Source organism: Meles meles, chromosome 1 (assembly GCF_922984935.1).
Source record: "Meles meles chromosome 1, mMelMel3.1 paternal haplotype, whole genome shotgun sequence".
NCBI classification, from domain to species: domain Eukaryota; kingdom Metazoa; phylum Chordata; class Mammalia; order Carnivora; family Mustelidae; genus Meles; species Meles meles.
This window is the reverse complement of record NC_060066.1, coordinates 129964825-130088328: the sequence shown is the minus strand read 5'-3', so window position 1 is coordinate 130088328 and position 123504 is coordinate 129964825. Positions and strand designations below refer to the sequence as shown.

Sequence of the window (123504 nt, the reverse complement as noted above, 5' to 3'; positions counted from 1 at the left end):
GAGGTTAAATTACACACAGAACAGTGTCACAAGAATTAGAAAATAAAGGAGGCCCATTAAATTTCAATTCAAATAAATAACCATTTTAGCATAAATGTGTCCCAAATATGGAATGGGATATATATATTCATAATGAATTCATTATTTACCTGTAATTCAATTTAACTGGGTACCCTATTTTATTTAGCAATCCTTATACAGAAAAATACACAGATCCTAAATCTATATATTTGAATGAATTTTGGTAAATGTATATATCCATACAATCAACACCCAATCAAGATACAGAACATTTCCATTATTTTCAGATTCCCTTTTATCCCTTGCCAATCTTCATTCTCTCCACAGGCAAACCCTGTTTCGATTATTTCTGCCTATTGCTAAGCTTCACATAAATGGAATTATAAGTCTCTTTTGTGTCTGGCTTCTTTCACTTGTATTTAAATTCATGTAGAAGGGACGCCTGAATGGCTCAGTGGGTTAAAGCCTCTGCCTTTAGCTCAGGTCATGATCCCAGGGTCCTGGGATTGAGCCCCACATTGGGCTCTCTGCTTAGCAGGGAGCCTGCCTCTCTGCCTGCTTGTGACCTCTGTCTGTCAAATAAATGTAAATAAATAAATAGATAAATAAATAAATAAATAAATTCATGCAGGAGTCTATGGTTCATTCTGTTTTATTGCTAAGTAATATTCCATTGTAAAACACAGCAAAATTTTAAAATTCATTCTCCTATCGATGGACACATTGCTTGGTTCTAGTTTGGGGCGATGAATAAATAAATATAAGCAGTTATAAACATTCTTGTATAATTTTTGTCAGTGTTTTCATTTCTTTTGAGTAAATACCTAGAACTGATCTTGCCAGTTCACACAATTTAATTTGTAAGAAACTAAAACTACCTTCCAAAGTAGTTGTGTCAATTTATATTCCTACCAACAGCAGGCAAATTTCATTACTTCATATCCTTGCAACGTTTACTGTTGTTAGCCTTTAAAATTTTTGACATTCCATTGGCTTTGTTAATTTTATTGTTCATTTTCTATTTCACTGATTTCTGCTGTGGTATTCAGTATTTCCTTCTTTCTACTTACAGTTTTCTGATGCTTTTTCTAGCTAAAATGGAAACAGATCATTGATTTTAAAACATCCTTTGTTTCTAATATAGACTTTCTTTTTTTTAAATATTTTTGTTTATTTGACAGAAAGAGATCACAAGTAGGCAGCGGGTGGGGGGGAAGCAGGCTCCCCGCTGAGCAGAGCCCGATGCAGGCTCGATCCCAGGACCCCGGGATCATGACCCAAGCTGAAGGCAGAGGCTTTAACCCACTGAACCAAACAGGCGCCCCTCTAATATAGGCTTCTAAAGCTATAAATTTCTAAGCACTGCTTCATCTGCCTCCCACAAATTTTCACATTTTATGATTTTGTTTTTATTCAGTTAAAATAAATGTATTGTTTTATTTCCAAATATTTGAGACTTTTCTAGACCCCTTTTTGTTAGTGATTTTTAACTTAACTCCATTGTAGTTAATAGCCAAGCATATAGTCTACTTTGATGAATGTTTCATACATACTTGAAAAATAATGTCTATTCTACCACAATTGCATGTGGTGATCTAGCAATATCAATTTTGTCCAAGTAATTTTTGTTCAAATCATCAATATTTTTGTCTATCAGTTGCTAAGAGGTTCATTAAAATCCTCAACTGATGGTAGATTGGTCTGTACCTCCTCTGTTAGTTTTTGTCTTGTGTATATTGAAGCTGGTATTTGATGAAGACACGTTTAGGATTGTATCTTCTTGAAGAACTATACCTCTTCAATGAAAAGTCTATCTCCAGTGTACTCCCTCTTTTAAAGTCTATTTTGTCTTATATTAATGCAGCCACTTGCTTTCTTATGCTTACAGTTTGTATGTTCTATTTTCCCCCCATTCTTTTCCTTTCATCTTATGTCTTTAAAGTTTAACTCTTGTAGACAACATATAGTTGGACCTTTAAAAAAATTTCTTTTAATTGGAGTGTTTGATTTACATAATTACATTTACATAATTACTAGTTTGGTTGAATTTAGGTCTACCATTTTGCTATTTGTCTTGTATATTTTTTACCTATATTTCCTCCTTTCCTGTCTTTTTTTTTTTTGACAAATCGAATCTCTTTCAGTATTCAATTTTAATTCCTTTTTTTTTTTTTTTTACTTCTGCCTTATTTTTTTTTATAGCAGTTACTTAGGGGTTTCAAAACATACATAACTTTATCAGTCTACAGTTAGTATTCCACCACTTTTTTTAAAAAAAATGATTTTATTTATTTGACAGAGAGAGAGAAAGAGCACAAGCAGAGGGAACAGCAGGCAGAGGGAGAGGGAGAAGCAGACTCCCCGCTGGCCAGGAGCCTGATGTGGGACTCAATCCCAGGACCCGGGTTCATGACCTGAGCCGAGGCAGCCACATAATGACTGAGCCACCCAGGTGTCTGGGTATTCTACCACTTTAAGTAAAATATAAGAACTGCCATGGTATAATATACTTTAAACTCTGTAACTTATATTACTGTTTAAATCCAACTATACGCCAGCATACCATGCTAAAATTATCAGTTATCTTTTAAAAACATTAAGAAAAAAATTGAGCCTTTTATTACTCACATACTTAACTATTTCCTTCCATCTAACATCATTTACCCTCAGCCTAAAAATCCTCCCTCAGCTTTCCTTATAAGTCTGCTAGGGACAAATTCTATTTTTATGAGAATTGCTTTATTTTGCTTTCATTTTTGGAGGACATTTTTACTGGATATAGAACTCTGGATTGATAGTGTTTGGTTGGTTTTGCTTTTTAATTTCAGTAGAGATCTCTTTCTGTTGTCTTATGACCTTCACTGTTTCTGAAGTGAAGCAGCCAACATTTATTGCTCCCCGGTAGGTAGTGGGTTCCCTACTACCACTCACAGTGGCTTTTAAGATTTTCTCTTATCTTTGGTTCTCATCAGTTTAAACTGTGATGTTATTAGGTATTTTCTCTATATTTATTCTGCTTAGAGTTCACTGAGCTTACTGGATCTATGTACTGATAGTTTCACCAAACTTGGGAAAAATTTTGACCTTTACTTACTCATCTTTTTTCTGCCCTATTTTCTCTCCTTCTGGAAATCCAATTACACATCCATTGAATTGCTGAATATTGCCCAACATGGCTTTGATGCTCTGTGCTTTATTTCTTCCCTTTTTTTACTCTTTATTCCTTAGACAGGATAATCTCTATCCATCTGCCATCTGCACTCTGCTGTTAAATCCAACCATTTGGGTTTTTGTTTCATTTCTCTGACAGCACCCATCTATACATTCATTACAACCATTTTTCCTTTTCATCTTTGAACATAGTTCTACAAACTGCTTTAAAATCCCCATCTGCTAATTCCAAGATCTGGATTATGTTAGGATCTCTTTCTACTGTTTATTTTTTTCCCCTTTTTCCCCCCTTTTGACCAAAAATCCCATCTTCCTGTTTTTTTGTTTTAAATGTGGTATGATACTATATTCTAGTCATTATTGATATGCTAAAGAGATTCATTTTGTTATCATGCCCTGGAAGTGTTTTGTTCCAGCAGGCAGTTAAATCATTGACTACTCACCTTGATTTTATGGAGGGTTGGTTTCACATTATGTTAAAGGTTTTGTCTTTAGTTTCAGTGAAAATCCTTAGTCCTGGGCATAGTCTTTTCTAGTACACAACCATTTTAGGGATTTGACAGAAACCCTAAGATGCTTACCAACCCTTCTAACTTGTCAGGATTCAAACTCGAAATTCTGTTTTCTCTTGCAATATAGAGCAACAAGATCTGCTCTGATTTTTCAGCCTTCTAGCTCTGGCTTTCCAACAGGTTCATGGAGATTTCCCTGTACAAGCACAATTCAGGAGTTGGCCAGAGTTAAGAGATTTACATGCAGATTGGAAGGCTGGCTCCTCCTTCAGTGCCACCTTCATTTCTAGAATTCCCTCCTCAATATATAGGTCCTCTAGCAGCACCCAATTTCTTTGACCCCTCTAGCCACTAAGACTGCAACCTTCTCTTGACTACTAGTCATCCTTTACCAGACAATCTGGGGAATGTTCTGAGGGAAAAACCTATATACAAGCATAATTCTCAGCCTGCTTTTGATCATTCCCCAGTGTATTTAAACAGTTATATTTATATTTTGTCCAGCATTTATTAATTCGGAGTCCTTGTACATTACAAGCTATTCCACCAGGACCAAAGGCAGAAGTCTTTCCTTTTATAATTATTGAATGCTTGCTTTAATGCTTCAGAAGAAAACAGAGAATTAGCACTTAAATGTCCTTGGCTCTCACCTCTTTTGTGTAACAGACTAAATATGGAATATTTCATATATATAAAATATCTTTTATCTCAAATGAAATAAGTCGGGGTGTCTGGCTGAGTGTCTGACTCTTAATTTCAACTCAGTTCTTGACCTCAGGGTCATTAGTTCAAGCCCTGTGCTGGGCTTCATGCTGGGCATGGAGAATACTTTAAAAAAAAAAAGAAAGAAAGAAAGAAAAGAAAAAAGCCAAAATAACGTCTTGTTAATCAATGCTCCCAGGAAGTAGGAAAAGTGTATATTCAACTTCCAATGAATTTAATGAAATTTAAGCTATGGTTGATTAAGCCATATTTAAGAAATATTTAAAGTTAGACCAACTAAACTAGCATATAGCAAAGCTATTTCTGTTATGAACTAACAAAGAGTGTAAGACTCTACAGTCACAAAATATGATAAATGGAGTGCTACTTCCAACTGGGAGAAAGAATATGACTACCCGCATACATACAGTGGCATATCAACCGAGTTAAGTGATATGACAAATCTTAACTAATCCACTGCTTCCAAATTTAAATTTTTTAAAACTGTATTTTATAGTCAGTAAGTTTTCCATTTGTCAACTTGGATGTGAAAGATGCTATTTAAAACCAAACAGCAACTGTACATGGCTGGCTGAACATTTATAATTCAGCAATTACATAACCTCCCCAATACAGCAGAATATGAACCACATAATTAGGATGTCAGCTAAACAAGACAAGGCAATTCAGAAGGATATCATTTTGTAGCATGTGCTCAGCTGAGCTTTAAGTAAGTAGGACAGTTGGGTGGGACTTATTCTTCCCACCTCTGCTTATATGCACTTCCACCACCTGTTATCAGGACAACTCATCTTATGGTCTTAACAGCTGACTTTTTAAGAAACAAGAAAGCTCCATGTTGTATAAACTCATTTCATAAGTAAAAACTGCTTTTAAACAACTCTGTTTATGAATGTCTCTGCAAGTTTTCAGGCTTGGTCTGCTCCAGGTGTGTACATACTGAAAAATTACCAAAATAGCAACAACTGATGATGTCATAGGGAAAAAAAACTCATTGCCATAGGAAACCAAGTATTGTTGAATCAGTATCTTTTTTTCTTGGTCATTTGCTTTACAATTATTAGGTAATCCAAAAGAACTGTTCATTATACAAATATGTGTATATGTGCATATGAATGAAATTAGTATCTAACAACAGAAAATGTTCATGAAGTTCATCAACAGGATTCTGAGCTATTTTCTGGTATGGAAAACAGACTTAGCATCTCCATCTCCAGTGGATGCATGTTGTCTCCTGTGATAATTAAGGAGTGTAATGGTCCTCCCAAGTCCACAGTACACATCTGCTGCAAAGTGCCTGCTGCAACTTTCTGGTCTTCAGCTCCAACCCTGGCTAAGCCAACACAGAGTGTCTTCTCGGTTACTGCTATTAAGAGAAGAAAAAAATATTGCCATTCAATTCAGTAAATGCATTATCCTGTCCAACACTTAAGATAACATTAGTACCAAAAGTACATTTCTTAAAGAAGCCCTAAATATCTTAAATCTCCTCAGTCACTCATTACAGATCAATTATCTATTGATTTATCTAATGCTTTTCCAAATTATATGAACTGACATATAAAGTGATAATTCCTAACTCTATTTCTTCAGAATTCCAAAGGTTTGCCCTAGTTTAAGTTTTCAGGACTCGATAAACAATTATGTATATCCATATTTTTAAAAATTGCATGGCATTTGTCTTTCAATAGCTTCTGAGTGAACAATGTTTACTACCTGCCTATATTTTTAATAAGTTGCTTGAGATATGTTTAAACTGACCAAGATATACAAGGGGATTACAAGAAAAACAAGGGGATTATGAGATAAATCCACAGATTTGGTTTTTTACTTGGCCACCTAATCAGGAATGTCAAACTTCATTTTTTCATTTTTAAAAAGCAGAATACTACTTTTCTTAAATAGTGGTTGTAAGGGATAAGATAACAGACATTGAGTATTTAGTAAACTACGGAGCCCTGAACAAATAACAAGCATTATGACATTATTTATGCTTTTAAGTGCTGACCTTCACTTTTTTTTTTTTTTAAGACTTTATTTCTTTATTTGACACAGGGAGAGAGAGATCACAAGTAGGCAGAGAGGCAGGGAGAGAGAGAGAGAGGGGGAAGCAGGCTCCCTGCTGAGAAAAGAGCCCAATGTGGAGCTCGATCCCAGGACCCTGAAATCATAACCTAAGCCAAAGGCAGAGGCTTAACCTACTGAGCCCCCCAGGCCACCCTGACCTTCACTTTTAAGTGCTGACCTTTTCCCGGGGCGCCTGGGTGGCTCAGTGGGTTAAGCCTCTGCCTTCAGCTCGGGTCATGATCTCAGGGTCCTGGGATCGAGCCCCGTATCGGGCTCTCTGCTTGGCAGAGAGCCTGCTTCCTCCCCTCTCTGGCTGCTGCTCTGCCTACTTGTAATCTCTCTCTCTCTCTCTCTCTCTGTAAAAAAGAAAAAAAAAAAAATTTTAAGTGCTGACCTTTTCTTTACTTGGGAAAGCTGTCCCAAATGAATATGATCAAAGTGGGAGAAATGATATCTACAAGGACAAGCAGGCATGCAAATTTAGGCTTAAGTGTACAAAATTATGGATATGGAAAACCCTTGCAAATTATTTGTTTCATGACTTTAACAAGGCCTATTAATGAGAAAAAAGTAAGCAACAGTCATTCAAGAATCTCTTCACATATCTTATGCCATCAAGAGACAGGTACTCGGGGGGAGGAGTCAAGATGACAGAGAAGTAGCAGGCTGAGACTACATCAGGTAGCAGGAGATCAGCTCGATAGCTTATCTAAACATTGCAAACACCTACAAATCCAAAGGGAGATCGAAGAGAAGAAGAACAGCAATTCTAGAAACAGAAAATCAACCACTTTCTGAAAGGTAGGACTGGCGGAGAAGTGAATCCAAAACGACGGGAAGATAGACCGCGGTGGGAGGGACCGGCTCCTGGCAAGCGGCGGAGGAACGGAGCACAAAATCAGGACTTTTAAAAGTCTGTTCCACTGAGGGACATTGCTCCAGGGGCTAAACCAGAGCGAAGCCCACGCAGGGTCAGCGTGGCTCCAGGTCACGCAGGGTCACAGAAAGATCGGGGGTGTCGGAGTGTCGCAGAGCTCGCAGGTGTTAGAACAGAGAAGCCGGCTACAGAGACAGAGCCGAGGACTGAACTCTCAGCTCGGGTTACCTTGAACTGGTCCCGGGCTAGGTGAGCTCAGAGCGCGGCTGGAGGCTGGGGATATGGGAGTGATTGGGTGTTTTTCTCTAGGGGCGCACTGAGGAGTGGGGCCCCGGAACCTTGGCTCCTCCGGGCTGGAGACTGGGAGGCCGCCATTTTCATTCCCGTCCTCCAGAACTCTACGGAAAGCGTTCAGGGAACAGAAGCTCCCAAGAGCGAACCTGAGCGGATTACTTAGTCCGGCCCCCGGTAAGGGTGGTGCAATTCTGCCTTGGGCAAAGACACTTGAGAGTCACTACAACAGGCCCCTCCCCCAGAAGATCAACAAAATATCCAGCCAGGACGAAGTTCATCTATCAAGGAAAGCAGGTTCAATACCTAGGAAAGCAACGGAATTCCAGAGGAGGAGAAAGCAAAGCACGGAACTCATGGCTTTCTCCCCATGATTCTTTATGGTTGCAGTAAATTCAATTTTTTCTTCAATTTTTTTTTTCTTCTTCTGCTAAATTTTTAAAAAACTTTTACCCTTTTCTTTTTTAACTATTTTTGACTAGTTTATCTAAAACATATATTTTTTCTTTATTTGTTTTATTTTTTAAATTTTTTTTTTCCTGAACTTTTTTTTTTTTTAAAGATTTATTTATTTGAACAGATAGAGATTACAAGTAGGCAGAGAGAGAGAGAGGAGGAAGCAGGCTCCCAGCCAAGCAGAGAGCCCGATGCAGGGCTCGATCCCAGGACCCTGGGATCATGACCTGAGCTGAAGGCAGAGGCTTTAACCCGCTGAGCCACCCAGGCACCCCTCCTGAACCTCTCTTTATCCCCTTTCTCCCCACCACAATTTGGGGTCTCTTCTGATTTGGTTACAGCGCATTTTTCTGGGGTCTTTGCCACCCTTTTAGTATTTTATGTGATCCTTCATATCCTCTTATCTGGACAAAATCACAAGGTGGAAAAAATCACCACAAACAAAAGAACAAGAGGCAGTACTGAAGGCTAGGGACCTAATCAACACAGACATTGGTAATATGTCAGATCTAGAGTTCAGAATGATGATTCTAAAGGTTCTAGCCGGGCTCGAAAAAGGCACGGAAGATATTAGAGAAAACCTCTCTGGAGATATAAAAGCCCTTCCTGGAGAAATAAAAGAACTAAAATCTAACCAAGTTGAAATCAAAAAGCTATTAATGAGGTGCAGTCAAAAATGGAGGCTCTCACTGCTAGGATAAATGAGGCAGAAGAAAGAATTAGTGATATAAAAGACCAAATGACAGAGAATAAAGAAGCTGAGCAAAAGAGGGACAAACAGCTACTGGACCATGAGGGGAGAATTTGAGAGATAAGTGACACCATAAGACGAAACAACATTAGAATAATTGGGATTCCAGAAGAAGAAGAAGAAAGAGAGAGGGGAGCAGAAGGTATATTGGAGAGAATTATTGGAGAGAATTTCTCTAATATGGCAAAGGGAACAAGCATCAAAATCCAGGAGGTACAGAGAACCCCCCTCAAAGTCAACAAGAATAGGCCCACACCCCATCACCTAATAGTAAAATGTACAAGTCTTAGTGACAAAGAGAAAATCCTGAGAGCAGCCCGGGAAAAGAAGTCTGTAACATGCAATGGTAAAAATATTAGATTGACAGCAGACCTATCCACAGAGACCTGGCAGGCCAGAAAGAACTGGCATGATATATTCAGAGCACTAAACGAGAAAAACATGCAGCCAAGAATACTCTATCCAGCTAGGCTATCATTGAAAATAGAAGGAGAGAGAAAAAGCTTCCAGGACAAACAAAAACTGAAAGAATTTGCAAACACCAAACCAGCTCTACAGGAAATACTGAAAGGGGTCCTCTAAGCAAAGAGAGAGCCTAAAAGTAGTAGATCTGAAAGGAACAGAGACAATATACAGTAACAGTCACCTTACAGGCAATATAATGGCACTGAATTCATATCTCTCAATAGTTACCCTGAATGTTAATGGGCTAAATGCCCAATCAAAAGACACAGGGTATCAGAATGGATAAAAAAACAAAACCCATCTATATGTTGCCTACAAGAAACTCAATTTAGACGTGAAGACACCTCCAGATTTAAAGTGAGGGGGTGGAAAACAATTTACCATGCTAATAGGCATCAGAAGAAAGCAGGGGTGGCAATCCTTATATCAGATCAATTCGATTTTAAGCCAAAGACTATAATAAGAGATAAGGAAGGACACTATATCCTACTCAAAGGGTCTGTCCAACAAGAAGATCTAACAATTTTAAATATCTATGCCCCTAACGTGGGAGCAGCCAACTATATAAACCAATTAATAACAAAATCAAAGAAACACATCAATAACAATACAATAATAGTAGGGGACTTTAACACTCCCCTCACTGAAATGGACAGATCATCCAAGCAAAAGATCAACAGGGAAATAAAGGCCTTAAATGACACACTGGACCTGATGGACATCACAGATATATTGAGAACATTTCATCCCAAAGCAACAGAATACACATTCTTCTCTAGTGCACATGGAACCTTCTCCAGAATAGATCACATCCTGGGTCACAAATCAGGTCTCAACCGGTATCAAAAGATTAGGATCATCCCCTGCATATTTTCAGACCACAATGCTCTGAAGCTAGAACTCATTCACAAGAGGAAAGCTGGAAAGAACCCAAACACATGGACACTAAACAGCAACCTTCTAAAGAATGAATGCGTTAACCAGGAAATTAAAGAAGAATTGAAAAAATTCATGGAAACAAATGATAATGAAAACACAACGGTTCAAAATCTGTGGGACACAGCAAAGGCAGTCCTGAGAGGAAAATATATAGTGGTACAAGCCTTTCTCAAGAAACAAGAAAGGTCTCAAGTACACAGCCTAACCCTACACCTAAAGGAGCTGGAGAAAGAACAAGAAAGAAACCCTAAACCCAGCAGGAGAAGAGAAATCATAAAAATCAGAGCAGAAATCAATGAAACAGAAACCAAAAAAACAATAGAAAAAAATCAATGAAACTAGGAGCTGGTTCTTTGAAAGAATCAATAAGATTGATAAAACCCTGGCCAGACTTATCAAAAAGAAAAGAGAAAGGACCCAAATAAATAAAATCATGAATGAAAGAGGAGAGATCACAACTAACACCAAAGAAATACAGACAATTATAAGAACACACTATGAGCAACTCTATGCCAACAAATTTGACAATCTGGAAGAAATGGATGCATTCCTAGAGACATATAAACTACCACAACTGAAGCAGGAAGAAACAGAAAACCTGAACAGGCCCATACCAGTAAGGAGATTGAAACAGTCATCAAAAATCTCCAAACAAACAAAAGCCCAGGGCCAGACGGCTTCCCACGGGAATTCTACCAAACATTTAAAGAAGAACTCATTCCTATTCTCCTGAAACTGTTCCAAAAAAATAGAAATGGAAGGTAAACTTTCAAACTCATTTTATGAGGCCAGCATCACCTTGATCCCAAAACCAGACAAGGATCCCACCAAAAAAGAGAACTACAGACTAATATCCTTGATAAACACAGATGCAAAAATTCTAACCAAAATACTAGCCAATAGGATTCAATAGTACATTAAAAGAATTATTCACCACGATCAAGTGGGATTTACTCAAGGGCTGCAAGGTTGGTTCAACATCCACAAATCAATCAATGTGATAGAACACATTAATAAAAGAAAGAACAAGAACCATATGATACTCTCAATAGATGCTGAAAAAGCATTTGATAAAGTACAGCAACCCTTCCTGATCAAAACTCTTCAAAGTGTAGGGATAGAGGGCACATACCTCAATATTATCAAAGCCCATCTATGAAAAACCCATCGCAAATGTCATTCTTAATGGAGAAAAACTGAAAGCTTTTCCGTTAAGGTCAGGAACACGGTAGGGATGTCCATTATCACCACTGCTATTCAACATAGTACTAGAAGTCCTAGCCTCAGCAATTAGACAACAAAAGGAAATTAAAGGCATCCAAATCGGCAAAGAAGAAGTCAAACTATCACTCTTCGCAGATGATATGATTCTGTATGTGGAAAACCCAAAAGACTCCACTCCAAAACTGCTAGAACTTGTACAGGAATTCAGTAAAGTGTCAGGATATAAAATCAATGCACAGAAATCAGTTGCATTTCTGTACACCAACAAGACAGAAGAAAGAGAAATTAAGGAGTCAATCCCATTTACAATTGCACCCAAAACTATAAGATAAACCTAGGAATAAACCTAACCAAAGAGGTTAAGAATCTATATGCAGAAAACTATAAAGTACTCATGAAAGAAATTGAGGAAGACACAAAGAAATGGAAAAATATTCCATGCTCCTGGATTGGAAGAATAAATATTGTGAAAATGTCTATGCTACCTAAAGCAGTCTACACATTTAATGCAATCCCTATCAAAATACCATCCATTTTTTTCAAAGAAATGGAACAAATATTCCTCAAATTTATATGGAACCAGAAAAGACCTCAAATAGCCAAAGGAATATTGAAAAAGAAAGCCAAAGTTGGTGGCATCACAATTCCGGACTTCAAGCTCTATTACAAAGCTGTCATCATCAAGACAACATGGTACTGGCACAAAAACAGACACATAGATCAATGGAACAGAATAGAGAGCCCAGAAATAGACCCTCAACTCTATGGTCAGCTAATCTTCGACAAAGCAGGAAAGAATGTCCAATGGAATAAAGACAGCCTCTTCAATAAATGGTGCTGGGAAAACTGGACAGCCACATGCAGAAAAATGAAATTGGACCACTTCCTTACACCACACACGAAAATAGACTCAAAATGGATGAAGGACCTCAATGTGAGAAAGGAATCCATCAAAATCCTTGAGGAGAACACAGGCAGCAACCTCTTCGACCTCAGCCGCAGCAACATCTTCTTAGGAACATCGCCAAAGGCAAGGGAAGCAAGGGCAAAAATGAACTATTGGGATTTCATAAAGATCAAAAGCTTTTGCACAGCAAAGGAAACAGTTAACAAAACCAAAGACAACTGACAGAATGGGAGAAGATATTTGCAAATGACATATCAGATAAAGGGCTAGTGTCCAAAATCTATAAGGAACTTAGCAAACTCAACACCCAAAGAACAAACAATCCAATCAAGAAATGGGCAGAGGACATAAACAGACATTTCTGCAAAGAAGACATCCAGATGGCCAACAGACACATGAAAAAGTGCTCCACGTTACTCGGCATCAGGGAAATACAAATCAAAACCACAATGAGAATTCACCTCACACCAGTCAGAATGGCTAAAATTAACAAGTCAGGAAATGACAGATGCTGGCGAGCATGTGGAGAAAGGGGAACCCTCCTACACTGTTGGTGGGAATGCAGGCTGGTGCAACCACTCTGGAAAACAGCATGGAGGTTCCTCAAAATGTTGAAAGTAGAACTACCCTATGACCCAGCAATTGCACTACTGGGTATTTACCCTAAAGATACAAACGTAGTGATCCGAAGGGTCACGTGCACCCGAATGTTTATAGCAGCAATGTGTACAATAGCCAAACTATGGAAAGAACCTAGATGTCCATCAACAGATGAATGGATAAAGAAGAGGTGGTATATATACACAATGGAATACTATGCAGCCATCAAAAGAAATGAAATCCTGCCATTTGCGACAACGTGGATGGAACTAGAGGGTATCATGCTTACTGAAATAAGTCAATCGGAGAAAGGCAACTATCATATGATCTCCCTGATATGAGGATGTGGAGATGCAACATGGGGGGTTAGGGGGATAGGAGAAGAATAAATGAAACAAGATGGGATTGGGAGGGAGACAAACCATAAGTGACTCTTAATCTCACAAAACAAATTGGGGGTTGCTGGGGGGAGGTGTGCTATGGTGAGTGCTATGAAGTGTGTAAACCTGGTGATTCACAGACCTGTCCCTGTGGGGATAAAAATATACTATATGTTTATAAAAAAATAAGAAATAAATTTAAAAAAAAAAAAGAGAGAGACAGGTACTCAAAAGCAGTCAGCACCTTAAAACAGCATGTAATGACGGTCTCATTAAAGAGCCTCTCAGTGAAGATGTACTGATGACCACCACTTCATTATACACCACATGCAGTCCGGTATGGGAAAGAGACGTAGCATCTCCATCTTCCGTGCATGCATGCAGTCTCCTGTGATAATTAAGGAGTGTAATGGTCCTCCCAAGTCCACAGTACACATGTGCGACAAAGTGTTAAGAATGTAAGGATAAATTCTCTTCTTTTTATCCTGAAGAAAACTATCCCTGGGCTCAGTGTTTTTAAAGAGAAAAAGCAGAATAAGTATATTTTTTTGCAGGAAAGATCTCACCATACATAGATGTAAGCTAAAAAGGGAGTTCTGCATTTTACCTAAATATTTGTATATTGACGTATTTACATAAAATCTGATTTAGAATTAATTTGTGAAAAATCCTCACTTTCTGGAATGGTAGTAATTTCCTAGGATGAATTCCATTATTTTTCCTTCAGTACACCTTTCAGCCTGTGAAATACAAGTCAGAATTGATTTTAAAAATGACAAGAAAGGCGCACCTGGGTCCTGGGTGGCTCAGTAGGTTAAGCCTCTGCCTTCGGCTCAGGTCATGATCTCAGGGTCCTGGGATCAAGTCCCGCATCAGGCTCTCTGCTTGGCAGCGAGCCTACTTCCCCCCCTCCTCCCCGCCTCTCTGCCTACCTGTGATCTCTCTCTCTCTCAAATAAATAGATAAATATTTAAAAAAAAAAAAAAGACAAAAAAAGTACAGTGCAAACACACTGACCCTTGCTTCAGTGATGGTAGCAGAGGGGTAGCGGTGAGTGTGTATGTGAAGTTATATCATGTACATATCTCAGTGCAGCAGTAGAGGAATAAAAGAACCCTTTTAGGGTCTTGAGTACCTGGTTCTTCTCCTCGTATTCGCTGATTCTGAACAATCTCCAAGAGTTGCTGGGCTGCTTGGTTTACGCTCATATACCGAGGAGGTTCATAGATCTTCCTTCCTCTGTAAGTATAAAACTAGATGCCACTGTTCTTATCCATGAAATCACATAATGCAATTATCCCCCAGGTAGAGTCAAGTACCACAGTCCATATTCTGTTTAAAGCATTCACACATTACTCACTTTAAGCATACTAAAGCATGAATACTGTAATTTTTTAAGTTTAAGCTTTTTTATTGTTCTACTTCTACTGTCCTCTGATCTCACTGAAATGTTGGCAGAAATAAAAGTCCAACAACTTAATGACAAATGTTCAAATCAAAGTTACTTTTATTTAAAGTGATACCCTAGGCAAAGATAGTTTAAGTGGCATTTTGTTCTAGATCCTTGCTTAATCAGGTTCTATGGTGTTCACTTTTATTAACATGTTTAAACCACATATTCCTCTTTTCACTTCTTCCTCTAAGAAAAGTTAACTAAAGTGATAAATATCTGAAAATCTTGGGGGGTTGGATGTGTTTATTTCTGATGGCTTGAAGCCTACCACATTTGTCCAATAAGCGTAATAAAAATACTGCTTTTGTAAGCTTACAAACAGTTCATATACTTTACTGACTCTTAAAACAATTCTCTAAGTCAGCATTGTTGAAGAGAAATATAATGCAAACCACAAACATAATTTTAAATTTTCTAGTAGTCATATTTAAAAAAGTGAAAAAAGGCAAAATTAACTTTAATATTATTTTACCCAATATATCCAAAATATTATTTATTTCAACATTTACTCCTATAAAAATAATTTTTTTCCTATAAGAATTATTAAAGAGTTTGTTTCTGTACTAAGTTTTTGAAATTTGCTATTTCATACTGATAGCACATAATTCAAGTATTAAATTTTTTTTCATTAGAAATACCTAATCTGGGCACCTGGGTGGCTCAGTGGGTTAAGCCTCTGCCTTCGGCTCAGGTCATGATCTCAGGGTCCTGGGATCAAGCCCCGCATCTCCCTGCCTGCTTCCTCCTCTCTCTCTCTGCCTACTTGTAATTCCGCTCTGTCAAATAAATAAAATCTTAAAAAAAAAAAACAAAACCTAATCTGCATACAAATTTCATAAAATTCATGGTTATAAAAGTAGATTTACATATTGAAGTTATTCTAAATATACTTTTCCAGTAACTACGTTGAATATTATTTTTATTAATTAAAATTAAATTACAGGGACACCTGAGTGACCTAGTCAGTTAAAACAACTGCCTTCAGCTCAGGTCATGATCCCAGGGTCCTGGAATTGAGTTCTGCATCGGGCTCCCTGCTCAGTGGGGAGCTTGCTTCTCCCTCTGCCTGCTACTCCCCCTGCTCGTGCTCTCTCCTTCTGACAAATAAATAAATAAAATCTTTAAAAAAAAAAGTAAGTTAAATTATAAATTCAGTTCCTCAGTTACATTAGCCATATTTCAAGTGCTCATCAGTCAATGTGGGTAGTAGCTACTGTATTATTGCACATTGCCCCTAAAGTCAAAAAAAGGATTATAATTCTCATTATATACATATAAGAAAAATATGCTTGGAAACCAAAGTAACTTGCCTAAGGGCACATAACCAGAGAGACTCAGAACTCAAATCTATGTCTCTGACTTCCCATTCATTAATTCATTCCATAAATATGAGTGCCTATTAGGTGCCAACCACCATTCTCAGTACTGAATCTGTGAGGTCTACTGCTGTTTCTACCCTATCACACTGCTTTCTCATTTCATAAGATTAAGTATTTAATTTTTAACTGTTAATGAAAGTTAACAGTTTTTTTTTTTAAGATTTTATTTATTTATTTGTCAGAGAGAGAGAGAGAGTGTACAATCAGAGGGAGCGGCAGGCAGAGGGGGAAGCACGCTCTCCACTCAGGCAAGCAGCCCAATGTGGACTCAATCCCAGGACTCTGGGATGCTGACCTCAGCTGAAGGCAGATGCTTTAACTGACTGAGCCAAAGGCAAACACTTAACCAACTAAGCCATCCAGGTATTCTGAAAGCTGATTTTCAACAATCTTTAGAACTCCTGTTGTTGAAGTAAAATTTATTGTCCAAGGAATTAAATACAGATGTAAATATTCTCAGAATAAGAACTTACTTGATTAGATTTTCCAAAGATTGCTCCTTTACTTTGATATCTGTAGGAAGTGAAAAACAGTTCTCTTTTAATTAACTATCCAAAACCCTCTGTGTAAACTTCAGTTAAGTCACCCAAATTTTTGGGAAACATTCTTCTCAAGTCTCCCAAATGCTCATTTGAGAGCTTATAACAATCTTCCCTCCCACTGGTATCTAGCCACTTTTTTATGGAAAAAGTGAAGAGAAGAATGGAAGCTTGTGGTGTGTAAAGATCATTAGTTAGAAAACAAACATGAGGTTGGCCCTCAGACCATCCTGAAAGGACCCAATTTCCTGCTGGAAAGGAGACACAGGAAAGAGTTAGATAAATATTGGCATATGCACTACCTAACAGCTAATCAAAATCACTGTGTTCATTTCTACTAGCTGGTAACCACAGAGATTCAACTAAGAAGTCTTGTTATGTTCCTATTCTTTACCTGTTTTTCAGGCATAGGATGTAAGCTTTAATATATGTAACATAATAGAAGAAAATTCTCACCACATTTTGAAAAGAAACCGTTGCTTTCCTGTGAACAGGTAAGACAGGACTAATAACTTATAAATAAACACTTTAATATCATTCATACCTTTCAGCAGGGCTTTCCTAAACACTGACTGTCAGGGACAGGGCCACAACAGGGGCCAGAACACACATTATCTCTGCTCCCCTAAAGCTTGAAATGCAAGTATCACAAATATTTGATTCTTTACACTTATTAATCATTGATGCTCAGCTGAACAATCTGGTAGAAGGTAAAGAAGCACAAGCACTCTACATCCTCACAGGAACTCAGTATACAACAGCAAGAGCAACAGCTGCTTCCTGTTCTACATGCTAAAAACAAATGGTTCAGCCAAAGTTTGCTTTTGCAAAAATAAATACGGTGCAACTGAAGGGTCTCTTTGATAGACTTCTATAGCTTTCCTAAGTGACTATCAAAATTGTTCTTATAAAGGAGACTAAAAGAGATTCCTAGGAAAATATAGCAGAGGTTAATCCCTTATAAGTATCTGTAAATGTTCTTGGAACCAGCAGTCAATGTACTTTTTCAGGTTCAAAATGTCATTAATTATTTAATACTTCCACTTGTCTAGCACATAGAAGAAAAAAATGCATACTGGTTACTGAAAATGGCCTACAGTACAATTAACAGCGTATGTCAACCTTAGACTTCCTTTACATGGTATCTGTTTTGATTTTTTAAAATTTAACACATTTATTAGTTTATTCATCTTGAGGTTCTGAAATGTTGTGATAGTAAAGTTTTTAGTTTAATATTTTAACTTTTTAAGTAACATGTTCTATGGAACCTGGTTTTAAAAATGGAGCGTGTTGGGGAGAATTTTTATAGGCAAATGCTTTTTGATCGAACACCATTTAAAGACTGCATTATTGAATATTTAATCTTAAGCCAGACTAGTCTTAATATTTTTCCCTTGTCTTCACACAGGCTACAATTATTCCTTTCTACTTCTATGTGCTGGAAGGTAAGCATCTCCTATTCCTCTTAGAAGCACCCAGAATAATGCAAAATACCCAGCAGATACTCTATAAAGGTCCTCAATAAATTTATTCATGTGGCTCTACTACCACCCACCCACAAGCCCATCTTAAGCTACCCCTTAAGTAGCATACATCTTAACTCCTTCATAAAACCTATGTTAACCTCCCCTCAAAAGCTCTTTGTTCTCTGAAATACCTATATAGTTATTACTATATTTTGTTAATATCTAACTATATCATATATATCTTGTCTTTCCAAGTACATTTAAATTCTCTGTAGTTTCCTAACATGGTATATTCTCACTAAACTCTACAGGGTCTGGACCATAATAGGCATCCAATAATATATACTAATTTAAATGATGAGAATTCCAGATGATTAAATGATGAGATCTATGGTTTGAGGATCTGGAATCATGGTATCTTATACTTCACACCTTGTTCCTGCTTTTGTTCATGGAGCAAGGAAGATATATTGTTTAACCTTGTTTGCCTTTTCCCAGGAAAGCCGAGAAAAGGGGCAGCTCTTAGAGAATTCAAGAGCCAAAGTTCTGGTTTGTTCTTCCTGCCTGTCCATATAACAGAACTTAATTGTTCTTTAAACTTTCATGGACTTAGCAACAAGATTTCACAACCCTGAGGGCAGGACCCATGTCTACTACTTCCTTAGTATTCCAAAAAAAAACCTAACTCTCCAAAGGACATAAAGTACAGCAAGATACAGTAAACAACTATGAATGACAGGCTACCTCAATTCTACCAATTCTGCCACCAAAAAAACGGGGTAACACAGTGGGAAAACAATTTAATATCTCTGGGCCTCAATTTCATCTATAAAATGAGCTTCAGTAAGATCATCTCCAGAGTCTCTTTTACATCTGTAATTCTGATAGCATCAATACTACAGTATTCAAAGAACATCTCTAGGAAGATACAGGATGGCACTTGGTAAGAATAAATGTTTACTATAGGTCTGTTGAACTGCAGTAAACTGACAACAGGGTCCTGATGGATAAATGGGTAAGATATACAATGCTAGAGAGGGTCCATTAGGACATTAGAGGAGAAGAGCATGAACTATGGTACACATGCATGCAGGAATAGCCATGCGGTGTCTGGAGCAGAAAATGGATTATCTCCCAGAGAGTATGGGAAAGTGTGTAGTGTGCACAGTGGCTAGGCTGGGTCCTTTCTTAGCTCTAGCTAGTCAACGGCAGAACAAAATGAGAATATGACAACTCCATATTGTGACTTTAAGGGAACTCCCAAACCCTTACCTAGTAAGCATAATGTGTGCATGCCATTTTGTCTGTTCCTCTTTACTTTGTCAAAGAAGCTTTCTGGTCTCCAAGTATCTGTCCAAAAAACAATAGAAACCGTCTCTCCAAACTTATACAACTAGAAAAGATAAAAACATGAATTAATGATGGAACAATTCACTACTATTTCAAAGATAACCACCAAAACAAAAAGTGAGAACCAGACTTGAGATGGGCTGGGGATCAAATCTGTCACAAAAGTAATAAAATGTTCTCTTCTGTCTCTGGCAGGTGGTGTCTGTCTCTCTGGTGCCATTCCAGTAGTGCTTCCAGTGTTTTTCCATTCAGTATAGCAATTTTGTAACCAGTTTATGATTCAGCTATGTAGCTGCTAAAAATATTGACACAGAGGAACACAGAAGGAAACAAACAAACAAACAAAGACTTCTGAGCAGCCAGAGCTGGGTTCACTTCTGAGGTGATTATTACTATTGATTATTATGCTCACTTTACAGATGAGATCACCAAGGCTCAGAAAGATCCAGCTGATTTGTCTAGGGTCACACAGCTAGGGAATAATGAAAAAGACTCAAACCCAGGACTAAGAAGTTCTCCTTTCCACCTTGCCAGCTCAGTAAAATTCACACATTGGATACTCACTGCAGCTAGTTCTCAAAATCTACCCCCTTACTTTACCCACTATTTGTTTCCTCCATAGAAAGTGCAATGAAAAGGGCCTTTGCCCAAACCTCCTCCTTTCCCAAGTGGCCCACCCACCCCACTTAATCATCCCACGACCAACAGGCTTGTTGGTTCCAGCTGGCTTCCAGTCTAGCTGCACAATTCACTTAAGTGAGTACAACTCCAAATCTTATGCTAAGAAAATTCAGTCTTGCATCCTGGTTCTACAACTTGTTAGCTGTGTGACATGGCTCTAAGTCTTGATCTACAAAACAGGAATAGTAAAAACACACTGTCTTTCCTACGCCTGAGGTTGTGAACACGTAAAAAGTTATTCAGAAGTAATATGCCACTGAAGCTGTTACATAAAGGTTTAATTATCCAATTTAAACAGTGAGTGAAAGAATTTATAACTGAGCTGGAAAGCACTAGACATGGGAAATCAAATCTAGTCCTCTGCCACAAACTGTGATTGGAATAGCTGTGTGACTGCAGGACATCACTGAACTTTTCTAAGTCTGAGGAAGGGATTATTATCCTAAGGCTTCTCAAATCATTTTAAGAAGCTGTTGTAAGAGGTAAGGGGAAGGCAGAAAGAAAGGAAACAGAAAAGTTGGGGCATTCAGGGATCTCCATTTTCCATCCCTAGAAAAGCTCAACTTTTTTCATTTTTTGTACACTGAGGTCCTATAAACTATAACCAATACTCTTAATGGTGACTTTGAGTTCCCAAGAGAAAGCTCATCATGTCCCTTACATAGCCACAACTTCCAACTAACCTACCAATGAGCTTTATTCCAAAGTCCACTTGAAAACTGTCTAAAAAGTCTATGGAATCCATGCCATCCAGTGGCAGTCGAATTCTCAGACCAATGTGGAAAGACCCATGTAACTGCAAGAATGCCAAGTCTTGAATCTTCTTGCCACATATAATGTTTCTCTGTGAAAAATGCATCCAACTGATGAGTCCACCCAAGCTACAAGGACTAGACCTAGTCTTACTGGAGGGTTCTGCTATTATTACTGTTCTACAAGAGGCAAATTTATCTAAAAATATTTATTATAGATCATCCACTATGTGCCAGGCATTATGCTATGCATAGGTATAAAAGTGAGAAGCAAATCAAAGCTCTGGCCTTCGTGGAGAATGTAGTCTTGCTTATTCCTCACAGAGCAGGCAAAAGCCTGGAGTCATGGCTCTGGTTCTTACCAGCCAGGTGATCATTGACAAGGAACCTGAATGACTTCCAAGAGACACTCCCCTGTGAAATGTGTGTAACTATAAACCTATTAATGTGCTTTTTAAAAAAGGATTAAATGACAAGAAGTGTGTAGAGTACCTAATACATTGCACACAGTAAAAACAATAAATGTTAGGGATTTGATGATATAATAACCATGATGTTCATAATGATGATATGAAAATTTTCTAAAATGTTGTGTCTTGCCATAATACAACTGCTTTCCTTACTGGAGTGAGCTCAAAAATATTACCAAATATTTGAAATAACATAGTTGTTGTTGATGTTTATTGTTGTTGTATGATTTGATTCTGACAAGTTCAACTGTTTACATTCTAAAAAGGATTTTTGGCATCTCTGATTAGATTTTGAAATATTATTATTACTCTGGAAGAAAGAAAACTACTGAGGTTAAAGAAAATATTATATGCAACCATACATAAACCTTTTAAATAGATCTCTAATATTTTAAATGCCATAGAAATATACTCATAAAGGCAAATTCTTCATTCAGAGAGAAAGGGATAGATGATTTAAGAGAGATTGGGATGCTAGTCACATATAAACACTAGCTGCAGCATGCAGTGGAAAAGCTGCTTGGAATTGTCTAATTTGGGGATTAAAGAAAGCCTCACATAAGCACTGCATTCTAGGACCCTGATTTATAGACTGTAACCATTCTCATAGCTGTGCTGCAAACTTCTTCAATGAATTCTGAAACATTATGCAAACGGTTTCACCATTTACGATGTCAGTCCCTCAAAGAACAGAAAGATCAGTCCTTTGCGTTTCACAATCCAAGGACTTACCAGTAAACCATAAAAGAAACTGAAGTAAAATCATACAGTGACGAGAATGAGGCTGCAGAAGTCTTGGCACTGTCTCATAAATATCAGCCTTTGTGCTATGATCATTTTCCCCCAAACCATTACTGATGCAGATCTAAATTTAGAGACCACAAAAAGAGCCGTTTCTTAAGAACGGTAGATAAACACGGGGTCTTTTTTGGTTTTAATCTGAAGTTATAAAGAAAGCAGTTTATCTAACTTGATATTGGATTATGTTTTCATCTATTGAAGATAAAAACTCAAAATGACCTATTTAATTACAGATAAGGCAATCGCTAAAGTGAGAAGATGCACAAGACAAATACTAGGTAGTAAATAATAATTATAAAAAATGAGATATAGACTGTATTAAAAGAGTTGAGCATTACTCCCACTTGGAAAGCACCTGAAGATGACTTCTAAAGACTGGATATAAGCTCGAACTTAAGGGTGAATAAGATGGGGGAAGTTAATCACGGGGAAAGAGCAAGATGGTATGGACAACCTACCAGAGGTGGGAACCCTTAGGCAATATTTAGCATGGCATTGAGCAATTATCTAGAAATACCCATTGCCTGACTTGCTTTTAGCAAGTATCTAATTCCTGACAGCTTACCATGTGACAATTCCTGTCAATTCCAGCTTTATAACTTACTAGAACTGACTTCATTTCTTTTACCACTACTTTATAGCTTGAGTCCTCATTGCCACTTGTCTGAACCTTAATAATCTTCTAATTTATCTCACTGCCACCAATACTTCCTTTCAAAAGCATAGAAGTTTTATAAAATTCATTTTATAATTAGGTGTTAATGCTTTTGTCATTTATATTCAAATAAAAAATAATTTACAATTTTTAAGTTAAAAAACATCTTGAGGCACCTGGGTGGCTCAGTTGGTTAAGCATCCAACTCATGGTTTTGGCTCAGGTCATGATCTCAGGGTCCTGGGATTAAGCCTTGCTTCAGACTCTGTGCTCAGTGGGAAGTCTGCTTGAGGATTCTCTCCCTGTTCCTCTGCTCCTCCCCACCACTTGTGCATTCTCTAATATAAAATAAATCTTAAAAAAAAAAAAATCTTCTGGGGCACCTGGGTGGCTCAGTGGGTTAAGCCTCTACCTTTAGCTCAGGTCATGATCCCAGGGTCCTGGGATCGAGCCCTGCATCGGGCTCTCTGCTCAGCAGGGAGCCTGCTTCCCCCCCACCTCTCTGCCTGCCTCTCTGCCAACTTGTGATCTCTGTCAAATAAATAAATAAAATCTTTAAAAAAAAATCTTTTTTGTACAGGAAAGTTAGAAAATTTAGCTTGCTAATAAGAACTCTGTGAAGCCTTACATGTTACCTTTTACATATAAACATAAATCCTAAATCAGATCAGTTAAATCTGTGAAGTAAAGGAAAGCTGACCCAGCAGAGTTGTCAAAAAACGTACCACAAAACCACATGTTCAAGAGTTACTGGTTTCCTATACAAAATATTGGTCTTGGAGTTGGTTTTTTTTTTTTTTTTTTTTTAATTTACACATGCATTTTTTTTTTTAACGATTTTATTTATTCAGTTGACAGACAGAGATCACAAGTAGGCAGAGAGGCAGGCAGAGGAGAGGAAGGGAAGCAGGATCCCTGCCAAGCAGAGAGCCCGACACAGGGCCCGATCCCAGGACGCCAGGATCATGACCTGAGCCAAAGGCAGAGGCTTTTAACCCACTGAGCCACCCAGGTGCCCCTGCACATGCATTTTTCTTTTCTTTTCTTTTTTTTTAAAGGTTTTATTTATTTATTTGACAGACAGAGATCACAAGTAGGCAGAGAGGCAGGCAGAGAGAGAGGAGGAAGCAGGCTCCCCACTGAGCAGAGAGCTTGATGCGGGGCTCGATCCCAGGACCCTGGGATCATGACCTGAGCTGAAAGCAGAGGCTTAACCCACTGAGCCACCCAGGCGCCCCCACATGCATTTTTCTTAACACTGATGTAACAATGATTTTACTGACACTAAGAAAGATTATGCACATGTCCACATACTATGCACATAGATAAAGCTGAAGATAAAAGAGCCACAAAATTTATATTATCACATATGAGAGAATTCACACATGAATTAAATGAAAGAATTTTCATTTAAAGCACGTAATTCTAAAGATGAATCAACTTGGGGTGGGGTGGGTGCAATGGAAGATATGAAGACGAGTAAACCAAGAAGTGTATAGTATGCCCGGCACATTAACACAGAAAGTAACTGAATACTGTGCACAGGAGAAGAATTGCGGGAGTACAAGAATGGTACAATCACACCTGCGATTTAAAAAGAAAACTATTGGGGCACCTGAGTGGCTCAGCGGGTTAAAGCCTCTGCCTTCGGCTCAGGTCATGATCCCGGGGTCCTGGGATGGAGTCCCACGTCAGGCTCTCTGCTCAGTGGGGAGCCCACTTCCTCCTCTCTCCCTACTTGTGATCTATGTCAAATAAATAAATAAGATCTTTAAAAAAAAAATAAATAAAAAGAAAACTATTAAGTAGAAGAGAATGAGGGTAATGATAGTTGAGGGGCTTCTAGTGGCTCCGTTGGTTAAGCGTCTGACCTCAGCTCGGGTCATGATCTCAGGATCCTGGGATCGGGCCCTGCTCAGCAGCCAGCCAGCTTCTCCCTCTCCCTACGTCCCTCCCCCACACACACACTCTCTCAAATGAATAAAATTTAAAAAACAAAAAACAAAACAAAATGGAAATGGAAAGAAAAAATAGTTTTAATATGCTCATGATTCAGCAGGTGGTCAAAATATTTCCGAGATGACTAAAAGAACAGGGAGCTTACTTAGATGAGTTCTTCTAAGGTTATTTACCAATGTAGAGCGTATATCTCCTCATTACCTAGTTTAATGTTCTCTGGACTAGGTTAGGCTTTATCATTTCTACATCAGTTCCTGGACAATGAAATCAAGTCAATGCTTTTGAAAACTACCAGCAAGAACTACTACAAGGCCAAAACAATGCTGTTTATTACAGTGAGTGTTGTATTATGAAAAAAAGGAAGGAAATGAGTTGTTACTTTTTAAAAGTAATATACATTTTTTCCAAAGTAGAAATGTATTATATAAACAGAGGAACATATGGCAATAATTAAGGTCACTCACGCAACAGAGAAAGTGGAAGCATTTCATAAGGAGAAAATTATACAACCTTTCCCTGAAGTCAGCTGCAACTGATAATGCAGTTTTTATGCAGAAATCATTGCTACCTGGTTTCACTGAACTGTATCATTTATTTATTCTTTAAAACGTCTCAAACACAATTTTAGTGACCACATTTTAGTCTCCACATTTTTAGTCACATTTTATAAAAAGAATCTGTTTATCACACAAATGATAACAAGAAATGATAAATACTATACAATGAAAATATGCTAGAATTTGTCATTTCTGCTTTATTCGGCTTGTCACCTTTAGGCCAATGTATACCGCTAAGAGTTGAAGACTAAAAAAATAACACACCAAACTAAGAACTAACTTGGTTACTTCCAGGTAGTAGGATTATAGATGCTTGCATGTTCGTCTTTATACTTACTACATTTTCCCAATTTTCTATGAGTATATATGACACTTACTATCAAGGAAAACAGAGTTACTTTTTATTTTTTATTTTTTTTTAAGATTTTATTTATTTATTTGACAGAGAGAGAGATCACAAGTAGGCAGAGAGGCAGGCAGAGAGAGAGGAGGAAGCAGGCTCCTTGCGGAGCAGAGAGCCGAATGCGGGGCTCGATCCCAGGACCCTGAGATCATGACCTGAGCCGAAGGCAGCGGCTTAATCCACTGAGCCACCCAGGCGCCCCCAGAGTTACTTTTTAAAACAATTCTTCTAAAGAAGAAATAATGATAAATGAAAGCAATTCTGATTCTGCATGATTAGGGTGCTAAATGCTTAACATGAAGAATCTGAGAAAAGAACTTTGTTCTTGCCTTTTGTATACTGACAAAAAACCCCAATTTTTCATTATTGGGAATGCCTAAATACAACCAACTTGCCTGGCTCTTCACAAATAGATGGATTTTTTTTTGACTAGAGAAATCCTCAAAATACAAACTACACAAGGGTTAGAAATATCTGTTATTTAGGAATTTCAAAGAACATGATTTTAAATTACATATGTTTAAAACTAATATTTAAATTGTAAAAAATCCAAAGATATACTTAATGAAAATTTGAGTATCTAATGTATCTTGGTTAAGGTAACTTTTGCTTCAAGTTAGAAAACAGGCCAGCTTTTGGTTTCTAAATCTAGAGGACATTAAAGTTTATGCAGTTTAGTATTCTTCATACTTTTTAGTGCCAAATCTTTTTTCCAAATAATTTTTTTTTTTTTAAGATTTTATTTATTTGACAGAGAGAAACAGCAAGAGAGGGAACACAAGCAGGAGGAGTTGGAGAGGGAGAAGCAGGCTTCCTGCCAAGCTGGAAGACAGATGTGGGGCTTGATCCCAGCACCCTGGGATCATGACCCGAGCCAAAGGCACCGCTTAAGGACTGAGCCACCCAGGTGCCCCTCCAAATAAATTCTTAAACATCAACAGGGGTAAAGATAAAGATTGGGCTCCTGGGGATTTATTTTTTGCTATTTGGTCACAAGTACTTCATTTTCTGCAGAACTGCTGAAGCATCTTCATAGATAGTGGTACACTATGAAAACCACTGATCTTGTCTGGCATTCCTCCCCAGCCCCATCTCACTATCTTACAATTAGGAAACCTGACTATCCAGATGCAGAAAAGTTAGAAGACTCCTTAGTTACTGCTTGAGCAAAAGCAAGACCCTATTTTTCTTTTTTTTTGGCCTGAGCAAAACCAAGACCTTTTAATTTGCAGTTAAACTCTAAGCCTTTCCCGTTATTACTTTTCCTTTGCCATTTCTATCCAACATAGTCAGTTTTTATCCAACATATATATTTGCAATCTTGCGTTAACTAATCTCTAGGGAGCCAAGGGTCTGTGGTACATACGTATGTATTCCCTAGGGGTGTGTGTGTGTGTGTGTGTGTGTGTGTGTGTGTGTGTTTGTGTGTGTGTTTCTGTAATACTTTGAAGATTCCCCAAAGTGCCTCCATGACTCTCTTCTTTTTTTTTTTTAAGATTTTATTTATTTATTTGACAGAGAGAGATCACAAGCAGACAGAGAGGCAGGCAGAGAGAGAGATAGGGAAGCAGGCTCGCTGCCGAGCAGAGAGCCCAATGCGGGACTCGATCCCAGGACCCCGAGATCATGACCTGAGCCGAAGGCAGCGGCTTAACCCACTGAGCCACCCAGGCGCCCCCATGACTCTCTTCTTTAACTGAACATTTCTCTCTATTGGGAATGTATTTTCCTTATTGTTCATCTAGCAAATCTCTTGTAATTCATTTTTTAAACCACTTTATTGATGTAATTTACATACCTCAACATTCACCCATTTTAAGTGCACATCCAATGATTTTTAGTACATTTACCAAATGGTACAACCACTACCACACGTAGTTTTAGAAAATTTTTATCACTCCAATCATAACCCTTATGTCCAATTAATAAGTAATATCTGTTCTCACCTCCAGCCCCAGCCAACGACTAATTACTGTCTTCATAAATTGCCTTTCTCTGGACATTTCATATAAACAAAGTCCTACAACATATGGTCTCCTGTGTCATGCTTCTTTCACTTAACATACATGTACTTAATATCTGTGATAGGACTACTAATTCTTCATAAGACAAAAGGAGAGACTTCAGTGTCTGGAAGTAAATTAAACCTAATCATACCTTTCTACACGATCAATTCAGTGAGAATAAAGTTCAAATGCTTGACATTGGATTAGAGAGCCTATCTACCTATCCATCTGACCTCAGATTGCTTTTTTCCTGCCTATTAGCCTCTAACAAGCCTTTCTTTGGTTCCTTGGAGGAGCCAAGGTCATTTCCATCTTTAGAGTCTTTGCATAAACCACTCCCTGTGACTAGAATATGCTAGTTTTTTCTTGATTCTTATCTAATCTCATATAACACCACCTTAGTGAGACCTCCCTTGACCACCCAACTACAACAGTAAAGCCAACTCTCTAATATCTGTCAGTGTATGTGAATTTCTTACACTTCCCACTACCTGACATTTATCTGTTGCTGCTGTTACTGCCTTTCCTTCCTACTAGAATATAAGCTCTTTGAGAGCAGGGACCTTCTTGGACAGGTTTATCAGTTTATCCAAAGGCACTCAATAGGAAAACAATAAGTAGGCAAACAATATTGTTGAATACATGGATCACTATTCCTCTTAATGATGTCTAACTTGGCAGTCACTAATATACATTCCATTTAACAAGGAAAATTTTCACAGGAATATGGGGTTTGCAATAAAAAATTCTATTTTACGGCATGCCTATAACAATGCGTATCAATTGGTTCTGTGTGTTTAGAAGTGTTAGTCTATGCAACTACTTACCTTCATTAATACTGATTATAAGGAGTCTTTTGCTAGTTTAATAAACTATAAAATGAATGAAAAATACTCAACGGTAAATTCTGAGCTCTCTATCTGCTTTAGAAAACAACAATAAGATAATTCAGAAGGGCTAACAAATTGATAAATTTAATTCAGAAAGGCTAACAAATTGGTAAGTTTAAAAAAAAAGCCGTGCCAATTTCCAGGTTAGGAATTTCAAACTACTACTCTTTAACCTAATATAAAAATATTACAAGGTGCCTGGATGCCTCAGTCGGTGAATCGTCTGCCTTCAGTTGAAGTCACGATCTCAGAGTTCTGGAATTGAGCCTCCCCTGCTCAGTGGGGAGTCTGCTTCTCCTCTCTGCACGCCCTCACCCCTGCTCATGCTCACTCTCTCTCCGTCTCAAATAAATAAATAAAATCTTTAAAAAAATGTTGCAAAAGCATGTACTGTTTAGGTCTGTCACAGCACCCAAAATAGCACTTCTGTTCAATAACTTGATGGCTGTTTTCCCAGTAACTCATGGGAAAGTGTTCACAGAGATGACAGAATGTCTTTCGAAATGAGAAAGAGAACACGGCAAGGTAATATATTCTACATTTAGCAAGTGTATTTCTGGGAACTACAGTCTACTTTTTCCAGTTCTGCCATGCTAAAAAAAAGTACAGTTATTTAACTTTCTAAGAAATTTTTTTATCTGTCTAGGTTGGTGGTTCTCAAAGTGGGTACCTATACTAGCAGCTTCAGCATCACCCGAGAATTTGCTAGCAATGCAAATTCTCAAGCTACCACCCTAGATCTACTATATCTGAAATATGAGGGGAAGGCCAGTCATCTCTTTTATAAACTCTCTAAGCAATTCTGATGAATACTAAAATCTGAGAACCACTGATATAGGTTATTGTTTTTCCCATGAATGCTGATCCAAACACTGAAGAGAAAAAGAGCAGCCGTTATAAGGAAGGGGACTTTGCCAAAGTTTATGTATTATGCCGGGTATCCATACATTTGTTTTAAAAATTTAAAAGTGCCATGAATATGACGACTGTATTTTTAATGCCTTTTATCTTAGAAGACTGTATAAATGGTATCAATAATCACCTCTTTCTCCTGGAATATAAATAACTTGGGTGGTACAAAAAATATACTTTCATAGCGATTTCATCAAATACATAAGACAGAACCTAAAAAGGTACTTCCTGTTTTTCACATAAGTAGTAAGTCATTTTCATACCCAGATTAGAGAACAGAACCCAGAGAAACAATGCTTTGTGGCTGCCTAGAAAAATCCTATATGAGACTAACAGAAAGCTAATTTTTTTGAAGGTTTTATTTATTAATTTGACAGAGAGAGAGAATCACAAATAGGCAGAGCAGCAGGCAGGGGTGGGGTGGGGAGGAGGAGCAGGCTCCCTGCTGAGCAGAGAGCCTGATGCGGGGCTCGATCCCAGGACCCTGAGATCATGATCTGAGCCTAAGGCAGAGGCTTAACCCACGGAGCCACCCAGACGCCCAGAAAGCTAAATTTAAAAAAAAAAAAAACAAAAAAAAAAACTATGTTCCATGTGGATAGGATCTTAAGGGCTTATATGGAGACTGCCAATTCTCACAGTATACTTCCTCTAAATACCTTCATCTATTTTAAACATGAAAACAATAATAATGCACCCCTCTACCAGTCTAGAGAATCAGGACAGGTTCACCCTAGTTTAGTTCTTGTCAGTCTGAATGATAGATATACACATGATGAAGACAAGGATCTTTTAAAAAATGTTATGCTTAAAAAGAAGCAAATGCCTCTAAATTATAAGTTATGATAATTTAGACCAAAATATGATGGAAACTGGCTAGGTTAACTTTCTCTACCAGAAATAAAAATAAAACCAATATGAAAAAATATATATACCCCATTAGCTTAGGGATTATTATATACCTTTGTCTATCACAAGATTAATTCATTCCTTTTTTTCCTTTTTCATAGCAACCATCAGTTCTTTAAAAGTACACTGTCTACAAAAAAGAATACTAAACTGAGAATCAAGAAACTCCATTTACTTACTCTAATACAGAAATGTCCAGAAGGGCTTTAAAGTGTAAAGGAGACCTGAATTGGCAAGGTTTTTTAAAGTACGCATTTTATCAGAAGACAAAAAAGAGATAGCAAAATTTTTTGCCAATTTCAATGTAATAACTAAGAGCAAGTGATGAATACTAAAAGGTGAACCATTTATACCTTTTCTCTGATTCTTCAGAACCAAAGGCAGTATTTCTGAGATGACTGGCCAGGATGTCAATTAAATTGAGATACTCTTCCTAGGTAACGCAGAAAATACAGAAACCTCTAAAGCTGTAGAGACAGCACTGGTGTCCGATGCTAATGTAATTCTTGCTATAAATATCTATTTTAAATTATGCATTCCAGGAAGACATATTGGGGAATACCTCATTTCATAGGTTCCAGGATGCACATTTTTTTTCTATTATGATATATCTGAAATAGGAAGGTGTCTAACAAGCAATTAAAACCAGTGTTGGCCATGAGCAGTCAGAGTTGTCATAGATAATATATAGACCAACATCAGAACACAAATATCAAACTTGGAAAATGAGTATCAGCAGCTTGGAAGAAAACCCTGGAAATTCTTTCAGGCCCCTGAAATTGAGACTGTTAGATTAAAATTAACCAACTTGGGGCGCCTGGGTGGCTCAGTGGGTTAAGCCGCTGCCTTCGGCTCAGGTCATGATCTCAGGGTCCTGGGATCGAGCCCCACATCCGGCTCTCTGCTCGGCAGGGAACCTGCTTCCCTCTCTCTCTCTCTCTGCCTGCGTCTCTGCCTACTTGTGATCTCTCTCTCTCGCTGTCAAATAAATAAATAAAATCTTTAAAATTAACCAACTTCACATAGCAATAATTACAAAGGTGGTTTAAAAGCCCAATAAGACTGGCTTTTCATTCTCCTACAGATTCTTTTAAGAAATGCTGTGTCACACTGCTGTTGCTGGCACAGAAAATAACAACTGTGTTATAATTCATGCTTCAGAAATGCAGAATAAGTTATTTGAAAGAATGTGAAAAGGTTTTAGGAAAACTTAGCCAATTTAATTAGATTAAATTTCCCCGTTTTGTATGCAGAGTTGGATATAAGATTAAAAATTTTTCTGCAGGGGCGCCTGGGTGGCTCAGTGGTTTAAGCCGCTGCCTTCGGCTCAGGTCATGATCTCAGGGTCCTGGGATCGAGTCCCACATCGGGCTCTCTGCTCGGCAGGGAGCCTGCTTCCCTCTCACTCTCTCTGCCTGCCTCTCGGCCTACTTATGATCTCTCTCTGTCAAATAAATAAATAAAATCTTTAAAAAAAAATAAAAAAAATAAAAAATAAATTTTCTGCAGCTAAATTTCAGTCCATTCCAATCAGGAGAAAAAAGATCTAAGTTATAGGAAAATAGTATAAAAAATTCAGTATTAAAAAATTTTGTACACACTAATGTATTATATAAAATAATAACATCTTAAAATTCATGATATGTAAAATCTATCTGCAGTTTATAGTTTTCCAAAACATTTTTGCTAACTACCATTAAAAAAACACCTTCTTTGTAGTATTACCTGTAAACCACAGCAGCCTACAGCATTCAGTATGGAAGCATTGTGAATAACTCGGTAGGAGATTCCCAGTTTTGTTGCTCTCAGAATAAGATCGCTGTGTGTGGTAGCCCTGTAGTGACAAAAGATCAAGTTGGATGAAAGTAACCAACACTGAATTTTTAAGATGGTAAAAGTGTAGTATTTCACGAGTTCTAGTTGATCAAAGGGTTATGGGGGCTGCTTTTCCTCAATTTTGGGGCTTTCTGACAAGAAAAATGTTAAGTCTCCACATGCCCATCGTAAAGCTGAACTGCACTTGTTACACTCTTAAAGCAGCCTTGGCAGCTATAGAGAAAGGGAAGTTTCACTTGCTCTTTTTGTCCCATTAATACCTGCAAAGACATCTGTGGAATGTAAGCTCAGCAACTGAACTGCGCAGCAATTCTCAAACTTCTTAGCTTTAGGTCCCCTTTAAACGCTTAAAATGACTGCTCTGAGTTCTAAATTATGGCACAATTAGACTACACTTTGATTTCCACTCTATTTTGAAGTTTTCTCTTTTGTGTTTTGAAATACAACAAGGCAGATGGTACAGAACATTTCTGTAGCCTGTCATTCTTGCCTTTATATTAGGGTTCCATCTGATATAATCATAGTTGGACTTTACATCTGTCTAGCAGTGATTTTATTTATAACTGTTTTCAGTCTGATTACTGTATATATAATTAGTGCGTGTGCATGTGTACATGTGTGCGTATCCTGCCTGTTGCCTTTCTTTTTTTGAGATAAATCTAATGGTTATAATTAGATAGACTGTGAGGAGAATATACATTAATATAAATATGGATACTGTGAAACGTAACCCCACATCAATTTAGAACTGCATTATTAAAGGCTTTTCCCCTTGATGAAAACTTCAGGCCCTGCTGGGGAAAACAACATTAGCATGTTTGAGAACTACATACAAACCACCAGAACCTGTCAACTGGTCAATGCATACCAAGTAGGAAGATCAAGGGCTCTCACCCCATGAGGCAGTCAGGAACAGATTAGCAAACACCCACCAGGGAAGTCTGTTTTTAATCACACATAAAATAAAAACTAGTGTGAAAAACAATCATTAATTTGATTTAGAGTAAGCTTTTAAAAAACAATATAAATGCCAGTTATAAAGAATGTTTTTAATATCATCTTCAGACTTTTACTACTTAACATTAAGATTAAGGAAAACTGAATTAGTTACTTGCTGAGTTATCTGAATAGATGAGCAGAAAGAAAACCTGGTTTAAAATTGTATCTCTCTTTATCACAACTTCATTTAAAATGACCAGATGTGGTTGGTGTACTATGGAGATTTAATGACCTGGTGAAGTGATTTGATTTTGTGAAGCTGCCATAAATGTGCTTAAGTAAGCCCCTCAGATTTCGGCTATGAAAAACTGGTATTTTATCACCATGATTACCCAAATTATATTGCTTCATGAAAAGAAAAAATTGGTTTGAAACACAGGCTTACACCATTATACTGGGCATTCCTTCTAGTCCAGCTTCATGAAAACGCTTCAGTTATGGTAACTGAAAAAGTACACGTGTGTAAAGACAGACTTATTACTATTTCTGGGCACATGGCTCCAGTCAAAATCGTGTGGGTTTGTGTATATATACAGGCCCAGAGTGGAGCCCACTTAAAAATAAACTTTTTCTATAATAACATTAGTTTGTAGATAAAGTATTGCCTTATTTGACAACGCTACAGCTTATGATCTGAAAATTCACTAGTATTTGCAATAATATGGTGAAAGTGATGTTCTCACAAACCACCAAAAACACTAAAACTGGTACAGTCCTTTTTTTTTTTTTTTTGAAAAAAAATTCTCATTCATTTGAGAGACAGAGAGGGGTGGGGCGGAACAGAGGGAGAGGGACAGAGTCCCTGCTGAGTATGCAGCCCATTGCAGGGCTTGATCCTGGGACCCTGAGATCATGACCTGAGCTGAGGTCAGATGTTTAACCAACTGAGTCACCCAGGCACCCTGGTACAGTCCTTTTGAAAAGTAATTAAACAATATATGCTTGAAAATACCCATATTCAAAACTTCTGATTTTCTGGGTATTATAAACTGATTTTGGAGAAAAAAAAAATTCCAAAATGTGGGGAAGGGAGAATGGAAGGAGGGGAAAAGGATCATATATAGTAATCCAAACATGGAAGCTTTACTTATATTGGAGAAATAAATGGACTAATAGTAATAATGTTGACATTTACTGGATAATTACTAGATGTAAGTAGTGTTCATATGCATTACATGGAATGGAAACAATCAAATCACCTACATAAAAGCACAAAGAAGACAAATGAAAAAAGATGTTTTTATGAATGTGTATGCCATGAAGGAAAAGGTACACAACATTATGGCTAAAAAATTATGTGTTCAATGATCATAAAATACATATAGTTACAGAGCATTTTTAAAAAATTTTTATTTATTATTTGACAGAAAGAGATACAGCAAGAGAGGGAACACAGGCAGGGGGAGTGGGAGAGGGAGAAGCGGGCTTCCCGATAAGCAGGGAGCCCAATGTGGGGCTTGATCCCAGGACCCTGGGATCATGACCTGAGCTGAAGACAGATGCTTAACAACTGAGCCACCCAGTGCCCTGTTACAGAGTATATTAAAATAAGGAATGGAATAACAAAATGGAACCATCATTAAAATTTGTTTCATGATGATCCTGTCAACTATTCTTTATTGGTATAGTAAGCTTAAAACTGTCATCTCTCACATGACTGGATTGGATCTATTGATGTACTGTTTTTTTTAAAAGTCATTTATATTCTTTATGTAATTAATGTCTACATTTCTATCAATAACCTGGACAAAAGGGAAAAAGAACTACATCAGCTGATTTAACTGACTTTCAATTACCTTCTTCAGGAATTTAAGAGTGGATAATGACGATGGTTACACTACTTAATGCCACTGAATTGCACACTTAAAAAGGACTAAAATTGTAAATATTATGTTATATAAACTACAATTTAAAAAATATGAGAATAAGGAATTTAAGTAATTTTCTCTTTTTAAAGTTTTTATTCAGAAAAGTGGAAAGGGGCTTAAAAGTAAACAATTTTTTATTGTTATATGTAAGGAAGAATTTCAGTGCTTTCTGCATTCTGTATTCTCTTCCTGGTTTACCCATTTAAGGCATACAAATCATAATTCCCAGCTCAATTAAAATGTACATATTCCCTACCATACCATCTCCCAAGTACTATATCCCAACAACTGTTTCTCAATAGTAATCCAGTGAGTAAATGAAAAATAATTGTAGGACAATAATTACTACACAACTCTGAATATAAGATTTTACATGATTAGTCAATGACATAGAGCAAATTAATTGTCTAGGAGTTAAAAAAAAAGAAAAGAAAAGGCACTCGCTTCTGAATAAATAATGGAGGATTCATGGAAGAGGTAGCATCCGAACAGGGTCTTAATCTATTTTACTGAGTAGAAACTGGGGAGGATTAGAGTTAACATTGTTGTATGGTATACTTGAGAGTTGTTAAGAGAGTAGATCCTAAGATTGCTCATGACAAGAAAAAAAATGTTTTCTTTCTTTTTTTTTTAAATTTTGTTTATTTATTTGACAGATCACAAGTAGGCAGAGAGACAGGCAGAGAGAGGAAGGGAAGCAGGCTCCCTGCTGAGCAGAGAGCCCAATGCAGGGCCTCTATCCCAGAACCCTAGGATCATGACCTGAGCCGAAGGCAGAGGCTTTAACCCACTGAGCCACCCAGGCACCCCTCTTTCTTTTTTTTTGTATGATGGATGTTATAAGTCATAAACTTACTGAGGTAATCATTTTACAATATACGTAAGTCAAATCATTTTGTTGTGTACCTTAAACTTACACAGTGCTGTATGTCAATTAAATCTCAATGAAATTGGGAATAAAAGAAACAAACTGGTAAGAAAAGTCTATTTTAAGAAAAAAGTTGAGCAAAGACATGGAGGATGAATATTGCAAAAACATTTATGAAATGGCAAAGAAGTAAACTGGGCTCTAACATACTTAAAAAGAAGAGTAGCCAAAGGAAAAAGGTGATAGATTGTTAAAAGATTTAGGCCATGGAAAGTCACTTAAGGTTTTGGAGCAGGGTAGTAACATCACTGAGGCACTTCTGGTAGGCCTCAATTCTTCATTTATGTGGAATTCTCCCCTTGCCCCTCCCACCCCGTTGACCTCCTCTACAATTTCCACTTACAGAATTCTACCCAGACCCAGCTCAAGCACTAACTCCCCCATAAAGCCACCAATGAAAAACTCCAAACTCTATGCCTTTAAATTTACACTTTTCTATCCTCATCTTTGACCCAACCTTTCAGCAGTATATCAGAGTTAACCACTCCTTCCTCTCTAAAGTCTTCTCTTTTCTTGGCTTCTGTGATAACACATTCTCTTGATTTTCTTCCTCCTCTGGCTCTTGACAGACCACAAAATGCAAATCTCCTAAGGACTGATCACCTTCTCTTCCCTTTGTTCTTTTTTACGGATTTCATTCATTTCTCTGGCTTTAAACACCCTATCTCTCCCTCTCCCTGATATATACTCATAACTTCAAAAACCACATATCCCGGGTAACGCCTCCCTTGGGCAGATATCAAATTGTCTGCAAGACATCTCAAATTTAAAACATTTCCAGAACCAATTCTTGTCTTCTGCAATTATTTTCCCTACAAGTTTTCATCATTTCATCAACTACTCAGTTCCTAAAGCTTCAGAAAACTTGCTTCTTTCCTCTTCCTCACCTATTACATACACACTGGCATTCTTCCTTCTCAACTCTTCCACTTAGCCTTTTTCTCTCCTCTACCAAAGCCACCCTGCCTCCCAAAAATGCACTCAGTGAAAGCAGTCAGAGTGATCATTTAAGAATGTCAATCAGATTGTGATTCTTTCCTGCTTAAAATCCTTCAAAGATTGACCAGAGTACTTAATTTTTTTTTTTTTTAAGATTTTATTTATTTGCAGAGTGCATGCACATAAGCAGAAAGAGGGGCAGGCAGAGGGAGAAGCAGGCTCCCCCTTGAGCAAGGAGCCCGATGCAGGACTTGATCTTAAGACCCTGGGGTCATGACCAGAGCCAAAGGCAGACACTTAATGGACTAGAGCCACCCCGGGTGTTCCTACCAGAGTACTTCAAACAAAATTCCTACCCCCTCCAAGTCTTACATGATCTCATGATCTGGGTCCCACCTACCTCTTGAACTCCTCACTCCCACTCCCTGTGCTCTTCCAGGTCTCGAATACAGTCTTGTAGTTCCCTCTGCTTACAGTGCTCTTCCCTTCTGCTATGCCTTTTATTTTTCAGATACCTACTTAAATTACCCCAACAAAAAGGATTTCCCATATAACCCCATAGAAATTAGTCTATTCTTGTTAGTCCTTATTTTTTCCTTTACAGGCCTACCAAAATTTTAAAATTTGTTATTTCCTCTTTGATTGATGTTGACCTCCTCTACTAAACTATAAACCCCATGTTTTATCATCTAACATACATCCAGCACGTCAGAGTGCCTGCCATGAGATAGATGTTTCAAAGATATTTGTTGAATGGATAATGTCAGTCCAAGATATGCCTGGTCTTCTCTTGTGACCCCCAAGCAAAATATTAAACAACTCTTTCCCTTAGTATTTAATTGATATCTACTATATTGTAAAGTAAACTAGGGAGATACAAGTGTGAAGGACAGCCTACAAACCTAAAGAGCAGATAGATGTACACACTTATAAAAAAAAAAATACATTGTGAAGCAATGTATGAAAACAACATGAATGAAGTGTCAGCAGTTAGGAAGAGATATAACTTCTGATCCGGGTAATAAATGACTACATCACTGAGAATGTGCTATTTGAGTTAGGCTTCAAAAGATGGCTGGACTTCTGACAATCAGATATATAGCAAAGGGCACTATAGATGAAGGAAAGAGTTTAAACAGATGTATAGAATGAGAAAGCAGATGATCAGGGAAGGGAAGCTGGTTGGCATGAGTGTGGGCTTTAGGACAAGAAATAGGTAGAAGGGAAGGTTGGACAGTATTTTTCATATCTGGCCAATGGATGGAGCTAGTAACTCTCATTTTGAGCTCAAATAAGATTTCCAAATTGTGGTTTCACAAATATAAATTTAACCACTACATGGGTAATGAAATAAGGGTCTACATCAGGACTAGACAATACGCTACTGTATTGAATTGGGAATAAAACGATATAAATATTGGGGCTGGAAACTGAGTTAATAATTAGTCACGCCTACATGATGAAGCCTCCATAAAAATCCTTGAACTAGGGGCGCCTGGGTGGCTCAGTGGGTTAAGACGCTGCCTTTGGCTCAGGTCATGATCTCAGGGTCCTGGGATCGAGTCCCGCATCGGGCTCTCTGCTTGGCAGGGAGTCTGCTTCCCCCTCTCTCTCTCGTTGTCTGCCTCTCTGCCTACTTGTGATCTCTGTCAAATAAATACATAAAATCTTAAAAAAAAAAAAATCCTTGAACTATGGCATTCAAAGAGCATCTGGGTTGGTAAACACATCTATGTGCTGGGAGGATGGCCCATTTCAACTACAGGACAGAAGCTCCCATGCTTGGGACTCTTCTCCCTTCATGTACCTCTTCATCTGGTTGTTCCTCTATAGCCTTTATCATATCCCTTATTATATAACAAACCAATAATTTTAAGAAAAAAAAAGGGAAACTCAAAAGCAGTGCTTCTCATACTAGTGAAAAGCTAATACTTTCTAAGTTCTAAATTGTCATGGAAAAATAGTTCTGTAAAATGCAATCAAAATTAGTGATTAGAAAAATAAAATATGGGGCACCTGGGTGGCTCAGTGGGTTAAAGCCTCTGCCTTCAGCTCAGGTCATGATCTCAGGGTCATGGGATTGAGCCCCGTGTCAGGCTCTCTGCTCAGCAGGGAGCCTGCTTCCCTTCCTCTCTCTCTGACTGCCTCTCTGCCTACTTGTGATCTCTGTCTGTCAAATGAGTATAAAAAATCTTTAAAAAAATAAAAAATAAAATAAAATATAAAATATAAGCTCCAAATTTATATTATGAGATATAGCAGAGACAAAATTACTTTTAAAAACCACTGTAGAGGGGCACCTGGGTGGCTCAGTGGGTTAAAGCCTCTGCCTTCAGCACAGGTCATGATCCCAGATTCCTGGGATCGAGTCCCGCGTGGGGTTCTCTGTACGGCAGGGAGCCTGCTTCCCTTCTTCTCTCTGTGTCTGCCTCTCTGCCTCCTTGTGATCTCTGTCAAATAAATAAATAAAACCTTTAAAAACAAAACAAAACAAAACACTATAGGGTGCCTGGATGGCTCAGTGGGTTAAGCCTCTGCCTTCAGCTCAGCTCATGATCTCAGGGTCCTGGGATCAAGCCCCACATCTGGCTCTCTGCTCAGCAGGGAGCCTGCTCCCCTCCCCCTTTCTCTAACTGCCTGTGATCTCTGTCAAATAAATAAATAAAATCCTAAAAAAAAAAAAACCTCTATAAAATTTCTAAATGCTTACTCTCAATTTTTGAAGTTCTCATCATGGACTAGAAAGTTTGAGGGCTGGCATCAGTCTATAATGAGCACTGGTGTGGACTTTGTCAGTGACTGGATGCCATGAAAGTCAAAAGTGACTCTGAGATCACTCTTCTAGGTAACTGTAAGAATTGTGATATACCATCAAAAAGGAAGTTTGGGGAGTCCAGAAGGTGTCACTATAAAAAATATGGGATTTTGGAGGTGCCTGGGTGGTTTAGTGGGTTAAGCCTCTGCCTTCAGCGCAGGTCATGGTCTCAGAGTCCTGGGACTGAGCCTCTCATCGGGCTCTCTGCTCCATGGCGAGCCTGCTTCCTCCTCTCTCTCTGCCTACTTATGATCTCTCTGTCAAATAAGTAAATAAAAAAATCTTTGAAAAAAAAAAATATGGGATTTTGGCCAGAATCCAGTGCAATAAAAAAATCCTAAAAGAGTTTCAAGACATTTAATATATAGGTTTTTTCATTACCTTTTACTATTTTGTGGCTTAAAAAAAAAAAAGAAAAAAGCACTCCTGGGTGGCTCAGTGGGTTAAGCATCTGACTTCAGCTCAGGTCATGATCCCAGGGTTCTAGGATAGAGCCCCACATTGGGCTGTTTGCTCAGTGGGGAGCCTGCTTCTCCTTCTCCCTCTGCTTGTTGCTCTCCCTGCTTGTGCTCTCTTTCTTCCTCTGTCAAATAAATAAATAAAAATCTTGAAAAAAAAAAAAGGAAAATAGGTACTGCTAATGTGGAGGAAGACTTAGTTTTACAGAAAACAATGTCAGAGGCTAAAACAGTTTGGGTATTTTAAAATATGTGATTGCACAATGTCATTTGCAACCAAGTATAATAATGAAACACGGGGAGGGGGGGTCGGGAGAGGGTGGTGGGGTTATGGACATTGGGGGGGGGGTGTGTGCTGTGAGTGTTGTGAAGTGTGTAAACCTGGTGATTCACAGACCTGTACCCCTGGGACTAAAAATACATTATATGTTTATAAAAAAAATTTAAAAATTAAAGAAAAAAATAATGAAACACAATCTCTGGCACACCACATTGATGTAAATTACTTTTTTTTGACAGACACATGCACACGTAATTCCATTCTTTTGAAAAACATCCTTGGTGGCGAATTCATAGTGATTTAATTGTCCTTATGTTCCTTAAATCTGTGACATAAATCTTGGGTCACCAGCTGGAAACAAAGAACTCCTCTGTTTGGCTTGACATTAGAGATTGATGATGCTTAACTAGACAAGTAGAAACCCATCTTTTTACTAACAGGGAAGAAAAGAGCTCCCAATGGATATAAGAAACTGAAATTTGAAGCTGGACAGATTTCAAGGCAAGTGGCAATACTGCTAAATATGAGGTGATTAAAAAAAGGGGGGGGGGAAGCCTAAGAAAAAAGAAGTAGAAGATGTTTGTGATTTACCTGCAAAATAAATGGTATGTATGACTCTTGATAATACAATACACTTATTAATAATGATATAGTAGTTAAGTTATTTGATGCCCTAAGATACCTTCTAAAAGAATAGCAGGAAAAATAATACAAACTTTAGAACTGACACTAACTAACCAATGTAAGTGATACATATGATGACATCCTTATCAAGCAGATTTTCTTCATTAAGCTCAAAGATAATTAAAGTTAATGAAATTTTAGAACCTAGGTAAACATAGTCCTTTATTAGGACCTGGCAAGTAAAAGGTTTTAAATAGAGTAATTCTTACTGATTTTTTTCTTAAAAAGCAAATAAATTAAAACTCAAAACACCTGCTTTGACTTACCCAAATGGATCACCAACCACAAGGAATGCAACATCACTGATATCGGCATCCTTTAAAATATTATCAGCTTCTTGTTCCACTTCTTCTCTATCAGCAAGAATCAATTTTCTTCCATAAAACTCTTCCTGCAGATTTAAGTCCAATATCAAAATGAGACAGCAGGTGACCATTTCAACACATGTACACACACACACACACACGCACACACACACGCTATCAATCTTTGTCTGGGGCTGGTGCAAATCTTGGCAACCATCCAAACACAGATCATTGACTAGGACTCCTCAGTGAGCTAGCACTCTATATCATGTTGCAATTAAACTCTGTCTTTGGGGCTATCTTAATATCCCAAGAGGAGGTACACCTAACATCTGAGGCTTTCTGCATTTTAAATTTACCTCTAAATTTAAGTCTAATAGATCAGGCAGAACACTGTAGAATGAACAGAGAACAAGCATGCATGAGCTTTATTTCAGAAACAGAATAATACGGAATATGTTACATAATAATTATAAACATACAAGGTAATTTAGGTTTTATTGAATTTTCCATAGGAAAACCTACAGGACCCTGGCTAAAATAAAAGGTAAATTCAATAAGAAAAAAATGGAAAATTAAAATTTAGTTACTTACAAAAGCAGCAAACACTGCTATATAATTGCAGGAAAGATTAATTTAAAACTGTCAGATCCTGCTAAAAAGGCAGACTTGCAGAGGAAAGAAAAAAATTCTAATTATAAAGGAAGGCTCTAGGATAAAGTGCTTTGTGAACCAATCCCCTGAAGTTCAACTCTAGAAAATAAACCCAGGAGGCTGACCTTAACTGGAGTGGCAGCATGTAAGTAGAGAGAGTGAACTAGTGTGCTAATGGTCATGTGGTAGTGGTTACAAATGATTATGCAAGGTCATGAATCTTATTAACTGATTTCCTGTGGAGTATTATGTAATTCAAATATAGTAAAAGTGAATGCATAGACAAATACTATTTCTTACATGCTGAGAAGTCTGTTTGAGTTATAAGGATTATATCAGATGTCAAACATTACAAGGATTGCTGTACTCAATAATACCTGTCAAGCAAAAGAGTAAATAAACAAATGACTAAGCATTTGAAGATAAAGGTCATAGTACCAACTCTGATAATCATTGCCCAATACTTAACTAGAATCTGTCTCTAAAATGTGAAAAAAGATCCCTTCCCTTTTTCTGCATATCTTCTCAGAGATAATGCTCTCGAAGTTCCCAATGACAACAATGTTTGATGAAAAATATTCTCCTTATTTTCACTTTTACCATGTTATTTTTTCTAAATCATGAATTGGTATATAACTTACTTCAATCTCATGAACCCAGAAAACTTATTAGTGGTAGAACATTTATATTCACATATATCTAAGAAGACACATATGATTACTGAAAATTGAAGGAAATGATTATTTTTTCCTGAACAAACATTTAAGATCAAAAGGCACATGCTACTAGCTTAATGCTAACAGTAATCCTAAATCCTATCCAATATTTTATAAATGATTTAACAAAAAACCCCACTCTCAAGACTTCTATTATATATCTCTCCATATTTATCACTTATCCTACCAAAGAAACATTTCATCGTTTAATTGAAACACAATGTTTATTTAAAAAAAAATTATCCACATATGCACACCTGTGCACACATACCCAAACACTCCAGTATAACCAAATAACTGATCCTCCTGGGGAGGGGGGAGGTTAAAAAGAAAAGAAGGAGCACAACCAGTAAGAAACCTGGTTACATTCTTTTTAATTTACCCACCTAGTTATTTAGTCATTCACTCACTCGAAGAACATTTCTTATGCACAACCTCCACACCAAATTCTAGGCCTGATGTTGGGAAACAGTGGTGAATAAGACATACATGGCCCCTGTCCTGCGGCTTATAATGTTTAGTGGGGAGTTATCTACCACATCATTAAGTGCTATAAGAGCACGGAACCTAGTAAGAGTCAGGGAAGGGGGGGGAGGTTAAAAAGGGCAGTATTATTTAACAAATAATTCTACATTTATATATTATTCAATGACTGATTAGACAGTTTTTGTACAGTATCACCCCTAATCTTCTCCACTCATGAAAATCAAAGCAAAACTCAAAATTCATTTCTGCTTTAGGGTGGCAGGTTTTATAAGGAGGACAGGGTAAAAATTCAAAATTAAAATTGCTTTTGGGTATTTCTGGAAGGATACATAAGCAATCAGCAATAACTGCCTCCAGAAAGGGGAACCGGGATAGAAATCTTTCAATGTATATACCATTTAGTATCTTAAAAAAAATTTTTTTTTTTAGAGAGAGAGAGAGATCACAAGTAGGCAGGGAGGCAGGCAGAGAGAGAGGGGGAAGCAGACTCTCTGCTGAGCAGAGACCTCAATGTGGGGCTCGATCCCAGGACCCTGAGACCATGACCTGAGCTGAAGGCAGAGGCTTAATCCACTGAGCCACCTAGGCACCCCAGTATCTTTTAAATTTTATGCCACTTAAGGTATTAACTAGTTAAAAAAAAAAAATAGAAAAGTAGAGGCTAGAAGTAGGATACCTAAACAAGAAAACAAAACCTAAAGAAAACCCCAAACACCCTAACACTGAAAGAAGGAACAGAGAAATAAGGGCTTACGAAAGGGACTGGAAAAAATTGGAAAAGTACAAGTAAAACCAAGAGAAAGTAATGTCATGAAAGCCAGTTTCAAATAGTAATCAACTATGTCAGAAGAAGTAAAACAAGAAGTGAAAATTAATCTGCGGCATTCTCAGCTACTAAATAATTGTTCAACAAACAGAAATATTTCAGAGGAATGGAAGTAAACTTGCAGGAGTCTGGGACATGAGTGAAGTGGGGACAAGAAAAGTATACTGCTTCTTCAAAGGGCTTTGGATAAAGAGACAGAAACAGTAACTACGTTACTGTAACAGTAACTACGGAGAAGAGATGTTGAAAAGGGGCGAGATTTCAGAATGAACAAAATCTGAATATGGTTTCAAGCTGAGGGGAGAAGGATGTTAATTTATATCAAACATAACAAAGAAAGAATAATTGATGGGAATAAGGTTTCAGAGGAAGGACGAGGAAGAGGTTTGGAAAAAACATACCTAGTAGAGTTGTCTTCAACACACTGAGAACCTCATCTAAGAAGTCATTTTCTAAGACTTGGGGTAAGAAAGATTCAGATTTAAGGGAAGGACAAATGGGAAGTTAATAAAGATCACAGATGATCGCCTCAGTTTTCTCAGTGGCAAGTCTGTCTCTCCACTATCAAGCCACAGCAATTGAATAGGAGGACAAGGAAGCAGAGTGAGCTGGTATCCAGATGAAGTAGATTAAGAAGAAAAGAGATGGAAATGATATACTGGAAGAAAAGGAAAGTTATTTTCCTGATGCCCAAGAACAAGTATAGCGAATTATCGTGCTTATCTCCTCCATGCTTTTGCTCACAATTATTTTTCCTTTAGTAAGGAATACTCTTTTTCTTCCCTTTACAAAATGTTATCCATAATAACTATCTCTTTTTCTTCCCTTTACCAAGTCTTATCTATACTAACAAAATTTTAATACATCTACATTAGATCACTCTGGGTCAGGCACAGTTCTAAGAACTTATGCATATGAATTCATTTAATCTTCACCACAATCTACGAGACAGTCGCTATTTTTATATCTGTTTAAGAAATAAGAAAAAGAACACAAAGTTAAGTGATTGCCCAAGGTCACAGAACCTTGGTTGACTGCAAAACTTTACGTGTACTACAGATTAGGCAGAGGGGTGGCTGGCTGGCTCAACTGGTAGAGCATGCAACTCTTGATCTCAGAGTCATGGGGCTTGTAAGTTCAAGCCCCATGTTGGATGTGGAGGCTACTTAAAAAAAAAACAAAAGACGGGGTGCCTGGGTGGCTCAGTGGGTTAAGCCTCTGCCTTCAGCTCAGGTCATGATCTGAGGGTTCTGGGATCGAGCCCCGCATCAGGCTCCCTGCTCAGCAAAGAGCCTGCTTCTCCGCACCCCCTGCCTGCCTCTCTGCCTACTTATGATCTTGTCAAATAAATAAATAAAATCTTAAAAAAAAAAAAGGCCAAAAGACCAAAAAACCAAATGAGGAACTGATAGGCAGAGCTTAGTGATTGCCTCTGCTTTCTGCATAACTACAGCCCCAAGGTTAGCCCCCTTTGGCCAAAGCAGCTTCATCTATTTACCCTACTGAGCTGTATAAATATTAGCATTTTCTATCTAGACCATGAAAACGAAAGAAACAAAACAAAAAGACTGGGATGCATTATTTTAAGAGACAGTTCAAATACCATCTATTCCATAGTATTCTCTGACCACCATGACCTAAAGTGATCTTCTTATATGTATTTCAATTGGAATTAATAACTAGCAATTACTTAATATCTGAGACAGCTTCTACTATTTAATTCATGAAAACAACACTGGCTTAAATAAGATCATCTAAGTTCTTCCCCATAATATAATTTTATAGTTTCTTCTTCCCACTGTTGTCATGAATTGTATTTAAATCTCCCATTATTAAGTTTTCCTGAGTATAATACAGATGAATCATGAACTACCTGAGAACAAAGACCATAGCTTATGCCTCTTTGTATAAGGCACTACAAGTATATTACACAAAATGGCACATAAAACTATAATTTATTCACAGAAAGTGCCCCAAAATTCAAAGTGTATACACTAAACCTCTTTCCTGGATTCAGTCTCTAGTTTGATTAACTTTTGAATAATACAGAACATATAAATAATACTACCTGTTTGGCAATTTGAAAACAACAGTTTTCAATGTAAGAAAAGATAAATTACAGACTTTTTAAAAAAGATTTACTTAATTATTTGAGGGTGCGTGGGTGGCTCAGTCAGTTAAGAATCTGCCTCTGGCTTGGGTCATGATCCTAGGGTCCTGGGATTAAGTCCCACATCATGGGGCTCCCCGCTCAGCAGGGAGTCTGCTCCTCCTTCTCCCTCTGCCCCTCCCCTGGTTGTGCTCTCTCTTGCTCAGTCTCTCTCTCAAATAAATAAAATCTTTAAAAAACACATAAAAAATAAAGATTTATTTGAGAAAGAGATATAGCACAGGAGGGTTGGGAGGGGGCAGAGGGAGAGAATCTCCAAGCAGACTCTCCATGGAGTGCAAAGCATGACTGGGGCTCCATCTCAGGACCTATGAGATCATGACCTGCGCTAAAACCAAGAGTCTGATGCTTAACCACCAGAGCCACCCAGGTGCCCCAAATTCAAGATTTCTTTAGCAACATCCACGTATGCCATTTATAAAATACCATTTTGATTATTGATAAAAGCAAGCACATATTCATGAGGAAAACAGACTTTTCCAAACTTTTTTATCTGCTACACAATAATATCTAGTTATTGAGACCAGATTGTATATATAGGTATGAACACATAACAATTTTTAAAAATCAATTTGTTTTTTAAAAAAGGTAGAAATAAAAGGAAATAAAGTCACTGAAGAGAAAGTGGCTCTGAGATTTTACTAGGCAATATAAGGCATGAATTTATTTATACCTTACTTTATTCCAGAAAAGAGTTATTAAAGGCGGCTGATGTTGCACAGCCAGTTGCTCAGGGAAAAACATGAACTAAGGACCTGGAGGAGGTTACGAAGAGCAGACCAATGAAATTTTGTGATACACAATGTATTTTGCTTGAATCCTACCTTCTCTCGGGACATTCTCTGAAATCATTATTTTGTAAAGCTATTATCCATCCCAGAGTATAGACAGACACTCTATGGTATAAATGTTAAAAGTGGTGCTTCTCAACTCAGGACTGTCTTGGCTTATATTCTGTCTCTATCACTTATTGTCTGTATGACCTTGGACAAGTTTCTCTGTGCCTATAAAATGTGAGCAGTAATTATAGAGTAGTAATCCTGTTCTACATGTAAAACACTTAGAACAGTGCATAGTAAGCCTTCTATAAATATTAGCACTTATTATTGTGGAGGAACAGATAGTCCAGCACCTTAACAAAGTACACATAAGTTACCTGTAGGTGAGGCTGGGCCCAGCCCCAACAATACGTTATGGGGGGGGGGAAAAACTTGTAAAAATTATAGCAACCAAAATTACCATTTAGCTAGCACTTAAAGTTTATAAAGCACTTTCAAATACATCATCTTAATAAAATCCTATATAACCCTCCAATTGGTTATTGTCTCCATTTTCACAAATGAAGCTACTGAGGTTTAAAGAAATCTGGAAATGTGTCCATTAACAACTACCATTTCTCAACATTTCTGCTACAGGTACTACGTTAAGAACCTACGTGGTAGGCATTATTATCCCCATTTCACAAAGTAAAAAAACTGAAGCTAAAGGACTTGTCTAAGGTGACATGGTAACATGTAACAGAGAAGACTTAAAGTCAGGTCCAACTTTCCTCTACACCATGCCGTGACACCTTATTCTATAAAAACGCTGACTTATTTATTATCTGTCTCTATTCTCTGGGATGAATTTAAGTTCATTCTAGTTTTCCTTATCACTGGTAAGAGAGGAATATTTATTATCTTGAACTGAGATACTTTGGTTCCAACCCAACAAATCAGAGTCAACAAATCAAAGCTGGCCATTAAACACAACCTCCACATCAGTGCATGGCCAATTCAAGTAGCAGTCTTTAATTCCTTAAGATTTTTGAAGTAACTTGGGAGACAAGAATTCTCTGGGCTTGTGAATCTGAGAGAATGGAAGACCTGAAATTCTCTAGGTCATCTTTTTGTTCAGAAGCCTTGATAGACCAGCTAAAATCCTCTCCCTCCTACTATATAACATATCCATCATTCTCTTCATCTTAATTTACATTCTGTTTGGAGTTTGACAATGAACCTGAACTACTTAACCCCTCCTCCAAAATGTAGAGCCCTTAACAAGAGCAAGCTAAATGTATGATACATTAACAAATCCTAAGGTGGTTATTAAGTTCCAGGCTCACTCTCTCTCTCTCTATATATATATATAGCTTTAGCTTTAGGATTTGTTAATGTATCATACATTTAGCGCTCTCTCTCTCTCTCTATATATATATCTCTATATACATTTAGCTCATACATATATATGTATGTATGTATGTATAAATGTATGATACATTTATATCATACATTTAGCTCTCTCTCTCTATATATATAGAGAGAGAGAGAGTGTCATAGGAGACTATGTATATTAGCTTTACCAACAGTCTTCTTAAAGTTAAGACCTCTCTGGATAGGGTACTGACAGAAAGGCGATTACCATTCCCTATGGAAATACTTCAAAGGGAGAAGCTTTCAGCTTGGTTTCTGAATATATAACCAACTCATTAAGGCTATGTCAGTACCTCATTAGCACTCAACTCAGAAAAAAATTTGACTATCTCATGAAATAAGGGATTTTGATAACTATCTCCAGGAGTGTAAAATAACTTTCCTATTTATTAGAGAAAGCCACAAAATTAGACTTGTAAAGTAAAACAAAGCACCCTTTCATTTTCCAAGTCACTTCGTTGTTGTATTATTCCCATTCCTGTGATCCTTAATGAGCAGGGATGTGGTTTAAAGGATTTAAACAAGTAGACCTGAAAATTGGGTTCAGCTTAGCGTAATGAAAATCAGCTGTTAGCTTTCTTCCCAGGAACTGAAGAACCTTAACCACCTACCAGGACTTCCTTCCCTACAGTCAGGATTGAAGTGTAGGCTTCTAGATACACTCGACTGCAGCGTCTTACAACTTCCAGGCCCTTGACTGTGATGTCCTTGGCATCGCCCAAGCCCAAGCCGATCAAGTAAAGCATTTCAAAGTCCAGGGGGATGAAGACTGCAGGACGAAGTGAACAAGAAAAACAAGCGTCAGCTACACGGAAGATACGTAAAATCTAGCGATGAACATGAAAATGAAAACCAAAATAGCACAAGAAGGAACGGCAAGTCACAAGCGAGGTCTGAGAACCTTACTTCATGCCTCTTAAATAAGGATTGGAATGAGTGTTTTTAAAGAACCCCATCCCCCTTCTTCTCGTTACACCAAACTAAGAGCAGTCAATTACCCTCTAAAAACTGTAGTTGGGTCCCCAAACTGCTAACTGCAGCGTTTTGGAAAAACTAGCTACCGTACGGGCGGATTCGCGCAGAGCGAATACGCGCGCCGCCGGCCTCACCTACGGTGCCGCAAAACGCTGGCGCCTTTACTGCACTTTACGACTAGCTGGTGGGGCGGGCAAGCCGGCCTCTGGGGGGTGGGGGGCGGGATTAGGGAGAACTGGACCAGAAGTGACCCGCCGGCTGCTGGGGCGGGGAGGGAGAGGTCAGTTGGCCAAGGGAGTCCATCGAGATCCCCCCAGCATGACCTCTGGTAAAGGACGAGGAGTACCCGCGATTCCCTTAGCCCGTGGCTTTACACAGCCCCATCCTAGGACAGGGTAAGTGCAGGAGCTCTTCGCCCGGGAGGAGCTGGCCCCGAGGCTGGCCGCGCAGCCCCTCGCGGTACGCCTTTCCTCTTCCAGTCACACGAATGGATGGCGGGTGGGAGGGGCTTTTCTAATTTGCCCGGGTTTGCCCGAGTGCAGATATTTCCAAACTCGCCTTTGCGTTCTGCTGTTATTTAACCAGCTGCCTCCCTGGTGAGGTGTCAGTTTAGCAAATCTGGCCATCAGTGTGATCCTGGTTTCCCAGCGGGGCGATGATGCTTGGGGTTTGCCCCCAAGCCCAAGACCTCATTCCGGAGTGTCCCAGGGGGTGTGACTGGGATATGCCTCAGTCATCCTCAATGTCGGGAAGCCCAGACATTCCCCCCGCCCCCGCCATGCTCCTGTGCCTAGAAAAGTGACATTTAAGAGTGCTCAGGAATTTCAAACTTCATTTGCTTCCACAGGGGGAATTCCTATCAAGTGGTTGGTTAGATGTAGTTCCGATATCGGAATGGTTTGTTTTGACTGTAAATGCTCTTGGTAAGGTCACTAGTGACCTCATCCAAGTTTAAAAGACAATTTCCATTGTTTATCTTAGTAGGCAGTGTTGATTATTCAGAATTTTCCTGCTACTTTTCAGACAATGCCTTGAGTCTTTTTTTGCCCAGCGCCTGTTTCTTAAGCCTTAATTTTGTTTTTTCCTAGTTTCCATCTACCCTTTGCACTTCTCATTTAATACAGTTTTCATGGCTGAGCCTATCCAGTATCATTACATCCATCCATCCTTCATACCAAAAACATCATGGATGTAAGTGGAAAACATAAAACCTTAAAACTTTGTAGAGAAAAAATACATGTGATTTTACTTGGGCAAAGACTTCTCAGGTACAACACCAAAAGCATGATGTAGGAAAGAAAAAAATTGAGAAATTGAAGTTCAGTGAGATTAAACATATGTCCTTCAAAAGGTACTGTTGAAGACACACAAGGGGAGAAAATATTTGTAAAGCATGTATTTGATAAAGGACTTGTATCAAGAATACATAAATAACACTCAAAAGGCAAAAATAAGAAAACACCTTAACTTCTTAAATAGGCAAAGAATTTGAACAAGAATCTCACAGAGAATAAGATAAATAAATCCCCAAAGAAGATACACTAATCTCAAAGAAGCTTTGAAAAGATGCTAAACATCATTAGACATTAGGGAAATAAGGAATAAAATCACAGTGAGAAACTAGTACATACCTATTAAAAGACAAATTGAAAGCAATAACAACATAAAACTGAATATGTAATTTTGGCTATCTCTAGTATTTTGCTGACTCATATTTTAGCCTCCCATTCAGACCTCCCCTTCAGCCTCCTATATTTAACTTTCTGCTGGAAATCACCTAGATAACCCAGAGGCATATCACATTCAACACATCCAAAGCTGAATCCATCATCTTCCCTTTCAGCTTGGCTTTTCCTTCTATATTACCTACTTCGGATGGAAGGCATTATCATCTTTAGCCAGACACTTGGAAGTTACCCCAATCAAATCTGACTTATCTGCCTCTCTTAATAGAAACCATGCCTACTATCACAGTGTTTCCTTAGGTCCTCATGTCACTCCCACAGCTGGTCACCATGTCTCCTTCACATTCATACTTCTTTCATGGTCCAGAAAGACCTCACTAAGATGCAGTCTGAAAATGTTATTCCCTTCTAAAAAAAGTCCTTCTGAGGCCAAGAGAAAGTCCAGGTTCTTTAACGTATCCCACAGGATCATCCCTGGAGTGACCACTGCCTACCTCTGTCTAGCCTCATGTCTCTCCACTCCGAATCATGAGCTTCTTCTCTAGCAGTACTCTTCTGTGCTCACAACATTCTCCCCTGTGATGACTTTAGTCAGGCTGCCGTATCAGCAGAGAATACTCACTCTCTCCCATTCTCTCCTACCTAGATCACTGCTACTCATTCTGTAAGACTAAGTTTAGGGGTGCCTGGATGGCTTAAGTCAGTTAAGCCTCTGATTCTGGCTCAGGTCATGATCTTGGGGTCCTGGGATCGAGCCCATGTCTGAGCCTCATGGACTCTGTGCTCAGCAGGGAGGCTGCTTCTCCCTTTCTCTCTCCCTCTGCCATTACCCCTGCCCCCACCCCGCTCATGCGCACAGGTGAGCTCTCTCTCAAATAAAATCTTAAAAAAAAAAAAAGGCTAAGTTTAGGAAGTCTTTCCAGAGATCCATGTGCTAGGTTAGGTATCTGCTTTCAATTATGGTAATACTCTGTACATATACTTATCAGTCCCTTAAGTGTTTTGTAATTGTCTGTTTGTGTATCTTCCTTACCAAACCATCAATTTCATAGAGTTAGGTCCTGTATCTTATATTCTCATCCCTAAGGTTTATTTAGCACAGTGTCTGGCACATCGTATTCAGTAAATGTTTGTTAAACAGATCATTACGTATATACACTGGTAGCTTAGCAATTTCTTTAAGTTATGGTGTATTTTTTTCTATCTTTATGAGATGCAGGGTATGGTGTGTTTTAGATGACTACCAAAAGTCATTGACAGAAGGTCAAACAAAAACATGCCTTGTTCATGCCACTTCAGAAAGTTATTTATGTTAAAAGATATATGACACAGTTCACATATACCTCATATGCATTCTGTCAGGTAGGTAAAATTTCCAACATACTGTTCATTTTTTATGTGTTTTTGTCAGATTTGCTTTGAGTAATTTCAGGTAGATTTACAGGGAAAGGATAGTGCCAAAAGGAGTAATTAATCGAAAAGAAGGTGTAGTTTATGTTCTTTCAGGAAATCTGTATTGAAAATGAAGTTATCCTGGGTAGGTAAGGTAATATTCTTTTTAGATACTGAAGGGATATCAGTTTTTGCTCTTCAGAATTCAGTCAAAGAAGCTACTTTCCCTATTGAGTTCTCAAACCTTTTTGCCTGCCTTCATTTCTCAATAGAAGTGTAAATTTGGGGGACTTTTCTGGAGATAGAGAAAGATGTTATGGAAATCTTCCCCTTCAATCCCCCACAGTTCATTAAAATAATCAGCAAAATCTTGCATAGTCTTTTTTGCAGAATTATTCTTTGTGATTTGGACATTTCTCCCATACCATTTATTTAATTTTTTTTTTAAAGATTTTATTTATTTATTTGACAGGCAGAGATCACAAGTAGGCAGAGAGGCAGGCAGAGAAAAAGAGGAGGAAGCAGGCTCCTTGCTGAGCAGAGAGCCTGATGCGGGGCTTGATCCCAGGACCCTGGGATCATGACCTGAGCCGAAGGCAGAGGCTTCAGCCCACTGAGCCACCCAGGCGCCCCTCCCATACCATTTAAAACAGTTTCAAATATAATTGCATTTTCCCCAATCATTTATTATTAAAAATTTCAAACACAGGGGCGCCTGGGTGGCTCGGTGGGTTGGGCCGCTGCCTTCGGCTCGGGTCGTGATCTCGGGATCCTGGGATCGAGTCCCGCGTCGGGCTCTCTGCTCGGCGGAGAGCCTGCTTCCCTTCCTCTCTCTCTGCCTGCCTCTCTTGTGATTTCTCTCTGTCAAATAAATAAATAAAATCTTTAAAAAAAAAAAAAAATTTCAAACACATATAGAAAAGTTGAAACAGTTTTACAGTAAACATTCATCTAGTCACCTCTTAAGTTCTGTAGTTGTTAACATTGTGCTGTATTTGCTTTACCACGTTTATCCATTCACCCAGCCATCAACCCATCTTATTTTTTGATGCATTTCCAAGAGAGTTGCAGACATATGTAGGCATACTGATTGCATTTTGCATGAAAGATAAACCCCTCATCTAGGTAACAGATTAACAAAACAGCTAAGTATGTAGCTGATTAAATGATATCATTTCTTCACCTAATTTAGGCAGAGCTTTGAGAATTCTCCTTAAAACAGTTTCAGTTTTTAATCAGTATGGTAGCATTATTTTGATGATAATGAAAGCATTAGAATACATATTTATAATGTCATAGCAAATTTGAATCTCACATCTAGCAGAAGAGAGGGGGATGATTATAAAGAAATGCAATTCTGGAGCCAAAAAAAAAAAAAAAAAGGATGAAGTGAAAGCCTTTTTATTTTAAAGAACAACAAGGAGAAATGAGGCCTAAAGAGTTTTCTTCTTTATATTCCTGCTTGCAGGTAGGAGAGTACCAAATTGTCCCTGAGGGTGAACATTTATGCTTTTCCTGAAAGATCTTTAGGATGTTTTCATAACTTTTGTCAGTAACTCATTTTTAGTACCCACACTGTCAGAAATTCTTCCTTATATCTAATCTGTGACCTTCAGGCAGTAGTCATAAAATGTGAAAGATGTAGATAGTCATAAGAAGTTAATAATGATGGCTTTTCCATTCCATTGTCATAAACACATCATATTGTAGTTATAATTTAAAGCGATAACAGTTGAGACACTGCATTATATTATGAACAAATTGTAATTAACTTACATCTAAAAGAAGTCATCCTTCAATTTTCTTATTTCAGTTCATTGTTTGTCTGTTGAAAAGAAGACATCAGGGCTACTAGGTAAACTCCATCTGACCTCACTGTGAATAGAGAATATTATTTTACTCTGAAGCTGGCCTTTTAACCTACATGTTCCCAGAGATTGCCTCATTGTTAGAGGAAATCTTGATTAATATTCTTGGAGCTTAGAGACCTCAATTGATTAATAGTCATTATTTTATATTGGTTCACAAATAGTGATAATTAAAGATAGCATTGCTTTAAGAGAAGTTATATTTGGTGATTTCTTCCTCCAAAGTCTATTGATAAAAAGGTAGAATTGGGGGTACATAGTTTCACTCTTCTTATGTTTAAACAATTACACTGTGCCCTTTTAAGATATATTCAGGGAAGCATATGGCAACTAGCCAAGATTTAGTTGGAGAAGGAGGGTGGTTTCCCCTTCGCTCAAAGGCAAAATTTTTAAAAAGGACCTACTAGGCTGTTTATTAGCCACATGCTCCCATTCACTATACCACTGTCCTGCTTCTCTGAACTCACCTCCTGCTACAAAAACTATAAAACTGTACATATCCAGAGTTGAGTTTTGCTGGAGTTCAGGGAAAAAAATAAAGAAACAAAGAACTATGCACTTCCAGTTACTTCATCTGTTCTTTTCCCCCATAGCACTGTTCACCTTCAAACATAGCTGGGTGATCTACTTATTTATTGTGTGTATTTTTATTGTCAGTGTCCTTCTACTAGAATATAAACACCATAAAGGCAGGATTTTTTTTTTTTAAATCCACTTGGTTTACTAATGTGAACAGTGTTTTGGCATATGCTGTGTACATATGTAAATAAATTACAAATAAATTTTTTATTTATAAGAGAATGACTTTGCAGGGGAAAGTTTGCTTAATGGTTAAAAATTAAGATTTTAGGGGTGCCAAAACTATAAGATACCTAGGAATAAACCTAACCAAAGAGACTAAGAATCTATACACAGAAAATTATAAAGTACTCATGAAAGAAATTGAGGAAGACACAAAAAAATGGAAAAATGTTCCATGCTCCTGGATTGGAAGAATAAATATTGTGAAAATGTCTATGCTACCTAAAGCAATCTACACATTTAATGCAATCCCTATCAAAATACCATCCATTTTTTTCAAAGAAATGGAACAAATAATCCTCAAATTTATATGGAACCAGAAAAGACCTCGAATAGCCAAAGGAATATTGAAGAACAAAGCCAAAGTTGGTGGCATCACAATTCCGGACTTCAAGCTCTATTACAAAGCTGTCATCATCAAGACAGCATGGTACTGGCACAAAAACAGACACATAGATCAGTGGAACAGAATAGAGAGCCCAGAAATCGACCCTCAACTCTATGGTCAACTAATCTTCGACAAAGCAGGAAAGAATGTCCAATGGAAAAAAGACAGCCTCTTCAATAAATGGTGCTGGGAAAATTGGACAGCCACATGCAGAAAAATGAAATTGGACCACTTCCTTACACCACACACGAAAATAGACTCCAAATGGATGAAGGACCTCAATGTGAGAAAGGAATCCATCAAAATCCTTGAGGAGAATGCAGGCAGCAACCTCTTCGACCTCAGCCGTAGCAACATCTTCCTAGGAACAACGGCAAAGGCAAGGGAAGCAAGGGCAAAGATGAACTGTTGGGATTTCATCAAGATCAAAAGCTTTTGCACAGCAAAGGAAACAGTTAACAAAACCAAAAGACAACTGACAGAATGGGAGAAGATATTTGCAAACGACATATCAGATAAAGGGCTAGTATCCAAAATCTATAAGGAACTTAGCAAACTCAACACCCAAAGAACAAACAATCCAATCAAGAAATGGGCAGAGGACATGAACAGACATTTCTGCAAAGAAGACATCCAGATGGCCAACAGACACATGAAAAAGTGCTCCACGTCACTCGGCATCAGGGAAATACAAATCAAAACCACAATGAGATATCACCTCACACCCGTCAGAATGGCTAAAATTAACAAGTCAGGAAATGACAGATGCTGGCGAGGATGTGGAGAAAGGGGAACCCTCCTCCACTGTTGGTGGGAATGCAAGCTGGTGCAACCACTCTGGAAAACAGCATGGAGGTTCCTCAAAATGTTGAAAATAGAACTACCCTATGACCCAGCAATTGCACTACTGGGTATTTACCCTAAAGATACAAACATAGTGATCCGAAGGGGCACATGTACCCGAATGTTTATAGCAGCATTGTCTACAATAGCCAAACTATGGAAAGAACCTAGATGTCCATCAACAGATGAATGGATAAAGAAGATGTGGTATATATACACAATGGAATACTATGCAGCCATCAAAAGAAATGAAATCTTGCCATTTGCGACGACGTGGATGGAACTAGAGCGTATCATGCTTAGTGAAATAAGTCAATCGGAGAAAGACAACTATCATATGATCTCCCTGATATGAGGACATGGAGAAGCAACATGGGGGGGTAGGGGGATAGGAGAAGAATAAATGAAACAAGATGGGATTGGGAGGGAGACAAACCATAAATGACTCTTAATCTCACAAAACAAACTGGGGGTTGCTGGGGGGAAGTGGGATTGGGAGAGGGGGAGCGGGCTATGGACATTGGGGAGGGGAGGCGAACCATAAGAGACTATGGACTCTGAAAAACAACCTGAGGGTTTTGAAGGGTCAGGGGTGGGAGGTTGGGGCAACCTGAGGGTTTTGAAGGGTCAAGGGTGGGAGGTTGGGGGAACAGGTGGTGGGTAATGGGGAGGGCACGTTTTGCATGGAGCACTGGGTGTTGTGCAAAAACAATGAATACTGTTACGCTGAAAAAATAAATAAAATGGAAAAAAAAAAAGATTTTATGGGTGCCTGGGTGGCTTAGTCAGTTAAGCATCCGACTCTTGATTTCAGCTCAGGTCATGATTTCAGGGTTGTGATCAAGCCCCACATAGAGCTCCAGGCTTAATGGGAAGTCTGCTTGAGATTCTCTCCCTTTTCCTCTGTCCTACCCTCCTCCCTCCCTCCCTCTCAAAAAAAAAAAAAAAATTAAGATTTTTAGTGTCATTGAGACCTTGGCTTAAGTCCAGGAGTTTCCACTCAGTAGTTTCCTTATTACCTTTCTAAATCTCAGGTTGCTTCATCTATGAAATAGACATAATAGTACCACCTCTCATAGGATTGTTGTGAGGATTAAATGAAAGAATACATAGAAAGGGCTTAGCATAGTGCCTGGCAATTGGTAAAGACTCAATAAATGTTGACTAATAATAGAGTTTGAAATTTATTTATTTATTTTCAAAGATTTTATTTATTTTTTTGACAGACATATCACAAGTAGGCAGAGAGGCAGGCAGAGAGAGAGAAGAGGAAGCAGGCTCCCTGCTGAATAGAGAGCCTGATGTGGGGCTCTATCCCAGGACCCTGAGATCATGACCTGAGCCGAAAGCAGAGGCTTTAACCCACTGAGCCACCCAGGCGCCCCTGAAATTTATTTTATCATTATCTACAGAGTCCATCAGCTTATGAGAATTACACTTCTCCATCCCACTTGGACTGGTTCTTATTCTTTTTTCCCTCTTCACAATAGTTCTATGAAATAATTACATGAGTTCATTACTTTTAAGATCAATCCATTAGATACCATATTTTATTGATTCACAAAAGGTCATCTTAAACATTGTTATACTCTGAAGTGCTCTGAGAAAACCTGTCTTTGGTTTTATCATTCTGTTATAGAGTTCAGCACTGTAGACCTGGTCAGTGCCAAATAAGTGTTGCCTGGCAATTTGTTAATACTTAAGTATAAGATGACTAATATGCAAATAGTATTTTAGTACATGAAATGTAATGAGTGAAGAAGATGTTCATTTGGGATCTAAAAATTAAATTTAGTCTTCTTATAAAAACTTTTAGATGCCCAACAAAAATAAAAAGGATAGTTGTAGTACATTAGTATATTCATACAGTACTCTTCAATAAAGAGAAAGAATGTACTACTATTAGCACGAAACAACATGGATAAATCTCATAGAACGTTGAGCAAAAGAGTGCTGTGGAGATGGGATATATCTTACATTTAGTAAAGTCCTCAAAATTGTAAGTGTAAAATTGGATGAATTCTTACATTTGTGTACAATCATGTACCTGTCACCCAGTTCAAGATAGGGAACATTTCCAGCATCCCAGAAGGTTCCCTTTGTCCCCTCCCAGGAAATGCTTCCCCCTGCTAAGGTAACCATTAGTTGACTTCTAATTGCATAAATCAGTTTGTCTCTTCTTATGAATGGAATCATGTATTATGCCATCTTTTGTGTCTGGCTTCTTTGGTTCACATTTATTTCTGTGAGATCCATGTTGTTTGGTGTTGCATAGTTCATCCTTTTTCTTTGCTGAGTAATACTCCATTTATGAACATATCACTATCTTTTTGTATTGTTGATGGACATTTAAGTTGTTTTAGTTTGGGGCCAATATGAATAAATCCATGAACATTTTATCTGTCTTTTGTTGGACTTCGCAAACACTCATTTCTCTTTGGACATTATGCAGGAATTGGAATTGCTAGGTTATCGGATATGTGTTTTTACTTTAGTAGATAGTGCCAGACAATTTTCCAGAGTACTTGTATAATTTATGTTTCTGCCAACTGTTGATGATTCTAATTTCTCCACATCCTTGCCAACACTTGGTATTGTGAGTTTTTTAATTTTGGTGGGTGTGTAGCGATATCTCATGGTTTAATATGCAGTTCTGATGAAAAAAATTAGTATTAATTGAAAACATTTCTAAGTAAATTTATTTTATTTTTTAAAGATTTTAATTATTTATTTGACAGGCAGAGATCACAAGTAGACAGAGAGGCAGGCAAACAGAGAGAGAGGTGGAAGCAGGCTCCCTGCTGAGCAGAGAGCCCACGTGGGGCTCCATCCCAGGACCCTGGGATCATAACCTGAGCTGAAAGCAGAGGCTTTAACCCACTGAGCCACCCAGGAGCCCCATCAATTTATTTTTTAAAAGGAGAAGTATTTATGTCCTGCACCACAGTGTTACTTAACTGCTGAATCTGTACCTTAAGTTAAACCCATTTTCTAACGGGACTTAATATGCGTGCAACAATGACCATGTGCTTAAAGAATATAGTTACCCACAAAGAGAATGCCTATGGTCAGGATGCCCACTTCTTCTGGTCTGTTACCAGTAACCGTAAATAGAACTGGTTTTGCTATCAGTAAAATGAATGCTTTAAGCACAATGGTTTAAGCACATCTTATGGGATTCAGAACTTCCTTCTGTGGAAGCAGTGGGTTAGAATGGAAAGCATTCTAGATCAGGAATCACCCTGGGCTCTTTGCACTTTGTGGCCTTTGCTTTGCTTGTTCTAAACCCCAACGGTAGTCTCTTCTTCTTCCTTCTCTTTCCCTACTTTCCCTCTTTTAAAAGATTTGATATGAGAAAGAGCAATATAATAATTCCTCAAGCCTGGAAATTAACATAACCAGAATATAATTTTTTAAACCATATAAGTTGTGATTAAATATGTATACTCATAAACTGTATAGACCTTGAGTTACTCAAATTTAGCAGTATGGTCACATCATACTTAGAGTGATTTTTTCCCCCACAATAAATCTAGAAATATTTTCAACCAAAATTAAACCCCTGTCTATGTGAAATTGCAGAATTTCCACAAATTTAATTTTCTTGGAGTGGATTTGGTTTGCATTTTCGAAATCCTAGGTAGGCGTAGGATATGATTTACCCTAAACTTATTTCTTTGGATTTTTACTTGATTTTATTTGGTTTTTGGTTTGTTTGTAATAATATTTTCTGTTTTTCCTTTGAATAGCATTGTGTCTTTTTAGCATTTTTTTTTTTTAACTCACTGTCAGAACTCATTACATTTTCTGAAAATAGGGGTGCCTGAGTGGTCAGTTGGTTAAGTGACTGCCTTGGCTCCAGCCTCATATCGGGCTCCCAGCTCAGCAGGGAGTCTGCTTCTCTTTCTGTCCCTCTCTAGGTCCTGCTCCCTCTCCCTCTCTCTCAAATAAACAAAATCTTTTTTAAAAATTCAAAAAATTTTTCTGAAAATAATGGTTTATGGGAACCCAGGCTCATATAGAATCAGTTTTAATTATATCTTTTCTTCTGGCTATTATTCCTCTTGTGGTATTCATTAAATAATATTTGATGGGATTGTAACAGTAGTATCAAAAATATTGTTTATTCCAAGTATACCAATTGCAGAAGCAGTAAAAAGCTGTGGTCAAGAGCCTGGGTTTTGGGGTCAGACTATAGGACTTGAGTTCTGGCTTCTCTTACTAGCACTAGTGACCTTAGGAAAGTTCCCAAATTTTCAGTTACATTATGTGTAAAATGTAGATAATGAAGGTTCTTATCTCATAGGACTGTCATGTGGATTAAATGAGGAAATAGTCCATATAAAGTATTTTTAATAGTGTCTTGTACTTAGTAGTCAGTCAGTAAATGTTAGCTGCTATTATAAATATTACTGTCTTTAGGTTTTTGTGAGGATTAAATATAATAGTAAAGTAATATAGTAATATAGTAAATATAATATATAAATATTATATTAATATAAATTAATTATAATTATAATTAAATTAATATAAATATATATAATAGTAAATAAAATAGTAAATATAATGGTAAAGTGTATGTCAAAAGGCCTGCAATTTAGTAACCAGTTAATATTGGTTAACATTAGTACCAAACAAAGATTTTCTCTGGTCAGTTGGTTTTCTCTGGTCAGTTTCTATGTGTTCAGGTAAAATTGCACTTCAGGACCATTCTCCCTCCCCATAAAAAAAGTGAATTTGCAATTAGAATATTTGGTACTCAGATAATACGGATTTCCAAGATAATGCTTGAAGGTCTTAAAAATTATAATGTGACTGAAATGTTATTTGTAATGAAAGAAGAAAGTGGTGTTAGTTACTTAAAAAATGTAGTTTTGAACATTTTTTTCTTGAATAATGATGTGATGACATTTTTCAGTTTCTAATAATCCTTGTTTGTGGCCAGTTAAACTCCATTGGTAGATTGGCAGTTTTGGGGGCATGGCTTCGTAATATGCTGGGGCCATAGAAATTATACTCAGAATCATACTAATCTTGATACTGGCATCACTCAACATTTTTATTCATTTTCTGTTCATCTCTGTTTTGTCTGGCCTCCCTGTGTTTCTCATTAATTGAGTTCCTTATCTTGTACCGAGTTCATCACTACATGCATCCCTGCCTTGTTATTTCAGGAGATAAACCATACAACTGATTTCAGTCTTCTGAGAGAGACTTGATTTCTTGCTCTCGGCTCCATCTCACCTTAAATGACTTCCTTTTGCGAAGCAAGACCTCCCAAAACCCCAAGTACTTACCTGTCTGAAACTGTCAGGGTCAGTGAGTACTTTTTTTTTTTTTTAAAGATTTATTTATTTGACAGACAGAGATCACAGGTAGGCAGAGAGGCAGGCAGAGAGAGAGAGAGGAGGAAGCAGGCTCCCAGTCAAGCAGAGAGCCCGATGCGGGGCTCGATCCCAGGACCCTGGGATCATGACCTGAGCTGAAGGCAGAGGCTTTAACCCGCTGAGCCACCCAGGCGCCCCAGTGAGTACTTTTGAACAGGTCAGGCAACTTTAAGAAGTGCCATTCACAGGGACTGCATACAACTGTTCAGCTGATCATGGTGGCCCAGTGACCAATTGCCTGTTTCTTAAACCTTTTCACCTGCTGTGTTTCTACTTTGATAGATACCCTGGATCCGGGGCTACTTGACTTTTTGTTTGTTCGTTTTCAATGATACATGCCCTGTCATTATGTGCTGAAATAGCACTTGAAAGAGTGGTCTTCAGTAGACAACATGGGCTGAGATTCCTGTCCCGATGTTTAATAGTCTTCTTGAATTATTTGATACCATCCCTTAGCATTAGTGGCTACCCACTGTTCAGTGTTGTTGCCGTCACCTGGAATATTCCTTTCCTACTTAATCCCTCAGGAATCTCACTCGTTAAATTGTAGTTTAGAAGCTCTTCATCTATAGTATCTTCACACCTCACCTAAGCTGCAAATTTTTTCCTTCCTCCTTTGATTTCTTTTAGTATCTTCGGTTATTTCTCTCGTTAGACTGTAGAATTTAAGGGAAAGGGGCAGTGTTTTGTCTTTACGTTCTCTGTAACACCTGTATCAGTGCTTCGCTCATAATAGACGCTGAGTACTTGTAGAATGTCTTGGTGAAAGTGCTGCTTGGGGCACCTGGGTGGCTCAGTGGGTTAAGCCTCTGCCTTCCGCTCAGGTCATGGTCTCAGGGTCCTGGGATCGAGCCCCGCATCAGGCTCTCTGCTCAGCGGGGAGCCTGTTTCCCCCTCTCTCTGCCTGCCTCTCTGCCTACTTGTGATCTCTCTCTGTGTCAAATAAATAAATAAAATCTTAAAAAAAAAAAAGAAAGTGCTGCTTAACAGGAGCACTCCAGTAATGATGTGCTTACTGGAATCAAGAGGAGAGAGGCCGGCAACAAGGAAGCGTACTGACATATGTCGGAGGGGTAATCAGTCTTGAATGGACTCATGGCAAAGTAAGTTGAGATGTGTTGATTATATAAATCAATGTGGATGACCATGAGCACAGTTAAATGGGAAAGAGGAGAGCAGGGATTGATTAGAACCTGACATCAATCCAAACTGGAACCAGTTTCTTACATGTAGAAGTTTTGTCAAATGTCAGAAAAATAGAAATAAATTCACCTATATATTAGTAACACTCTACGTTCAGTTTGATGTTTAAAACCATGAAGAAATAGGTCCTAGGAGAGCTCTCATCTGGCCTTTCTGGGCTGTCATCACATTGGATTATTACAAAATTAATAACAAAAACCCCATTTTATGGTGAGATTTCAACAGGACTAGAATGAGTTGGGGATTTTTCTCCCTTCTTGTTACCAGCGGGACACAGGAATGAATAAGCATGGAGGGAGCTGAGGTTGTTAAACATTTCTGCAGATCTTTGGGCAATATTTTTATACCCCTCCCCCAGAAAGCCTCCTGAGAGCTAGACTGACTTATTGCTGGAGGATCACATTTTTTGACAGATTCCTGCACACTCATGAGTGTTCATTACATGCAAAGATTTAGCTTAAGTCCTTCCACAACTAATTTAAAGCCCTATAATTGGCCATAATTGTGCCTGCTTCGATACAAAAAATATTGATGTGCCTCTCATGCATAAGGCTCTATGTTCTGTACTCTCAGGGATACAGAGGAGTGAAAGTTACCGTCTTGACCCTTTAGAGGTTATACTCCAGTTGGGGAATAAACAGCTGTGCTCCATAGGGACAAGTTGATAATACACAGTGATACATACCCTCATAGGCACAAGTAGTGCAGAGGGAGGACGGGGTGGGGGAGAGTATTTATACTGGTTACTGCTTTAATAGCTTGGTCTAATGCTGTTCTTTTGACATATTTAGGTAACACATGGAAGCTCTTTCTGGATGTTTGACTGCTAACCAGATAATCACAGTTTATTTATGTCACAGTCTGGGGTGATTGTTTTGATGGGGTATTTTCCAGGGATCCTAGCTTGTTGCAGATGGAACAGCACTGCCGGTGGACTTCAGTCCTTACAGACTAGAGTTTCCAGGTTACCCAGAATGCCAGCGTCTTAGCAATACATTAACAGTAAGAATGCTCTCTCTTATCCCCTAATTAATTATTCTCCATGTCTTGTTAGTTTTGGCTCCTAAGTAACCTGTAAATCTTTCCGGTACTCTCCATGTGCACTGCTCAAGCTTTAATCCTAGCTTTTGTCCTTTCTCACAGGCACATGGAGTAGCCTCCTAACTGGCTCCCTATCGCAAGTACTGTTCCAACCCATCTTTGATACTGCAATAGTGTGCTCTCTAACAAGAAATTTCATAGTAATCTCTATAAAATTCCTCAGTCCTTCTGCCATATCTACATATAAAAGTCCAAATTCCTTAGAATAAGTTACAGACTTTCTAATTTAGATTTTTTCCTATTTTAGCAATCCTTGTTCCATTCCCCTATTCTATACTTTTACTGCAGTGAGGCTAAACCCTTTTTCTAGAACTCGGGTTTTTCTTGCTGTCGCCATTTTGCTGCTGTTCCCACTCTCTTGAGAACCTCTACAGCCATCCTCCAGGTAGACTCCTCTTCATTGTCAAGAGTCAGTTTATATATTCTGTGTTCCAGGAAACCTTTCTTATACTCTCAGACCTAAAGCACTGCCTTTTTTGTGTTCTCATTCCTACACATAGTAGCATATACCTTCTTCCAGTAGTTCATTGTTTTCAGATCCACCAATAGAGTCTGTACTCCTGGAAGGCAGAGGGCATGTTCTCTTCATTTTTGCAACTGGGACATAGTTATTTATTTTATTAAATGAATGAAATAGATATTTGATATTCTGGATTTGATTTTCTAATTTGCAGGCAATCTTGAGGGTCCATCACATGAAGAAATTTTACTTTGCAGAAGCATAAACGTGAATCAGGTGCCCAGTGAGGTTGGTATGCAGGAATGAGTCACTCAACTTGTGAGGATTCTAGTGCAGTACTTAACATCATCACTTCAGTGTGGCTTTTTTTTTTTTTTTTTCTTTATGCAAACTGCCAAAGTTCTATTGTAAAATTTTAGTTAGAGGATGAATTCAGTCAGTTTTTGTGGGCAGTTTTTGTGAAACTGTTTTCATAGAAAAATGAACAGTAATTACTAGTTTAAAATGTTGTAAATACCCCTCTGCAGTATGGTCATGCTTTCTGGGTACTCAGCAGAAACAGGAATCTCCACTTAGGTATTCATTTCAATAGCTAATTCCTGGCATCCTGAGGAAAAGGAAACATGGCATGGAAATACTTCTTATTCTTTGGCCCTGATATTTTGTATGGTATTCCTCTTGTAGAGAATGTACATAAATTGTTACTTGTGTATCGTTTTCAAAGATTATCAGGTTAATTAGTTGGAATTCCATAGTCCCTGAATTCTCTGTCCTATAAATAATTTATCTTTGAGTTGTAACTTAAATTTTCTCTTTGTGGTGTTTTCCCTACCATTGTTTCTCCCCCCTCCCCACTCAGAATAAAGTATTCCTCATCTTGTTTGATAAACATATATTCCTCTACCCTTTGTCTGAATTGTTTTGAATCTCTTCTCCCACGTTCACAGAGACCTTGCTTCATCTGTTATCCTTTCTCAGAATTTCAGCTTTTCTCTCCCTGCTTGCTTTTTCCCTTTAGCGTATGAGAATAATCAGAATAATCAGAACAGCTTTCCTCTAATTGTTGCCCCCATCTTGCTATTTCCCTATACTTTTCCTTCCTTTCACACACAAGCGTATTGAAAATATTATCAGAGGGCATCTCAGATTCCTTGTCCCCTCTATTTTCTTAATCCATTTTGCCTGACTTCCATCCCTGTTTCAGTGAAACTATTCTTGCCATGGTCGCTGACGACCTGCATGTTATGAAACCGGGGAACAATCTGCTGCTAGATGCAGACACGATTTTGTCTCGAATTCCTCTGTATTCTAATTCCGTCTACTCCTCAGATATTGGTGTTCTCGGGATTCCTTTCTTAGTCTTAATTCGATCTTTACAGACTCCTACTTAATGATCTTATTTGCTCCTGTGGCTCCAAAATTACTTTTAAAGTTATGACTATCATATCTGTATTTTCACTTGCAATTTCTCTTCCAAGATACCTTCTCCTCCATTCAGCTGCATGTCTGCTATACTTAGTTGATCTACAGATTCTCAAAATGTGCAAAACTGAACTCTACTCTTTCCCACCATAGATGCATTTCTTCCAGAATTCCCTTTAGTGAAAAGAAGCACCATTGAAACCAAACCCTCATGTCTCCCCAGTGCTTATCCCTTCAAATTCATTTGAATCCAGTACAGTTTTATCTTCTTATGTCTCTTGGTTCTAATTCCTTTTCTCTATCCTAATTCCAAGGCCTTACTGTTTTCCTCCAGAATTACTTCATCACTTCCCAAGACTGAGTCCAGTCTCGTCTGATATGTAATCCATTCATAACACTGCTCCAAAATTTTTTTTCTGAAACACATCTCTTATGAATTTATTCTCCTGCTTGAAATTCTTCTATATTTCCCCTCCAAATTCAAGATAAAATCCAAACTTCTTTGCACAGTGTACATGGGCATCTTGTGTACTGGCCCTGTGTTTCTCTCTAATCACAACTCTTACTGCCTATACACAGTTTGACTTTGTCTCAGCCCCAGGGAGCACTCCACTCTCCACCTTCCGTGCTACCCTCTTTTCCCCTTCTAGTTTCTTTCTCCTAGCTATTCCCTCCTCAGCTTTCATACTTAAGTCTTGAGGTCACTTCTTCCAAGCTTCTTGCTTTTCTTTTTAATCTACTCATTTGACATGCTGTATTTATTATTTCATGTTTCTTTTATAGCACTGATTAATTCTACTTTAGTGGTTTATCTGAGTCATCCCTAGACTGTAAGCTCCCTGGCAGCAGAAACTATATATTTTATCTTTGTATCCTCCTAACTAGAATGTACCTATGGAATATATTTAATAAAAATTTGTTGGATAAAAATATGTCTGATTTCTGATGACTTCAGAATATTCAGAGTATTCACTACTGGGGCGCCTGGGTGGCTCAGTCATGATCATAGGTCATGATCTCTGGTCATGAATCCAGGGTCCTGGGATTGAACCCCACATCATGTTCCCTCCTCAGCAGGAAGCCTGCTTCTCCCTCTCCCACTCCCCCACTTCCCTCTCTCACTGTGTCTCTTTCTGTAAAATAAATAAAAAAAGAAATATTCACTACTATTAAAATGCTTTTAAAGAAATTGTATAATCCAAAATAGACTTACTCTTTAAAAATGATCACAACTCCTATATGAACCAAAAAACTTAAAGACAGAAAGTAGCTCAGGAATATATGTGCCAGTAAATATAGTAAAGCCAGCCTTTGTAGTGCAACTACCTCCTGATACTAACTACCTAGATAGGATTAGGCCAGACTTCATGGGTTAAGGGTACAGTGCTTCACAAGACTACCCTCGTTTCAGATACCAGCTGCAAACTTGAGAATTCCTATGGTTACCCTCACTTTTGACCAGCTGGTTATAAATTTGGGAGGTTCTCATGACTCCTTCAGACTTGATCATCCACTAGAACAACTCACAGAACTCAGGAAAGCACTATATTTAGATTATAGTTTTATTTTGTCTAAAAAGATACATGTCAGAACCAGCCAAAAGAAGAGATACTTAGAGTGAAGTCTGGGAGGGCCCCACATAAGAAGTTTCCATGTCCTCTCCCCATGTAGTCAGAATATTCCCCCCCAAGCCCCCAAATAACTTTGATGTGTGACAGTGCATATAGAATATTGCTAACCAAGGGAGCTCATCTGTGCTTCAGTGTCCAGAATTTTCACTGGGGAGTCACTACGTAAGCATGATTGAATCATTGTCCATGAGGTTCAATTCATTCTCTGTCCCTACTCTCCTTCCTGGTGGTTGAGCTGATATTATGTGGCTCAAAAGTCCCAACTCTCTAATCACATGATTGGTCTTTCTGGCTTGTCCAGCCCTTATCCTGATTCATCGCATTAACAGAAACTCTCTTGGAGCCCACCATGACTAACAAAGACACTTCTATCACTGGGGAAATTCCAAGGATTTAAAGGGTAGCTCACAGTACAGGGACAAATGTCAGCCACATTCTTAATCCAACAGCCTTAGGCCATCTAAAATAAAATAAACCTGGCTACCAAAACTGACCTGTGTATAAAACCTGAATTATGTTGTTAGTCCAGAATTTGTTTTAATCATATCAAGAAAGGGCCGTGGTCCAAAGGAAATGAATGCAGGATATTGAAGAGGTATTTGTCCTTCTATGTCATTGCAGCATTATTTCCAGAAGCCAAGATATGGAAACAACCCAAGTGTCCATCAATGGATAAATGGATAAAGAAGATGTGATATATATACACACATATGTAGTGGAATGTTATTCGGCCACAGGAAGGAAGGAAATTCTGCCATTTGCAACAACATGGATAGAGTTTGAGGACATTGTATTAAGTGAAAGAAGCTAGACAGAAAGACAAACATTGCATGTGTTCAATAGAAAAAAAGAAAGCTCATAGAAACACTAAAATAGTGGTTGCCAGGGGCTGACAGGGGGACTGGGTGGCTAATAGAGAGTCCATAAAAGGACACTTGCAGATATAAGATAGAGTCTAGGGATCTAGTATACAGCTTGGTGACCATAGTTAATAATACTGAATTGTATAACTGAAATTTGCTAAGACAATAAACTTTAATGTTCTCACCAAAAAAGGAGGAGGGGGCAGGCAAGGAACTTGGAATTCACATACAGATTAAATGACACTTACAAACTGAATTGGCAGCATAAATTTTCATTTGTCAAGATCTGTTAGAGGCTATCCATACAGAACAATTTTATCAGAATCTGGATATACTTCTGAATTAGGTTACACCAACTTCATTTAGAGAGTATGTTTCAGTAATTGCACTAATGTGGACAGTTCAGAGCATATAAACAATGAAACTTGAGTAATCCTTATAAAACTCATGGCCTGTGAAATCTCATGAGGATCTTACACCTTTTAAGTTAGATTGACTAGACAAAGTAATCTACATTACTTAGAAATGTTATTTTTCCATTTGGTTGGTATGCCTTACTGATTTAACTTAAAATTCTATTTGCCACTTAATAATAGATCCAGGATTTGTTACTTAGAAATGTTATTTTTCCATTTGGTTGGTATGCCTTACTGATTTAACTTAAAATTCTATTTGCCACTTAATAATAGATCCAGGATTTGTTTATAAACTGTAATTAAATTTTGGTTAAAGTTTCTACCTACATTTACAGGTACCTTAAATCGTCAAACAATATTACATTTATTGTACCAAAATTGACACTCTTATTAAGAGATGTTAGCCTGGAGTGAAGTATAACTCCTAGGAAGAAATCTAAAAGTCTCCCTAGGACTTTAGTCTCCAAAACTTTAAAAAAAATTATAAAATAAGGAAAGAGGGTGAAATGACACAGTGCTTTTAGCTAGTGTGAATAACAATGATTTGTGATTAGAGGATCACTGTTTCTGCAGAAGCAAAATCCTCTAACCCTCCTATTCAAAACTGCAATCAATGATGGGTAAAATGTTTAACTGAGCTGGCAAGAAATTTTAAAAATTCAGAGGCCAAAAGTAATGCAAATCCAGATCCAGAGAGAGAAAGTAGCACTCAAGCTGCCTTTTGCTTCAGGGATTTGTGCGAAAGCATTTGGACCCTGAGCCCCATTTCCACAACACCGGGTACCAAGGGTGGGAGACAAACTTCAGCCTACCGAAGTTGGCCAGCCTAAGAGACCTCTGTTGTAAAGAGATCTACTCAAAAGGTGAACTACATACAAACCTATTCTACAAAGGGGACAGCAAGGAATATTAACAATTAAACATTCCCTTGACTAGGGGGTCAGTAAACTACATACCTAAATCTGCCTGCTGCCTGTTTTGTACAGCCTGTGAGCTAAGAATGGTTTTCACATTTTTAAATGGTTGAAAAAAGTCAAGAGAAGGACAATATTGTATGACGTGAAAAGGATATGTGAAATTCAACTTTTAGTGTCCCAAAGCGAAGTTTTCTTGGCATATGGCCATGCTTATTTGTTTACATATAGTCTGTGGTTTTCACATGAGCACAGCTGAATTGAGTCATTGCAATAGAGACCATGCGTGGCCTGTTAAACATCACGTATCTACTATCTGGCTCCTTATGGAAAAAATTTCAGGATTCATAATGGCTAGAAATCATTTGAGTTTTCTTCAAGTGTACCTCATATATCAAACCCATATGACAGCACAGTCTTTTGTTAGAATGGTAGGTTTGAAATAATTGATAAGACAGTAATTTAAAGGCAAAAGAAGGAGTCTGTAGCTGGCTCACTCAGAGGAGCCTGCGATTCTTGATCTTAGGGTTGTGAGTTTGCACCCCATGCTGGGTGTAGAGATTACTTAAAACGAATAAGTATTTTAAAATAAGTAAAATAAAGGCAAAAAAATAGAACTTAAATTCCTTCAGTTCTAACAATCTATGTGACCACTCTGAATTTGTGTGTGTGGTTTTTTTTAAAAGATTTTATTTATTTATTTGACAGAGACACAGCAAGAGAGGGAACACAAATGGGAGGAGTAGGAGAGGGAGAGGCAGATTTCCTGCTGAGCAGGGAGCCCCATGGGGGGCTGGATCCCAGGACACTGAGATCATGACCTGAGCCGAAGCCAGACACTTAATGACTGAGGCACCCAGGAGCCACATGAATTTGTGTTTAAATCTTAAAACAACAGAACAGTGCAAACTGTAGGAGACAATATTTTACTGAACTTTACTATCTTTAAAATTGAAATATATTCTTGTTCATTAACAGTTACCTTTTTGAAACTGAAGAATCAAGAAAGTATTTTTTAAGAAAATAATTATAAAAGGCACAAAGAATTTTTTTTAAAGATTTTATTTATTTATTTGACAGAGAGAGATCGCAAGTAGGCAGAGAGAGAGAGAGAGAGAGGAGGAGGAGGAGGAGGAGGAGGAAGCAGGCTCCCTGCCGAGCAGAGAGCCCAATGCGGGGCTCGATCCCAGGACCTGGGATCATGACCTGGGCCGAAGGCAGAGGCTTTAACCCACTGAGCTACCCAGGCGCCCCGGCACAAAGAATATTTTAAAAGCAATTTATAAATTGAAATTTCATCATAATTTAAATTTCTGCTGGTCATAGACATCATTAAGAAAACAATTACGAATTGAGAGAAAATATTCAAAATTGCCTTGTATCTGAATAAATAATTAAATCTTTCTTTTAAGGCAAACTGCTTATTTCTCCTTTACTCTTGCACTGCTGTCACCCTATTTCAGACATCAGATTTGTGGGGTTTTCCCATATGAATCAGTTCTCCCAAATAGCAGCTGCGTGTCCTACAATTCAGCTCAATTCTGACACTAACCAGAGTTAGCACAAATTCCCCAGGTTAAGGGCTCAGTCCCACAAGACTGCCCCCAATTTTAAAGGCCATTCACAAGCAGTAGGTCCCCAGGTATGATGTATGTTTTCCCCCACACCAAGCAGTGCTCCAGTTCTCAGTGGATATCCACGGACTGTCCTATAATTTAACTCTGTTCTGACACTATCTACCTGGAAATGCTGTTGGATCTCACAGATTAAGCACTCAGTCTCAAAAGACTGTCCCCAGCTCACCTGCCAATTGCAAGTCCAGGTTATTACTGTGCTTCTGACCAACTAACTGTAGGTAGGTTCCCACCACCTTGTATTTGGGTTCTATTGCTTTGCTAGAGCAGCTTACAGAACTCAGAAATATTTTACTTACTAGATTATTAGTTTATTATAAAAGGTAATATCTCAGGAATGGCCAGATGGAAGTGATGCATAGGGCACCATCCAAGGGTAGGGACACAGAGCTTCCACGCTGTCTGGGCTTTTATCTCTTCTCATCTCCAGGTATTCATCAACCTGGGAACTCTCTGAAGCATCTACTTTGGGGTTTTTATGGAGGCTCCATTACATAGGCATGATTGATGAAATCACCGGCCACTATGACTGGTTCAACCTCCAGCCCCTCTTCTGGAGATAGGCAGTTACCCCCGGCAAGAGGCCCTTGCCCTCATCCTTTGGGATTTACAAAGTTAGCTCTTAGACAATAACTCAGTTGTGGTTGAAAGGGACTTGTGAATGACAAGACAGTCCTTTTACCTTTATGGCTTTAGAGCATGAATCTCAGGAACTGATGACCAAAGGGCAAGTTGTATAACAAAAGATGACCCCTTGGTCTTATACAGTAGTTCCCTGACCCCCCCTCCCCCCCATCAGGAGGGGAAATGTTCCAATACCCCCAATGGATGCCTGAAACTGCAGATAGTACTGAACCTTACATGCAGTATGTTTTTTCCTATATGCATACCTGTGGTAAAGTTTGATTTATAAATGAGGCACAGTAAGAGACTAACAACAACAATAGAACAATTATAACAATATACTGTAATATAAGTTATGTGAATGTGGCCTGTCTCTCTAGATGTTTTATTGTACTGTGCTCACCCTTCTTCTTGTGTTATCAAATGATAAAATGCCTGGGTTATGAGATGAAGTGAGGTGAATGACATAGGCCTGTGATGTAGCATTGGGCTACTGTTGACCTGACAGTATGTCAGAAGATGGATCATCTGCTTCCAGACAGAGGTTGACCACGGATAACTGAAACTATGGAAAGTAAAACCATGGATGAAAGGGGACTACTGTATAGGAAGTTATAAGGTTTTAGGAGCTATATGCCAGGAAAAGTGGATGAAGACCAAATATATTTCTTGTTATAAATCATAATATCATACCAGGTTACTCACAACTTCTGCCCAGTTTAGCTACAACTTGCAGGTTTCCATGATTCTTTCCCTGGATTCAGTTATCTGCTAGAACAGCTCACAGAATTCAGGGCAACATTTATGTTTACTTGTTGTGTTGTGTAGTGAAAGATATGATAGAGTTTACACATGAATACCTAGACAATGAGATATGTGGGTTGAGATCCAGAAAGGTCCCAAGTGCAAGAACATCTGTCCCTGTGGAACTAGGGTGTACTACACTCCTGGCATATAGATGTGTTCACCAACCTGAAAACTCCCCAAAGCTTGAACTGTTGGAATTTCTATGCAGACTTCCTCGCATAGATATGATTGATTATTAACTCCATTTCCAGCCCATGTCTCCTCTCCAGACCTGGGCGGTGGGGATGGGACTGAATGTTCCAAGCTTCTAATCATGGCTATCTTTCTGGTGACTAGCCACCATCCGGGAGCCCACCAAGTGTCACCTCATTAGAACAAAAGATGTTCCCATCACTCATGAAATTCCGAGGAATTTAGGATCTCAGTGTTAGATGCCCCTGTCATTCAAGAAACTATGAAGGTCGTAGGAGGTCTGTGTCAGGAAGCCAGGTCAAATATGGCAGCTCAAACATTTGGGATGAAGCCAGGAAGCCAGGTCAAACATTTAACTAAATGTTAAAACAGAATACTCTCCTAGCATCCCTATTTTATAAGAGTTTGAGGAACTCTGTGTCAGGAATTGGAGCCAGTAACCAACATATATATTTCTCATTATTTCACACTACTACTAAAAAATAAGAAAACTCAATAAAAAATGCCTTGAATGACTCTTCACATAAGATTTATTAATGGCTAGTAAACACAGGAAAAGGTACAAAACGTCATTAGTCATTAGAGAAATGAAAACTCATATTAACAGTGAGATTCCACTTTGTCCCTATTAAAATGGCTAAAAGTAAAAAATGTTGGCAAATATTGGCAACAATGTGGAGCGTCTGGATTCTCTCAGGTTGCCAGTAGAGTGTGAAGTGGTGAGGGGACTTTGGAGGCCTGTTTGTGGTTAAATGTGCACATATGCTATGACCCACCCATTCGGCTCCTAGTATTTATCCAAGAGAAATGAATGCATATGCCCAAGAAAGGACTTGTACAAGAATTTTGGTAGCAGTTCTATCCATCAAAGCCTCACACTGGAAAGTGTGTCCATCAAAAGGAGAATGAATTTTTATAATTGTGTTACAGTCATACAATGGAATACTACACTATAAGCAATTCAAAAATGAACTGCTGGTACATATAGCGAGATACGTGAGTATCAGAAACATTGACCAAAAGAAGCCACACACAAAGGAATACATACTGCTTGATCCCATTTATACGGAATTTTAAAAGAGGCAAAATAAATCTGTGGAAACTGTCATAGGTGATACGAGCCTATGAGGGTTGGACTGGAAAGGTGCTCTAGGGAAACTTCTGGGGTGACATCTTAATTGGTTGTTGGTTACATGGCTGTATATATTTGTCAAAACCTATATAATTTGACATGTAAAATCTGAGTATTTCACTGTATATAAATTTATTAAACAAAACAAAAACTTAACACAGCCATAATTCACAATGAAAACATCCCTAGAACTAACCCAGGCAATTTTGTTTAACACTTCAATTACTAATACCTCCATATATACATTATGCTTTATTTTTCAAAGTGACATTTTATGTTTTGTGGTGGGACCTAAAATAATTTCTTTTCTTAATGGAAAGGCACTTATCTAAAAATAGCTTATCAGTAACCCAGTCATAGTCTCTCCAATATACCTTCATCATAAATAAAACACCTTTCTTTAATGTGTAATAAAGAAGAAAGAATAGCAGATCAGATAGGAAAAAAAGATCAGCATCTAACTGTCTAATCAAAATCTTGCTAGAGCTTGCTGTGAGTTGTTTTTTATGTTCATTGTATCAGCTACCTCTGGCCACAATCCCAGTGATAGGGATAAGGCCCATTTTATAGATGAGCCTGTTAATATTTAGTAAGGTCAGGGACCTTAATCAAAGGCACAAAGCTAGAAAGTAGTGGAAACCAAAATTGAAATTAGTTCAACAGACTCCAAGATCTAAGCCTCTTCCACAGCACCCACTGCTTCAGTGGTCAGCAAGAAAGGGATGGTGAGCAGCATGGTTAAGATTTTCAGTCTAGGGGCACTTGGGTGGCTCAATGGGTTAAGGCCTCTGCCATCGGCTCAGGTCATGATCCCAGGGTTCTGGGTTCGAGCCCCACATCGGGCTCTCTGCTCAGCAAGGAGCCTGCTTCCTCCTCTCTCTCTGCCTACCTCTCTGCCTACTTGTGATCTCTGTCAAATAAATAAATTAAATCTTTAAAAAAGATTTTCAGTCTAAAATATACTAGTCCAGTGGATGGGTCACTCCAGTAGAGGTCCAACATCTTGAGTACATGGCCACCCCCTCAGATTTCTCTTCTAGGCCTCTGAGTAATCTCTAGCTCATGTGTCCCCTGTGAATGCTATGAAAGCCAAGGGCTGGCCATTAATCAGTAGTTCAGTTATGGCTCTACCAATGTGAATCATCAATAGTGAAATGGAGAAGGGCCAAGGGGAAGAGGGAAGGTTAGTGCAATGCAGTCTTCAAAAGCAGGGCAGCGCACTGTGTCCCTGTGTTGTAGTAAAGTACAGCAGAGGAGAGAAGCAGAGAAAGGCCAAAAGAGGAAGTAAATCAAAGGCAATTAACTGAAAGCCTATTGAAACAGGTGTATTTTCCTATAAAGTTTAGCTTCAAAAAATAAAAAAAAACCACCCTATATTATAGTGAAAAGCAAAAGAATCATGATTGTGCAGTTCTTGAAAAAGCAGTAAAGAAAATTATGGCATGTTAATTAGTAAAAGTAGTGTCATCTGATTAAAATTTTCAAATGCTTAGACTATTGTAACATATGTGAACACTTAGCACACTTTCTGGAAATGCTTAGTTCTCAGAGTAAAGTCTGGTTCTCAAATCAAGTCAAATCATTCTGGGGTTTAATCCTAATTTGTCTGGTCACAAGTTTTAGACATAGCAGATCTGCTTAGTCGCTTTAGATAGTCTTTTGCGGTCTCAGTGTTTCTCTCTATTAAATCAGAGATTTAGACTATATATTTTAATAATAATCACTATCTTTTAAAAATCTTCTGCCATATCCTAGGAACCATACAAGATGCCTTGAAATAAGTTTTCTCATGTAATTGAGATATTTAATATGGCCAATCTTATAAATGAGGAAAACAAAATTCAGAATGTTTAGATCTGGGATTGGGGGCTGCCAATTCCCAATTTAAAGCTTGATTCCCAAGCTTTAAACCACAGTGTTATCCTATCTATGGGTCCTCAACTTCAATATGCTAAGACTCTATTCCCTTGTATTAGATCAACAAACAGACGTTAAGTTAGGTGTGAATCCTTGAAAGTCAGAGGACTTGATGAATGTCTTAAGTTTCTCTTTAACTTCCAATACCAAGCGCATTTTAAGCCTGGTTGAATTCAAGCGAAAGGAACAAAAATAAATTAAAATATCTTAAGGAGAAGAAGTATATTTTAGTTTTCACACTGGTAAACCACTCTTCCCTCTTTCCACCATATGTATCATGGTATTTTGCACATTTTACACATTCAGTAATATGTGACTCACTACAGGTAGAAAAGATTCAAAAATAATAGTCAATTCTGCTTGGTAAAAAAAAGTTTTGTGTGTGAGTGTGTGTGTGTGTGTGTGTGTGTGTGTCCATACACACACTAAAAGCTTTCATATAAACACATCTGTTTAATGTGTAGGAACTGATAATAACTGAGAGTTTGGGGTTAAGACTGACCCTGCAGAGGACAAGAAGAATGGGAGGAAGAATAGTTCATGTTCCCTGTCCATGCATGGGCCTGCAGTAAAAACAAATTGTACATTCCTCTCTCGAAGTCAAGTCTTAGTGTCTATGATAGTGAAATCTTCAGGCCCTTTGAGCTATGATTAAGAAGCCCTTCCTAAGGGGCACTTGGGTGGCTCAATTGGTTAAGCAACTGACTTTTTTTTTTTTTTAAATAAACATATAATGTATTATTAGCCCCAGGGGTACAGGTCTGTGAATCGCCAGGTTTACACCTTCACAGCACTCACCATAGCACATACCCTCCCCAATGTCCATAACCCCACCATCCTCTCCCTATCCCCCTCCCCCCGGCCCCCCTCAGTTTGTTTTGTGACATTAAGAGTCTCTTATGAGCAACTGACTCTTGATCTGAGCTCAGCACTTGAACTATTGACCCTGAGATCAAGAGTTGGTCACTGATCTCAACTCAAGTCTTGATCTCAGGGTTGTGAGTTCAAGTCTCACATTGGGCTCCACACTGGACATAGAGCCTACTTTTAAAAAGTGGGGGGATGCCTGGGTAACTCAGTCAGTTAAGCCTCTGCCTTCAGCTCAGGTCATGATCCCAGAGTCCTGGGATTGAGCCCTACATCGAGCCTCCTGCCCTGTGGGGAGCCTGCTTTTCCCCCTCCCTCTGCCTGCCACTCCCCTGACTTATGCTGTCTCTCTCTCTGTCAAATAAATAAATAAATCTTAAAAAAACAAGTCCTTCCTGTGTCAGATATTTGCACCTGACATATCCCGTAAAGAATTAGTATCCAAAATAAATAAAGAACTGATACAATACCAAAAAACCCCAAATAATCCAATTTAAAAATGGACAGAAGGTATGAATAGACATTTTTTCAAAGAAGACATACAGATGACTGATAGACACATGAAAAGATGCTCAACATCAGTCATCATCGGGGAAAAATCAAAACTACAATGAGATATCATCTCACTCTTGTCGGAATGGCTAAAATCAAAATACAGGAGACAACAAATTTTGGCAAGGTTGTGGAGAACTATGAACTCTTGCACTATTGGTAGGAATGTAAACTGGTGCAGCCACTCTGGAAAACAATACAGAGGGTCCTCAAAAAGTTAAAAATAGAACTACCTTATTAGGTGCCTGTGTGGCTCAGTCAGTTGGGCATCTGATTTGATTTTGGCTCAGGTTGTGATCTCAGGGTCATGGGATCAAACCCTGCATCAGACTTTATGCTCAGCACAGAGTCTGCTTGTCCCTCTCCCTCTGTTCCTCCCCTTGCACTTGCTCTCTCTCTAACATAAATAAATAAATAAAATCTTAAAAAAAAAAAAAAAGAACTACCTTATGACCCAGCAATTGTTCTGCTGGATATTTACCCCCGAAATACAAAAACACTAATTCAAAGGGATACATGCACCCTGCCTATAGCTTATTTACCATAGCCGAAATATGGAGACAGCCCAAGTGTCCATTGATAGATGAATGAAAAAAGAAAATGTCACACACACACACACACACACACACACACACACACAGGAATATTACTCAGCCATAAAAAGGTGAAATCTTGCCATTTGCAATGACTAGATGGAAATAGAGAGTATGATGCTAAATGAAATAAGTCAGTCAGACAAAGACAAATACCATATGATGTCACTAATATGTGAAACTTAAGAAACAAAGGAAACAACCGAAGGGAAAAGAGACCAAGAAACACACTCTTAACTATAGAGAACAAACTGATGGTTAGCGGAGGGTAGGGATGGCGAATGGGTGAAATAGATGACAGATTAAGGAGTGCACTGGTTGGAATGAGCACTGGGTGATAAATGGAATTTAGAATTTTATAATAAAATTTGTTTTGAATAATGGAAAAAAAAAAAACAAAACCTTTCCTATGTCATCTCTCAAACTTTCCTCTTGAGTGGTGTCCTGTTCTTTATTACAGGGACACTTGCCTTGCCCTTTGTTGTGCTTCTGGATAATTTGTTTTTACTGTTGCCTTTAAAAAATATTTATCTTCTTTTTTTCAGTAATTTTATTATTTTATTTATTTTATTTAGTATTTAGTATTTAGCCTTTATTTTATTTAGTATTTTATTTAGCCTTTTATTTTTTACTTTTAAATGGGAAATAGGAGAGGCAGCTCATTTATCAAAGTTTTTGAATGTATTGGGTCTGTAGAATATTAATGAATTAGGTAAAGTCTTCATTAACAATAAAACTATGTATCATGTCAGAAGAATAAACATCATTAAAATGCCTATACTGCCTAGAGCAATCTATACTTTTAATGCCATTCCGATCAAAATTCCACCGGTATTTTTCAATGAGCTGGAGCAAATAATCCTAAAATTTGTATGGAATCAGAAGAGACCCCGAATTGGTAAGGAAATGTTGAAAAACAAAAACAAAACTGGCGGCATCACGTTACCCGATTTCAAGCTTTACTACAAAGATGTGATCACCAAGACAGCATGGTACTGGCATAAAAACAGACACATAGACCAGTGGAACAGAGTGGAGAGCTCAGATATGGACCCTCAACTCTATGGTCAAATAATCTTTGACAAAACAGGAAAAAATATACAATGGAAAAGAGACAGTCTCTTCAATAAATGGTGCTGGGAAAACTGGACAGTGATATGTAGAAGAATGAAACTCGACCATTCTCTTACACCGTACACAAAGATAAACTCGAAATGGATAAAAGACCTCAACGTGAGACAGGAATCCATCAGAATCCTAGAGAACATAGGCAGTAACCTCTTCGATATCAGCCACAGCAACTTCTTTTAAGATATGTCTCCAAAGGCAAAGGAAACAAAAGCGAAAATGAACTTTTGGGACTTCATCAAGATCAAAAGCTTCTGCACAGCAAAGGAAACAGTCAACAAAACAAAGAGGCAACCCACGGAATGGGAGAAGTTATTTGCAAATGACAGTATACACAAAGGTTGATATCCAGGATCTATAAAGAACTCCTCAAACTCAACACACACAGAACAGATAATCATATCAAAAAATGGGCAGAAGATATGAACAGACACTTCTCCAATGAGGACATACAAATGTCTATCAGACACATGAAAAAAATGCTCATCATCACTAGTCATCAGGGAGATTCAAGTTAAAACCACATTGAGATATCACCTTACACCAGTTAGAATGGCCAAAGTTAGCAAGACAGGAAACAACGTGTGTTGGAGAGGTTGTGGAGAAAGGGGAACCCTCTTACACTGTTGGTGGGAATGCAAGTTGGTGCAGCCCTCTGGAGAACAGTGTGGAGATTCCTCAAGAAATTAAAAATAGAGCTTCCCTATGACCCTGCAATTGCACTGCTGGGTATTTACCCCAAAGATACAGATGTAGTGAAAGAAAGAGCTATCTGTACCCCAATGTTTATAGCAGCAATGGCCACAGTTGCCAAACTGTGGAAGGAATCAAGATGCCCTTCAACGGACGAATGGATAAGGAAGATGTGGTCCGTATACACGATGGAGTATTATGCTTTCATCAGAAAGGATGAATACCCGACTTTTGTAGCAACATGGATGGGACTGGAAGAGATTATGCTGAGCGAAATAAGTCAAGCAGAGAGAGTCAAGTATCATATGGTTTCACTTATTTGTGGAGCATAACAAAGAACATGGAGGACATGAGGAGATGAGAGGAGAAGAGAGTTGTGGGAAATTGGAAGGGGAGATGAACCATGAGACACTATGGACTCTGAAAAACAACCTGAGGGATTTGAAGGGGCGGGGGGTGGGAGGTTGGGGAACCAGTTGGTGGATAATAAGGAGGGCACGTATTACATGGAGCACTTGGGTGTGGTGCAAAAACAATGAATACTATTACGCTGAAAAGAAATTAAAAAAAAATAAATAAAAGGAAAAAAACCTGCATATCATGATTAGCCTGTAAATTAAGTATAGGACCTCTACTCCAATACCAGTGTTAAAAAAGAAATATTTTGTAGAATTTTGTTTTTAATTCGTAAATCCAATGGTCTTCTCCTAAATGCTGAATGCTGAGAAGCTCTTCAGAGAGTGGTTTTAGCCTTGAGGAGGCCCAGATAATTTGTATATATATTTTTGGTTAAGAGACATGCATTAAGATTATTATTTTATCTTGGGGCACCTTGGTGGCTCAGTGGGTTAAGCCGCTGCCTTCAGCTCAGGTCATGGTCTCGGGGTCCTGGGATGGAGCCCTGCATTGGGCTCTCTGCTCAGCGGGGAGCCTGCTTCCTCCTCTCTATTTGCCTGCCTCTCTGCCTACTTGTGATCTCTGTCTGTCAAATAAATAAATAAAATCTTTTTAAAAAAGATTATTATTTTATCAAATAAGTATTATGATTATATGTCAAACAAATTTCTACCAATTGTGAAATTCAAATATTTTAGAAGGCCTTTTCATTTCAAGTCATACCTTTCCTTGACTTTATTTGAGACAGACTAAGAATTAACCCAGATAATATCAACCTAAGTTCTTACTTTAACTTTCATGATGAAATGATTCTATGCACCCATTTCTTATAAATGCCTTTTTTATTAAGTGTGCTTGTCTGTAGTCATCTAAACTTTAAGTATGACCACTTAATAAAACTGGACATGTAACAGATTGTTGGAATCTCCTCTGATACCAGAAAATTATATAGATTACTCATGATTTTTTAAAGTAATATTTATTAGTGAATATATTTGCATTTCTTTCCACAAAAAAAGGAAGAAATTAGAACTTTTTAGGGATTTTCTTACGTCTCTTAAAAATATTATCAGTAGAGGGAAGAGTCAGGATGGCGGAGAAGTAGTAGGCTGAGACTACATCAGGTAGCAGGAGATCAGCTATATAGCTTATCTAAACATTGCAAACAACTACAAATCCAATGGGAGATCGAAGAGAAGAACAGCAATTCTAGAAACAGAAAATCAACCACTTTCTGAAAGGTAGGACTGGTGGAGAAGTGAATCCAAAATGACGGGAAGATAGAATGCGGGGGGCGGGGCTGGTTCCTGGCAAGCGGTAGAGCAACAGAGCACAAACGGAGGACTTTTAGAAGTCTGTTCCACTGAGGGACATTGCTCCAGAGACTAAACCGGGGTGAAGCCCACACAGGGTCAGCGTGGCCCCAGGTCCCACAGGGTCACAGAAGGATTGGGGGTGTCAGAGTGTCACAGAACTCTCAGGTATTAGAACGGGAAAGCTGGCTACAGAGACAGAGCCGAGGACTGAGCTCTCAGCTTGGGGTTACCTTGAACCGGTCGCAGGCTGGGTGAGCTTGGAGCACGGCCAGAGGCCGGGGATATGGGAGTGATTGGGCGCTGTTCTCTGGGGGTGCACTGAGGAGTAGGGCCCCGGGCTCTTGGCTCTTCCAGGCCAGAGACTGGGAGGCCGCCATTTTCATTCCCATCCTCTGGAACTCTACGGAAAGCGTTCAGGGAAAAGAAGCTCCCAAAAGTGAACCCAAGCGGATTACTTAGTCCGGCCCCCAGTAAGGGCGGTGCAATTCCGCCTCAGGCAAAGACACTTGAGAGTCACTACAACAGGCCCCTCCGCCAGAAGATTAACAAAAAATCCAGCCAGGACGAAGTTCATATACTAAGGAAAGCAGGTTCAATACCAAGGACAGCAGCGGAATTCCAGAGGAGGAGAAAGCAAAGCACGGAACTCATGGCTTTCTCCCCTTGATTCTTTAGTCTTGCGGTTAATTTAATTTTTTTTTCAATTTTTTTTCTCTTCTTCTGCTAAAATTTTTTAGACTTTTACCCTTTTCTTTTTTAACGTTTTTTTAAAACTATTTTATCTAATATATATATTTTTTTCTTTCTTTTTTATATTTTTTCTTTATTCGTTTTCTTAATTTTTTCTTTTTTTCCCCTGAACCTCTTTTTATCCTCTTTCTCCCCCCAACGATTTGGGGTCTCTTTTGATTTGGTTAAAGCGCATTTTTCTGGGGTCCTTGCCACCCTTTTAGTATTTTACTTGCTCCTGCATATACTCTTATCTGGACAAAATGACAAGGCGGAAAAATTCACCACAAAAAAAAAAAAAAGAACAAGAGGCAGTACCAAAGGCTAGGGACCTAATCAACACAGACATTGGTAATATGTCAGATCTAGAGTTCAGAATGACGATTTTGAAGGTTCTAGCTGGGCTTGAAAAAGGCATGGAAGATATTAGAGAAACCCTCTCTGGAGATATAAAAGCCCTTTCTGGAGAAATTAAAGAACTAAAATCTAACCAAGTTGAAATGAAAAAAGCTATTAATGAGGTGCAATCAAAAATGGAGGCTCTCACTGCTAGGATAAATGAGGCAGAATAAAGAATTAGTGATATAGAAGACCAAATGACAGAGAATAAAGAAGCTGAGCAAAAGAGAGACAAACAGCTACTGGACCATGAGGGGAGAATTCAAGAGATAAGTGACACCATAAGATGAAACAACATTAGAATAATTGGGATTCCAAAAGAAGAAGAGAGAGAGAGGGGAGCAGAAGGTATATTGGAGAGAATTATTGGAGAGAATTTCCCTAACATGGCAAAGGGAACAAGCATCAAAATCCAGGAGGTGCAGAGAACCCCCCTCAAAATAATAAGAATAGGTCCACACCCCATCACCTAATAGTAAAATTTACAAGTCTTAGTGACAAAGAGAAAATCCTGAGAGCAGCCCGGGAAAAGAAGTCTGTAACATGCAATGGTAAAAATATTAGATTGGCAGCAGACTTATCCACAGAGACCTGGTAGGCCAGAAAGAGCTGGCATGATATATTCAGAGCACTAAACGAGAAAAACATGCAGCCAAGAATACTCTATCCAGCTAGGCTATCATTGAAAATAGAAGGAGAGATAAAAAGCTTCCAGGACAAACAAAAACTGAAAGACTTTGCAAACACCAAACCAGCTCTACAGGAAATATTGAAAGGGGTCCTTTAAGTAAAGAGAGAGCCTAAAAGTAGTAGATCAGAAAGGAACAGAAACAATATACAGTAACAGTCACCTTACAGGAAATACAATGGCACTAAATTCATATCTCTCAATAGTTACCCTGAATGTTAATGGGCTAAATGCCCCAGTCAAAAGACACAAGGTATCAGAATGGATAAAAAATCAAAACCCATCTATATGTTGACTACAACAAACTCATTTTAGACGCAAAGACACCTCCAGATTTAAAGTGAGGGGGTGGAAAACAATTTACCATGCTAATGGGCATCAGAAGAAAGCTGGGGTGGCAATCCTTCTATCAGATCAATTAGATTTTAAGCCAAAGACTATAATAAGAGATGAGGAAGGACACTATATCCTACTCAAAGGGTCTGTCCAACAAGAAGATCTAACAATTTTAAATATCTATGCCCCTAACGTGGGAGCAGCCAACTATATCAACCAATTAATAACAAAATCAAAGAAACACATCAATAACAATACAATAATAGTAGGGGACTTTAACACTCCCCTCACTGAAATGGACAGATCATTCAAGCAAAAGATCAACAAGGAAATAAAATCCTTAAATGACACACTGGACCAAATGGACATCACAGATATATTCAGAACATTTCATCCCAAAGCAACAGAATACACATTCTTCTCTAGTGCACATGGAACATTCTCCAGAATAGATCACATCCTGGATCACAAATCAGGTCTCAACCGGTATCAAAAGATTAGGATCATTCCCTGCATATTTTCAGACCACAATGCTCTGAAGCTAGAACTCAATCACAAAAGGAAATTTGGAAAGAACCCAAATACATTGAGACTAAGCAGCATCCTTCTCAAGAATGAATGGGTCAACCAGGAAATTAAAGAAGAATTGAAAAAATTCATGGAAACAAATGATAATGGAAACACAATGGTTCAAAATCTGTGGGACACAGCAAAGGCAGTCCGGAGAGGAAAATATATAGCGGTACAAGTCTTTCTCAAGAAACAAGAAAGGTCTCAAGTACACAGCCTAACCCTACACCTAAAGGAGCTGGAGAAAGAACAAGAAAGAAACCCTAAACCTAGCAGAAGAGAAATCATAAAGCTCAGAGCAGAAATCAATGAAATAGAAACCAAAAAAACAATAGAAAAAATCAACAAAACTAGGAGCTGGTTCTTTGAAAGAATTAATAAGATTGATAAACTCCTGGCCAGACTTATCAAAAAGAAAAGCGAAAGGACCCAAATAAATAAAATCATGAATGAAAGAGTAGAGATCACAACTAACACCAAAGAAATACAGACAATTATAAGAACACACTATGAGCAACTCTATGCCAACAAATTTGACAATCTGGAAGAAATGGATGCATTCCTAGAGACATATGAACTACCACAACTGAACCAGGAAGAAATAGAAAACCTGAACAGGCCCATAACCAGTAAAGAGATTGAAACAGTCATCAAAAATCTCCAAACAAACGAAAGCCCAGGGCCAGACGGCTTCCCAGGAGAATTCTACCAAACATTTAAAGAAGAACTAATTCCTATTCTCCCAAAACTATTCCAAAAAATAGAAATGGAAGGAAAACTTCCAAACTCATTTTATGAGGCCAGCATCACCTTGATCCCAAAACCAGACAAGGATCCCAACAAAAAAGAGAACTACAGACCAATATCCTTGATGAACACAGATGCAAAAATTCTCACCAAAATACTAGCCAATAGGATTCAACAGTACATTAAAAGAATTATTCACCATGATCAAGTGGGATTTATTCCAGGGCTGCAAGGTTGGTTCAACATCCACAAATCAATCAACGTGATACAACACATTAATAAAAGAAAGAACAGGAACCATATGATACTCTCAATAGATGCTGAAAAAGCATTTGACAAAGTACAACATCCTTCCTGATCAAAACTCTTCAAAGTGTAGGGATAGAGGGCACATACCTCAATATTATCAAGGCCATCTATGAAAAACCCACCGCAAATATCATTCTCAATGGAAAAAAATTGAAAGCTTTTCCGTTAAGGTCAGGAACACGGCAGGGATGTCCATTATCACCTGCTATTCAACATAGTACTAGAACATAGTACTAGAAGTCCTAGCCTCAGCAATCAGACAACAAAAGGAAATTAAAGGCATCCAAATCAGCAAAGAAGAAGTCAAACTATCACTCTTCGCAGATGATATGATACTATATGTGGAAAACCCTAAAGACTCCACTCCAAAACTGCTAGAACTTGTACAGGAATTCAGTAAAGTGTCAGGATATAAAATCAATGCACAGAAATCAGTTGCATTTCTGTACACCAACAACAAGACAGAAGAGAGAGAAATTAAGGAGTCAATTCCATTTACAATTGCACCCAAAACTATAAGATACCTAGGAATAAACCTAACCAAAGAGGCTAAGAATCTATATGCAGAAAACTATAAAGTACTCATGAAAGAAATTGAGGAAGACAGAAAGAAATGGAAAAATGTTCCATGCTCCTGGATTGGAAGAATAAATATTGTGAAAATGTCTATGCTACCTAAAGCAATCTACACATTTAATGCAATCCCTATCAAAATACCACCCATTTTTTTCAAAGAAATGGTACAAATAATCCTAAAATTTATATGGAACAATAAGAGACTTCGAATAGCCAAAGGAATATTGAAAAAGAAAGCCAAAGTTGGTGGCATCACAATTCCGGACTTCAAGCTCTATTACAAAGCTGTCATCATCAAGACAGCATGGTACTGGCACAAAAACAGACACATTAATCAATGGAACAGAATAGAGAGCCCAGAAATAGACCCTCCACTCTATGGTCAACTAATCTTCGACAAAGCAGGAAAGAATGTCCAATGGAAAAAAGACAGTCTCTTCAATAAATGGTGCTGGGAAAATTGGATAGCCACATGCAGAAAAATGAAATTGGACCACTTCCTTACACCACACATGAAAATAGACTCAAAATGGATGAAGGACCTCAATGTGAGAAAGGAATCCATCCAAATCCTTGAGGAGAACACAGGCAGCAACCTCTTCGACCTCAGCTGCAGCAACATCTTCCTAAGAACATCGCCAAAGGCAAGGGAAGCAAGGGCAAAAATGAACTATTGGGATTTCATAAAGATCAAAAGCTTTTTCACAGCAAAGGAAACAGTTAACAAAACCAAAAGACAACTGACAGAATGGGAGAAGATATTTGCAAATGACATATCAGATAAAGGGCTAGTGTCCAAAATCTATAAGGAACTTAGCAAAGTCAACACCCAAAGAACAAACAATCCAATCAAGAAATGGGCAGAGGACATGAACAGACATTTCTGCAAAGAAGACATCCAGATGGCCAACAGACACATGAAAAAGTGCTCCACATCACTCGGCATCAGGGAAATACAAATCAAAACCACAATGAGAATTCATCTCACACCCGTCAGAATGGCTAAAATTAACAAGTCAGGAAATGACAGATGCTGGTGAGGATGCAGAGAAAGGGGAACCCTCCTACACTGTTGGTGGGAATGCAAGCTGGTGCAACCACTCTGGATAACAGCATGGAGGTTCCTCAAAATGTTGAAAATGGAACTACCCTATGACCCAGCAATTGCACTACTGGGTATTTACCCTAAGGATACAAATGTAGTGATTCGAAGGGGCACGTGCACCCGAATGTTTATAGCAGCAATGTCTACAATAGCCAAACTATGGAAAGAACCTTGATGTCCATCAACAGATGAATGGATAAAGAAGAGGTGGTATATACACACAATGGAATACTATGCAGCCATCAAAAGAAATGAAATCTTGCCATTTGCGATGACGTGGATGGAACTAGAGGGTATCCTGCTTAGTGAAATAAGTCAATCGGAGAAAGACAACTATCATATGATCTCCCGGATATGAGGTCGTGGAGAGTCAACATGGGGGGGGTGGTTAGTGGGATAGGAGAAGAATAAATGAAACGAGATAGGATTGGGAGGGAGACAAATCATAACTGACTCTTAATCTCAAAACAAACTGAGGGTTGCTGGGGGGGAGGGGTGTTGGGAGAGGGCGAGTGGGGTTATGGACACTGGGGAGGGTATGTGCTATGGTGAGTGCTGTGAAGTGTGTAATCCTGGCAATTCACAGACCTGTGCCCTGGGGATAAAAATCCATTATATGTTTTTTAAAAATAAGAAATATATAAAAAATTAAAAAAATATATTATCAGTACTTCCATTGTGATGTCTACTTTGTCATCCGTGACATGAAGCTAATTTCCATAATGCTTGGCATCTAAACAGCTGTGACTGCACCTGTTGTTGGGGTGGTCCCTCAGGGACTGGTTCTAGTCTTGGGGAAGTCCCAAATAATTGGTGGTGGGGAGGCCCCAGCTGAAGAAAGGGAAAATGCTTTTTGGAACATTGTAATTATTATTCCTACTAATATGTTGCAATGAAGCTTTTACTTCCTCACTCCCTTTCACTTTTCAATCCACTGCAATCTTCTCCCCTTCCCCCAAACTCCATCAAAATAGATGTCACTGGGGTCACAATTAACTACCAAGTGTTAAAGTAGAGGAACAGATTTCAGCTGTTATCTCATTTGACTCCTGCATAGTGCTTGACACTTTTGATCATCTTGATTATCTTTTATTTTTGGTTTCTGTGATCCCTGTCTTTAAGTTTTCTACCTCTCTAACTACTTGTCATTATACTTTCATTTTCCCATCGACTGTTGGGTGCTGTGATGGTTTGTTGTATGTGTGAACTTGGCTTAGCTATAGTATCCAGTTACTTAATCAAGCACTAATACAAAGTATTTACTAGATGTTGGTTAACACGGAAAATCAATTTCACTTTAAGAAGATAAGGTGGGCAGGCCTCATCCAATGTTGGACCTTAAGAACAAAAACAGGTTTTCTGGAGAAAAAGAAATTCTGCCTCAAGACTGTCTCATCAACCTCTGCCTGAGTTTCTGAGTTTCTAGCCTGCTGGCCAGCCCATCCTAAGAATTTCAGACTTATGTGCCCTTTAGGTTTCAGAATGACAAGCCCCCATAATCATGTGAGCCAATCCTTGAAATAAATCTCTATAAATCTCTTTAAAACATGCACACACACACACACACACACACACACACACACACACACACACCTATTTGGTTTCTCTGTGGGACTCTGATGGATTACATATCCCTTTGCTATTTACTCATTATGCTTTGAATAATTCATCCATTTCATCTCCTCATCTATATCTGTAATATATCTTTGATTCCAGAATATTTACCCCATCTCTTATCTGAACTCGTCATTGTGTTCTAGCTACTAGACATCTCTACATTGACACCTGAACCTAATCTTAAACCCGTCATGTCCAAATGGAATTTTTTTCTCCTCACCCCAATTCCCTTCTCTTATTTCCTGTCTCATTTAATGGCTTCTCTATACCCAATCACCGTATTTAGCTCAGACTTGTCTTTGATTCCCCTCTCTCTGTCATCTTGTGTGTCTAATTAGCCCCTTACTTAGACAGTTTTTCTCATTGGTAACCCTTGAATCTACTCCTTTCTGCCCATTGAAAAAGATTATTTCCACTGTGTTAGGTTATAGTCTCTTTAATCATCTCCTGCATGGATTTTTTTAACCTAATTAAAATGATTTTTAAAATCTGATCTTGTTCATCACCATCCTTTTATATTATTCTCCACAGATCCACAAAGGCTATTGTTCTTGTCATAACCATGGCATTTTATTGTAATTATTTGTTTGCATGTTTTTGTCTTTTAGACTGGGAGTCATTCATTAATAAACATGATGTTCATTTTATTTATGATAAAGATCTACTAATTTGCTGTTTCCTAGGGGATCAAATTAATGAATCAAATTAGACTGTTGAACCCAGTTATTTTTTCTTATTCCTAATATGTTTGTGATAATTTAGTTTTTTCCAATACAGGTGTTCTTAACTTGAGATCCATAAGTGGACTTCTTTTTTGGTTTTTTTTTAAAGATTTTATTTATTTATTTGACAGAGAGAGACAAAGCGAGAGGGAACACAAGCAGTGGGAGTAGGAGAGGGAGAAGCAGGCTTCCTTACGAGCAGAGAACCCACTGTGGGGCTCGATTCCAGGACCCTGGGATCATGACCTGAGCCGAAGGCAGACGCTCAATGACCGAGCCACCCAGGCACCCCTCTTTTTTTTTTTTTTTCTAAGAGAGAGAGAGCAAGTGGTGGGGGAGAGGAAGAAGGAGAAGAGAGAGAGAATCTCAACCAGGCTCCATACTCAGCATGGAGCCTGATATGGGGCTTTATCTCACAAACCTGAGGTCAGGATCCAAGCCAAAATCAACCAACTGAGCCACCCACGAGCCCCCATAAGTGGACTTCTAAGAGATGCCTGAACTCTCTGAAATTTTATGGGAAACAATTTTCCTGTGGAGAATGAGCACAGTTTTCAGCAAATTCTCAAAGAAGGCTGAGTTGCCTAGATGCTTAAGAGTCACTGCCTGGTGTGAATTGTGTAGGTCTGTACCCCAGCTCCACCACTTACCACAAGATCTTGGACAAGTTTTGTAACCACTCAGTGCCTCATACAGCTCTCTCATCTCAATAACAGTAATGGCTATTGTAAGTGTATAATAATAGTAATGGCGTCATAAGGTGGTTGTGAATATTAGCAAGTTAGTGTATGTAAAGTGCTTAGCACATATAGGTGGCTATGCACTTTTACTAGAAAATTGCCTGTAAAAAACAAAATAAAACAAAGTACAGAATTTAAAAATCACCGTTGTTGAAAACATAGGATTTAAAGCTCTAAAGATAGGTCAGAGTTGAAGATTTTGGTTTGGAAGTCACCTATATTGGTGCAGTAGTTGAAATCACGAGAGTAGGAGTGGGCCCAGAGGAGAAGGAATGAAAAGGACAGAGTTTTGGAGAAAGCCCACAAAAAGATAAAAAAGGAGAGAAAGGAGCTCATGAGGATGTTAATGAGCCTTTAAACAGTGAAGGAATTTTACTATGAAAGGTACAGCTAAGCCTTCCTTAAACCAAGGGAAATGAGGAATAGGAAGGAACAATTGGGTTTTGTGATTAGGAGGGTGTATTAGTTTCCTAGTAGCAACATTCCACAAACTGGGTGGCTCAACACAAGAGAAACTTACTCGGTCACTGTTTTGTAGGACAGAAGCCCAAAATCAAGGTGTCAGCAGAGCCGTGCTCCCTCCCAAGGCTCTAAGGAAGAAGGCTTCCTTGCCTCTTCTAGTTTCCGGTGGTTACTGGCAGTCCTTGACATTCCTTCACTTATAGCTGCAACATTTTAATTTCTGACTCTTTTGTGTCTCTGTGTTCAAATTTCCCTCTTCTTATTAAGACATCAGCCATTGGATTAAGACCCACTCTATTCTAGTATGGCCTTACATCTGCAAAGACTCATTTTCGAATACAGTTCCACTGGCAGGTTCTAGGAAGGCATAAGTTTGAGGGGGAAGGGATACGATTCAACCCTGTATAAAAGATTTTAGTTCCCTTAGAGATGTAGTGAGGAGGAAGCTACACGGCAAGGCCCTGAGAAATGAGTTAGTGAGCACTTAACGTGGAAACAGCTTTTTCCCTTCCCTGGAAATTTGTTAGTAAAAGAAAAATAGGAGTGCAATTTGAGGCAAAAACTGCCTTGAGAAAGATAGATGTGGTGATATATTACAGAGAAACAGAGATAGACTTGGAAATGAAGATACAGACACAGATACAGATAGAGCTCTAAAGCTTCAGTGTAGTTTTTTAGGGGAGATCAATACAGTGGTGGGGCGTTAGCTGGAAGGGAGACAGGACGACTGTTCCTCTGAGATAAGAGGACAGACAATTTTGCAGTTTCAGTAACAGACCGAGAAACAAATGACTGTTGTTAATCATACATTCTTTAAAATAGTATCCACTGTGTTACATTGTTTTTTGTTCTGTCTGATTTCACACTGAAGATGTCAGTTACATACTTCTCAAAGAGATTTTTTTTTGTTTTCCAAACAAATTCTAAAAGAATTGCCTATAATTAAAATTTAATGTAACCGACAAGTTTGAATTCCAATTGTGTTTTCTAGTTTTCTAACAGAGATTCTCTTTTTAGGTACGCCAGGATTGGAACCTTATATTAAGAGCAAGTGCCCTAAAAAAATTGGTTATTTTAATAAAGGTGTCCATAGGGTTTGATCCTGGCCAAGAACAAGAGGTGTATGTCTGTGATGGCACGAGGAGTTCAAAGCTTTGATGATGTTCAAGTGTTATTTTGGGTTTTTCCTCTACATGGTTGGATTCAATGTGACATCACCTTTTGGGGGAATCCTCTAAGAGAGGGGGAGAGCTTAAATAAATGAAGTTTCCTGATATTAAAAGGACTGTGAATCTTGATTTGGTTTTATTCCTTTCTGCAGATCAATGAATAAATAAACATCTTTGGAGACTAAATGTATTCACAGTGTACATTTATTTGTAGAAATTTCCTTTCTAACATTTTATTATACAGATTTGCCCAGCTTTTTGTTTTCTTTTGTTTTTGTTTTTGTGACTAGAATTGAATAAAACACTATTTCTCATTAGAATTTTTTACACTGTTTACACTGTTGGATTTTGTTAAGTAACTATAGATTTAAACAAAAATTTAACAGAATACAATATCTCGAGATAACATATGGTTTATATTTAATTATATTATGGCTCATAAACATTGGTATTTAGAGTTGTAGGGACCTTCAAGGCCATCTGTTTGTGTTTTTTATCAGATAAAGGAATGACTGCTCAGGAGAGAGCAGCAGGTTACCCAGTTGATCCTTAACCACAGGCTCTTTTCTAGAAAGATTACATGTTGGGGTGCCTGGGTGGCTCAGTCGTTAAGTGTCTGCCTTCAGCTCAGGTCATGGTCCCAGAATCCTGGGATGGAGTCCCATATTAGGCTTCCTGCTCAGGGAGGAGCCTGCTTCTCCTTCTGCCTCTGTCGGCTGCTCCCACTGCTGTGCTTTCTCTCTGTCAAATACATAAATAAAAATCTTTAAAAAAAATAAAAAGAGGGGCGCCTGGGTGGCCCAGTGGGTTAAGCCTCTGCCTTCAGCTCAGGTCATGATCCCAGAGTTCTGGGATCGAGCCCCGCATCGGGCTCTCTGCTCAGTGGGGAGCCTGCTTCCCTCTCTCTCTCTGCCTGCTGCTCTGCCTACTTGTGATCTCTTTGTCATATAAATAAAATCTTTTAAAAAATAAAAAGATTACATGCATTTTTGTGTACTAGCCTATAATAATTTTTAAATTTCAGCTTTATTGAGGTATCATAGACTTATAAAATTGTAAGATACTTAAAATGTGCATTGTGATTTGGCATACATATACATATACATTGTGAAGTGATTTCACCATCTAAGTAATTAATACATCCATCTCATACCATATCTTCTTTATCTATTATCTATGGACGGAGACTCAGGCTGTTTCCATATCTTGGCTATTGGAATTAATGCTGCAATAAACATGATAGTGCAGATATCTCTTCGGGATCCTTTTTTCATTTTCTTTGCATATATACCTGGAAATAGGAATGCTGGATTTTATTTTTAGGGCTTTTTCCCCATGTTGTTTTCCATAGTGGCTGCACCAATTTACATTCCCACCAAAAATGCAAAAGGGTTTCTTTTTCTCTACTTTCTCTTTTTTAGTATAGTTGACACACTATATTATGTTAGTTTCAGGTGTACAACATAGTGATTCAACATTTCTGTACCTTATGCTATGTTCACCACAAGTGTGGTTACCATCCGTCACCATACAACGCTATTACAGTATCATTGACTATATTCTCTATGCTATGCCTCTTCTTCTGATGACTTATTTGTTCCATAACTGGAGGCCTGTATCTTCCACTCCCCTTTGCCCATTTGCCCATTCCCCTACCCACCTTCCCTCTGACTTTTTCTCCACAGTCTTGCCAACACTTGTTATCTCTTTCCTTTTTGATGACAGCCACTCTAACAGGTGTGAGGTGATGGCTCACTGTGGTTTTGATTTGCATTTCCCTGATGATTAGTGATTTTTGAGAACCTTTTCATATACGTACTAGCTATTTGTATGTCTTCTTTGGAAAAATGTCTGTCCAATTCCTCTGCCCATTTTTATATCAGGTTGTTTGCTATTGAGTTTTACAAGTTCTTTATACAGTTTGGATATTAACTCCTTATAAGATACATGATTTGCAAATATTTTTTCCCATCTGTAGATTGCCTTCTCATTTTGTTGATGGTTTCCTTTGCTGTGCAGAAATTTTTAGTTTGATATAGCCCTATTCATTTATTTTTGTTTTCTTTGTCTTTGCTTTTGGTGTCAAATCTAAAAAATATTTGCCAAGACCAGTGTCAAGAGGCATGTTTTCTTCTTGAAGGACCGTTTTACAAAGTTTCAGGTCTTACAGGCGAGTCTTTAATCCATTTTGAGTTGATTTTGGTGTATGGTGTAATATAGGTGTACAGTTGCTATTGTTCCTTTGTATTGGTTTCATTGTAGCTTTATAGCTTCTATTATTAACAGCCCAAAGTAATAGATGCCTTAGAAATAAGTATAAGGTACAGAATAGGAAACATAATGTACTCCTTTACTTGCCTTGGCTTTAACAGTCTCGTAGTTATCTTTCAAGATGTCTACAATTTCAGTACATCAAGAAGGGGTACGTTGAAAATATATTTCATGAACTTTCTTCTCTGAGACACGAAGACCAGAAATGCATTGATATTGGCCTACCCTACTTGGTAACAGAGGATTGCTGCTCTAGATTTCCTTGTAAGTGCTCTCACCTTGCTCCCCCCTTACTTCTGTTCTGGCAGTTACCTCCTCCTGGAGCACTCTTTCCTCACCAGTGTCTAAATCATAGGTATTCTCCGCTGCTTAGTTCATGTCACCTCACCCTCCAAGCTTTGCTTAGCACATCTTTCCATCTTAAGGTCTTGGTCTGTGCTTCAAGCAGATCATTTCCCAAATCTTGATCCCCAAGACCTATTCTCCCTTCTATGAATTCCATGTTTTTTGTTTCTTAGTTTTTATTTGAATTCTACTTAATTAACATACAGTGAAATACTAGTTTCAGGAGTAGAATACAGTGATTCATCCCTTACAAAGAACACCCAGTGCTCATCACAACAAGTGCTCTCCTAATACCCATCACTCATCTAGCCCATTCCTCACCCGCCTCCCACCATCAACACTCAGTTTTTTCTCTATTGTTAAGAGTGTCTTATGGTTGGTTTCCCTCTCTCTCTCTCGGTTTTCCCTTTTTTCCTCCATTCCCATATAGTTATCTGTTTTGTTTCTTAATACCTCATATGAGACAATATGCAATCATATGGTATTTGTCTTTCTCTAACTTATTTTGCTAACATAATACACTGTAGCTCCATCCATGTTGTTGCAAATGGCAAGAGTTCATTCTTCTTGATGGCTGAGTAATATTCCATTACACACACACACACACACACACACACACACACACACCCCCCATATCTTCTTTATCCATTCATCAGTCAATGAACATTTGGGTTCTCTCCATAGTTTAACTATTGTTCATAATGCTGCTATAAACATCAGATGTTATACTCCTTCAAATCTGTATTTTTGTAACCTTTGGTAAATACCTAGTAGTGCAATTGCTGGATGGTAAGGTAGTTCTATTTTTAACTTTTTTTAAGGAACTTCCATACTGTTCTCCAGAGTGGCTGCACCAGTTTGTCTTCCCACCAACAGTGTAAGAGGGTTCCCCTTTCTCCAAATCACCAACAACAGTCGTTTCCTGTGTTGTTAATTTTTGCCATTCTGACAGGTGTGAGGAGGTGGTATCTCTTGGTGGTTTTGATTTGTATTTCCCTGATGATGAGTGATGTTGAGCATCTTTTCATGTGTCTGTTAGTATCTGGGTGTCTTCTCTGGAAAAGTGTATATTCATGTCTTCTAGCCATTTCTTTTTTTTTTTTTTTAAAGATTTTATTTCATTTATTTGACAGAGAGAGAGATCACAAGTAGGCAGAGAGGCAGGCAGAGAGGCAGGCAGAGAGAGAGGAGGAAGCAGGCTCCCTGCGGAGCAGAGAGAGCCCGACGCGGGGCTCGATCTCAGGACCCTGAGATCCTGACCTGAGCTGAAGGCAGCGGCTTAATCCACTGAGCCACCCAGGCTCCCCTCTTCTAGCCATTTCTTAATTGGATTATTTGTTTTTTGTATAGGTGTCAAGTTTTATTCTTTTACATGTGACTGTCTGGTTTTCGTTTATTGAAAAGACTATCCTTTCCCCATTGTATATTCGTAACTCCTTTGTAGGTAGTTGATTGGCCCTCTACACATGAGTTCACTTCTGAAGTTTCTATTCTGTTCTGTTAATCTATGTGTCTGCTTTAATGGTAATACCATACTGCTTTGATTATGATTGCTTTGTAAAACAATTTGAAATCTGGAAGTGTGATGTTTCCAGCTTTGTTCTTCTTTCTCTAGATTGGTTTGGTTATTTGGGGTCCTTTGTGGTTCCATATGAATTTTAGGATTGTTTGTTCTATTTCTGTGAAAAATTGAAATTTTGATAGGGATTGCATTGAACCTGTAGATTGCTTTGAGTGGTATGGACATTTTAACGATATTAATTTTTTTCAGCCATGAGCACAGAATTATCTTTCATTTATTTGTGTTTTTGTCATCCTTTTCATCAAGTCTTATAGTTCTCAGAATACAGGTCTTTTACCTCTTTGGATAAATTTATTTATAGGTATTTTATTCATTGTAATGTCATTATAAATGATTGTTTCCTTAACTTCTCTTTCTGATAGTTCATTATTTTTGTATAGAAACAAAACTGATTTTTTGTATGGATTATATTTTCTGCAATTTTTCTTTATTTGTTTATAAGTTTTAACAACTTTTGGTGCAGTCATTAGGGTTTTCTATATATAATATCATGTCACCTGCAAATAGAGACCGTTTTACATCTTCCTTTCTGATTTGGATGCTTTTTATTTCTTTTTCTTGTCTAGTTGCTCTGGGTAGGACTTCCAGTACTGTGTTGAATAAAAGTGGTGGGAATGGACATCCTTGTCTTGTTCCTAATCTCAGAGGAAAAGCTTCCATCTTCCAACATTAAGTGTGATGTTAGCTAGAAACTTGTCATATATGGCCTTTATTATGTTGAGGTATGCTCCCTCTATACCCACTTTGTTGAGATTTTTTATCATGAATGTATGTTTGATTTTGTCAAATAGTTGTTCTATATCTACTGAATAGAATCATATGAATGATGATATGGTCTTTATCCTCTGTTTTGTTGATGCGGTGTATCACATTGATTGATTTGAGAATGTTGAAGCTTCCTTGCATCCTTTGAATAAAACCCACTTGATTATGGTATATGATCCTTTTTATATATTCTTTAATTCAGTTTACTAATGTTCTATTGAGGATTTTTACCCTTATGTTTATCAGGGATATTGGCCTAGAATTTTCTTTTCTTGTATCATTGTCTGATTTGGGTATCAGGGTAATGCTGGGCTGGTAAAATGAGTTTGGAAGTGGTCCTTCCTCTTCAGTTTTAGGGAGGAATTTGAATCTATAAATGTTTGATAGAGTTCACAAGTAAAGCCATCTGGTTCTGGAATTTTCTTTGTTGAGAGCTTTTTGATTACTGATTCAATGTCCTTACTAGTAATGTAGCTCTTACACCTTTCTTTTGAGTAGTGTTTTCAGAGTATATATTTTTCCATCCTTTTGCTTTTAGCCTATCTCTATCTCTATTTCTATCTATATATTTAAAGCGAATTTCTTGTAGACAGCACATAGCTAGATCCTTAAAAAAAAAAAAAGCCAGTCTGACATCTATGTTAGTATTTACATCATTACCTTTAATGTAATTATTAATGCTACTTAGTTTATATCTACCATCTTACTATTTATTTTGTATTTATCCTATCTAATTTCCCTTTTTCTTTTTCTTTTTTTGCTTTTAAAAAATTATTAATTCTTTAACCTCCACTAATTGGCTGGTTTCATTTTATTTTTTTAGTTGTTCTTTTAAGTTTTTTAGTATATATCCTTAACTTACCACAGTCTACCTCCAAATAATACAATAACATTCCTCCCTATCTTTTATACCCTTATTGTCATACATCTTAATTCTATACGTCTTATAAACTTTGTTATATTCCTATAAATATAAGCAGACAATTATCTTTTGAAGAGATTAAAAGTGGGGCGCCTGGGTGGCTCAGTGGGTTAGGCCGCTGCCTTCGGCTCGGGTCATGATCTCGGGGTCCTGGGATCGAGTCCCGCATCGGGCTCTCTGCTCAGCGGCGAGCCTGCTTCCTCTCTCTCTCTCTGCCTGCCTCTCTGTCTACTTGTGATCTCTCTCTGTCAAATAAATAAATAAAAATCTTAAAAAAAATTAAAAAAAAAGTGAGTTAAATTGTCTTTTATATTTGTCCACATATTTGCCATTTCTGGCACTCATCATTTCATGATGTAGTTCCAAATTTCCATTTGTTATCATTTTTCTCTGTCTAAGACCTTCCTTTACATTTAGTTTTATACTGGCCTACTAGTGATTAATTCTCTCCATTTTTGTTCACTTAAAAAAAAACTGTTTCATTTTTAAAATATGGTTTTTGCTGGGTTTAGAATTGTATGTCGACAGTCTCTTTCATACTTTAAATTGGTCTTTCCATTGTCTTCTGGTTTGAATGGCTTCTGATAAGAAATTTACTCTCTTTGTCCCTCTGAATACAATGTGTCCTTTTCTGCTGGGCATTTAAGATTTTCTTTTTATCACTGGGTTTCAGCAATTTGACTGTGATGCACCTTAGTTTGATTTTCTTTGTTTCTTTTACTTGAACTTACTGAGATTCTTGGATCTATTGGCTTATAGTTTCATCAAATTTGGGCACATTTCAGTCATTATTTCTTCAAATATTTTTGTGTCCCACACCTTCCTTCCCACACCTTACTTAGATTGCTTGATATTTTCCCACAGGTTACCGATGCTCTGTTTGTTTGTTTAGATTTAATTGTTTTTTCTTAAATGGATTTTACTTTTTTTTTTTTAATTTATTTGACAGATGGAGATCACAAGTAGGCAGAGAGGCAGGCAGAAAGAGAGGGGGAAGCAGGCTCCCTGCTGAGCCGAGAGCCTGATGTGGGGCTTGATCCCAGGACCCTGGTACCATGACCTGAGCTGAAGGCAGAGGCTTAACCCACTGAGCCACCCAGGTGCCCCTGGATTTTACTTTTTAAAGCAGTTTTAGGTTCACAGCAAAACTGAGTGGAAGGTAGAGAGATTTCCTGTATACCTCATGTCCCCCACACATGGATAGCCTCCCCATCACCAACATCCCCCACTAAAGTGGTACATTTGTTATAATCAGTGAGCCTACACTGGCACATCATTATCACTCAGAGTCTGTAGTTTACATTAAGGTACATTATTGGGGTTGTACATTGTTTAGGTTTGGACAAATGTGTAATGACATGTATCACCACTGAGGGTGGATTCTGTGCTCCACCCATTCATGCCTCCCTAAACCCTAACTCCTGGCAACTATGTTTTTATCATCTCCATAGTTTTGCCTTTCTGAGAGGTCATATAGTTGGAATCATGCAGTAATAGTTGTTTCAGATTGGTTTCTTTCACTGAGTAATTGACATTTAAGTTCCTTCCATGTTTTTTCATGGCTTGATAGCTTATATCTTTTAAGGGCTGAAAAATTCATTCTACTGTCTGGGTGTATCACAGTTTATTTATCCATTCACTTCCTGAAGCACTCCTTGGTTGCTTCCACGTTTTGGCAATTATGAATAAAACTGCAATAATCATTTGTGGATAGGATTTCTTTGTAGACATAAGTTTTCATTCCATTGGGTAAAATACCAAGAAGCCCAACAGCTGATCATATGTTAAGAGTATGTTTAGTTTTGTAAGAAAACTTCAAATTGTCTTTCAGAGTGGCTACATCATTTTGCATCTCTACCAGCAATGAATGAGAGTTCCTGTTGCTCCACTTTCTTACCAACATTTGGTGTTGTCAGTGTTCTCATAGGTATATAGTGGTATCTTATTGTTTTAATTTGCATTTTCCTGATAACATATCATGTGGAACATCTTTTCACATGTTTATTTGTAATCTATTTTGTTTAACAAGGTGTCTATTTAGATGTTTGTCCAATTTTAAAATTGGATTGTTTGTGTTCTTATTGTTGAGTTTTAAGAGTTCTTTGTACATTTTGCATTACGGTCTTCCATCTGATATGTCAGGAGAAAAATATTTTCTCTTGATCTGTGGCTATGTTTCTGGTATGTTTCTAACTGATTAATTTTTCTACTAATTATGGGTAATAATAATAATATAATAATAATTATATAATGCCTAATACTTTTAAAGATGCTAGACCTTGTCAGTTTTACTGTTGAGTACTGGATTTTATGGTCCGCTACTGGATTTTGTTGCATTTCTTTAGAGACTATTGGACTTGTTCCAGTGTGTAGTTAAGTACATTGGCTTTATCCTTTCAAGGCTTGCCTTTAAGCCTCGTTTTTATAGGCATCTATTCTGGAAATAGCTTGGCACTACTACTAATTCATGATCCTTCTTTCAGAGATCACAGTTCTGCACTGCCTCTTGTGCAACATTTGAAAGCCACATTTTTTGTATTCTGTCCCATCTTTTTAGTTGGCTGCAGTGGGAAGACATAATCTTCCATGAGTAGAATTAGAAGTCCTATTTTTTATTATTGTTAGAAGAAAAGTTTTGTTTTTTTTTTTTTAGTTTACAACTCCCTATTAAACTTGGTATGAATAATGTTCTTCTAAATTTTTTTAAGATTTATTTTATTTATTTATTTGTTTGGGGGGACAGTGGAGGGAGAGGATCTCAAGCAGATCCAGCACTGAGCCCAATGCAGGGCTCAACTCCACAGCTCTGAGATCATGATCTGAACTGAAATTAAGAGTCAGACACTTAACAGACTGAGCCACCTAGGCACCCCCATTCTTCTAAATTTTTAATATTGTTGTCTAATTTGAGAAAGCTTCTCTCAAATGTCTTTTGGACTTAGCTACATACTCCCAGTACCAGGCATCATAAGATACATTCATACCATAAGATGACCTCTGGAATCATCATATATCATGCTTAGGAATGAATCAGTTCACAGAGTGATGGAGTATTGCTAGAACTTGCTTGGATAGTTATAATCTATTTATACATAAAACTCTGCAGCCCATATGAGCCTATCCCACTAAATCCAAGCTACATATATTCCTAAGCCAATATCCTCTTAGCTGGATCCCAAGTTGCATGTGGCCACTCTGACACACCTAACATGAGGAAAGGTGCTGAAGAAGTTGTTAATGAAAAGAAACATTGGTTTTAACAAATAGTAATTCATATATTTTATTTCAAAAATTGTATAAACTCATTGCTGGAATCCCTCTTGATGCCTTGGAAGGGGATTGTGTGCGGGATCCTCGGAGTTTGTGCTTCTTTAGCTTCACAGTAACTCAGTCTCCCATTTCACCACCAGTGTTCTAAGTGCCTGATCATTTTACCACCAGTGTTTTAAGTGCATAATTTATCACAGATAAATTATGAGGTTCTGGAAGTATTCACTCAGAACTATAATCTTGAAATGGAAAACATATACCTTTTTTTTTGGTACTAAAAATGGGAATCAGGAAACACATTTTGATACGACTCCTACCTCATAGTTACCTGATGCTGCCAAAAGTCAATTATATAAACTAAATTTCCCCAGCCCCGGAGAAAAAAAAATGGATTTGCTAAAGATTTGGGTTGAGGAGAAAAAATCCAGCCTTTTGTAATACTGAATCTTGATGATTATGAAATAAAAATATGCAAGCAAAAGATTCAAAGTAGAAAGTATTATTTTTACTTTTATATTTAGTAAGTGGTATAGTTCTCCTATGTTTGTCGTCTCATCTGTTTCCCTCAGTTGATCACTTAGAAATAATGAGGCTATGTGACTTTAACAACTAGGGTTATTGCAATGTAGCTCCTCAGCAGTAATTGGACTTTTATTATTTTTTATTGTAAGTATTCTATGTTTAACAGCATTGATTCAAAATGTATAATAATATTTTTCTCTTTTAGAAAATGCTGAGAATGTCTTTTCACAAGGAAATGATTTCTTCTTTTTTAAAACAACCTTATCAATATACTGAGTCTCCATGTTTCAGATGTGGTAAAGCTAAGTTCCTCATAAAGGACGAAAGGAATTCTTTTGTACACTAAATAGCAACACCCAGACTATAGTAATGTCTGGCTGCTATTAGGAAGTTTAGAATTCTTTTCCTGTTTTGAATGTTCATTCCTGTTTTGAATTGTTGATTAAAAGAACAGATTTATTGACAGACTTCTTCTTCTGGATTTCAAGTAACCAGAGTTGATTGGCTGTCTGCTGTAAGCATAATAGTGAAGGGTACAAATGAGCTAGTGACACCTTTGAGAATAATAAGAATCAAATACATGAAAATATAAAATGCTGGAGTAGAGTTCAGAAAAGGGGGAGGTTCCCAAGACCTCAATGAAAGACTCTAGACCTTAAGTTGGACTTTGACAGTTGAATAGAACTTAAAGGACATTCCATGAGGCAAGCAAAAACACCAATAAGAGTAAAGGTGACATGTGGGAATGTGCTCTCATTTAATTTTACCTAATTTAACCACAAATATAAAAAGTTTATTCTTTTCTGAGTATTTTGCTAATTAAAGGATACAAAGATAAATGAAGACTTATCTTTACCCTCATAGAATTTAACAATCCAGAAAACAGAGGTTAACACGGACACAACTAATATAAGAAAATGGATTTCTATGAATAAAATTTATATTATAAACTTTATTTAAATGCCTAAGCAGCAGACCTGGGGGCAGAAAGATCTGAGTTTAAATTTTAGCTGGGCCTCTTCCTAGCTATGTAACCCTGTGCCCATTTGAGTCTTAATTTCATCCATGTCTGTATTCCATTGATTTGGCAGATACAATTGGAAGTTCTCCACCAGCAAACTCATTCCCAGCAGGTCAGGGAGCATTTCACTGCCATCAATATTACCAGATTATCAGAGCCTAGGCTAGCTTTCCTATCACAGGCTTTGTATTTTGTGTTCCATAAATACCATGAGGTCACACTAACACAATACCAGATTATTAGATTCCAGTTCTTGCTGTCTGTCTACAGGCCTCGCTGTTCCTGTCTCACCAACTGAAGTAGATTCCATTGGCCTGACCCTTCTCACAGCCACATCCACACTTACTATTCCTCTCTAAGTAGCTTACTGGGCTGCGCTAACTCCTGTCAGTTCAGTTTCCTTCAGCTTGTCATCCATGAGGGTGACCAGCTGTCCTGGCTTGCCTAGGACTGAGGGGATTACTGAGACGTGGGAATCTCAGTGCCAAACTGGGAAAATCCCAACTAGAGCAGAATGAATTGGTCATCCTACCACTGTCCCAGTCCAGACCTCTCCCCTGTACCTCTAGCCCTTGTTGCTGAAGGCTCAACATATCTGCTGTTAACCTAATCCAAGTTTAATGGTCTCAATATTTTCAGCTGTAATGTATGTGAGAGCTGAGTTTCTGAAGTGTATTAATGAGTACTGAGGGAGAATGCCAAGCCAGTTTTAAATTAAAAGCAATACTCGATGGCAAAGTAAAACACTCTGCCACTTAAAAAAAAATTGGAGGACCAGGAAAGAAAGCCAAATAACTTGAGTGAAATGTTGTATGATGTCATAGGTAAAGCTGAAAAGTAGGGTCTGACTAAGATTTCTTTCTGTGTGTACATGTGTACATGCATGCATATACATATATGTCTGTGTGTGTTTGCTTAGGAGGTTAAAGTGCTATGAAAAATTTTTAGAGAAATCAGTAGCACTAAGGAGGTAATTGGATAATAATAGGTACGGGATAGCTCAATAACTGTTAGGAGAATTACTTAATAGAATATTCCCAATTTTATTTATCACAAATTTGAAGTAGGCCCTTGATGCTTTTTATTCCACCTCTGGAAGAATCTACTATAAGATAATATCTGCTATAAACCCAAATCAGATAATTGATTGCTTTTAACTAAATACATTAATATTTTACAGGGAATTTTGAGATGCATTAGATAATTATCAGAGATAAGGAAAGAAAGGTGATTACGTGATTTTATTTAGAACACGTGGACAGTTGACTTTTTTTTTAATTTAAAGCCAATAAATTTTTATTTAAGGAGTTTTCACATGTGATTCCTCCCACTGCCAGTCACTGCTCATCACCATAGTTCCTCCTAAGTTACAATCATAATCTTCAAAACAGCCCTTTTAAAAAGAACTTGATCGATCCACAGTCGTCACTGTCACTCCAGAGTTCTTTCAGCTGGGTTTCTTGCATCTCCATTTGAATATGGACATACTTTAAGAACTCCCCACCTGCAATCTTTGCGATCCAATGTCTTTACTTCAGGGCCCTGTTTAGAGTCTGAGTGTGAATCTGCCTGGTTCTTAATTTCAAATGCCCTCTAAATGTGAATGAGTTCAAATCATATTCACCCCTAAACTGTCACCCTAGAACTGTACAGATTGTTGGGATACACCAATACCTAAGATTTAAAAAATTTGACTATTAGGTCACAGAATTTTAGCAGATAATGATAAATGTCTTGTAGTTCTTTCCCACAGATCTAACACATAGTTCTGTGAATAAAGGAAACTACACAAATACTCTATGAGGCGTTTCCAACGATGTAGGTCTACAGAAAAAGCCCCATCGGGATAGACCTCAACTTGACTTTTTAAATGCATCTTCAATGTCTTAGAAAGTTTGATATTCTTTTTCTTGACAACTTGATGATAATTAATCTTTTCTTGTATTTGATGACTTTGACTAAACATACTACAACTACTGATCATTTCCATAAATGGTTTTATCATGGGAAAAGATCCCTCAATAGTCAATGAAATTAGTTTCTTAATTTAAAGCTTTTTCTTTCCACTTAGAAATAATTAGCTATGCTTGAAACTTTCTTATAAGAATTTCGCAGTAGAGAAAATGGTACTTTCGATTTGGGGTTCCCAACTAGATTAAAACTACTTTATGGGAGGGTTCACATCCCTACTTCCATCCCCGTTTTCCTATAGAGAGGTAGGAAATGATTATCAGTCTGTTGGTGTTCACGATACTGTGTTTTCCAGTGTAGTGATTTTGAGGCAAGAAGATTTGGGGGGAGCAAAAACTCAGCAGTACCATTGTGCTAGGTACGTTTGGGCTTCTGAATCAGTTTCAGGGTGCATATCAGATCAAAACAGTAAATTCTAAATCCACAAATTTAGGAGGTTTCTCTTACCACATTTGTAGTCCACGGTTATTAACACAGTACAATGTAGGGAGGTAACACTGAAGACACCAGTTTTGATAGGTTAATCAAATCTGTTCACCCAATAAATATTTATAGGGTATCGTCTATGTGTAAGGCACACTGCTAATCACTAAGGATATAGTCAAAATGCCTAGCTTTGTAGTGTTTACATTTTTTTTTAAAGATTTTATTTATTTATTGGACAGACAGAGATCACAAGTAAGCAGAGAGGCAGGCAGAGAGGTGGGGGGAAGCAGGCTCCCTGCTGAGCAGAGAGCCTGATGTGGGGCTCGATCCCAGGACCCTGGGATCATGACCTGAACTGAAGGCAGAGGGTTTAACCTACTGAGCCACCCAGGGGCCCCTGTAGCCACCCAGGTGCCTAAGGAAGACAGACCAAAAGAAAAAAAAGAGTAAATGTGTAGTATTTGTATGTGGTGGTAAATATTATGAAGAAATTAAAGCAGAGTCAGGGGGTTAGGGAGTGCTTGGGAGTGCAGAGAGGGTAGGCCTGTTGTTTGAGATGTGATGTCAAGGAAAGCGCCACTGAAAAAGTGACATTTGAGCAAAAACCTGCAGGAAGGAAGTGAGATTTCAAGGTATGTGAGGAAGAGCTTTCCAGACAGTGGAGAAGCAAGTGCCAAGTTGCTGAGGCAAAATAGCTTGGATATCAAGGAACAACAAGGAGTTAGTATGGTAGGAGCATGTGGAAAAGGGGAAGTGGTAGGAGATGAGGTTGGAGAGGGGGGCTGGTGCTAGATCTTAAAGGGCCTTACAGGTTAAAGTAGGGATTTGGGGCATTTACTCCCAATGAGATGCCTTTGGAAACAAAGAGTTGAATTTTTAAATTCAAATACCCTCAAACCAAATTGCCACAAGACTTATTTCATCTAATTAAGAGAGCAAACTCTATCTTGAATTATTTTTTGAACTTCGGTGGATCATCTTATAAGCTTATTAAGTCAATCTTGGGAAAGACTTGCCTGGTAATATGGCAAGATCTCTAGTTGCCCAGCTTTTTAGAGCAGTTTGTCCATTTTTCAGATTTCCAGTTCACTTCTCTAAAATGATTGGCTGAAGATTTTAGCAAATCAGGACCAATACTTTTATAAACCTATGGTATGTTACTGTTGGTTGTCAAGTAGAAGAAAGCATGTTATTTATTTGTTTATTTGACACACAGAGAGAGATCACAAGTAGGCAGAGAGGCAGGCAGAGAGAGAGGGGGGAAGCAGGCTCCCCGCTGAGCAGAGAGCCCGACGTGGGGCTCAATCCCAGGAACCTGGGATCACAACCCGAGCCGAAGGCAGAGGTCCCAACCCACTGAGCCACGCAGGCGCCCCAAGAAAGCATGTTTTATTAGCTAGAATATTTTAGTTTACTTTAGTCATTTATTCAATAAAATATTTACCTTTTTTCTATGGTGTTCCAAAAATTGTGCTAGGTATTGGGAGTACAAAAATATGTAAAAGCTCTTTTCTCAAAGATCTCATGGTTAAATAGGTGAAGTAGATTTGCAAATAAACAATTGCAATATGATACGGCAAGTGTCTAGAATGAGTACTTAGTAAGTACTCTTAGATACTTGTTAATGGCTGATGTTAACTCTGTCTGAAGTTAGGGAAGGATGACCAATTCAGATTCAACCATCAGCTCCGTGAGGAAGTGGCACTGTCTTGTTTTCTCCAGTATCTAGCATATAGTAGGTTTTCAGTAAAAAATTACTGAATGAATGAATGAGGAGATGGTTGAGGACAGCCTGAGTGAGGAATAAGATTTGTATGGGAGGCAGATGCACATTGCTGGCAAAAAGAACAATGTGTGCAAAAGGTACAGAGTTACGGAAAATCATGAACCCATGTCAGTAATAATTTCAGATTTCCATTTAAGGTATTCTGCCAAGTCTACCCTTGAGACATAATTATTGATACAAATGTTTCTTTTCAGTGTATTTCTTATGAGTTTGTATGCACCTAGAAACTCCCTAAAACATTATTGGTATATATTTGTATGTGAAACTTCCTTGTTGCCCAACTTCTTTTTTTTAAAGTGTATTCATAAGAAAGAACAACTCTGAAGTTGGAACAGATGGTAGTATCCTATCGATAAAAAAGATTAATTCACCTGGGCAGAGTTGGTGGGAAAAAACGTACAGATTTTGATATACAATAAGATTACTATTTTGTGCATCCGTTGTGCAGTTAAACCTTCATCAAGGTATAACAAGCCCTGGAAGTGATTTCAACTGAATGACAAAAGAAATAAAATAAAATTCATTCAAAACTGGTTCACACCAGCTCTCCTGCATGTACTATTAACTGCTAAGATCAAGTCACAAAACATTATTTTGAGGAGAAAGGGTTTAGTGAACCCTAGAAATTGGGTTTGATTTATGCCAGAAAATCTGCCTTTTCACTGCTTGAGATTCTATGGAAGAAAGCCACAGTCTTTTACCAAATGGTTTCTAAGGAAACCCCTTATAGCACAGCATTTGAAAACAATTTGGTTGTTAATGAGAAATGGTTCTCACGATGGTGGGAAAGTGTTGACTGAAAGAAAAGACTTGTAGATTTGGCAGTCAGTCTGTAGAAAGTGTTTACTGTTCTGCAGCTACGTTCCTGAAATTTCTACATCGATCAAACATTTGCAGGCCCTACTTCACAGTTATCTTTGCTTTGTAAATATATTTTTAAAAGAAGCAATAGAAAATGTTTGTGCTAAAAAAGTAGATGCTTGAACTTGTGAATATATTCAAACAAGTCTCCTCCCAGAATCTGTAGTCCATTGAGTTTCCCAATCTGTTTTGGAATTCCAATATGCTAGAATTCATATATTATTAACATTGAATCATAACTATATAAAATTAATTGCAAAAAATTTCTATAAATCCTAAAATACAGTAGGGTGTTTCTATATTCTTTAAATGTGTTTTTAAAATGTGTTCCGAAAGGTCTCATAAGTTGTATTTATTTTATTTCTTTTAAGTTCTTCAAAAGAAAGTAACTAATTGTAATGTTCTAACTGTAATCCTTTTATAATAATTTCAAGATTAAATATTAATATCTAATGAAGCACTAGAACCTTGTACTTAAAAAATAAATACTAGAGATACACTAATTCCTCTAAATGGACCTTTTGAAATCAGATTCTAAAATAACCACACCTATATTTTCCCCATAATCCCTACGTAATGAAATTAAAAGGGGAAATTAATGCCATAATTATAAATAGGTTTTCATCTGTAGCACGATTCAGAAGAATGAATGAATGAGTATATTATGGGGACCCGAAAAGTGGCCACCAGAAGCTCAGAGGAGGATATTTTGAAATATTTCTTGCCCTGGGAGCATTAAAAGTTTGCAAGTCCATGCAAAATACAATATTCAGTTGTCACTTGAAAGCCTATGGGTTCATCCCTTTGCCCACTGCTGCCACCAGTCCATCTGTCCCCCGTATGTTTTCCATTTTAGACTTTTGTACGAGGCAGAGCTGCCAAGAATCTTCTTGCTGTCCTCAGTTCTTTTCCTCATTTGGCCCCCACCTCCTTTCTCTTTCTTGTCTGGTCTTTGAACTTCCTCCACTTTGGGCAGCTGCTTTCATTTGCAGCTCTGCTTTGGGCAAGGAAAAAAGTTCTGCCAGTGGAAACGAACAGGAAGAAAACAAGGAGGGTTCCAAGTGCTGTGCCTGTGTCTCGGCTCTCTGGCGGCCCATGGTGGGGTCTTTCCATTCCTTGAGGAGTAGACTGAGAAGGAATCTGCTGTTGTTAGAGACCAACAGGAAGTGATCAGAGATGATCCAAAAGATAATCTCATTTTCTCATCTCAGAACCAACAAAATGCAGAAGTTGTGTTGAGGGAAGCTGGAGGGTGTTCTATTTTATTTAATTTTATTTATTTATTTATTTATTTATTGTTTTTAAAGATTTTATTTATTTATTTGACAGAGAGAGATCACAAGTAGGCAGAGAGAAAGGAGGAAACAGGCTCTCTGCTTCCCAGCAGAGAGCCTCTCCCAGCGGAGAGCCTGATGCAGGGCTTGATTCCAGGACCCTGGTATCATGACCTGAGCCGAAGGTAGAGGCCTTAACCCAGTGAGTCACCCAGGCGCCCCTTTTGTTTTTTGTTTTTAAAGATTTTATTCATTTATTTGACAGAGATCACAAACAGGCAGAGAGGCAGGCAGAGAGAGAGGAAGGGAAGCAGACTCCCTGCTGAGCAAAGAGCCCGGTGACGGACTCGATCCCAAGACCCTGGGATCATGACCTGAGCTGAAGGCAGAGGCTTTAACCCATTGAGCCACCCAGGTGCCCAAAGATTTTCTATTTTAATGTTTCCTTACCCACTCTGTGCTTGGAGGGCATATATTCTCCATTCAGTTTGCTGGGATCAGAACTATTGTCCATTTTTCCTGGTTACCATAAACATTTATTTATAATTATTTTGGGTTATGACATTTTAGAGGAAGGAGTGTGACCTTCTTTTCCACTCTCCCTTATGCCCTGCAATACAAAAATTCAGAGTGCAGAAACTCCTCTTTCTAGGGGCCATTGATGACAGATAAGCATGTCTATGAGAGCATTTCATAAACATCAGTTCACAAAGAGATTGGAAAAAAAACCAAAAAACCATCTTTTCTAAAACAAAAGAACACCAAACAAATACTTTCTAGTTGTTGTTTTGCCAATGTGCTTGATTTTTGCAGTGTAATAAACACTTTTTTGGGTGGCTGGAAACAGAAGACATGTCCTTCTTGTCTCTGTTGATAAAACATCAGGAGGGTAAGATTGATGGTGGGATATGCCCAAAATAGACATTCAGTTTCTGCCTCAGCACATTCAACTTGTTTCTCCTTCTTTTCTTCCTCCCTTTCCCACAGTATCCACCACAGGATGGCTTCCACATAAGGCAGCAATCTTGTTGGGCTGCTGGAGAGCTCTGTGTTAGACTCAGAAAGAAGTGTTTGCCTTCACTTACATAAACACTCTGCGGCTCACACTGACCAAAGTACAGCTGGGTGAAGAAATTGCCCAAGTGAAATACTTCCTCCCTTTGCCCTTGTCTGAGTGCCATTAATTGTTATTATCAGAGCTGAACGTGTAAAAAGCAGGAACCACCCAGGAGCCGTAAACAAGCCCATGTGAAAACAGGAGTAACCGTATTTGCTGAGTCAAGATCCGAGTAAAGGAGTGGATCACATTTCCCCATCTTGGAAGAACTTCTGAAAATAGTTACCGTCTCCAGATCAGTTCAATTCAGGATATTCCAAGTGCCTCTTATACGCTGGCGTCTTATCCAGTAACTGCGAGTTCACCGTGAATGCAAAGACAAATGAGATACCCTCATCACGGAGGAGCTCACAGACTAGACTTGTGACAACCCCCTTTCACCGACTCTGGAGGGTTTCAGTTAGTTTTTCCAGATTCATGTTGTACCGAGCAGTGGTACCCTTGTTCGTGTGACAAACTTGTAAGGAACGCGCTGCTTTGTGGGTCCTTGGGTTTACAGCGAAGACCCTATCCTCCAGATGATCTCAGTCTAGGGGAGGAAAGGGACATGTCCAAGAGAAATTATAAGACAATTTTTATGTAAATGAGAAAATAATATTCTTCCTGGAACCCCCCATTTCTGAAATTGGTAGAGCTCACCATTTAAATGAAAACACCTGTAAAATGCATAGTATGGTACCTGGCTGATTGAAAGCACTGAAAAAATGTTAAGGATCTTCTTTATCATTATTGCCTTTACCTTTTCTATTTCAGTATTCTTATGCCAATGTTGAGCACCAAGCCAGCCCTCGCATATACTAACGAGAGTCAGTATACTTTCTAGGGGAAACCAACAGCTGATGTGCAAGCATGCCCTTGTCCTTCATGTTCATCCCTGGTTCCTAGAAATCACCTGTAGTGAGAAACACAAAACTGTATGAAAAACTGCCCACTAGCTGAGAGAACGTGGAAGCCTTTTCATTCTACTTCTACAGTACCACCAATTTCAGCAGCTTTACTTTTTTCAGAAAATGAGTAATGAATTGTAGAATGAGACCGTTTAATGAAACAAGGTAGGGTTTAATGAGGTCTGCTCTGGTTGATCGATGCTATTGTGAATAGTCAGTAAAGTTTTACATCAGAGATTCTTAACCTTAGCACTATTGACATTGTGGGCCAGATAATTCTTTGTTGTGGGGGGCTGTTCTGGGCCCAGTAGGATATTTGGCAGCATCCCTGCTCTCTGCCCTCCAGATAACACCATCCCCACAGTTGTGACAGCCAAAAATGGCTCTACACATGGCCAGGTGTCCTCTGGGGGTAACATCTACCCTAATGGAGAACCACAGCTTTTGATCATCTGGCCTTTGATTTCAGCCTGTGGGACAGTGCCATTTGAGTACAGTCTGGCATTTCTTCCTGTAGGTGCAGGCCTTCAGTTGGCCGTGTTCCTCCGTTTAATTGTTACCCAGTTTGTATGAGGTACTGGCAAAACCAGGATGAGTAAGTTGGACTTTGCCCTGAAATAACTCATAGTGTAATAATTTGTAAATTAAGTTGATTCTTCAGGTTTTGTAAGTGTGCCAGGTCACTCTTAGTAACACTTTGGAGCCGTGCCTTGGACTTAGGTAGCTACAATAAATATCCCCATTCGGTATTATGTGGTATCAAAATATCTCCAAAGCGGTGGACAATCCCCCATACTTTTCGGTGAAATTTTCATTGACTATTCCTTGATGCTTGTGCATGGAATAAATTGAAACTTGTTGCTTTTACTACTCTCTCCCTCTTACCTCTTTTTTTGTTTATTATGTCTTTTTCCTCCAAAATTTTTTAAATAAACCCAACACTTGTGTTAAGGATTTGGGGGATAATAACAGCAACTGTCCTGATACATAGAGTTCTTATTGTTTGAACAGCTGTCTTCACTCTGGACATTTGTACTTCCACATTCAATTTTAAAAGAATAATTGTGTGATGAAAAAGATCTTGTAATTGTGTAACTAAAGCTAACTAAGTGTTCAGCTCACTGTCAAGTAGGAAAAAACCATAAAAAGTAACAAATGACCCCAAATTCTGTACTAAGTAAATAAAGTGTAGAACAACATACAATGTAGCATTTCACATTGCATTTGAACTAATAAATGTTGGGCAACATAGTTAAATATAGTTAAAATAGTTACATAGTAATATAAGAATTATTCTCCATTACTAATTAATATTTTTGATTAATTAATATGAACCCAACTCCAAATAGCCTGATCTCCAGAGGGATGGGGATAGTTCTATCCACTTACATCCCTAAGCTGCTCCGAAATGATCTTGGTTCACACAGGGCATCGTTCAAACAGAATTCACCCTCAGCTTTGCAGGGTGGCGGCCTGGGATATGTCTCATGATAAGTCCTTGTTAGTGCCCCTTTTCAGATTCTGCTTTAGGTTCTGCATGCACAATATAGGGTCCTGAGGGCAGAGCCTGAGCAGTTGTGCTTCTGGTTCATCTAAGAGGAGCTGAAGTGAGCCAGAGAATGCTCTTCTCTATGTCAAGTTCCTGTTATGTGTGCATGGGGTAAAGCGTCTGCATCATCTCATTCATTTTATTGTCTTTACAAAGGAAAATCACATTATTCAAGGTTTAAGTGTATGTACTTGTGAAATGAAACCATGTCTTTCCAGATCACATCTCCGTATAGGTTTCTCTGATGGTGTAGTAAAGTCTGTTCCTCTTTGGTGAAGTCCACAGGCACATCATTGAAGGTTACTGAATTCTGAACTATCACATACGTGCTGGCCTTAATAAAGTAACATTTCCATCAATCTTCACTGGGGAATGAAGATAGAAGACCCAGTGGCAACAGAGGGATTCAAGGTCTCTCTTCATTTTCACTGAAGGACAATATTTCTTGAGTGAACCAGACTAATGCACCATCTTGGACAAATTCTCCTGCTTTTGTTTTTGTTCTTAAGATTTCATTTGAGAGAGAGTGTGTGTGAGCATTTGGAAGGGGACGGGTAGGGGAGAAGCAGACTCCCTGCTGAGTAGGGAGCCCAATGCAGGACTTGATCCCAGGACTCTGAGATCATGACTTGAGCTGAAGGCAGATGCCCAACCTACTGAGCCACCCGATACCCCTTGGACAAAGCCTCCTTGAGGACCCTTCTGTGACTTCAGCTTTTCTTGAGCACAGCAACCCCCAAATTACGTCCTCTTTGTTTAACCCTTAAGTACGCCCTCAGTGCATAATGTTCTTGACCTGCCCTGGATATATGACTGTGGCACGCATCCATTCTGAAATATTCTCCTCTTGTGTGGTACCCAGCATGTGCTCCCAGCCTCTAGGGCTGTAACACATAACAGATCTTAAGGGTCATGGGGTTGTGGAAACCTTTTTGTCTCGTAGCTACCCAAGGCACACTTCTGTCTGTGAGTCCCCTTAATAAACAATTTCTCATCCAAAGAAAATTATTCTCTATTAGTATAGCATCTTCCTGGCATTTAACTAGTCCTTTGTATAATACCCAAGTGATATAATGCTTAATTCATAAAGCTATATTAAGAATTTGATTTTTATGGTTTTTTTTTTAGCATGCTACTAGTAAAGAAACCTCAAAGATATATAGTGGTTTTTACTTTTAATATTTTCTTTTATCAGTGAAAGCTTTTCCCTGAGGATTTTTATTTTGTAAATCTAACATTACTATACATATCCATGTGCTTATGAAATGCCAGTAGCCATGCTAAGTACTTTACACACGACAATGCATTTAATCTAAGAATCTCATCTAGAACCTGAATCTGAACCCAAAGGTGTCTGGCACTAGTGTTCTTGTTGTTTAACTATTCCACCATAGGGCTTCATTCAGTATTGTATGGGCACTAAAAGAAATGTATATTTAATGCAAAAGAATGAAATTGGACCTTCTACAAAAAAATCAACTCAATATGGATGAAAAACTTACATGTAACACCTGAAAACATAAAACATAGGGAAAACTAGAAGAAAACACAGGGAAAATTTTGTTGGCATTGGTCTGAATGATGATTTTTTTTTTTTAATATATGACACAGAGAGCACAACAAAGTAAAAATAAACAATTGAGACTACATCAAAATAAAAAGCTTCTATAAAGCAAACAATCAAAAAATGAAAAAGGCAACCTATAAAAATTGGAAAAATATTTGCAAATCATATATCTAATAAAGGGTGAATATTCAAAATACTGAAGGAACCCATACAACTCAGTATAGCAAAAAAACAAAAGCAAAAACAAAAAAACTGAAAAACTCAATTTAAAAGTGGGCAAAAGACCTTAATAGACATTTTCCCAAAGAAGACATACAAATGACTAACAGGTGTGTGAAAAGTTGCCCAATATCACTAATCATCAGGGTAAAGCAAATCAAAACCATGATGAGATAGCCCCACACGGTGTCAGGATAGCTATTATCAAAAGGACAAGAGATGAGTATTGGTAAGGATGTGGAAAAAAGGGAACTCTGTGCGCTGTTCATGGAGATAGTAAGTTGGTGCAGCCATTATGGAAAATATCTTGGATCTTCCTCAAAAAATTAAAAATAGGACAACCATGTGATCCACAATTCTACGTCTGGGTTTAAATCGAAAGGAAACGAAATCAGTTTCTCAAAGCGCTATCTGTACTGTCATGTTCATGGCAACATCATTCACAATAACCAAGATATGGAAACAACCTAAGTGTCCATCAACAAATAAATGGATAAAGAAAATACAATATATAAAATACACATATGCACGCACACATACATATATACTATATATTTAAATATTATTCGGCCATATTGCAACAACATGGATAAGCTTAGAGGACATTATGCTAAACGAGATAAACCGGTGCAGAAAAACAAATGCTGTACTCACTTATACATGGAGTCTAAAAAAACGTCGAACTTGTAGAACCAGAGAATAGAATGGTGGTTGCCAGGGGCTGGGGGAATTGGGGAGATGTTGGCCAAAGGTATAAACTTCCAGTTATAAGACGAGTTAGTTCTGGGGATCAGTTGTACATCATGGTGAATACCATGATACCAATGATACCATGTTACATACTTGATTTGCTAAGAAAGTAGATCTTAAAGCATTCTCACTGCACATATCACAGAGGTGACTATGTGAGGTGATAGATGTGTTAAATGTCATGACTACCACAACTGTTTCACAATGTATATTATCTGAAATTATCACATTGTATACCTTAAAAAAATCATGTTGTACAACCTGAATATATACAAGTTTTATTTAACAGTCATACCTCAGTAAAGCTGGGGAAAAGAAAGATATGTGCGTTTGTTGCCTCAGCTATCTGCTGATGAGATGACAATTTAGACATTTTGGTCTTTTTTTTTTTTTTTAAAGATTTTTATTTATTTATTTGAGAGAGAGAGAGAGATAGCAAGAGAGAGTATGAGCAGGGAGGAGGGGGAGAAGCAGGCTCCTTGCTGAGCAGGGAGCCCCATACGGGGCTTCAATCTAGGACGCTGAGATCATGACCTGAGCTGAAGGCAGACACGTAACTGACTGAGCCACATTTTGGTGTTTGCAATTAAAAAACACTAGGAGGGGCGCCTGGGTGGCTCAGTGGGTTAAAGCCTCTGCCTTCGGCTCAGGTCATGATCTCAGGGTCCTGGGATCGAGCCCCACATCAGGCTCTCTGCTCCGCGGGGAGCCTGCTTCCTCCTCTCTCTCTGCCTGCCTCTCTGCCTATTTGTGATTTCTCTCTGTCAAATAAATAAAATATTTGAAAAAATAGAAATAAAAAACACTAGGAGACTTTTGATTTGTTTGAACTAGATTCCAATGACCTATTCTAATGTAGTATGGTGAAAGGAGTAAAAGGAAATTTCTCTGATTTCCAAACTTATTTGAAAATTTTTCCTCTTGCATCAGCCTACTCCCTGTCTTCTAAATAGATGTAAAGAGAGAGTGTGTGTACAAAATATAGCAGTATTTAAATGAGAATTATATCAGTGCTCCGAAGTAACCATGCATTAGATGGTTTAAGATAATTGGCCTCCATGTTGTTAAAATTTATATAAGCCATTTGGCTATGTTAGTGTTAATAGAAAATTAGAGAAGGGAGGTATTTTAAAAGAATATACTTTTAGGGACGCCTGGGTGGCTCAGCGGGTTAAGCCTCTGCCTGCGGCTCAGGTCATGATCTCAGGGTCCTGGAATTGAGCCTGGCATCAGGCTCTCTGGTCAGCAGGGAGCTTGCTTTCCCCTCTCTCTCTGCCTGCCTGTCTGCCTACTTGTGATCGCTCTCTCTCTGTCAAATAAATAAGTAGAGTCTTTAAAAAATATACATATATATTTTTATAACGAAAACTATCTTGATATATTTACTTATTAGGTACTATAAAGTAATAATCTTTAGTTGTTTCCTGACAAAATAGTATTTAACTTTAATTACAATTGTGGGCATGTATTACAATTTCTTCATTTCTGAAGGGGATTTATGTAACGTGTGTGTGTGAAAGAGAGAGAGAGAGAGAGCAGAAAAAATGAATCATATTCTATGAAAAATCTATGCATATTTAAATCTTAAAAGTAGGAAGGAAGTCAGTAGTTCATTTATTGAGGAAATTAAGAGATGCTGGGGTACAAAGTACATAGTGCTTTTATGAGCATCCCCGTTTTACAGCTGAGGAAACCGAAGTACAGAGAGGTTTGTCCAGTACTGCATCTCAGACTTTTTTTTTTTTTTAAGATTTATTTGTTTTATAAAGTGAGAGAGGGTGAGCAAGAGGAGGGACAAAAGGAGAGTGAGAGAGAATCCTCAAGCAGACTCTCCATTGAGCATGGAGCACAACTCAGACCTGACTCAGGGCTCCATCCCAGGACCCTGTGATCATGACCTGAGCTGAAATCAAGAGTCACTGCTTGACCGACTGAGCCACCAGGCGCTCCCTGCATCTCAGACTCTTATGCTTTGTGTGAAAAGAGTGGTTCTCTATGAAGTCTCACATGCCTGAGAAAGTGTTACATTGCCAGACTCTCAGGATGTGGCCACTTCAGGAAGATGCTGGGAACATAAGATGCCTTATTAATTTAAGATGCCCTTTCTCTCCCATACTTTTGTTCTGGGCGTCCCAGTACCATTACTCCATTGCTAGACTTAGTGCCTACTATGCTCTAAATGTCTCAACATCTCTCAATGCCTGTTGTAGAATGGATGAGTTTAAAAGTTTTATTTTGGGGGCGCCTGGGTGGCTCAGTGGATTAAGCCGCTGCCTTCGGCTCAGGTCATGATCTCAGGGTCCTGGGATCGAGCCCCGCGTCGGGCTCTCTGCTCCGCAGGGAGCCTGTTTCCTCCTCTCTCTCTGCCTGCCTCTCTGCCTACTTGTGATCTCTCCGTCAAATAAATAAAATAAAATTAAAAAAAAAAAAAGATGAGAAAGGAAGATGTAAAGAAAAGCTTTAAAAAAAAAAGTTTTATTTTGGACATACATCTGACATTAGGTTCAAAGTGGAAAGGGCAATTTGCTTTAAAGAAACACCTTTTATAAATGACTTGTCTGTAACAATCGTTTCATGAATATTCCAAAAGGCACCTGTGGCCTGGTGAAGGGATCACCACATTTTGAAAAGTAAGTCATTTATTTTCCCATCACAGGCCAGAGCAAATGTGTTATCATCATGCCTCGAATACAGATATGGCCCCTAAATTATGGGTAAATGTGAGTTGCTGAAACCTTAGGGCTTGGTCCCTTAAGAGCCCTGTCCCCTGAGAACAGGGAGTGCAGGGAGAACCATCTGCAATGGAGTCGGATTGCCCTGAGACTGAGTCTTAGATTTGAGGCATATTACGTGCATGGCCACAGGCTCACCATGTAATTCTTGAGGTGACTGACCTGAAGATGAGAATAATTATGGTCACCGTGAGATTGTTTTGTCAGTTAAAGAAAATGTATATATACTATCATAATACAGACTATAGTAGCACACTTAGTTGCAGCCAAAAAGGAAAAGGAAGGGAAGAAGGGAGAGAGAGGGAGGGAGGGAAAAATAAAAGGAGGAATGGAGGGAGAAAAAAAGAAAATTGGTTAGAATTTTAAAAAGTAGAATTTTTAAAATTTGGTTTCATTACTAAAATATTGTGTGTTCAGCTCTAGTCTCGGGCTTGTTCTCCCTGCATTTCTCTGGTTTGCTTTTCTTGATATTTGTTTTGTTATGAAAGAAGTTCTTTCTCAATGCCGACTCCTACCAACTCTATAATTTACATCTTGTAGGTTTCCAGTCTAACAGAACAAAAAAGATCAGTTCTACTCAGAAACACCCAAAAAAGTCCTGGCCTCACTTTGATTAAATCAACTCTCACATGTTTCCATCCCTGAAAAAATTGTAGGTCCAGGGAAATTCAGTATTCTGATTGTCCAGACTAGATCACACACCCAACTCTTGAGTCAGGGACAACTTCAGCAGCATTCAAAGCACAAGGACCTTAAAAGCACAGGAAGCGTGGTTCCCCAGAGGAAAATATAGGGAGTGTTATCAGGAGAAAGGAGAATGGACGTTGGATGGCAAAATCAGAAAAACATCCACTACAATGGCATTTAACTAAATAGCAGTTGTTACTGTTGTTGTATGTATTTTTAGGCCACTTACAGAATCCTACATTTTTCCTCCTACTCCTCGCCCACTATATTTTTTTTAAAGATTTTTATTTATTTATTTGACAGAGAGAGATCACAAGTAGGCAGAGAGGCAGGCAGAGAGCAGGGTGGGTGGGGGAAGCAGGCTCCCCGCTGAGCAGAGAGCCCGATGTGGAACTCGATCCCAGGACCCTGAGATGACCTGAGCTGAAGGCAGAGGTTTAACCCACTGAGCCACCCAGGCACCCAAGCCCACTATATTTTTAAAATCGCTCTATTTAACAACTTTACTCAGAAGATATATTCAGAATTCCAGTCTGGGATATTGCAATCCATCCCCTTCCATTGCTTCAAGGTAGGCATAACGAGCAATTCCATGATATATCTATGTGGAATTCTCATTTAGTTTTTATGAACCTCAGTTCCCTTGTCACTTTCTAGAGAGTAACCCAACCAATTTTCCTTACTTTTGACCTATGTATCTGCTCCCTGCAGAATATAATAGATATAATAGATTGTTACTTTTCTCCCTTCCTGTCGTACCAGAGTTAAGGACCAGTTACTTTTTTTTCTTTTTTAAGGCTTTTTAAGTTATTTTCAGTTCCCATTCCAGTCCATTTCTGACTTTTCTTTTTTCATTTTGACTCTAGAGGGAAAGATGGAGGTACACACAAATAATAATTGTGGGCCTCTGGAATGTCCTAGGAACCGAAGTAAAGTGTATGGACATCTTGCGTGTTGTAACTATGGGGTAAGTTATCCTTGAACTTTGCAAATAGAGGAGGGATTGAGAAAGATGAGAGGGGATCTTTCTCTCCAACAGATGAATCATGGTATTAAGGAATCCTGAATGCATAGGTAATGATGTTTAAGAGCAGGGAGTCTGCAAATGACACTCAGAGACCAAATCAGTACCTCTTTCTGTACAAGTTTTATTAGGACACAGCCCCGACCTATGTATTCAGGTCTTATCTGTGTGCTTCAATGGCAGACTGAGTGTTTGTGACAGAGAATGTCTGGCCCTCAAAGCACAGGATATTTACTGCCCGGCCCTTGATAGAAAAAGTTTGTCCTCCCCTGCTCTGAAGTATGGAGGGTATCAGTTTGGGTTCTAAAAGAATTGCTCATTGGACTAGGGTTTAGAATACACAGCCCAGACTCCGAAATCATAAACCAGAGAAATGATGGTTAAGAATTAGGAAAATCAGTTCTCAGGTGAAAAGGGGTCCATCCAGGGTAGAATCCAAGTCCTGCGGGGCCGGTGTAGAAGGGAAAGGTAGGAGGAAGAGTTTATACCTATATCCAGGACTCATCCTTGATGCAATGGATAAACTCAGTCTGGTTGGGGGATAACTTTGTGGTTAGAATTTGTGCTGCAATAGCACATTTAAGATCTGAGAAACATGATTTATTTACCTCCCCTTCAAAGGTGTGGGGATCATAAATTCAGATTTTCTCCTTGGTGAGGTAACTCGGGCCTGGTTAGCAGCCTTGGTGGGGAAACAGGGCCATGGATTGCAAAAATTCCTTCCAACCCAGGGCTAGGGTTAGAGAGGAGAGAGAAGCACTTCGTTGGGAAGAAAGAAGTTCTGACACTATGACTCTTACTTAGACCTGTGCCTCAGTGAGGTTGAGAGGAGGAAAGCAATGAAACCTCCGAAGTGCCTGTAAGCCTGGGGAATCCTTTTCCTTTTGTCTACATGTCAAAGAACCATAGCTCCTGAAAAGGGATACTTCTCTGCTTCCTAACGGTGGCTTGCTGGAGGATGGTTGAGCCTCTCAACAGCCCGTTCTGTTTGGCTAATCCCATGGCCCAATTTAGCAGTTCTTTTCTCTGTATTCTTATTTTAATCTAGCAGAATAGTCAGGATGCCTTGCCTCGTATTGCAATTATATGTCTGCATATATTCTTCTCCCCAGACAAGGCATTCCTAAGAGCAAAGACTTAGCTTTACACGTATATATCCCCTGAATTCTTATTTAGGGAATGCCCATTGACTTACATAGAATTTAGTTAAATGAGGTTTTTTATACCCTGCTGGGGTTATGGTACAAATGTGACTCTTCGGTTATAACCCATTTTTCCCTGTGATGCGTATGTCAAATTGCCTACTATACCTGCAGTCTCCTCTGAGTTAATTTGGCTTGTTCAAGTCCAAAACTGACCGAGGCTAATTAGATTCCCCTGAGAGAACTCAGCCATGGAAGATCTTTTAGTTCTAAAAAAACCTGAAAAGTGAATAAGAAACAGAGACCCTCTTTAAAACCGAGAACTACTAGAGTAGCTCACAGATTTGAAGGTATCTCTCAACAAGCCAGCTTCAGGGAGGTGAGAAACCAGGACAATTTTGAGGACTCCAGGTCGGGAGCTCAGGAACACTTTGCCTCAGGCACCTCCACTCAAGATTCAAATTCCTAAGCATATGTTTAAACCAACTTGATTGAAGAGTCCAATCGTGTAGTTGGGAAACAGTTTCTTTGTTTTGTTTTTGAATTCAGAAATTGGAAAGTAAGAGCTCTAGGAAGAGAGGTAACAGAGAGACAAACAGAACAAAACCAAGTGTTACTATAGGGATCTTCCCAAGGTCAGACTAAGACACCAAGATTCTCTCTCAAGAATGTGAATTTTGAGACAAAACACCCTAGACAAATGGATGAGTGATTTTGGGCTTAAAAGTCATACAGACCAAGATGGGAGCCTTGCTGAGGAAGCAGGAAAAACCAAGGGCACTGACAGAGAAAAGCAAAGATGAGGACAAGCCTGGCCTGTGGTCCCTGAGGAATGAACAAGGTTGGGCTTCATTTCCTGCTGGGTTCTCCTCCTTTTCTTTGGTCCACAGACACGTGATTATTTTCCTTGCAGCCACTGTGTTCTAAGATAGCCCCCCAGTTCATAAACAGGAAGATTAGTAATGGCCTTGTATTTTGGAATGTTCAGCTACAGAATAATTGAAATTAGAATTTCACACCAAAGAGAAGTAGAAAATCAAAGATAATCTCAGGCAATGAGACATAAATCCCATTTGCCTATTCTGCCCTTTGGTAATAATGAGGATGGTAGTGATTTAAGTTCTGCTTAGCACTTCCTAAGTTCCCTGCACTGCCTGAAGCGTTTACCCATATGGTCTTCTTTAATTCTCACCATGGCTCTGAGAGGTAGGTAGAATTTTTAGTTCCTTTTCCACAGGGGAAAACTAAAATATAGAGAGTTTAAGTCATGGAACCAGGATTAAAATTCCCTCATTTAATATGAAGGCCTAACTTCTTCTTTTTTTAAATTTAATTTAATTTTATTCCAGTTTTCCAAGATTCATTGTTTATGCACCACACCCAGTGCTCCACGCAATATGTGCCCTCCTTAATACCTACCACCAGGCCCTCCCAACCCCTCACTCCCTTCCTCTCCAGAACCCTCAGTTGGTTTCTCAGAGTCCACAGTCTCTCATGGTTCGTCTTCTCCTCTGATTTCCCCCAACTCACTTCTCTCCTTCACCCATGTCCACTGTGTTATTCCTTATGCTCCACAAGTAAGTGAAACCATGTGATAATTGACTTTCTCTTCCCGACTTATTTTACTCAGCATAATCTTCTCCAGTCCCATCCATGTTGATAGGAATGTTGGGTATTCATCCTTTCTGATGGAGGCATAATACTCCATTGTATATATGGACCACATCTTCTTTATCCATTCATCCGTTGAAGGGCATTTTGATTCTTTCCACAGTTTGGTGACTGTGGCCATTGCTGCTATGAACACTAGGATAATGATGGCTCTTCTTTTCACTACATCTGTATCTTTGGGGTAAATACCCAGTAGTGCAATTGCAGTGTCATAGGGTAGCTCTATTTTTAATTTCTTAAGGAATCTCCACACTGTTTTCCAAAGTGAAAGTCTAACTTCTTAAAAGTGCTTATTTCTTCAGAAACTTCAGGATTTATAGGAACTACAGAAAACCTGAGTCTTGGGGTGCTTCAAAACCTTATAAATACCTCTGGGTCAAAAATTTCTCTTTTTTTTCCAGATCCTGCTTAAACTTAGAGTTCCTGTTTAGCCACTAGTATCTCCATGAATAGGTGTTTCTAGCTGGACCAAGAAATGAAGCTTCACATGAAAAGTTTCTACAACAGCAATAATAACAGTGACCATTTGCTGAGCAGTTATAAGGCACCGGGAATATGGCTTATGAGCCCTTTATACTTATTATCCCACTTTATCCTCCCCACAACCTAGTAAGATCCATAATACCGTTATTTCCACTGTAATCATGTAATACTGTTATATAATAAAATGTTTAGAGTACTGCAGAGCCATTATACAATATTTCTCTAATAAAAATTCAGCTCAGGATAGGTGGTAACTTAAGTATTTGCTTAATGAAACCATGAAAGGATTAATTAGTAATTATCTTTCTGCTGCTTTTAGCCCTTGAAGAGTGTGTGTCTTCTTTTGCAGAGGAGCTATCTTGTCCTTATCAGGGTTTACGTCAGAGATAATGTCACTCGACTTAGATGTTTTTCTCTCTCAGAATGATCCAGTCTCGGGATTGTTCTTTAATCATGAATATCTCCATTAAGAAGAGTTTCTCACACGTGCTTCCCAAGGTTGCGATGTGAAGGAGTGTTATGGTGCCCCCGATGCTCAGGGCGGTGTGGAGGAGACGGGTTCCTTGGCC

The 123504-nt window shown here is 38.3% G+C and overlaps 1 protein-coding gene and 1 non-coding gene across 4 annotated transcripts; both read right to left on the bottom strand.

Moving 5' to 3' along the window:
- Positions 1-4531: 4531 nt before the first annotated feature.
- DPH5 (diphthamide biosynthesis 5) lies at positions 4532-49831 on the bottom strand. 3 transcript variants are annotated; one of them, XM_045980986.1, is made up of 8 exons: positions 49629-49699; positions 49334-49491; positions 41640-41764; positions 32292-32400; positions 19494-19614; positions 16690-16729; positions 14520-14623; positions 4532-5790 (listed from the first exon to the last, which is right to left on the bottom strand). In XM_045980986.1, the coding sequence occupies exons 2-8, from the start codon at positions 49466-49468 to the stop codon at positions 5585-5587; spliced, it is 840 nt and encodes a 279-aa protein (XP_045836942.1). In that variant the 5' UTR covers positions 49469-49491; positions 49629-49699; the 3' UTR covers positions 4532-5584. The 3 variants fall into 3 exon arrangements, with proteins under 3 accessions (XP_045836942.1, XP_045836923.1, XP_045836932.1); XM_045980967.1 differs by having other exon boundaries at positions 4533-5793; positions 49629-49697; XM_045980976.1 differs by lacking the exon at positions 49629-49699 and adding an exon at positions 49721-49831 and having other exon boundaries at positions 4534-5793.
- Positions 49832-104516: 54685 nt separating this feature from the next.
- On the bottom strand, positions 104517-104647 carry LOC123928809. Its single transcript, XR_006815819.1, has one exon. It is a non-coding gene; the product is annotated as a small nucleolar RNA SNORA18 (small nucleolar RNA).
- Positions 104648-123504: the final 18857 nt, after the last annotated feature.

What these genes read in the sequence shown, in the direction of transcription:
- DPH5 (XM_045980976.1), bottom strand. Translation starts at nt 49,468, where the DNA reads ATGCTTTACTTGATCGGCTTGGGCTTGGGCGATGCCAAGGACATCACA. An exon ending in CTGTAGGGAAGGAAGTCCTG is followed by an intron (nt 41,765 to 49,333) that starts GTAGGTGGTTAA and finishes TTAAATCTGCAG; the next exon opens with GAAGAGTTTTATGGAAGAAA. An exon ending in GCACACATTATGCTTACTAG is followed by an intron (nt 16,730 to 19,493) that starts GTAAGGGTTTGG and finishes CACTTCCTACAG; the next exon opens with ATATCAAAGTAAAGGAGCAA.